This window comes from Bubalus bubalis, chromosome 9, assembly GCF_019923935.1.
Source record: "Bubalus bubalis isolate 160015118507 breed Murrah chromosome 9, NDDB_SH_1, whole genome shotgun sequence".
In the NCBI taxonomy this organism is placed as follows: domain Eukaryota; kingdom Metazoa; phylum Chordata; class Mammalia; order Artiodactyla; family Bovidae; genus Bubalus; species Bubalus bubalis.
In genome coordinates this window covers 35631377-35757425 of record NC_059165.1, presented here as the reverse complement: position 1 = coordinate 35757425, position 126049 = coordinate 35631377, and the positions used below count along the sequence as shown (strand labels likewise).

The 126049-nt window shown below is 38.8% G+C and overlaps 3 protein-coding genes across 5 annotated transcripts; 2 read left to right on the top strand and 1 right to left on the bottom strand.

Annotated features, from left to right (window-relative positions):
* Positions 1 to 66950: 66950 nt before the first annotated feature.
* CCNG1 (cyclin G1) lies at positions 66951 to 74270 on the top strand. Of its 2 annotated transcripts, XM_006067697.4 has the most exons (7): positions 66951 to 67174; positions 68430 to 68693; positions 70605 to 70858; positions 71419 to 71497; positions 71578 to 71676; positions 71891 to 72085; positions 73048 to 74270. In XM_006067697.4, exons 2-6 carry the CDS (start codon positions 68430 to 68432, stop codon positions 72080 to 72082), a joined length of 888 nt encoding a protein of 295 aa, XP_006067759.1. In that variant the 5' UTR covers positions 66951 to 67174; the 3' UTR covers positions 72083 to 72085; positions 73048 to 74270. The 2 variants fall into 2 exon arrangements, with proteins under 2 accessions (XP_006067759.1, XP_044803294.1); XM_044947359.2 differs by lacking the exon at positions 68430 to 68693.
* A 6624-nt stretch (positions 74271 to 80894) lies between these two features.
* On the bottom strand, positions 80895 to 87659 carry NUDCD2 (NudC domain containing 2). Its single transcript, XM_006067698.3, has 4 exons — positions 87204 to 87659; positions 84999 to 85047; positions 84629 to 84780; positions 80895 to 81849 (listed from the first exon to the last, which is right to left on the bottom strand). Exons 1-4 carry the CDS (start codon positions 87390 to 87392, stop codon positions 81766 to 81768), a joined length of 474 nt encoding a protein of 157 aa, XP_006067760.1. The 5' UTR covers positions 87393 to 87659; the 3' UTR covers positions 80895 to 81765.
* Positions 87660 to 87902: 243 nt separating this feature from the next.
* HMMR (hyaluronan mediated motility receptor) lies at positions 87903 to 121221 on the top strand. Of its 2 annotated transcripts, none has more exons than XM_006067700.4 (18): positions 87903 to 88059; positions 91215 to 91313; positions 91801 to 91880; positions 96106 to 96153; positions 99814 to 100002; positions 101058 to 101144; positions 101231 to 101331; positions 103307 to 103381; positions 103512 to 103690; positions 104342 to 104490; positions 105912 to 106126; positions 108333 to 108449; positions 114233 to 114379; positions 114639 to 114791; positions 114879 to 114978; positions 115821 to 115997; positions 119163 to 119325; positions 120283 to 121221. In XM_006067700.4, exons 1-18 carry the CDS (start codon positions 88014 to 88016, stop codon positions 120300 to 120302), a joined length of 2145 nt encoding a protein of 714 aa, XP_006067762.2. In that variant the 5' UTR covers positions 87903 to 88013; the 3' UTR covers positions 120303 to 121221. The 2 variants fall into 2 exon arrangements, with proteins under 2 accessions (XP_006067762.2, XP_006067761.2); XM_006067699.4 differs by having other exon boundaries at positions 91798 to 91880.
* The last annotated feature ends 4828 nt before the right edge of the window (positions 121222 to 126049 follow it).

The window sequence follows — 126049 nt, the reverse complement described above, 5'->3', positions numbered from 1 at the left end:
TTCCATGCCACGGGGTCCACACACCACATTGCCAGTCTCCTGCAAATTGCCTGCAGCTGCGCTGATCTAGAGGCCATTTGGAGTGCAGAACCCTTAACACACTGTTCAAGGTATTTAGTCTTAGGTTTCCCGGGAGCTCATCTAGCCACATTAAATATCTTGTGATTTGCCAACTTTGCTGTTAGAAGCATAACAAAGTTTTGGTTGTTGTGGTTTGAACTCCATTATCCCTTCATTCTGGATAGAAAGGATGTCTTTGTAAATTCTTTCTTGAGTAGCTGACTGAAAGATTTTCACATCAGTCAAAAAAATGAAAACCATCTAAAGAAACCACCTCTGTTGATGATGGGAGAAACCCTGTGATATTCTCATAATCTACTTGTCTGCTTACACTTTACAGAGTCATGCCTCTGGTGTTCATGCCCCCAGTCCATAATGCCCTTCCCAAGGCTTCCACAAATTTTTAGGAATTTATAGTCTCATTATTACTACTTATTTTTACTTGGGGATCCTACAGAAGTTCTTGTTCTCATTTTAGCTTCCAATAGGTATCATTTTCTCTGTCCAGTATTAACTGTGTACCTCCCTAAGTATGTGCCCCACAGGGTGGTGTTGGACGTAACAAAGGAGGGTTCCCTCACAGCATACACAGCAGAGCAACAGTTCTAAATCTAACATTGGTGGTGGTGATTTTGTCGCTAACTCGTATCCAACTCTTGCATTTCCATGAACTGTAGCTTGCCTGGCTCTTCTGTCCATGGGATTCCCCAGGCAAGAATACTAGACTGAGTTGCCATTCCCTTCTCCAGGGGATCTTCCTGACCCAGGGATCGAACCCGGGTCTCCTGAACTGCAGGCAGATTCTTTACTGACTAAGCTACGACGGATGCCCCATCCCCGTCCTTAAATTTCTCTGAGCCATCCTCACTACTGGGAATTTTGCAGTGGTCATATTTTGCCTTGAAGCCCTGGCCCTGGCCCTTTTGTCATGCTGCAGGACCCTCTCTCTATCTTACTGGTTCCTTAACCTTAAGATGCCCTCTCAAAAATCATATGCCAGGCTTCCCTGGGGGTTCAGTGGTAAAGAATCCACCTGCCAATTCAGGAGACACAGGTTCAATCCCTGATTCGGGAAGATTCTACATGCCACAGAATAACTAAGCCCAGACGCCACAAATACTGAGCCTGTGCTCTAGAGTCAGAGAGCCGCAACTACTGAAGCCCATGGATCCTAGAACCTGTGCCCCACAACAAGACACCACAGTGAGAAGCCTGCACACCACAACTAGAGAGTGGCCCCCACTTACTGCAACTAGAGAAAAGCCCATCAGCAATAAAGACCCCACACAGCTAAAGATAAATAAATAAAATTATTCTGTTAAAAAATCATAAGCCCATGATGTGTTCATGCAGAAAAAGTGGTCATTTCTACTGCCCTCTCCTTCCAGACCATGCCCAGAACCTATTTCTTTAAACTAGCAAAGAACTCTACCACTAGCATGATTTACCAAATAATAATAACTTGGAGCTCCATCTGCTGTTTCCCAATCTTAGTACAAATTACAAATCTACTACTACTCAAGGTTCTGTAGTGAGGTTCTGTATGAACCAGTCTCACAACATTCAAAGAAAAAAATACTAATTCTTATTCTTCAAATTATTTTTTAAAATAAGCTGACTGCTGCTGCTGCTGAGTCACTTCAGCTGTGTCCGACTCTGTGTGACCCTATAGACGGCAGCCCACCAGGCTCCTCTGCCCATGGGATTTTCCAGGCAAGAGTACTGGAGTGGGGTGCCATTGCCTTCTCCGAAACTGACTGGATCACATCTTAAAATTCTTCTCACATTTCTCTTCACCCCAAATTTCATGTTAACTGCCCCCAAATTGTTCTCCCCATTCTTCACTCTGCATTTTCTGGAAGAAAAAAAAATTTTTTAATTACCCAAAAGTCTTATCCTCACAGACAGTTCTATTTCCTTGTTCCTCTCCTGAACTCTCTTTGGGAATAGCATTTGAGGATGGGGGAGGGAGCGCGTTTTTGCTTTTGCAATACCACTTACCTCCTTTTGAACAATCCCCTCCCTGTCCTTGGTTCACTAATTGGCCTGATCAGCACCACAGGTGAAAGGAGAAGTGTAGACAGGCACAGATGTTCAGGTTCAGGTAAGGGGGAGGGGAAAATGTGATCCTCATCCATCATGAATTTTTGCCCCTTTTACAAATAAAAATTTTTAACAAACAGAAACAAGATGACAAAAAAACTGCAACTGAATCATGCAGTGACAATTGTCATGCCTAAAGTTCTTAGGATTTAAAAGAGATAACATGCCAGAAACAAATTAAAGTTCTTTTTGACATAGTGAAAGACTTGCTTGAAAAGAGATTTAACTTGAGAATTGTACCTGAAAAATGACAGCTGTGAATGGATTTGAGTGCAACAACAGCTATTAAAGGGAACCAAAAACAACTAGATGTTAAAAATACAAAAGAAGCTTTTGAACAGTGTATTTGTAGCTTTAGGCAATATTCAGACAACAGAATAAAACAGGACCCAGTATAATGAAATCCGGTCCAACTGAGTGTTGACAACAGAATGCAAATCAAGAGCACTCTGGAATCAGTTAAGCTTCATTGAATGCAAACAATAGCAAAGATCCTGACTAACTAATCAAAATAGAACGTTATTATTTTTTAAAGTGAAGGAATGCAGAGAATGGAGTGAAAGGTTTAAATCTGGCCATCTCATTCCCCAGCTGGAAATGCTTAAGTGAATTTAACTATCATTAAGAATAAGTCTATAGAATAGAACGGGACCAAACAATAGAATGGGAAAGAATCTTGAAAGATCTCTTCAAGAAAATCAGAGATAACAGGGGAACATTTCATGCAAAGATGGTCTCAATAAAGGACAGAAATTGTAGAGATCTAACAGAAGCAGAAGATATTAAGAAGAGCTGGGAAGAATACACAGAAGAACTGTACAAAAAAGATCTTCACGACCCAGATAATCACGACGGTATGATCACTCACCTAGAGCCAGACATCCTGGAATGTGAAGTCAAGTGGGCCTTGGGAAGCATCACTACGAACAAAGCTAGTGGAGGTGATGGAATTCCAGTTGAGCTATTTCAAATCCGGAAAATGATGCTGTGAAAGTGCTGCACTCAATATGCCAGCACATTTGGAAAACTCAGCAGTGGCCACAGGACTGGAAAAGGTCAGTTTTCATTCCAATCCCAAAGAAAGGCAATGCCAAAGAATCCTCAAACTACTGCACAATTGCACTCATCTCACACGCTAGTAAAGTAATGCTTAAAATTCTACAAGCCGGGCTTCAGCAATATGTGAACCATGAACTTCCAGATGTTGAAGCTGGTTTTAGAAAAGGCAGAGGAACCAGAGATCAAATTGCCAACATTCGCTGGATCATGGAAAAAGGAAGAGAGTTCCAGAAAAGCATTTGACTGTGTGGATCACAATAAACTGGAAAATTCTGAAAGAGGTGAGAATACCAGACTACCTGACCTGCCTCTTGAGAAACCTGTATGCAGGTCAGGAAGCAGCAGTTAGACCTGGACATGGAACAACAGACTGGTTCCAAATAGGAAAAGGAGTACATCAAGGCTGTGTACTGTTACCCTGCTTATTTAACTTACATGCAGAGTACATCATGAGAAACGCTGGGCTGGAGGAAGCACAAGCTGGAATCAAGATTGGCCAGGAGAAATATCAATAACCTCAGATATGCAGATGACACCATCTTAATGGCAGAAAGTAAAGAGGAACTAAAAAGCCTCTTGATGAAAGTGTAAGAGGAGAGTGAACAAGTTGGCTTAAAGCTCAACATTCAGAAAACTAAGATCATGGCATCCCATGATGCTATGTCCCAAGTCCCAAGACCCATCACTTCATGGCAAATAGATGGGGAACCAGTGGAAACAGTGGCTGACTTTATTTTGGGGGGCTCCAAAATCACTGCAGATTGTGATTGCAGCCATGAAATTAAAAGACATGTACTCCGTGGAAGGAAAGTTATGACCAACCTATACAGCATGTTGAAAAGCAGAGACATTACAAAGGTCCGTCTAGTCAAGGCTATGGTTTTTCAAGTGGTCATGTATGGATGTGAGAGTTGGACTATAAAGAAAGCTGAGCGCTGAAGAATTGATGCTTTTGAACTGTGGTGTTGGAGAAGACTCTTGAGAGTCCCTTGGACTGCAAGGAGATCCAACCAGTTCATCCTAAAGGAGATCAGTCCTAGGTGTTCATTGGAAGGACTAATTTTGAAGCTGAAACTCTAATACTTTGGCCACCTGATGCGAAGAGCTGACTCATTTGAAAAGACACTGATGCTGGGAAACATTGAGGGCAGGAGGAAAAGGGGATGACAGAGGATGAGATGGTTGGATGGCATCACTGACTCGATGGACATGGGTTTGGTTGGACACCAGGAGTTGGTGATGGACAGGGAGGCCTAGCGTGCTGTGGTTCATGGGGTCCCAAAGAGTCAGACACGACTGAACGACGGAACTGAACTAAATGGCATTGTATTTGTGTTAAAAATATGCCATTATATGTCAGACATATATTATGCATATAATGTACATAATAAACTAGTAACTGTAGTTAGATGACATGATAGTTGGGATTTTCTTTAAAGGCTGAAATATACCAGCAAAAACAATGGCAATGTCATCAGTCATAGTTGTAGTAATAAGAATGGAAAAAAAAAAATAAGAGTAACAAAATCTTTTACAACATGGAAACTTAGTGACAGGTACACTAGGGTTCATTACATTCTTCTACTTCTATAGAAATTTTTGAATTTTTTTGAAATTTAAAAATTTTTTACAAATTGTTTGAAATTTGCTATAATAAAAATAATTTAAGCCTCAAATAATTTGAAATCAAGTCTCATGAGTGCAGTATTGATTAAAATGGATTATTCCATTTTGGTTGAAAGCTATATTTGTCTCTACCACAATGATTGGTTTTCTTGTGTGTTTCTGAAATGAAGGCAATTTCACAAAGAACTAGGTGACCTTGGGCACCTTGGCCTCCACATAGCTAGCTTTCCTTATCGGTCAGCTAAGAATGACTCAATCACCATGGTGCTTTTCCCACACTATTCTGGAGCTGCTTCCTTGGTGGCTTAGCTGGTCAAGAACCCACCTGCCAGTGCAGCAGACAAGAGACATGGGTTCGATCCCTGGGTCAGGAAGATCCCCTGGAGAAGGAAATGGCAACCCACTCCAGTATTCTTGCCTGGAGAACTCGATGGACAGAGGAGCCTGGTGGGCTACAGTACAGAGGGTCGCAAAGAGTTGGACACAACTGACAGCACAGACAAGCATACATTCTAGGGCTGTTTCACTCTGAAACACAGTAACTGGATAAGAGAATGGCTTTTAATGCAATAATAATCAGTTGATTTTATAAGTATTCATTTTTAAAATAATTTTTAAAACAGCTTCATTAAGGAATTCCCTGGCTGTCCAGTGGTTAGAACTCCACACTCTCACTGCTGAGGGCATGGGTTCCATCCCTGGCCCCTAAGATCCCTCAAGCTGAGGTGCAAGATCAAAAATAAAATATAAAATAAAATAGCTTCATCACCTGTAATGACTATATTTAATATTCAATCACAGTGACTGTGATTATACAAGGTCAGAAATGTCCAAAGGCAATCAATGCTATGAACAATATCTTATGAGGAAACTGCTTTAATTTGTACTTTTCCAATAAGAGTACAAACCCATAACACCTAGAAATTTTTACCTGCTAATACTAATCCAGTCATGATTGTCTATATGGCTCAGATCACCAGATAAGAAATTCATTTATTTTAATGAATAGATTGGTTGCCTTATCACATACCAAAGATTCTTCAAAATAGTACTTGATTCTGTATAGATTAAAAGAAAAATCTGGAGGTCTCATACTCTTTCAACAGTTTGTGCTGATGACTTGTGGGTGACCTTGTGGATCAAATATTATGACTAAAAAACCATCCACCTTCCATACATACAGAAGTGAAGCAATCCAATGTGGGGTTCAGTTTATCCTGTTTGTTTCTGTTTTTGTTTTATCAGTCCATTATTTTTTCAACAATTCCATTATATACACTTACTTCCTAGAAACATTTCCAATTTAGGATCAAATAAATCACTCATTAAGAGTAATGTTTCCATTTGAACCTCCCTCCCACCTCCCCACATCCCACCCCTCCAGGTTGTCACAGAGCACTGAGTTTGAGCTCCCTGGGTCATGCAGCAAATTCTCACAGGCTCTCTATTCACATATGGTAATGTATATGTTTCAATATTACTCTTTCAATTTATCCCACCTTCTCCTCCCTCCACTGTGTCCAATAGATTGTTCTCTATGTCTGTCTTCTCCATTCAGTTCAGTTCAGTCGCTCAATCATGTCTGACTCTTTGCGACCCCATGAACTGCAGCACGCCAGGCCTCCTTGTCCATCACCAACTCCCAGAGTGTACCCAAACTCATGTCCATTGAGTCAGTGATGCCATCCAACCATCTCATCCTCTGTCATCCCCTTCTCCTCCTGCCTTCAATCTTTCCCAGCATCAGGGTCATTTCAAATGAGTAGTTCCCATCAGGTGGCCAAAGTATTGGAGTTTCAGCTTCAGCATCAGTCCTTCCAATGAACACTCAGGACTGATTTCCTTTAGGATGGACTAGTTGGATCTCCTTGCAATCCAAGGGACTCTCAAGAGTCTTCTCCCACACCACAGTCCCAAAGCATCAATTCTATGGTGCTCAGCTTTCTTTATAGTCCAACTCTCACATCTATACATGACTACTGGAAAAACCATAGCCTTGACCAATTGGACCTTTGTTGACAAAGTAATGTCTCTGCTTTTTAATCTGCTGTCTAGGTTGGTCATAACTTTCCTTCCAAGGAGTAAGCGTCTTTTAATTTCATGGCTGCAATTACTGCCTTCAGTGATTTGGGAGCCCCCAAAAATAAAGTCAGCCACTGTTTCCACTGTTTCCCCATTTATTTGTATGAAGTGATGGGACTGGATGCCATGATCTTAGTTTTCTGAATGTTGAGCTTTAAGCCAACTTTTTCACTCTCCTCTTTCACTTTCATCAAGAGGCTCTTTAGTTCTTCTTCACTTTCTGCCATAAGGGTGGTGGTTTCTGCATATCTGAGGTTACTGATCTTTCTCCCGGCAACCTTGATTCCAGTTTGTGCTTCATTCAGCCCAGCGTTTCTCCTGATGTACTCTGCATATAAGTTAAATAAGCAGGGTGACAATATACAGCCATCTCTATTGCTGCCCTGCAAATAGGTTCATCAGGGAGGTTCAAAAGGGAGGGGACATACGTATACCTCTGGTTGATTCATGTTGATGTATGGCAGAAACCAACACAATATTGTAAAGCAATTATCCTCCAACTGAAAATAAATCTTAAAAGAGCAGTGATATTCTCATACCTTTCTTTGGATGATAATTTTAACTACTTTAATTACCAAATTGCCACTGCATTATTTGATTTTATACTATTTTTATCAGGCAAAGAGAGATTTTTCATATCCAATGTTGTCCATCTTGTTTTAAAACTCCAAGTTATGGCTTTCACAAGGGAGGAAACATAATTTACAGTCAGTAAAATAATGCAATGTTTGTATCAGCACATGGTAGATATAATTAACTGATAAGGTTTAAATCTGAAATATTTGAGCAATGGCTAACTACTTTAAAAACTAAAATTATTACTCAACATGAGTACTTTTTTCGTTAATTACAAATAATGACCCAGTCTGTCAACAATTTTACATGTTAAAAGATGTCAGACTTCGAAAGGAGCAGAATGAAATGATTCAGTTTTGAAGTTTTTAGAAACATCTTTGGTTTCTTGCCCTGACTTAGGAAGAAAGTAATCGCACTCTCAGATTTAGAATTTTGAGAGAGTTTATGCAATCAGCTTTTGTTTCATTCTTCTAAGCCCTTTCAAGGTAAAATTTCTCTGTTGCTTCAGGAAAGAAGAAGTCTGATGAATCTAAAAGTATTGCTTTTGAATTCCTTCATTAATTCATATCAGGCTCTAAAACCCCTACTAGATAATTCTGGGTTGTAATGTTTGAATTTCCCTTGAAATAAACTTCCAAATGCAAATTGTCACTGTTTGCAAAAGCCCGGTGGGGCATCATTTGAAATTTTTTTATATTTTAACAGCTAAACCCAAAAATACATATTTCCACTTCTAACAGGCCACCACACTGCATACCTTGAGCGGTACTATGGTATCCCAGTCCATGTGAATGATGACCCTTGACTGTACGGCACTGAATTGCCTCTGGCAACTCTGCTCAACTTCATGCAATGCTCTACCAAGAGTAAACACTCAAGAAATATTTGCTAATTAATTAGTAGTATCTGCAGAGGCAGATTTAGTTGAATATTGGTAGGATATTAGAAGACTCAGATTCCAAAATTTCTTAATGATCAAGTAGTGCCTGTGAAACTAGGAATTTGGTATTAACATATTCACATGACTATACATAAAATAATCAATAATGATCTACTGTATAGCACACAGAACTCACTCAATATTCAGTAATAAGTTATACTGGAAAGAAATCTGAAAAAAAATCTCAAGAAGAATGGATATATGTAAATATGTAACTAAATCACTTTGCCATACACCTGAAACTAACACAACATTGAAAGTCAACTATACTCCAATATAAAATAAAGACTGTTTTAAACAAAAAGTCTGCACCCTGCTTCACAACAACCCTCCCAAGAAAACACTGTCATCCCAGAACCTGATCTTGTACTGCAACAGCAGTGTCCCTTCCTCCCACAGGAACCAGTGTCCACCGCCAACATACACCTGAGAAGCAGAAAGAGATCCTCCATCAGAAGCAGTGTGTGTTTTTCAAAGGCATGATCTGCATGACGGGACTAATAATGTTTCCTAGATTTATTGCAAAGAGTAAACATAATAACCATAACCAGATAACATGTATGAAAGTATTTGACCATTTTGGGTCATATAGAGAAGGGATTCTGCTGAGGTAAATCCTATTTCTCCTTTAAATCTCTTCTGTGGACACATGGACACTTTTTCAGAAATAACCCTCTGTACATTGGTTGTCTGAGCTTCCAGCTCAGAGGCTTTCCTTTCCATTGGGGTCAGTGGGGTCTCGTCCTGTCATAAGTCCATGAGATGGAAGTAAAGTCCCCACCAGGGCATCCTGTTATGACCCCTCTAGGGTTCCTTTTTTGTACTATGCTTTACACTGGACTATACAATCCTGAAGAACAAGGGCAATGCTTTTCAACCTCAGTGTCTAGGATGGTGCTTGGCACAGACTAAATGCTCAAAATGTGTTTAATTAATGAAACCAACAAGAAAAGTCTTCAGTTAAAAAAAAAAAAAACAGCAGTGCATGTGAAATAGTTTTTATTATATTAAACTCTCCTATCATGCATTGGAGAAGGAAATGGCAACCCACTCCATATTTTTGCCTGGAGAATCCCAGGGACCGAGGAGCCTGGTGGGCTGCCATCTATGGGGTCGCACAGAGTCGGACACGACTGAAGCGACTTAGCAGCAGCAGCAACAGGCTATGTTCACATAGTACAAAGTGAGTAAATATTTGCAATCTTTGCATTCATTTGTTAGGGAGAAATAGACAAACTAGATTTGTAATTCAAACCAGCAGTGTGATAGTACGCACTGACCAAGCAAATACAATACATAACAAAATTCTGTTTTGTTCTTATAGCCAGGAAATTAAAGGATGCTTGCTCTTTGGAAGGAAAGCTATCACAAACCTATACAGCATATTTAAAAAACAGAGACATCATTTGCCAACAAAGTTCTATATAATCAAACTATGGTTTTTCCACTAGTCATGCACAGATGTGGGAGTTGGACCATAAAGAAGGCTGAGCACCAAAAGGCTACTTTCGAATTGTGATAACTGGAGAAGACTCTTGAGAGTCCCTTGGAAAGAAAGGAGATCACACCAGTCAATCCTAAAGGAAATCAGCCCTGAATATGCATTGGAAGGACTGTTGCTGAAGCTGAAGCTCCAATACTTTGGCCACCTGATGCGAAGAGTTGTCTCATTGGTAAAAACCCTGATGCTGGAAAAGATTGAAGGCAAAGGAGAGGAGACATGAATGTGAGCAAACTCCAGGAGATAATGGAGGACAGAGGAGCCTGGTGTGCTGCAGTCCACGGGGTCTCAAAGAGTCATACACGACTTAGTGACTGAACAACAACAACTTGGAGAAAGACCTCATCAGTACTCCAATGTCCACTCAACATAATGTCTTCTATCTGTAAGTGCCTTGTTCTAAACAAAATGCTGCCACAGACATCTTATCTTTTCCTTCCCTTTTAAACAACAGTATGAGTGATATTATTATCCATATTAGTGTCATATATTGGATGACAGTGAGCTTCGGAGAATTTAAATAGCTTAACCACAGCCACTATGAGCAGTAGTACCATAACTTACATCTATGCCTTTTAATTCCAAAACTTGAGGACATTCCACCACCATGGTCAAGGTCAAATTCTATTTCAATCATTTTTCTCTATATAAATCACAATTTTTAACTTTTTGATGCATTTCTGAAGCTTTTTTTTTTTTTTTTGGCCACACCATGTGGCATGCGGGATCTTAGTTCCTAACCCATGTTCCCTGCAGTAGAAGCACCAAGTCTTAATCATTGGGCCACCAGGGAAGTCCCTCAGTCATTCTTTAATTCTTCCAACCTGCTGTCTTATCACCTAAATGTAACAGCATAATGAGAAGAGAATCAGGTCATTTCAAATAATTGTGATGAATAAAATTGCCAAAAATAAAGATAGGCAAGTCATTTGATTTGCGAGCTTTTGATTGTAAAGTATACAAAGTAAATGGCATGAAACATGGAGCCCATAAGTTGCCCTTTCTCATTAAGAATCTTTCGCTTCAGAAATTGGCTACAGTGTGAGGGCAGGGAGAGGTAGTGAAGAATGGGAGAGCTGGAAGCATTCTTTGAAGCCCAGACTTATTCCAAAATCTGGGCTTTAATGCAATGATGTGTCCTTGAACGTCTCTGAGCCTCAGTTTCTTCATCTATAAAATATACAGACCAATATACCTACTCTCAGAGTAGGTATTATGAGATTAAATGAGGTAGCATATGCATGGCATTAGTACATGACAACTGTTCAAGGTAACTACATCTAGCTAGATACTTCCCAAATGCTTAAGGATGTTGTTTTAGGTATTTTTTACCATCTCTATCAATACTTTGGCCACCTGATGTGAAGAGCTGACTCATTGGGAAAGACCCTGATGCTGGGAAAGATTAAGGGCAGGAAAAGAAGGAGGTGACAAAGGATGAGATGATTGGATATCATCACCAACTCAATGGATGTGAGTTCGAGCAAACTCTGGGAGATAGAGAAGGACAGGGAAGCCTGGCCTGCTGCAGTCCAGGGGGTCAAAAAGAGTTGGACTTGACTTAGTGACTGAACAACAACCATGACCACCACTGAATCATTGTGTAAACAAACTTCAGCTACTGGCCTGTTTTCTCAAGGGTTAATCAGATGCCTTGAACAATGAACATGATGAGTCTTTCAGGCTTAGTCCACGTAGCATTGCTTTGTGGGAGAATAAAGTACAAGTCAGTGTGTTCTGGGTTTGCAGTCTCTCTTCTATTTTAGAATTTGAATTTGTCCAACAAGCCTGCAAAGATGAGCAGCTAAGACAGAAAGAGAGTTGGTTCAGTGCCATGAAGACAAAGAGATAAGGAACTCTGAGACCTGGATTCTTCTTGTGGCCAAAACAAAACTCAAAAGTTCCTAGAAAAAGAAAACTTTCCAATATGCTCACAAGAAGATGCAAAGGACTAATTTCAGAGACTTTCCTTCCTTCTTTCTCAACAAAACTGCTCTTGGGAAAAAACTGGGGCACTAGTGATCCACTGCCTCCTCTCTCACTTATTAACTAGTCTTAGACAAGTCAGTTAAGCTTTATGAGCCTCAGCAGTCTCCCCATTTGCAAGAGATATTGCTTACTGTTAGTGTGAGAATTCAATGAGAGAATACATCTAAAGAATTTAGCAATATGCCTGGCATACAGCCCAATAAATAACAGTTATTATTTGTATTATGATGTATGGCAATGGCAGTATTGCTAGAAAATAGCTTGAAGATTACTCAAGCTAGCTTACACCTGGTGAAGGAGAAAAGCAAAGGTAAAAAGTTAAAAAGACAGACCACGTTTTCCTTTCTTTAAGATTTTGCTAAAGAATGCTTCCAAACAATTGGCAGCCAAGTACCAAGGATGTTTTCTTAATTTTTCTTATAAAATCCAACCAGTCCTCATAAGAATAGACCCTATGTTGACCTAAGTAGGCTAGGGTTGCCAGATTTAGTAAATAAATATACTGGATGCCTATTTAAACTGGAATATCAGATAAATACTGAAAATTTTTAATTTGAGTATTCCATGAGATGTTTGAAATATATTTATTCAAAAAGTATTTGTTGTATAGCTGAAATTAAAATCTAACTGGGCATCTTTTATTTAATCTGGGAACCCTAATAACCTCCTGGGCTCCAGAAATCAGAAGAATCCAAATGGTGTACCTAGAGCAACCTGCAGACACCACAAGTTTAAGCCTGTGGGCTGATAAGGATATTTAAAGGAAATGGAAAATTTATATTTACCTCCAAGTGGCTTGAAAGGGCTTCAACTCTTCCCAATCAAAATGATTTGAATACCAAAACACTTACCTTGTCTGTTTTAGTTTTACTATCTTAAATGATAGAGGAACAACAATCAAAAGGCTCTTGTAAAGACAAAATAGAAACTGAATGTGAAAGTACTTTTAAATTAGGTTTGGGGGACTTCCAGGGAAAAACACTAGATTGAACACATGCTCCCTTCAGCACCCCTTCTAAAAAAAGAGGAAAGGGACTTTTTTTCAAGCATGAATCCAAAAGAAAAAGGAAAACAGAACCCAAAAGGACGTTCAGGAGACAACAGCAGTAGCAACCCCTCCATGGTGCCAGACTGGTGAGTGAGGCTGTCTTGGACCTTTTAGACTAGACCAGCTAAATACCAGCAAGTGACCTCAGTCATCAACAGATGGAGAATAATCCCCAGCTAAGTCCTATTCAAATCCCAACCAACAAAATGATGAGTTATAATAAAAGAGTGGGTATTTTAAGCCATTCATTTGGGGTGATTTATTCCACAACACTAGAACACATAACAGATGGGATAGGTATCATTAAGACATAGGGTGATATGGGACACAGGTAAAGATCCATTTCTAAGTAAGAAAATTGGAGAAAAGTTCAATCTCAGCTCATCTTAAAGGATAAGTAGAAAACAAGAAGCATTTCATATAGCGTATAGCATAAGCTTGAAGCCATTCTCTCTTTCAGAAGGCTTCTGAGAGCCCTAGATACTACTCTGAAGTTCCCCTCAAATTATGGGAAATGCAAGGATGAAGTGAGAAGTAAAATCCCAGGTGGTAATGGAAGAGTAATTCCATGAAAAATACTAGCTTCAATTCTAAAAAATAAGATTATGAAAAATATACAATTCCCAATACCTTTCAAATACTGCTACCTACAGAAAGTTTTCTTTGCCAGTGTAAAGAGAAATCTGAACATTTAATACAAGTATTATTGCTTATTCTTTTTATGAACTGTCTTAGAAAAAGACCATTTCTGTCACAACTGACAGAATGCCAATTGAAACCAACGTAAGCAATTGGACAACTTTATCAACTCAAGTAACTTTTAAAAGTTCACACATGAAACTGACCTTCTCTAAGCATTCAAATGATAATTTCATTCTCTCTTTCTTTCTGTGTGTCTATATGTTATCTGATTCTTTCCTATCATACAAAGTCTTTGGTCATAAGATGTTGAGCAGGCTATGACTTCAGAAAAGACTAAATCACCCCAGCTTAGTTAAGCTCAGAGAAAAATGATAGCTTTTTTCCCCTCAACCTCATTACTAGTATTGAAAATCCCAGGGAAGGTCTCTGATTGGCTGACTTGCTCACATTCCTTGGTCCAATTATTGTCCAATCATTGTCACCAGTTGATAGGGTAATATGATTGGTCAGTGACAATAAAGGTTTCTACAAAATAAAGGGTAATATCGCTATAAATCAGAAGAAGCAAGGTGAAAATGTTGCTGGACTGATAAAAAATAAAGATGGCTACTATATGGATATAATGGCTGACTTGTTTGTGGAGTTACACTTTGAATGATGAATCCTCACACTTTTAAGGGTGGCATAACTTCATCCCTAAAGCATTCTTTCCTCATCCCCCCTCAGTCTAATCTGACTGACTCTAAACTTAAGAAATCATAATCCTTGAGGAATTAAACAACTTGCACATTACAAAGAAGATCAATGAATAGACCTAGAAACATAATTCATCTTTTCTGAATTCATGACATGTACAGGAAAGAAACACAAGTAGGAATACATACCTCTTGAGAATGCAAAATAAGAATATAGACAACAGAAATAAAGTGAGGAATGGATAAATTTTCCACTCTTGCACAGCAGGTTTTATTTCCAAACATCTCATTCCCTCTCAAAAACTGCAGTGCAGATTTTGCAAACATGATGGGTTACATAAATAGGATTATGTACTCTTCATGCAAACTCTGAAGCCAGCTGTCCATCCGGTTCTATTTCCCAGATAGGAAAAAGGATTACTACACAGCTCCAACACAATACTGAATAGATATCGATAAATTCTGATTCTCTCATTTCAACTTAAGAGGAAATGCGTGTATTTGAAACGTTTATTCAACCAGACTCTTAATGAAGGCAATGGCATGTTGATTATATAATTATAGTTTTACAATTACATATTCAGTGTGTATATCAGGGATCCACACAATATATCCGAGTATTATGGGTTTAATTGTGTTCTCCAAAAATTCATATGTTGATGTCATAGTACACCCCATACTTCAGAATGTGGCCATATTTGGAGATAGAGTCTTTATCTATCAATTTAAATGATAGATAGTCTTTATCTATCAATTTAGAGAATATCAATTTAAAATGAGGTCATTAGCATATGACTGCTATCTTTATAAAAAGGGGAAATTTGAAGACAAACAGTCACAGGGAGAATGCTATGTGAGGATAAAGGCAGCAAGCAAGGTAATGCTTCTACAAGGCAAGGAACACCAAAAATTGCTGGAAAACCAACGGACGCAGGGCAAGACTCATGGAACAGATTCTCCCTTTTAGCTTCAGAAGCAACTAACCTTGTTGACTCAGAACTATGAAACAATATATTCCTATTGTTGAAGCCACAGTTTGGGGTACTTTGTTACAGCAGCTATAGGAAATTAATACATAAAGCAAGAAATGTCGCATCACAAGAGTGGAAATGAAAGGGGGATTATATGACCTCTGAGAATTTTAAATTTTCATTTTTTGCATACACTTTAATAAAGAAAGGGTTTAGTCTATTCTCAGACCAAATTAAAGTCAGAAATTGAGATAAATACCTTGATAACCCAGGCCAAAACTTCTACTATTCTTTATTCAGTAAAATCAGATTAATTGAAGCAAAATTAGGTTCCTTCCTACTGACTAAATAATCCAGATAATGGTCTCAGTCCTCAACTTTGGTTGATCACTATGTAGTAAACTTGATTTCAGGTAAAGGAGTTTAGATTATCTTTAACCAAAAAGACTTAACACTTTCATCCCTCTCTATTCACTGATACAGAGAAGAGATCACTGAAAGGCAGGGTTTTCCCTTTCTAACCTGCTAAGCAATTTAGTCCTAGTTTCAGTGTCTAATCTACTCCCCCTTTCAGTTCCATGTGGGTTCATGTACCTTTCTGTGCAAGTGGGGGAGAATGGGCTGGAGGGAGGGATGAAGATAATGCTGGAAATGCAAAAGTAACAATTCCAATCATCTGCCTCTATGTGTCACATGAAGGTCAAGACCCACACCTGCCTGGAAACATCTAAGCTTCTGAACATTTCCATTTCAGAAGCATTAGCCTCCCATCCACCCAAGAAAAGGAATGAGAGCTTTAGTGAAGAGAATGTATCTGATAAAATGATACCTTGATCCCATGACTCCAACAAGTTTCTTTTCTAGGACAGTCTACAGCTTTAGCAGAACTATATAGCCCTTAGCTTCCTATTCACTGGTCAATCTGAGCATGAAGTTCAATTGTTTCTCCAGTGGGTATCAAGAATGCAGGATGAAGTAAAGGTAGTTATTAACTGGTCCTAAAGTAGCCTGAAAAGTCTAGAATTTGTTGTCATTTCAACCTCAATAGGGTGGCCTTCCCTCATGGTTCAGAATCCTCCTGCAAGGCAGGAGATGCAGGAGATGTGGGTTCAATCCCTGGGTGGGGAAGATCCTCTGGAAGAGGAAATGGCACTCCACTCGAGTATTCTTGCCTGGAAAATCCAATGGACAGGGAGTCTGGAGGGCTGCAGTCTATAGGATCATGAAAGAGTCAGACAAGACTGAGTAACTGAGTAGAAACTCAGTAGGAAAGCAACCTCAGTAGAAAAACACAGAAAGTAAAATGGGGTTTAGGTTACTGCATTGTTCAAGAAACAAGGGTTGTAGGAGAAGCATGTTGTCCTGTTCTTGCCTCCATTATTTATAGAAACATGACTGTTTACTCAATTTCAGAAGCCCACTTAGGAATGCAAAGAGCATGCCAAGTGTGCCAACCTATACATTCAAAATGGCAAATGCCAAGTTGCTTTATGGAGGCACATGGTGAGCATTTTGGAAAGGCTGTGAAGTACATTTTGAGCAGAAGTAAAGCTACAAAGCCTCAAGAAATCTCTAGACTTTCAGCCCCATTTACCCTCCCAAACCTGCCCAGTCCCCAAAGAAGGCACTCCCTTCACTCTAGGCTGGGTTACTGTCTCTTTGCATGCCCCATCCCCTTATAACTCAAACTTTCACACTGCCTTGTGGTTTTGAAACTTTATTCACTTAAATTACTCTATTAATACCACACTCCCACCTCTACCTTGACTTCACCCCAATAACCAGAGATCATCTCTGTCTCATTCCTATATCCCAGCACCAGCTTACCAGCCTGATGTTTCAAAGCCTTGATGCGCTATTGTTGTTATTTTAAACTTCCTCTATATCAAGAAAGATATGTGATTTTACTCCAAATGCCACTTTATATTAATCAATAGAGCTTGTTTCAGGTGCTGTGTTAAGAAAGATTCTGATGTCTTATCCTAATTTGGTTGGAACAGATGCCTCAGCAATTAGCGATATCTGCTACAGTCACTAAGAGAGAAATGGAAAAATGCCTGCAATATGTTCGCCAACTCTCCTGTGAATCACTAAATCCTGTGTTTTGGTTTAGTTATTTCTTCAGACACAAACACACACATGAATACACACACACAGAGTCATTTTAAAAGAACTATTTTGGTTACATATCCTTACATCTATAGCTCAATGCATATGATCAAGTCAATTTTAACCACATGGTAGCAACCTGGGATTGCAGGCCTGTACATTTAAAAATGGAATTTGCAAATTTAACTTGTAAAAAGATAACAGTAACATGACAAATTATAAAACATTAGCACATACACTTACATTTATTAGCTATACTGTTTTTAAAAATCCTGAATAAAGAGCACAGAATGAGTCATTTTGATGTGTCTAGCAGGGAATGGAAGTGAGATCTATAGCATGGGGTAGGATCTAAAAGGTCAAGCCTAGAGGAATGGAGGGTCTCTGGCACACCAGGCTTAGAAACATCTGAGGAGATGTTGAAAAAAAAAAAAAAAAAGGAAATTCTGAAAGAAACAGGCACCAGAACCAAGTTGCCTTGTTTCAGGGCTTTTGAGGGTAGATGCTAACTATAGGGAAGGTCTCGTGAATGAGATGGTATTACACTCTGTCCCAAAATGAATAACCTTGAAACTGAAATCCACAGAAGGAAAAATCACATGAGTTAAAGCTTCCATAGGCTATCTTTAAACACAATTTGGTGGGGAGCGGGGGGGTGGGGAGGGAGGAATCTATTTAAAACAAGCATCTAGAAAAGCATCATTTCTCTGGCATGATTATTATGTGCTTCATGTTGGCAGGAAGACTTCATTTCCAGTGATATTTTCCAATTGTTAAAATTAAAAAAAAAAAAGTCCCCGCCGCTTTCTTTGCAATCCATAATTTTGTATCTTTAATTTCAATAACTGAAGTGTCTCTAAGCAGAAATAAACTGCATATTCATGAGTCCTGATTTGCTGTAATCATTATTTCCGACGCTCTCTATCTATGAAGACTCCAAGTACTTGAGTCCTTGTTCTCAGGCAATTATATCAGATTGGCTTGGAGCTGAGGAAGCTGGGAGACTCCACTTTTTCCTTTTTCCCTTTGAAGGGTTCTGTTACTCTATCTGAGGTCAACTTTCCTTGCTCCCAAATGGGACTGATAATTAGTTGCCTCAACGTTGGCAGAAAGGATAAAAGTCTATTTAATATGCTAACTAGAGAATTGTTAACTTTTCATCAATCAGCCTTTGGTCACAGACAGCAAAGGAAAATCAAAGGGGGGAAATATATATATATATGAGCTGAGCAAAGAGTAAAAGAAAGCAAAGGTGTATCAACAATGTTTTGTGTATGTGAAAGATATGGATGCAGAAGTAAAAAATAAAATGAAGATGGCCAAAGGATAAGGAACTAGAAAAAAACATCTGGAAGTCATATATCTTCCTCTCTAGAACTTGGCTTCTCTTAGTGGAAATAGCCCAGGTTTGGTGTTCAAAGAAACAGAGTTTGAATGTTAGCCCTGAGGCTTACCTCCTCTGTAAAGGGCAAAGTTTTCTAATCTCTTAGCCTTACTTTCTCAGTCAGGACTGATATGCTCAGCAACAAAGGGATGATCACTAAAGTTTTGCTGGAAGACTTAAGAGGTAAGTTGAGATGTGTTGACAGCATATAGTATTGAGTCTAGTACAAAGTATATACTCAATAAATGTTACTGACTTGCTTTGCCTGATTTCTCTTTATTTCTCTTCTGGCTAAATATAGCTTTTCTGTTGTTAAAAATCTAACAGCTGTCTTTAGCTACTACTCCAGACTATAGCAATCATCTCATTTAGGAAGTTCTTTCTAAAAGATGAAACCAGAAAAGATGTCCCTGGTCATCTACTCATGTGCCTCCCATTGGCTGCCTTTAGATATAATAGAAAGTGTGCAAACAAGAGTTCCAAATCTGGCTCCACCGTTCAGTAGATATATGGCCTTGGGCTTTCTAAACTTCAGTTTCCTCGTCTGCACTTTTTAGATTTAAAAGAGATAAATTGAATAAAGAGGCTTACCACAGTAGCTGGACAAAGTAGTAGATTACCAAATATTATTTGTTGTCATGTCTCCTAAAGTCCTTCTACTTCCCCTGAGAAGATGCCAGCAGGAAGTAAGCGCACATTTGGGAAATGTGTCCTTCCTTTCTGCATTTTTTTGGCAACAGTTCCATGGTCATATCATTCAGTTGCAGAATTAGCTTGGATCAACAGCCAGATTCCACCCAAAACCTCCATTTTTCAGATGTTGTGGGTGAAGTTAATGTCCCCATTGGAGGTCACACAGCAGAAGACGTCTGAGTTTTAAAGCTATTAGATTAAAATAAAATAGTGTGTCTTGGGTCAACTGCTCAGCTTCTTGGAGCAACTCAAGTCTACATCTTTAAAAATGTGACCTCCCACCCACCCCTACCACAGACCATTTTCTCTGCCTGTCAGTTGGTTTGTTTTTTCAGGATAAGTTAAATTTGAGATATATGTTACCAGCACTCACAAAGCTATAGTTTATTTATTTATTCATTGACTAAGAGAGTGACTCTCTACCAGGGAAAATAATAACATTTTTTATACAAATTCCTTTAGGGCAAGGACTATGTCTTCATCTTTGTATCCCTAAAAGTACTTAGTAAAATACCTCCTAATCACTATTTGTTAAAGGATTATCTAATTGAGTGGAGGGAGTTTCCCCGGTGATGCTAGTGGTAAGGAATCCACCTGCTAAGGCAGGAGATGCAAAAGACTCAGGTTTGAGTCCTAGGTTGGGAAGATCCCCTGAAGTAGGAAATGGAAATCTACTCCAGTATACTTGCCTCCAGTGTTTGGCAACCCACTCCAGTATTCTTGCCCGGAAAAAAGTCATGAATAGAGGAGCCTGGTGGCTACAGTCCATGGGGTTGCAAACAGTCAGGCACAACTGAGCACATACACACACACACACACACACACAGTTGAGAGGAGGGTCCCTCCTGCTTTTCCCTGGCTCCTTCCTTTACCATTCATGAAGGACAGAGGTGCATTTTCCACCTTTGAACCTTTGCACCTGCTGTTCCTTCCCCTGCGATGCTCTTCCCTGTTTCTTCAATCAGCCAGCTCGTTCTCAGCCTTCAGCCCCTGGCTTACATGCCACTACTTCCCAGAGGACAGCCCAGATCATTCTTTGTAAATTCCAATGACTCACTATCTGACACTCCTGGTAGCTTCTTTAATTGTGCCCATCACAATCGGAATGACCAGATAGTGTGTTTCACATAAGCCAAATGAGAACACATTGCTTATCTGACTTGTTCTTTGCTAGATGTCCAGGGTCTAGCATTGTCCCTGGCCGCTAGATAAGGCTCAATGTATATTTACTGGAAAAGTGAGCAAAAGAATACAAAGCAGGAACCCAGAGTGGATTTCTGATCCAGTGTTAGGAATACATGAACTGGTTCCTACTTGTCTTTCATTAGAGACAGAAAATGTGGACTGGATGCTCTTGGTATTTGTTTTTTCCTTATTTAAAATACTAATCAATGAATTAAATTCATTCCAGGGTACAAGAGCACATGTGAGCTCTGAAGGCTTTACTTCCCAACCCAAGGCTTCATGTTGATCCCAGGCGAGGCCCCTAAAATCAAGATCAGCAATTGCACCAAGGAGTTTCGTGTTTCATTTGAAAATGAAGCCCTACCTGGCTATTCAAGAGATCAGCACTTATACCTCAGTTTTCTCGTTAGGTTACAGAGAAACAGCGGGTCGATTCCTAGTAGGATGATTAAAAGGACATTTTGTCCCTCTCCTAATCTTTCTGTGTAGGTGAATCAGAGCTGACGGGCCAATACAGCAGTACAGTACTAGTACAGTCTCAGCTGACAATATTGACTGAGAACAACTACCTTGCTTACTGTGCATTGACTTAATGATGGGACAGGCACACATGGAGCTTGCTGTCTTAGCTTTTAGTCCTTAATCCTGTCAGAGAGCTTAACCATGCCACCTTGGTCATGCAGAAAGAGATATCAAGCTAAAAATAAAAGCTTGCCCAGAATATTTTGAGACAATCACATGACCATTTCACTCTCACACTTGAGTTTTCTCCCTAACATCATGTTAATGAATTATATGAGCATATAACTACAAATGCTTCATTAAAGTCATTTTTGCTATATAAACATTCTTAAACACTTCACAAATTTTGCTTGTTAAAATATTTGGCTCTGGATAACACATTTAATTTTATGAGCAATCATCACACCTACTTAGGAATTCCTACCAGGTGAGCAAATTAATTTTTTAAAGTTTTCAAACTGAATAAAATTTTATGACTGAGACATTTAAGATTATTAACATTGACAAAATATTATATTTTGTGAATACCTGATTTAATATTTTTCCATTATGACTTTTCAGCTTTCTATTGCATTTTGGAGCCAATTCAAAGAATTCTTTTTCAGGTCTCAAATGCAGTCCTTTAAAAAGCCCATACAGGATACCATTTTCTCCACATACTCCTCAGCATTTACTGTTTGTAGACTTTTTCTGATGGCCATTCTGACCTGGTGAGATGATACCTCATTTTGGTTTTGATTTGCATTTCTCTAATAGTGAATGATGTTGAGCATCTTTTCATGTGTTTGTTAGCCATCTGTAAGTCTTCTTCAGAGAAATGTCTGTTTAAATGGCCCACTTTTTGATTGGGTTATTTGCTTTTCTGGTATTGAACAGTAAAGCTTCTTGTATATTTTGGAGATTAATTATTTGTCAGTTGTCTCATTTGCTATTATTTTCTCCCATTCTGAGGGCTGTCTTTTCACCTTGCTTATAGTTTCATTGTGCCAAAGCTTTATTGCAGCACTATTTACAATAGCTAGGACATGACAACCTAGATGTCCATCAGAAGATGAATGCATACAGAGGTTGTGGTACATATACACAATGGAATATTACTCAGCTATAAAAGGAACACATTTGAGTCAGTTCTAGTGAGGTGGATGAACCTAGAGCCTATTATACGGAGTGAAGTAAGTCAGAAAGAGAAAGACAAACACCATATATTAACACATATATATGGAATCTAGAAAGATGGTACCGATGATACTATCTATAGGGCAGCAAAGAAGATACTTAAAGAACAGACTTTTGGACTCAGTTTGAGAAGGAGAGGATGGGATGATTTGAGACAGTAGCATGGAAATATATACATTACCATATGTAAAATAGACAACCAGTGTGAGTTCAATACATGAAGCAAGGCACCCAAAGCCGGTGCTCTGTGACAACCTAGAGGGTTAGGGTGGGAAGGGAGGTGGGAGGGGTATTCAGGATGGAAGGGACACATGTATACCTATGGTTGATTCACAGTGATGTATGGCAAAAACCATCACAATATTATAAAGCAATTATCCTCCAATTAAAATAAATAAATAAAATAAAAAGCCCATAGACCCTAATATCTTAGCAGGTAAATTAGCCCTGAAAAAAGTGAAAGTATTAGTCATTCAGTCATGTCTGACTCTTTGCAACCCCATGGACTGTAGCCTGCCAGGTTCATCTGTCCATGGAATTCTCCAGGCAAGAATATTGGAGTGGGTTGCCATTCCCTTCTCCAGGGGATCTTTCTAACCCAGGGATCAAATGTGAGTCTCCCACACTGCAGGCAGATTCTTTACTGTCTGAGCCACCAGAGAAGCCCCCTACCTAATCCATGCAAAATTCAGATTTCAAACTGATCAACTTTCAATAGATAATCATACCTCTAGAGTAAAATCACTGGTGGGTTATCCTGAAATTGTGCCCCAAAATAAAATATATAAATAACACTGGATCTATGGGGTAGAAAAATGAGTAGGTTCTTGACCCTCTTCAGAGAAACACTTAATGGAAATGAAATGTTTTGACAGACATAAATACAGAACCTACTAAATAGTCAAGGCTATGGTTTTTCTAGTAGTCATGTATGGATGTGAGAGTTGGACTGTGAAGAAGGCTGAGCGCCAAAGAATTGATGCTTTTGAACTGTGGTGTTGGAGAAGACTCTTGAGCATCCCTTGGACTGCAAGGAGATCCAACCAGTCTATCCTAAAGGAGATCAGTCCTGGGTGTTCATTGGAAGGACTGATGTTGAAGCTGAAACTCCAATACTTTGGCCACCTGATGTGAAGAACTGACTCATTTGAAAAGACCCTGATGCTGGGAAAGATTGAGGGCAGGAAGAGAAGGGGACCACAGAGGATGAGATGGTTGGATGGCATCACCGACTCAGTGGACATGGGTTTGGGTGGACTCCAGGAGTTGGTGATAGACAGGGAGGCCTGGCGTGCTGCAGTTCATGGGGTCGCAGAGTCGGACATGACTGACCGACTGAACTGAACTGAATAGTAGCTACTCATAATATTTTTACTCATGTGAGTTTATACTTATGTAAGTAGCTAGAAACAGCTCTGGTTCTTCAGCCTAAACCAAATACCCATGCATTTTCACTTGGTGGTGGGAGAGACACACTAAAATATCTTACTTTAAATTCATGTTTCTTTTATATACAACCATTTGGAAATTTCTGGTATCCTAGGAATTTTTGCAGAAGTTATCGTAACTAGTTTCAAAGAGAATTCCCCGGTGGACCAGTGGTTAGGACTTCACACTTTCACTGCAGGGGGCATGGGTTTGATCCCTGGTCAGGGAGCTTAGATCCCATACATCGTGAGGTGTGGCCAAAAATTTAAAAAAAGAAACAGAGAAAGACTTTGCACACTATACATTCTCTAATACATACACACTGAAAGAGCTCCTAGTCACTGATATTTTCTGAGAAGGTGTCTATGGGGTGCAGTTAAGAAGATGAAATATACACAATGGAGTATTACTCAGCCATTAAAAAGAATACATTTGAATCAGTTCTAATGAGGTGGATGAAACTGGAGCCTATTATACAGAGTGAAGTAAGCCAGAAAGAAAAACACCAATACAGTATACTAACGCATATATATGGAATTTAGAAAGATGGCAACAATAACCCTGTGTATGAGACAGCAAAAGAGACACTGATGTATAGAACAGTCTTATGGACTCTGTGAGAGAGGGAGAGGGTGGGAAGATTTGGGAGAATGGCATTGAAACATGTAAAATATCATGTATGAAACGAGTTGCCAGTCCAGGTTCGATGCACGATACTGGATGCTTGGGGCTGGTGCACTGGGACGACCCAGAGGGATGGAATGGGGAGGGAGGAGGGAGGAGGGTTCAGGATGGGGAACACATGTATACCTGTGGCGGATTCATTTTGATATTTGGCAAAACTAATACAGTTATGTAAAGTTTAAAAATAAAATAAAATTTAAAAAAAAAAAGATGATAAAATAATTTAGGGCATGATCCATATTCTCATTCCCTAACAGTTCAGTATTAGTATTCAGTATAATTTGAAACAACCTTTTTAAATCACATTGGTGATTAGGTAATTTTCCTCTTCAGCTATCCAATTTTTTGAAGTTCATCTCTTGAATTGACTGCATTAATATTAAAGTTTGCAAAACAGCAACCTTGGAAAAAATGTATGCTCTGACTTTTCCCCTTTTGGAAGTGACTTCACCAGTGACTGCAGCCATCGGATGCTCAATCAGCTGAATAACAGTGATGATAATTAATATTTATGCAGCACTTGTCATATGCTAACACTGGGCTGAGCACTTTACATACATTTAATTTCTACAGCAACTATGAGACAGATATTATTATCTCCGGTCTAGAGATGAGGGAACAGACTTTAAGAGGTTAAGTAAACTACAGAAGTCCCATAGTTGGCAAACAGTATAATAGGAATTCAAAGCCAAGCAGTTTAACTCCAGAGTTCAAACTCTTACCCTCAAGGCTAGTTCTTTTCTTAAATGGATAGTTTAATTCAACTGATTATTTAACAGGCACTGGCAAAATTCTAGAAGATAATGGATTTTTTTTCTAACTAGACCAACAATCCTGACATTATGATGATAAAACCACTAGAGCCTGACTCCCAAGAACTAAAGTGACTATTTCTTATTGTCAATTGCTCAATATGATTTAATGCTTAGTGAATGCAGATGAAATCTTTCCAGATGTGGGGTGAGAGTCCAGACAGCCTCATATGGCACCAACTTAAAAGATATACTCTAAAAAAGCTACAGCACTTAATCTTCAAAGTAAATATTGATCAACTTGGTTTTTTTCCCTAACTTTTGAAAAAGCTTTAAAAAGAGAATAAAAGGATAAGCTAAAGAGAGTACATGACCAAGAAGGAAAGGATCAAGGAGAAAAGGGAAAAAAATGTCACCACTATTCTGTGTTTCTTAGCTGTATATTTTTCCAATAAACTAATCTACTCTGATATCTACCTGAATAACTCCACCTGACTTGGGTGATTTGTCAGAGAAATTGATAGAGAACTGGGAATACTCTTTTTTACATGCAAAACTCTGCATTGTCTTTTTGAAGCCTTCTTTTGTGGTCTTTATTAAGCACTAGCGAGGGACGCACAGAAAAGGTTCACTGGAACTCAGTGGAGCTCTTCATTTACTCTGTCATCATCCATCCCGGCTGCTGCAACAAATCCCATATATCAGTGCTTTATTAACAACACAAATGGATTTCTCAGAGTCTAGGAGGCTGCAAGTCCCAGATGAGGGTGCCAGTATGATTGGGTTATGGTGAAGGCCCTTTCCAGGTTACAAACTAAAATATTCTAGTTGTGTCCTTACAGGTCTGAAACTTCTTTTATAAGGGCATTAATTTCATTCATGAGGGCAGAGCTATCGATGACCTAATCCCAAAGGCCCCACCTCCTAATGTCATTATATTTCAGCTTGTAACTTTCAGGGCTGAGGGGACACAAACATTCAGACCATAGTACTTTCCTGCTGCTGCTAAGTCCCTTCAGTCGTGTCCAACTCTGTGCGACCCCAGAGACAGCAGCCCACCAGGCTCCCCCGTCCCTGGGATTTTCCAGGCGGAACACTGGAGTGGGTTGCCATTTCCTTCTCCAATGCATGAAAGTGAAAAGTGAAAGTGAAGTCGCTCAGTCATGTCTGACTCCTAGCGACCCCATGGACTGCAGCCTTCCAGGCTCCTCCATCCATGGGATTTTCCAAGCAAGAGTACTGGAGTGGGGTGCCATTGCCTTCTCCTAGTACTTTCCTAGATGGGTATAATCTCTTCCTCTCTCTCTCTCTCTCTCTCACACACACACACACACACAAACACACCACATACACATAAAAGTGACCTTTATTTACTTCACAATTGTACCCACACTTCAGAACTTAGGGCTTGTATGAATCCAGTATTTATTTCTAAATGTTCTCATCAAAGATTTGAGTATCTGTTGTATCCCAGATACACCCTCTTCCAACAACACAAGAGAAGACTCTACACATGGACATCACCAGATGGTCAACACCAAAATCAGATTGATTATATTCTTTGCAGCCAAAGATGGAGAAGCTCTATACAGTCAACAAAAACAAGACCAGGAGCTGACTGTGGCTAAGATTATGAACTCCTTAATGCCAAATTCAGACTTAAATTGAAGAAAGTAGGGAAAACCACTAGACCATTAGGTATTACCTAAATCAAATCCCTTATGATTATACAGTGGAAGTGAGAAATAGATTTAAGGGACTAGATCTGATAGATAGAGTGCCTGATGAACTATGGACGGAGGTTCGTGACATTGTACAGGAGACAGGGATTAAGACCATCCCCATGGAAAAGAAATGAAAAGAGCAAAATGGCTGTCTGAGGAGGCCTTACAAATAGCTGTGAAAAGAAGAGAAGAGAAAAGCAAAGGAGAAAAGGAAAGATATAAGCATCTGAATGCAGAGCTCCAAAGAATAGCAAGAAGAGATAAGAGAGCCTTCCTCAGGGACGAATGCAAAGAAATAGAGGAAAAAAACAGAATGGGAAAGACTAGAGATCTCTTCAAGACAATTAGAGATACCAAGGGAACATTTCATGCAAAGATGGGCTCGATAAAGAACAGAAATGGTATGGACCTAACAGAAGCAAAAGATATTATGAAGAGGTGGCAGGAATACACAGAAGAACTGTACAAAAAAGATCTTCATGACCCAGATAATCACGATGGTGTGATCACTCACCTAGAGCCAGACATCCTGGAATGTGAAGTCAAGTGGGCCTTAGAAAGCATCACTAAGAACAAAGCTAGTGGAGGTGATGGAATTCCAGTTGAGCTATTTCAAATCCTGAAAGATGATGCTGTCAAAGTGCTGCACTCAATATGCCAGCCAATTTGGAAAACTCAGCAGTGGCCACAGGACTGGAAAAGGTCAGTTTTCATTCCAATCCCAAAGAAAGGCAGTGCCAAAGAATGCTCAAACTACCGCACAATTGCACTCATCTCACATGCTAGTAAAGTAATGCTCAAAATTCTCCAAGCCAGGATTCAACAATACGTAAACCGTGAACTTCCAGATGTTGAAGCTGGTTTTAGAAAAGGCAGAGGAACCAGAGATCAAATTGCCAATAAACACTGGATCATCAAAAAAGCAAGAGAGTTCCAGAAAAACATCTATTTATGCTTTATTGACTATGCCAAAGCCTTTGACTGTGTGGATCATAATAAACTGTGGAAAATTCTTCAAGATGGGAATAGCAGACCACCTGACCTGCCTCTTGAGAAACCTGTATGCAGGTCAGGAAGCAATAGTTAGAACTGGACATGGAACAACAGACTGGTTCCAAATAGGAAAAGGATTACATCAAGGCTGTATATTGTCACCCTGCTTATTTAACTTATATGCAGAGTACATCATGAGAAACACTGGGCTGGAAGAAGCACAAGCTGGAATCAAGATTGCCGGGAAAAATATCAATAACCTCAGATATACAGATGACACCAATGTTATGGCAGAAAGTGAAGAGGAACTAAAAAGCCTCTTGATGAAAGTGAAAGTGGAGAGTCAAAAAGTTGGCTTAAAGCTCAGCATTCAGAAAATGAAGATCATGGCATCTGGTCCCATCACTTCATGGGAAATAGATGGGGAAACAGTGGAAACAGTGTCAGACTTTATTTTGGGGGGCTCCAAAATCACTGTAGGTGGTGACTGCAGCCATGAAATTAAAAGACGCTTACTCCTTGGAAGGAAAGTTATGACCAACCTAGATAGCATATTCAAAAGCAGAGACATTAGTTTACCAACAAAGGTCCGTCTAGTCAAGGTTATGGTTTTTCCTGTGGTCATGTATGGATGTGAGAGTTGGACTGTGAAGAAAGCTGAGCACTGAATAATTGATGCTTTTGAACTGTGGTGTTGGAGAAGACTCTTGAGAGTCCCTTGGACTTCAAGGAGATCCAGCCAGTCCATTCTGAAGAACATCAGCCCTGGGATTTCTTTGGAAGGACTGATGCTAAAGCTGAAACTCCAGTACTTTGGCCACCTCATGCGAAGAGTTGACTCATTGGAAAAGACTCTGATGCTGGGAGGGATTGGGGGCAGGAGGAGAAGGGGATGGCAGAGGATGAAATCGCTGAATGGCATCTCTGACTCGATGGACGTGAGTCTGAGTGAACTCCTGAAGTTGGTGATGGACAGGAAGGCCTGGCGTGCTGCGATTCATGGGGTCACAAAGAGTCGGACACGACTGAGAGACTGAACTGAACTGAACTGTTGTGTCCCAGTCACCATGAACAACACCAAGTATATAAGATGAGTACTCTATAGTTCCTACTGGATTATAAAGGATCCTCAGTTAAGAAGACAAACATTTTTTTAAAAGCTACCATTTTTTGAGCACTTAGATGCCTAACTACCTGATTTTCATTTGTTCTCTCAGTCATCACAAGAGCCTCATGATACAAGTACTGCTGTTTTTTCCATATGCCACTTAGGTAACTGAAGTTTAGATAAGCAAGTAATTTACACAGGATCACAGTGATGGAACTACTACTATTATTAGTGTGTGTGTGCTCAGTCACTCTGTCCTATGGGACTCTAGTAGGAGTATGCATACACAGCATTTACAATGTATCAAAGAATTCTCTAAGCACTTTATATAGATTAGTTTATTTACTCATTATCTTCCTTTAGCCAAGGAAGCAACAGCAGCAGAGAGATGTGAAATTCTCCAAAGTTACCCAGCTAATAAAACAAAGTGTTAGAGCTGAGAGGCAAACCCCCGCACTAAAATACCAGTCATTCTTAATACCTCATCGACTCAATATGACCATCCCAAACCCATGCTCATAACCACTATGAAACTGTAAAACAATGTATGGTATCCTTGATTATGAGAGTGTGTTGATTTTTCTGTTCAGAAAACCAATGGAGGAAGAGGAGGTAAGGATGATGGTTTATATCAACAATCAAACTTCTTTCAGAATATTTTCTGATCTCAATCTGCAAATTGTACTCAGAAGTTATAAAAATTAATTAGAGAAATAGGGCTCCATTAAAGCACTATTAATGGCTCAGTTTGCCACCTGTTTTTCCTGTTTTTAACAAAGAAGTGAGTAACTAATAGTCATGTACTGCATTAGAGTGCTTTCCAAGTTTACATAGGAAAAATAAAGTTCCATGAGAGAAAAATTAGGTCCATCTTTGCTCATCATTTTGTTTAAAAAACTAAGCACAGTGATTGGCATGTATTAATCACTCAGTAAAATTTTATTGGATAAATATTGAGAAAACCCATCTGAATAAGCACTTAGGAGTATTTCCAGGGCTGGGACTAGGGTAAAGCAAGCGAGGCACCCATGTGAGTGCAATATTTAAGGGGGCATGAAAAAACCTTTTGGAGCCTTTTGCCTCAGGCTCCAAGATAGGACAGCATGCACTGATGCTGGTCCTATCTATATATAAAATTTGATATTTTCTTCATAAGGATTATTTTGCATTTATTTTGTTTCTTATTTGATTACATACATTCTGACTATACCCAACTCAATAAGGCAATATAAGGCCAGAATATAATGAAATGACTCAAGTATGGACCCTATCTTCCTGGACTCACAGGGAAATAGATAATTTTATCTGTGTACTACTTTATATTATAAAGTAAAAAATTATTATTACATATCCTAAGAAAATCATGCCTATATTTCCATATGTTTTGAAGCAAAAGAGTTAGTTCTAATGTGCAGCTGGAATTGGAGATGTTTTATACCTAAATTCCAATTAAACCTTATTCTTTTCTATAATATCTAGAAAAGGTTAACTGCCATCCCAAAAGGTTCATTTAAAGCCTTATGTATGATTCCCATCTTACAAAACTTGGGGTTGAGTCTAGCTGTAATTTGAAGTGAAAGTGAAAGTCGCTCAGTCATGTCCAACTCTTTGTGACCCCATGGACTATACAGTCTATGTTAATTCTCCAGGCCAGAATACTGGAGTGGGTAGCCTTTCCATTCTCCAGGGGATCTTCCCAACCCAGGGATCAAACCCAGGACTCCCGCATTGCAGGCAGATTCTTAACCAGCTGAGCCACAAGGGAAGCCCATGAATACTGCAGTGGGTAGCCTATCCCTTCTCCAGAGGATCTTTCCGACCCAGGAATTGAACCAGGGTCTTCTGCATTGCAGGCAGCTTCTTCACCAACTGAGCTATCACGGAATGCTTTAATTTACTGAGGTTTTATTTTTTATTTTTTTTATTTTTAAACTTTACATAATTGTATTAGTTTTGCCAAATATCACACATGAAAAGATGCTCAACATCACTCATTATCAGAGAAATGCAAATCAAAACCACTATGAGGTATCATTTCACACCAGTCAGAATGGCTGCGATCCAAAAGTTTACTGAGGTTTTAAAAACGTATTAACTGCAATCAACTTTTTCTCAAGAATTAAGCGGGAGTGTTTTACTGGCAAGTTAAACTAACCTGGGTTCCAAACTCAGTTCTACCTTTTGGCTGCGTAGTCTTGGGCTCATCACTAAACTTCATGACCCTGAGTTTTCTCCAATGTAAGATGAGAGGTAATAAAATTTATTTCATGGGGATATTATCAGAAGTAAATGAAACAATTCATGTTAAGTGTGTGGCACATGGTAGTTACTAAAGCAGCGCCCCCATGGGTTTAATTAAAACTTTGGTTCTTTGCTTCTCTGAGAACAAAAAACTTTCAGTGTCATAATTAATGGAGGAAGTCCAAAAAAAAAAAAAAAAAACAAATAGAACGCCAGAACCACGAACAGGATAGAGATGAATGGGTTGGCATCATTTAAGCTGAAGCTTTTCCTCCTAGACTTTGCTGTTTGAAAAGTGACATGAGGCTGCCATCTTGTGGTTGAATGAATGAAAGCCAAACCCTTTGTATAGTGAGAATCTTCCCAAAGGCACCCCTATTTTTAAAAACACCCCCTCACCACAAGACTTGATTGGCCGTAAACAGCTAACATCTTAAGTACAGCAACAAAGCCATTGACACAGACCCTTTCTTTGAGTTCTGCCCAACTGGGTGCCCAACCCCTCCCATCAAAACCTGCTGTCAGCCAGCCACTTCACTAGAAAGAATTCAACTAAATTCCAGTGTTCTTTTATTTTTACAAATTCCTAATGCAGAGTCATTCCATGGGAGACTTGCATTTTAATTTTGATTTAATTTGGATTTTATTTTCCATTTCATCTTATTCTGTTCAGTTAAGGGCACAATTGCTTAGGCAGGGTCTCTCAAACTTTGGTGTGCATCAGAATCCCCCTAAGGGCTCTATAAAAGTAAATATTGTCCCCACTGCTACACTCTGGAAACAAGGATTTCTAATGATTTCTGGGATGTTCTGATGTTGCTGGTCTGGGGATCACACTCTAGACCCTAATTTCTATGACAGAATTTCATAATAGGAGACAGTTAATGAGGGAGAGGATTTTTTTATAATTAAATTTGTTTATTTTTAATTGAAGGATAATTCCTATACAATATTCTGTTGGCTTCTGCCAAACATCAACATGAATCAGCCACAGGTATACCCTATATCCCCTCCCTCTGGAACCTCCCTCCCATCTCCCCTGCCATCCCACCCCTCTAGGTTGTTACAGAGCCCCAGGGTGTTCCCGAGTCCTACGGCAAATTCCACTGCCTATTTGACATATGGTAATGTATATGGAGCCAAGGAGCCATGGCTGCGTGGGCGCAGGAGGACCTAGAGGAGCTATCCCACATTGAAGGTCAGGAAGTGCGGCGGTGAGGAGATACCCTCGTCCAAGGTAGGGAGCAATGGCTGCGCTTTGCTGGGGCAGCCCTGAAGAGATATCCCACGCCCAAGGTAAGAGAAACCCAAGTAAGACGGTAGGTGTTGCAAGAGGGTATCAGAGGGCAGACACACTGAAACCATACTCACAGAAAACTATTCAATCTAATCACACTAGGACCACAGCCTTGTCTAACTCAATGAAACTAAGCCATGCCCGTGGGGCAACCCAAGATGGGCGGGTCATGGTGGAGAGATTTGACAGAATGTGGTCTACTGGAGAAGGGAATGGCAAACCACTTCAGTATTCTTGCCTTGAAAACCCCATGAACAGTATGAAAAGGCAAAATGACAGGATACTGTAAGAGAAACTCCCCAGGTCAGTAGGTGCCAGTATGCTACTGGAGATCAGTGGAGAAATAACTCTGGAAAGAATGAAGGGATGGAGCCAAAGCAAAAAGAATACCCAGCTGTGGATGTGACTGGTGATAGAAGCAAGGTCCGATGCTGTAAAGAGCAATATTGCATAGGAACCTGGAATGTCAGGTCCATGAATCAAGGCAAATTGGAAGTGGTCAAACAAGAGATGGCAAGAGTGAATGTCGACATTCTAGGAATCAGCGAACTGAAATGGACTGGAATGAATGAATTTAACTCAGATGACCATTATATCTACTACTGTGGGCAGGAATCCCTCAGAAGAAATGGAGTGGCCATCATGGTCAACAAAAGAGTCCAAAATGCAGTACTTGGATGCAATCTCAAAAACTACAGAATGATCTCTCTTCGTTTCCAAGGCAAACCATTCAACATCACGGTAATCCAAGTCTATGCCCCAACCAGTAACGCTGAAGAAGCTGAAGCTGAACGGTTCTATGAAGACCTACAAAACCTTTTAGAACTAACACCCCAAAAAGATGTCCTTTTCATTATATGGGACTGGAAACCAAAAGTAGGAAGTCAAGAAACACCTGGAGTAACAGGCAAATTTGGTCTTGGAATATGGAATGAAGCAGGGCAAAAACTGATAGAGTTTTGCCAAGAAAATGCATTGGTTATAGCAAACACCTTCTTCCAACAACACAAGAGAAGACTCTACACATGGACATCACCAGATGGTCAACACTAAAGTCAGATTGATTATATTCTTTGCAGCCAGAGATGGAGAAGCTCTATACAGTCAGCAAAAACAAGACCGGGAGCTGACTGTGGCTCAGACCATGAACTCCTTATTGCCAAATTCAGACTTAAATTGAAGAAAGGAGGGAAAACCACTAGACCATTCAGGTATGACCTAAATCAAATCCCTTATGATTATACAGTAGAAGTGAGAAATAGATTCAAGGGACTAGATCTGATAGATAGAGTGCCTGATGAACTACAGAATGAGGTTCATGACATTGAGGAGACAGGGATCAAGACCATTCCCATAGAAAATAAATGCAAAAAAGCAAAATGGCTGTCTGGGGAGGCCTTACAAATAGCTCTGAAAAGAAGAGAAGAGAAAAGCAAAGGAGAAAAGGAAAGATATAAACATCTGAATGCAGAGCTCCAAAGAATAGCAAGAAGAGATAAGAAAGCCTTCTTCAGTGATCAATGCAAAGAAATAGAGGAAAACAACAGAATGGGAAAGACTAGGGATCTCTTCAAGAAAATCAGAGATACCAAAGGAACATTTCATGCAAAGATAAGCTCAATAAAGGACAGAAATGGTATGGACCTAACAGAAGCAAAAGATATTATGAAGAGGTGGCAGGAATACACAGAAGAACTGTACAAAAAAGATCTTCATGACCCAGATAATCACGATGGTGTGATCACTCACCTAGAGCCAGACATCCTGGAATGTGAAGTCAAGTGGGCCTTAGAAAGCATCACTAAGAACAAAGCTAGTGGAGGTGATGGAATTCCAGTTGAGCTATTTCAAATCCTGAAAGATGATGCTGTCAAAGTGCTGCACTCAATATGCCAGCCAATTTGGAAAACTCAGCAGTGGCCACAGGACTGGAAAAGGTCAGTTTTCATTCCAATCCCAAAGAAAGGCAATGCCAAAGAATGCTCAAACTACCGCACAATTGCACTCATCTCACATGCTAGTAAAGTAATGCTCAAAATTCTCCAAGCCAGGCTTCAGCAATAAGTGAACCGTGAACTTCCTGATGTTCAAGCTGGTTTTAGAAAAGGCAGAGGAACCAGAGATCAAATTGCCAATAAACACTGGATCATGGAAAAAGCAAGAGAGTTCCAGAAAAACATCTATTTCTGCTTTATTGACTATGCCAAAGCCTTTGACTGTGTGGATCACAATAACCTGTGGAAAATTCTGAAAGAGATGGGAATACCAGAACACCTGATCTGCCTCTTGAGAAATTTGTATGCAGGTCAGGAAGCAGCAGTTAGAACTGGACATGGAACAACAGACTGGTTCCAAATAGGAAAAGGAGTTCGTCGAGGCTGTATATTGTCACCCTGTTTATTTAACTTATATGCAGAGTACATCATGAGAAACACTGGGCTGGAAGAAACACAAGTTGGAATAAAGATTGCCGGGAGAAATATCAATAACCTCAGATATGCAGATGACACCACCCTTATGGAAGAAAGTGAAGAGGAACTAAAAAGCTTCTTGATGAAAGTGAAAGTGGAGAGTGAAAAAGTTGGCTTAAAGCTCAACATTCAGAAAACGAAGATCATGGCATCCGGTCCCACCACTTCATGGGAAATAGATGGGGCCACAGTGGAAACAGTGTCAGACTTTATTTTTCTGGGCTCCAAAATCACTGCAGATGGTGGCTGCAGCCATGAAATTAAAAGACGCTTACTCCTTGGAAGGAAAGTTATGACCAACCTAGATAGCATATTCAAAAGCAGAGACATTACTTTGCCAACAAAGGTTCATCTAGTCAAGGCTATGGTTTTTCCTGTGGTCATGTATGGATGTGAGAGTTGGACTGTGAAGAAGGCTGAGTGCCGAAGAATTGATGCTTTTGAACTGTGGTGTTGGAGAAGACTCTTGAGAGTCCCTTGGACTGCAAGGAGATCCAACCAGTCCATTCTGAAGGACATCAGCCCTGGGATTTCTTTGGAAGGACTGATGCTAAAGCTGAAACTCCAGTACTTTGGCCGCCTCATGCGAAGAGTTGACTCATTGGAAAAGACTCTGATGCTGGGAGGGATTGGGGGCAGGAGGAAATGGGGACGACAGAGGATGAGATGGCTGGATGGCATCACTGACTCGATGGACGTGAGTCTCAGTGAACTCCGGGAGTTGGTGATGGACAGGGAGGCCTGGCGTGCTGTGATTTATGGGGTCGCAAAGAGTCAGACACGACTGAGTGACTGATCTGATCTGAATGTATATGTTTCCATGTTACTCTCTAGGGAGAGGATTTTTAAAGGCACACCTCTGTAGACCGTTCCTGTGCTATCTCCTCGTATTTCTGACATCCATCCACCCTCTCCATCCCTTCTGCTACCTCTGTGCTTAAAGTAACCATTGCCTCTCTCCTCCATTCCTTCAACAGTCCCCTTCAATTTTGTCCCTTGGAGATAGATTCTCCATAACAAAAATACGTCACCATCAAGACCCATCAGGAGTTTCCAATGGACCTCAGGACCCAATTCAAACATCACCTCTTAAAAAATGTTTATTGATTTGCTGCACCAGGGTCTTAGTTGCATCTGTGCTCTCTGCTGTTAGTTCCAGCATGTGAGATATAGTTCCCTGACCAGGATCAAACCTGGGCCCCTTGCATTGGGAGCTTGGGGTCTAGACCACCAGGGAAGTGCCTCAAACATCATCTTTTTAAGACCCTTTATAATCTAGTCCCTGCTTCACATCCAGCCTGAAAAATGTGAAAGTTACTCAGTCCTGTCTGACTCTTTGGGACCCAGTGGACTGTGTTTCACCAGGTTCCTCTGTCCATGGGATTCTCCAGGCAAAAATACTAGAGTGGGTAGCTATTCCCTTTCCAGGGGATCTTTCTGACCCAGGGATCACACATAGGTTCTCCTGCACCGCAGACAGATTATCATCTGAGCCACCAGGGAAGGCCCACATTCAGACTATCTCTAGCCAATTCTGTACCTCACTCATTGTGCTCTTTCTAGACTAATGATTTTCAAACTGTGGTCATCAGACCAGCAGCATCAGCATTACCTAAGAGCCTTTAGAAAAACAAGTTTTCCAACCTTGCCAAACCTACTGAATTTCAAACTTTTGGAGTAAGGCCCAGCTACATGCATTTAGCAAGGTCTGATGCTGCAAAGAGCAATATTGCATAGGAACCTAAAATGTTAGGTCCATGAATCAAGGCAAATTTAAGTGATCAAACAGGAGATGGCAAGAGTGAACGTTGACATTCTAGAAAGCAGAGAACTAAAATGGACTGGAATGGGTGATTTTAACTCAGATGACCACTATATCTACTACTGTGGGCAGGAATCCCTTAGAAGAAATGGAGTAACCATCATGGTCAACGAAAGAGTCTGAATTGCAGTACTTGGATGCAACCTCAAAAACAACAGAATGATCTCTGTTCATTTCCAAGGCAAACCATTCAATATCACGGTAATCCAAGTCTATGCCCTGACCAGTAATGCTGAAGAAGCTGAAGCTGACGGTTCTATGAAGACCTACAAGACCTTCTAGAACTAACACCCCCAAAAGATGTCCTTTTCATTATAGGGGACTGGAATGCAAAAGTAGGAAGTCAAGAAACACCTAGAGTAACAGGCAAATTTGGCCTTGGAGTACAGAATGAAGTAGGGCAAAGGCTAATAGAGTTTTGCCAAGAGAATGCACTGGTCATAGAAAACACCCTCTTCCAACAACACAAGAGAAGATTCTACACATGGACATCACCAGATGGTCAACATTGAAAACACATTGATTATATGCTTTGCAAACAAATATGGAGACACTCTATACAGTCAGCAAAAACAAGACCGGGAGCTGACTGTCACTCAGATCATGAACTCCTTATTGCCAAATTCAGACTTAAATTGAAGAAAGTAGGGAAAACCACTAGACCTAGTTATGACCTAAATCAAATCCCTTATGATTATACAGTGGAAGTGGGAAATAGATTCAAGGGACTAGATCTGATAGACAGAGTGCCTGAAGAACTATGCACAGAGGTTCGTGACATTGTACAGGAGACAAGGATCAAGACCATCCCCAAGAAAAAGAAATGCAAAAAAGCAAAATGGCTATCTGAAGAGGTCTTACAAATAGCTGTGAAAAGAAAAGCACAGGAGAAAAGAAGCAAAAAGCAAAGGAGAAACGGAAAGATATACCCATTTGAATGCAGAGTTCCAAAGAATAGCAAGGAGAGATAAGGAAGGCTTCCTCAGCAATCAATGCAAAGAAATAGAGGAACACAACAGAATGGGAAAGACTAGAGATCTCTTCAAGAAAATTAGAGATACCAAGGGAACATTTCATGCAAAGATGGGCTCAATAAAAGACAGAAATGTAATAGACCTAACAGAAGCAAAAGATATTAAGAGGTGGCAAGAAGACACAGAAGAACTGTACAAAAAAGATCTTCATGACCCAGATAATCATGATGGTGTGATCAACCTAGAGCCAGACATCCTGGAATGTGAAGTCAAGTGGGCCTTAGGAAGCATCACTATGAACAAAGCTAGTGGAGTTGATGGAATTCCAGTTGAGTTATTTCAAATCCTGGAAGATGATGCTGTGAAAGTGCTGCACTCAATATGCCAGCACATTTGGAAAAACTCAGCAGTGGCCACAGGATTGGACAAGGTCAGTTTTCATTCCAATCCCAAAGAAAGGCAATGCCAAAGAATGCTCAAACTACCGCACACTTGCACTCATCTCACATGCTAGTAAAGTAATGCTCAAAATCTCCAAGCCAGACTTCAACAATACGTGAACTGTGAACTTCCAGATGTTGAAGCTGGATTTAGAAAAGACAGCAGAACCAGAGACCAAATTGCCAACATCCGCTGGATCACTGAAAAAGCAAAAGAGTTCCAGAAAAACATCTATTTCTGCTTTATTGACTATGCCAAAGCCTTTGACTGTGTGGATCACAATAAACTGTGGAAAATTCTGAAAGAGATGGGAATACCAGACCACCTGACCTGCCTCTTGAGAAACCTGTATGCATGTCAGGAGGCAACAATTAGAACTGGACGTGGAACAACAGATTGGTTCCAAATAGGAAAAGGAGTATGTCAAGGCTGTATATTGTCACCCTGCTTATTTAACTTATATGCAGAGTACATCACGAGAAACGCTGGGCTGGATGAAGCAAAATATGGCATCAAGATTGCTGGAAGAAATATTAATAACCTCAGATATGCAGATGACACCACCCTTATGGCAGAAAGCGAAGACGAATAAAAGATCCTGTTGATGAAAGTGCAAGAGGAGTGTGAAAAAGTTGGCTTAAAGCTCAACATTCAGAAAACTAAGATCATGGCATCTGGTCCCATCCCTTCATGGCAAATAGATGAGGAAACAGTGGAAACAGTGGCAGACTTTATTCTGAGGGGCTCCAAAATCACTGCAAATGGTTACCACAGCCATGAAATTAAAAGATGTTTACTCCTTGGAAGAAAAGTTATGACCAGCTTAGACAGCATATTAAAAAGCAGAGACATTATTTTGCCAACAAAGATTCGTCTAGTCAAGGCTATGGTTTTTCCAGTAGTCATGTATGGATGTGAAAGTTGGACTAAGGAGAAAGCTAAAAGTGCCGAAGAATTGATGCTTTTGAACTGTGGTGTTGGAGAAGAGAAGACTGTTGAGAGTCCCTTGGACTGTAACGAGATTCAACCAGTCCATCCTAAAGGAAATCAGTCCTGAATATTCATTGGAAGGACTGATGCTGAAGCTGAAACTCCAATACTTTGGCCATCTGATGTGAAGAACTGACACATTTTAAAAGACCCTGATGCTGGGAAAGATTGAAGGTGGGAGGAGAAGGGGATGACAGAGGATAAGATGGTTGGATTGCATCACAGACTCAATGGACATGAGTTTGAATAAACTCTGGGAGTTGGTGATGGACAGGGAGGCCTGGCGTGCTGCGGTTCATGGGGTTGCAGAGTCGGACACGACTGAGTAACTGAACTGAACTGAACTGAACCTGCATTTAACAAGCCAGCAGGTGATTCTGATGCTGCCAGAACCACAACCTGTCCATCCTCAGCCATTTCTCAAGCAGGCTACCCCTTCTCTCTCATTGCCACCATTGTGCACATTGCCTCTCCCAGAAAACTCCAGCCCTACCCCTTCACCATCAAAACTCCTCAGTGTCGCTCAGGTCTCAGCATTCAGGTCACTTCTCCCTGGGTAATTTCCCTGCCACCTAGGTTCTGGGCTCATGTTAGGAATTTCACAGTGTCCTGAACTTCATTCAGCACTCAAACAATTACCATAATACAAGTTGAGCGTTCACATGTTCCAGTCCTAGTTTGCATACTGACTGCTTTATTGCAAGTACTCTGTGAGGACAGGGCCTGGCTCAGAACAGGTGTTCAGTGTTTGTTGAATGAATGAGTAAGTATCACCTGAACAGTTGCCATCTCCACTTGGTTCCATATCTAAGATGTAAAACAGATGAGTAAAATGTTTTCTAGTTCAGAGAAGATATCTGGCCTTGGTAGGAACTCACGCATTTCAGAATGGATTGTGAGCAGCCCTGGTCTGAGTAACATACTGCTGTTGTAAGACAGCCTGAGAATGACAGTGTGACATGAGCAATACTTTAAGTAACAAGCACACTGAGGTCTTACGATACTTCAGGCACTGTGCCAAGAACAGCAAGTCTAAGGAGCTCCTCATCTCCCAGGTGAAACAGGCACACAAGTATTTGAATAGTGCCACAGAATCACAGAAGAGGGGGAAACAGTGTGGGCTGATCAAGAAGGACTGCAGTGAGAAAAGTGAGTTAGGCTGCTCTAGTGAGTCATGGCTAAGTCGCTCCGTTGTGTCTGACTCTGCAGCCCCATGACTGTAGCCTGCAGGGCTCCTCTGTCCATGAGATTCTCCAGGTGAGAATGCTGGAGTAGGTTGCCATGCCCCCTCCAGGGGATCTTCCCAACCCAGAGATCAAACCCACATTTCTTGTGTCTCCTGCATTAGCAGGTGGGTTCTTTACCACAAGTGCCACCTGGGAAGCCTGTGGCTTCCAGCCCCCAAAAGAGATAGCCAAGTCTTAGTTTCCAGTGTTCGTGACTGTGATAGAAATGGAAAAAGAATCTTTGCAGATGTAATTATGTGATGGATCTTGATATTATCCTGAATTTATAGGGGAGCCCTAAATGCCATAACTGGGGTCCTTATAAAAGAGAGAGGAGGGAAGCCTGAGGGTGAATAAGGAGAAGGCCATGTGAAATGGAGGCGGGGACTGGAGTGATAAGACAATGAAAATCAAGGATTGCCTGCCACGCCAGGAGCTGGGAGTGAGGCATGGAACTGAATACTCCTCAGAGCCTCCAGAAAGAAACAAAATTGCCAACACCTTGACTTTGGATTTCTGGCTTCCAGAACTGCGGGAGAATCAATTTCTGTTGTTGTATGTCACCGAATAATTTGTTACAACAGCCCTAAGGAAACCAATACAGCCTTGGAGGATGGGTTAAAAGTAAACCGTTAGATAAAGAAAATGAAAAGAACAAAAGTGCAATCTCATGAAGGTATCATGTGTTCCAGGGACAGGAAGAGGTCTGATGAGGGAACAACAAGCAAAACAAGTCAACTGGAAAGGTAGATGGCTGCCATGTTGAGAGTGGGAGTGACCCTCATGCAGTTAGAAACTGGAGTCATACTGAGAGGTATCTTGATGTTGTTATGGCCAGCAAACTCAGGAATAAGGTAATTATCTTAGCTATTATCCTTGCTCTTAGTCAGATGTTGAAAAGGAATGGAACACTTTAGTACCAGCCAGAGCCTTGGACCCAGTCTCCATACAGAAATCTAATGATCGATTTGGACCATATGGAAGCTTTCCCTCACCTAAGCCTCAGCCCAAAGCAGACTGAGGTATGGTGCTCCCTCTGGCCCCTGCCCCCACCTCCAATACTCTTTACCACTATGGTGCAATAAAAGCTGTTAAAAGGTAAACTGAGGCACAGTAAATGTTTCGAGTTTATTTAAGCACACGTCCATGTAAATCAGGCACTGCCAAACCAGAAGTTGTTAGGAACACACCACTGACAGGAGCAAGGGGAGAGGTTTTATGCTTTACAGAAGCAAAACAAAGAATTATTATATGAATATAACTGAAGTGAGTGCCTTGTTGGGAAAGCCTAGGTGCTATCTGTGACTGGTTGTTCTTAAAGTCCATTTTCTTGGATTCAAGTGCATCAACTCTGGCTTAGGGTTTGGTTTGCTTGCTTCCCTGGGCTGCCAAAGCATTAAAGCCACCCCAGTCTAATGGCCTCCTCACTTAATTACTTCAGCAAAACCAAGCCTGCACTCTGAAGCATCACTGGAAATGAAGCTAGTAAGTCCCAGAAATATCAGGTTTACCCCTCATGCCTGGCACTGAGGTCCGCTTGGCCACTGTTATGGGACCAGCTTCAAAGCAGAAGAGAGAGGACGCATGACTATGCATCCCACTCCCCTACATGTCACTGTCCTTATCAAACTCCACACAGGTTGCCTGCTGTAAATTTTGAACTGAATTGAACTGAACTGAACACATACATACATACTTATAAACCAAATGAAATTTGCTTTAATAAAATTCTTTATTATTTTCTATTTTTTTCCTATTTATTGAAGTTTTTTCTCTTTTTACCATAATATCACAGTCATTTCATAACTAGCACCACTGTGGTACCTATACAGTTGAATTTGAGGCTTTTGAATATGCTCAGTTGTTAGTAAGATACCCTCTGTCTCCTTTGACAGATCCTGCAAAATGCTGAATTGCTAAATGTTGTTTGCTCACAGCATCTCTTCATAGGTAGCTGTGCAAAATATGCTATTTCAAATGAAAACCAGATAGACAACTATATTTTTAAGCTACAGAAGACCTCCTCAGTCTACTTACTTTGAAATTCATGATTTTCCTCAGCCAAAATTAATTTTACTTGGAAGACATTCTCAGCCTCCAGGTCAAATGCCCCCATCATCCTACCCTCAGAAACTGTACTCACACTACACCCAGGGTCCCAGAGTTCACCAGTCTGGATGTGATCCACTTCCCAGACAAAGCTGTGTGGAGTTCAGACACCCCTAATCCTCCTTTGTTTATGAGGCTGAAAGGCAGAACATAGAAGCACTCAATCAGCACAAGACCTCAGAGGCAAGAGAAGTGGGTCCACTCTGAGCCAGTTCTTGAAATTACAAGGTAGAACCAAACTAAAATGGAGTCATCCATGTCAGGGACAAAATGGAGACAGTCAATGCAAGTACTTAAAGAAAAACAAAACTACCTCCAGAAACAGAAACTTACATCTCTTCTCAGAGATCAGCAGAGAACTCCAGCTAATCCCCGAATGCCACACCTGCTCTCACTATCTCTTGACTTCCTTGTTCCCCTGATCCAAATAAGGAAGAAGGCCACTAGGCAACCAGTCAGCTGGAAAAGCCAAACGGCTACTGCATTTACCCCACAAAAATCCCTTAGTCTGGGCAACTCAGAACTCACTGCTCACATAAGCCTGTGTTTCCCAGCTTCAGGTTGAAACCCTCACAGTAAATTCATCTTTCTACTTCATTTTATTCAGCACACAGAGTTTGTTTTTTGACAACAGTCAGGTCACTGGTCCAACACATGCAGAGGGCAGTGGTGGCCCGTACTGCTCTGTATCATCTAGATTCATCTTGCTCTTACTTCTCTTTCAATTGTGCTGTTTCAGTTTCTTTCATTTCTACTTCCTCATCAGTATAATGTCTGCCTGGAGTTCTGAATGTCTTGGGGTCAACATATTGAGATTTTCATATTCTTTCATAGTCTCCATAGTCTGTGCAATGAAAAAGATCAACTCTGTTTCAGGACCCCAACAAACCTTGAAAACAACTTAGTTTCATATTAGTTTATAACATGTCAGGCCATAGTGAGTCAGTAGAACAATATTTTAAACATACATATTATATGTGACACCTTATTCACCAACTCAAATGTGTAAGAAATCTCACATTTATTTTTCTTTATCCCAATTCTGCCATTTATTTCCTTCTCTAGACTTAGATGGAAATCTGGGGAGCTTACAGGTACCTGAAAAATCAACAAAACTCATCTACTCTTCTGTCCACTGTGATTGCCACAATGATCCTCAGTGGCTGATTTTGCAGGGTCCCTTAAAGTGTGGGAGGTTTCACCGCCACCATGTCAATGGGGCACAGGGGACTCCCCCTAGCCAAGAAGCCCCAGAACTCAGCTTCATGGGCCCACCAAGGGCAGTTCCTTTTGAGGCTTTTCCACTCTCTGGGTGGGGGCTAGGGCTGTAACCAAGACTCTATCACATTACATTTCTGTTGAATCCTACTCTCTTCCCTTTGGAAGCAGGGCAAGTGTTTCTTTAATCATGCAGCTGGAAGTCTCTCTCATGCAATCTGATACCTGACTTTACTGGATCTCTGTGCTGCCCTAGAGGGGATAAGCAAGACACCTGCCTGCCTGCTCCTTCTGTCTCCATACTGTTCTCCAGTGAACACTGCAGTCTTGGGTTTGGTATACGTGCTCTCTGGCTACTGCTTGCCCGTCACACACCCTAGGCCAGAGAAGGAGAAGATGAATCTCTAGAGATCACTCTTTGGTTTTGTTTTTTTATTAGAATACTTCAAAACCATGCAAAAGGACTGAGGGCATTTTGGACTTCTTTTAAAAAGGCAGACTGAATACATGCGTTTTTTTTACCACACCTATCTGACATCCACTAAAACAACAATAAAAGAAATGAAAACAATATAATTCCAAAATGCAAAGAGAATGGGAAAGGAGACAGTGAAGAAGTAGTTAACATGTATTTGAAGGATGAAAAGTAGATAGAAGAATGGTTACTGATTTACTAGAGTGAAGAAAGCTCAAAAGAGGACTTCAGGAAAGAGGTTTCCCACCATCACCACTGTTCCTGCAGAAAAGCTGCGTGCTAAGTCGTTTCAGTCGTGTCTGACTCTTTGCAACCCCATGGACTATAGCCTGCCAGGCTCCTCTGTCCAGGGGATTCTCCAGACAAGAATACTGGAGTGGGTACTCACTCATTCCTTCTCTAGAGGATCTTTCCCACCCAGGGATAGAACCCGAGTCTCTTATTTCTCCCACATTGGCAGGCGGGACCACTAGCGCCATCTGGAAAGCCTGCAGAAAAGCTGCTGCTGCTAAGTCACTTCAGTCGTGTCTGACTCTGTGCGACCCCATAGATGGCAGCCCACTAGGCTCCCCGTCCCTGGGATTCTCCAGGCAAGAACACTGGAGTGGGTTGCCATTTCCTTCTCCAATGCATGAAAGTGAAAAGTGAAAGTGAAGTCGCTCAGTGGTGTCTGACCCTCAGCGACCCCATGGACTGCAGCCTTCCAGGCTCCTCCATCCATGGGATTTTCCAGGCAAGAGTACTGGAGTGGGGTGCCATTGCCTTCTCCATGCAGAAAAGCTACTCAGTCAAAAAAAAAAAAAAGAAAGAAAGAGGGCTTCCCTGGTGGTCCAGTGGTTAAGAGTCTCCTTTGCAATGCAGGGGACATCAGTTTGATCCCTGGTCCAGGAAGATCCCACATGCCTCGGAGCAACTAACCCTGTGTCCCACAACTTCTAAGCCTGTGCTCTAGAGCCCAGGAGCCACAACTGCTGAGCACACGAGCAACAAGTACTGCAATATCCATGCCCTAGAAACCATGCACTGCAACAAGAGAAGGCACCGCAAGGAGAAGCCCGAGATGGCAACTAGAGGGTAGCCCCCACTCACCGCAACAAGAGCCCACTCGAAGCAACGAAGACCCAGTGCAGCCAAAAATAAATAAATATTTTAAGAAAGAGAGAGGGAGAGAAGAAGGGAGGGTAGAAGGAAGAGGAGGCAAGAGAGAGAAGCACAGGAATAAAAAGCTTCGGGTATCAGAAGATAGAGTGAAATCTGGGTGATCGTCTGGAACTCTGTAAAAGGAGCAGTAAACCACTCACTTCCCCATCCCCAAGTGACAGCCAGGTAATTGCTTCTCCCAGACCCCCATGGACACTGCTGGGCTTATTCTCTAAAGACACTGAGGCTGAGAGATCCTGGGCTCTGGAACACAAGCCACTGAGGAGATGGAGTGAGGCCCCTTACTGAAAACAAGCAGACTTGCCTAACCTTGCCTGGAGGAGGAAATGGCAACCCACTCCAGGATTCTTGCCTGGAGAATTCCATCGACAGAGGAGCCTGGCAGGCTACAGTCCATGGGGTCCCAATGAGTCAGACACCAAAGAGCAACTAACACTCCCTACCTCACTCCCTGTCAGCGAAACTTATTATTTTTTTTTTTAATTCTGCAGACAGACTATTAGAGGATCCCTTGGTGGACAAAATGAATGCTCCCCAAGAAGCATATCCATAGATAATAGTTTTTCAAAGAGTTTTGTGACTATATCTCCCAGTTGTCCTATCACTAACATAGCAAAGGCGATAATACCCAATCACTTTGACATTACTGGCATTTTGGACCCTATGAATCTTTGTTGTGGGATCTGTCCTGTACTTCATAGGATGTTTAGCAGCATTCCTGGACTCCAGCCAGTAAAAGGTATAGATCTTCCCCAGCAGCAACAGTCATGAATGTCTCCAGATGTAGGCAAATGTCCCCTAGAGGGCGAAATCACCCCTAGATGAGGATCCTTGCCCTCCATTTCCAAAAAAAAATAGTATGGATGTAAATGCAAGAAAAAAAGTACTGAAAATGTTCAGGGCTTTTATCTTTAATGAACAGATGTGAGGGATAGGAAGAAGTGGGGCAGGGATTTGAGTCACATCGATAGATAGGAAATTAGCTGTTAACATTAGTACTAAGAAGACAGAAGGTGATAACTGCCAAATGGAGGAGACAAATGATGTTAAAAAAAAAAAAAAAAACTTAAGAGAGAAAAAGTTGTTTTTCTTTGGGGAACTGAGGAATTGGCAATATCTTCACGTGGTGGCTCAGATGGTAAAGAATCTTCCTGCAATGCAGGACACCTGGGTTTGATCCCTGGGTTGGAAAGATCCCCTGGAGAAGGGCATGGCAACCCACTCCAGTATTCTGGCCTGGAAAATTCCATGGACAGAGGGGCCTGGCAGGCTACAGTCCATGGGGTTGCTAAGAGTTGGCAGGACTAAGCGACTTTTACTTCACTTCACTATAGAAGGTGTGTTTGAAAACTATCTTAAAAAGCCAAAAGAATTGAGAATGTGGAGATAAGAGGGTGGGAGACATTTCAGACAAAGGAATTTACGTTTAAGCAAGATTGAATATGCAAGCCAGGGAGAAGAGAATGGCTGTTACGTGAGCAGTTACAGGGAAACAAGAGGAAGAGTTCAGTTTCCTCAGCTAGCAGACAAAGGGCACACTGTTAGGTGCAGGGCATGCTGCTGCTGCTGCTAAGTCGCTTCAGTCGTGTCCGACTCTGTGCGACCCCATGGACTGCAGCCCACCAGACTTCTCCGCCCCTGGGATTCTCCAGGCAAGAGTACTGGAGTGGGGTACCATTTCCTTCTCCAATGCATGAAAGTGGAAAGTGAAAGTGAAGTCGCTCAGTCGTGTCCGACTCTAGCAACCCCATGGACTGCAGCCTACCAGGCTCCTCCATCCATGGGATTTTCCAGGCAAGAGTACTGGAGTGGGGTGCCATGGCCTTCTCCTACAGTGCATGCTATGGCATGGCAAATTCTAACATTCCAGCCATTGCTGTAATTCTCCAATATTTTAAGAGGGGGATGTCAACCCAGGGGGTTCTAGTCTTGGAGGGAGAATTACTGTATTAATATCCAGGTTTTTAGGAAACTACCAAGAGGAAGAGCATTGATTTTAGGAGGTCCTCATTATCTGCAGATAATTAATAACAAGAAAATTATATCTACTTAAAAGGAGAATATCATTTCATAGTAAGTAATGAGAAACTTTTATAAGGACATTCATCATGAGAAGAGAAACCAAAGATTATGAAATAATTTTATGTCACATTTAAGAATGAGTTTATAATTACAATTAAATTCTAACACAACAAACAAAAAATTAATTAAGGGTAGACTTTATTTTATTTTGGGCATAATTCTTTTGATAAAGTTGTCTGAGAGTCATAAACCAGTCTTTCTTTCATCTTCAATTTTCAGAGTTTTTGCAAAACATTACAGACCTTCATCAATTTTCCCAAGGGCCTCTCCTTATCCTTTGATATTCAAATCATTCCATTCTGATCATCTATCCTGCCATCATCCTTTTCAAAAGGTCTGCAATTTCATTTTGTAATCCGTGTGTGTCCCATATACATTATATATTCTGCTTGACAAAGACACTGACCTGATGGGTGAGCTAGACACAAGTGCTAATGAGTGAAAGACTCTTTAAGATGAGACTAATTTCATGAGTTTAGCTCATTAGTGAGTATGTTCATATTACCATCCGCAACTGCAACTGCGGGGTAACTTTTAATAAGCACTTGTTTAACAAGAACTCCTTGTACCTACCACAACAGTCTTGAGCTTACATATGAAATAAAGGCTCTATTGTCCACGGAATGATAAAGGAAAGTTACGAAAACATTCTGGTTAACTGATAACATTCGCGTTTCCTTAACCTTTAACCCACAATTCAGGAGAGTAAATAGGGAGAAACACCACCAGTAACATCATGTGACTAAGAGAACGAAGTAACCGTGTCTTTCTTCTCAAATCAAAGTGATAACTAACTGCAGCAACTCAACATTCACTTAATGCTTTATTCCTGTGAGGGTCAGCATTTGTACCAGTAATTACACTGAAGTTCAAATAAAAAATATAAAATATATCTAATTAGAGAACTTTCTGTTTAGCAAAGCAACAAAGAATAAAATTTGGAGTAGGTTTCCACACCACCCACCCCACCCTCAGTTATGAGTAACTTCCTCAAAAGGCCCATATTGACCATGGAAATAATCAGATCTGGTTACACAAATGTAAATCACTGTAAGTTCAAAAACAGCATAAATAAAAGCACTGACCATATTCTGGCAATACAGTCACTCTTTCTCTATAGAATTCTAAATGAACTTCAAATCCAATGTCTTTTTCTGACTTTCCTTGACATATTACTTTGTTCAACATTCGTCTTTCAAACTGTCTAACCTTTCCTAATTTTATAATTTGGTGGTTTTGAAGTTTTAAAAAGAACCCACAGTGATAACATCCAGACCATTTTGGATAGCGATATTTCTGTACAAGCTTAAATAAAATGATTAAAAAAACTTATTAGACCATCTCATTCAAATCCTAAGATTAATGAGTCTGCAAAAATAAATTCTACTTTGCAACACTTACATGAAAACCTGGCTCATTTAAGGCTTAGAAAAACTTCATGGTTCCCTTTCAGAACTCTGCCTGAAATTACCACTTGGACAATCATTTCTTTAGATTTTGATGTTGCCTTTTTAAAATTTGTATATTACCATGGAGATTATATATTTCAAAAACAACCACAACCCTATTTTTCATTTTACATGCTTTTCCAGAACTTGGAAGCTCTCTATTAAGAAGAGGAACCCATTTTCCCTGTCCTTGAGTTGGGCTAGGCTACCAACACAAAGGGGCTTCCCTGGTGACTCAGAAGGTAAAGAATTCACGTGCAATGCAGGAGACTGGGGTTCTATCCTTGGGTTGGGAAGATTGCCTGGAGAAAGGCATGGCAATCCACTCCAGTATTCTTGCCTGGAGAATCCCATGGGCAGAGGAGCCTGGTGGGTTATAGTCCATGGGTTGCACAGAGTTGGACTCAACTAAGCACATGCATGCCCACAGACCCCACTGCAAAACAGAAGGAATGTAGCATGACTTCTAAAACTAGTTGAGACAAGACAATATAGCTTCTGCCTGCTCTCTGTCTCTGTCTAAGTCATCACCCTTGGAATCCAGCCTCTGTGCTGTGAGAAAGCCCAGTAGCCACAAGAAAAGGTCACATGTAAGCATTCTGACCACAGCCAAACCTGATGTCCCACACGGCATTAAGGCCACAAATGTGAGTGAGTGAGTGACCCTGCAGAGGATTCCATCTACCAACCTCCAACCCACTCGAGCCAAGACTAGCTGAGAACATTATTTTACGTACTTATCTTTGAGAGTTTTTCAAGTACCCATAGATAAGAAATAGGAGTAACACATTAATACTGGTACAGGTTAACTTTTCAGATTAGCTAGTCATTTTGTAGTAGATATAAAAATCATGAGAGATTACAACATGGAGAGAATAAGGAAGAAGAGAGATACTGAATCTAAAGCAAGATTTTTCTGCTTATGTTTGGGTAGGCTAAAACTAAAACTTTTAGAAGAAAATACAGAGGGAAAGTTTCTTGACATTGAATTTAGCAATAATTTCTTGGATATGAAACCAAAAGTGCAAGCAACAAAACAAAAAAATTAAAAGTTGGGCTGTATCAAAATGAAAAACTATTGTGCATCAAAGCTCACTACCAAGACAGTGAAAAGGCATCCATGGAAGGGGAGAAAAAAAATTTGCAAATTATATATATGACAAGGGGTTAATTTCCAGAATATATAAGAAACACTTACAACTCAGCAACAGCAACAACAGAAATCTGATATTAAAAAAAAAATGGACAAATGATTTGAATAGACATTTCTCCAAAGAAAATACATAAATGGTCAGCCATAACATAAAAAGGCAAAACAACCCTGTGAAATGGATGTTCTTACTTTTACAGAGAAGAGAGAATGGATGTTAAGATAAGTTCAAAATGTTCCCAAGGTCACACAGCTAGAGCCAACCTAAATCCAAAAAGGTCTTAAGCACTACTAGTATCCCAGTAGCATACTCTACTAAGAAGAGTTTCTTGAGGTCTGAGATTATGATGTACTTTGTTTCTGTATATTCAGACTTAGGTCTTGGAAGACACCTAATAAACATCAGTTGAATTTTAAAAACAATGAAAAATAATATGAAAAGATGCTTAACATCACTAATCATTAGGGAAATGCAAGTCAAGACCACAAAAACACCACTTCATATCAATTAGGATGGCTCTTACCAAAAACAAACAACGGGGGGAAAAAAGAAAGAAGAAAAAGACACACAAAAAGAAACTATCAAGTGTGGCAAGGATGTGGAAAAACTAGAACTATTGTATGCTACTGGTAGGAGTGTAAAATAGTGCAACCATTATACATAACAGTATGATGTTTCCTCAAAATTTTAAAATAGGCTTTCCATATGATCCAGCAGTCCCACTTCAGAATACCCAAAAGACTTGAAAGCAGAATCTCAAAAAATATTTCTACAGCAATCTTCATAGTAGCACTATTCACAAAAGTCAAAAGATGGAAACAACCCAAATGTCCACTGATGTGTAAATAGATAAACAAATATGGTACATACATACAATGGAATACTATTTACTCTTAAAAAGGAAAGAAATTCTGACACATGCTACAACATGAATGATCTTTGAGGACATTATGCCAAGTGAAATAAACCAGTCACAAAGAGACAAATACTGTATGATTCAATTTACCTGAAATACTTAGAATAGTCAAATTTAGAGACAAAAAGTAGTATGGTGGTTGCCAAGAACTGGGGAAGAGGATTCAGGCAGTTAGGTGGTGATAGATTCACAGCAATATGAATGTACTTAATTCCACTGAACTGTACACTTAAAATGGTTAAAATGGTAAACTTTATTTAATGTATATACTACCACAATTTTAAAGCTGGGCAAAGAATTTGAATATTTTCCAAAGAACATATTAAATGACCAATGAGCACATGAAAAGATGCTCTATATCAGTAATTATTGTGTTGCTGTGATACCACTAGGCAAATGCAAACCAAAATTATTAAATACCAAGCCCATACCCACTAGGACGGCAGTCATCAAAAAAACAGATAATAACAAGTGTTGATGAGAATGTGGACAAATGGGAACCCTTATACATTGCTGGTGGGAATGTACTGTGGTGCATCTACTTTAGAAAACAGCCTGGCAGTTACTCAGAATGTTAAATATAGAGCTACCACGTGCATGAATGTGTGTGTGCTCAGTCGCTTCAGGCAGGTCTGACTGTTTGCGACCCTGTGGACCATTGCCTGCCAGGCTCCTCTGTCCATGGGATTCTCCAGGCAAGAATACTGGAGTGAGTTGCCATGCCCTCCACCTGGGGATCTTCCTGACCCAGGGATCAAACCTGCATCTCTTATATCTCCTGCATTGGCAGGCATATTCTTTACCCACTAGCACCTCCTGGGAAGTCCACTTATATCTATAGATTCATTAAATTCCTCTTAGTTATGATCTCAAATTAGAGGTAGGAAAAAGGAAGCAAATGTGCCTTGTGTGTGGGCACTGTTCCGCAGAATATTGTTATGATGGCCTCTTCTTGGAAGAAAGGGGATTATAATCATACTGGCTCTATCGCTTCTCAGTCTTCTAGCTAAGATCAAGCATAGTCATACCGGCTATGAAAACACCTTCTGTTTGAAATGTACAATGAATCAGAGATAAGTCTGTATGAAACATCTTTTTATTCAATATACAATGAATCAAGAATAAATGTGAATGTGTACGTGTAATAAAATGTCTGATTAGAAAGATGCTTTGAGTTCTCAAATATTAACAAATTCTGTTACCCAACATGCTATGAATTTTTTGAGCCTTGTAGGAGAGGAATCAAAACAGGCTGCTCCTGATGGAGTGTGGGGTGGGAGAAGCTAGAAGAACTCAGACTCTGTATTCCACAGAGGATATTTCATTTGTATCGATACTCACAAGATGTCCCTATTCATTACCCTGTTTTAAAAAACTGAAAATTTGGAACCACAACAATTATTAATTCACAGCCCAAAAGAGGTTCTTAACATCACATTCCTTACCAGCAGTTTCATAACAGGTTCTTTCTTTTTCAAGTCCTTATTGTTAAGGGGTGTGTATGGTAGGAAGTATTTAAGTAAGCTAGCCCTTAATTTCGGAGAAGGCAATGGCACCCCACTCCAGTACTCTTGCCTGGAAAATCCCATGGACGGAGGAGCCTGGTGGGCTGCAGTCCATGGGGTCGCTAAGAGTTGGACACAACTGAGCGACTTCACTTTCATTTTTCACTTTCATGCATTGGAGAAGGAAATGGCAACACACTCCAGTGTTCTTGCCTAGAGAATCCTAGGGACAGGGGAGCCTGGTGGGCTCCCGTTTATGGGGTCGCACAGAGTCGGACACGACTGAGGTGACTTAGCAGTAGCCCTTAATTTCTCAAGCTGGTTCAAAAGCTATTGTGAAATGACCACCTAAAATTAACAGTAGTGAACTCTAAGACAGACAGTTTAGTTGAATAAAGAAAAGCTTATAATCAAGCAATGAAATTCTGAGCTTAGAGTTCAACTGTGGATAAAATACCCTTATTCAGTTCATGAACCAAAAATCATCTTTATAAACACATGCCATCAAGAAAGCATTTCTGGAGAAATAATTCCAGAAGGGAATATGGGACATTCAATGAGGAAAAATAGGATGAGAAGTCCTGCCAAGTGACCCTAAATAAAATCATTTAACCCCTTTGGCCTTATGGCTCTCCCCAAGAAAATATGAACCACAGTCTGTTATGGACTGAATTGTACCTCCCTCAATTTCATATGTGACTATATTTGAAAATCTAACCTTTAAAGAGATTTGTGCTCAGTTGCTCAGTGGACCCTATGGACTGCAGCCCACCAGGCTCTTCTGTCCATGGAATTTTCCAGGCAAAACACAGCAGTGGGTTGCCATTTCCTATTTGAAGTTAAATGAAGCTGTTAAAGGTGTGTCCCTAAAAAGTTAATATGACTGTTGTCCTTAGAAGAAGAGGAAGAGACACCAGGAAGATGTGAGCACAAAGTCCACATGAGGACACAGTGAGGAGGTGGCCACATGCAAGCCAAAGCAAGGCCCTAGGAGAAGCCAAACCTGCTCTCATCTGGATCTTGGACTTCAGCCTCCAGAACTGTAAGAAAATGAATTTCTGTTGTTTAAAGCAGCCAGTCTGTGGTATTACTATTTTGTGATGGTGGCTCTAGCAAACTAACACACAATCTCTGCCCCAAAAATCTGGCAAGGACTTTAGGGAGCTTGAGAAAATAAATATGAAAACCCTGTGTCCATAGAATTCTCTAGGCCAAAATACCAGAGTGGGTAACCTTTCCCTTCTCCAGCAGATCTTCCCAAGCTAGGAATAGAACTGGGCAGGCTGATTCTTTACCAGCTGAACTAAAGGGAAGCTCAAGAATACTGGAGTGGGTAGCCTATCCCTTCTCCAGGGGATCTTCCTGACCTAGGAATTGAACTGGGGTCTCCTGCATTGCAGGCTGATTCTTTACCTGCTGAGCTACTAGAGAGGCCCCTTGTTAACTACAGAGTTTGCTAAAAATTTCTTCCGTGGAAGAAAAGTTATGACCAACTTAGACAGCATATTAAAAAGCAGAGACCTTATTTTGCCAACAATGGTCTGTCTAGTCAAGGCTATGGTTTTTCCAGTAGCCATGTATGGATGTGAGAGTTGGACTATAAAGAAAGCTGAGTGCTGAAGAATTGATGCTTTTGAACTGTGGTGTTGGAGAAGACTCTTGAGAGTCCCTTGGACTGCAAAGAGATTCAACCACTTCATCCTAAAGGAATTTTCAGTCCTGAATATTCATCGGAAGGACTGATGTTGAAGCTGAAATTCCAATCCTTTGGCCACCTGATGTGAAGAACTGACTCATCTGAAAAGACCCTGATGCTGGGAAAGATTGAAGGTGGGAGGAGAAGGGGATGACAGAGGATGAGATGGTTGGATGGCATCACCAACTCAATGGACATGCGTTTGAGTAAGCTCTGGGAGTTGGTGATGGACAGGGAGGCCTGGCGTGCTGCAGTCCATGTGGTCACAAAGAGTTGGACACGACTGAGCTACTGAACTGAACTGAACTACTATCTCTTGATGGGAATCACCATATACTTTTATACGTAAGGGAGAGTCCACTTATGGAAAATGCTTCACAGAAGACAGTCTAAACAAAAATGTATAATATTGGTTTATGTCTGTTAGCTAATTTGTGTTAAGCCAACCACTCCCAGTTTATGAGGTCATATATCTGGCATACTAGGAGATGAATTGCCACTTTAAAGTGAAAACATCTGGAAGACTATTTTATTATTGTAAATAAAAAAGAGCAAAGACCTTGCTAGTTTAAATATACTTAGTCATTGACGTCAGTGGTACCATGGGTTGTAATTTATTTATCTCACAGAAGGTTACTTATTTCTCCAAATAATAATATCTAACATTTATTGAGTTCTTACATATGCTATTTCTGAGTATCATTTCAATTAATTAAACCTCAGATGTAGTACTGTTACTATTTTTCCAATTAAAATATGAAAGTATTGAAGTTGGGAGATGGGAAAAATGAGACTCAGACTATAGTCTGTCACTGATGTCTCAACCAAACCACCGCTTTTAGTTATTAAAAGTTCTTTTAAAGGCCAAGATTGACAGGAAATGTGTTACAGAAAAATTTTTATCAAGGTTATTTGACAGTATTAGTTATCACAACCATGTATTTCCATACTCATGAACATTCATGGTTGTTTGATGTAAATATATATATATTTCCATTAAAAATAGAAACTTCCATAATGTGCCTAAAGCTTTTATTCTATTTGATTCAATCTATGTATGGCTGACTTCCAACAAAAGCTCGATGTTTAAAGCTTGAGCAAATAGATGCCTTGTTCTATCATATTTTAACTATACATGGGTACATAAAATGCATGTTTTTATTTATTACTCTTACTTCAACACTGATATAAAGTTCCTAAAACTGACAAGTCAGAATATTTTAAATCAAGAGGAATGCTTTGGATAATTTGAAACTGGAAATGCTGAATACAAAATAGCTATAAAAAACAAACGTTTATCAAGCATGTAGCAATATTTCTTAACATCTATTTAGAAAATTTTAGGCACGCTAAACACATAGAATTTCTGCCCCTTTGTGTGGTTTGCTTCCATTGTAGTCTGTGAGTATTTGACTAGAAGCTTCCATAACAATACAGCTGACTAAATGCAAATTGACTAGTGTCATATGAGGACTTAGATTGTTCCAGTAGTCAGATCCTTCTTTTTCTCTGCTGGCTCTTTCCTGTTACTGTACAAACATGTGCAAGTTTAGTTCATCTTTGAAAAATAAAATCTCTCTCTCAACTCCATATCCACTCCCTCTCCAGGGCCTCTATCCTAGTTCAAGTTCCTTGCAAGAGTGGGTTACACATTCATTGATTTCGTTTCCTCTCTTGGTTGTTCAGTATAGCATCAGACACTGGTGTTCACTCTCTTCTTGAAACACTTTCTCTTGAATCCTGCAACAAGTCCTTTCCTTCAAGATCCCTTCACAGACTCCTGTTCCCTAGACTCCCTCCTCAGGCTTCTCTTACAATCTCCAATGGTCCCTAACTATTCTACTTCCATGAGTCAATCACCACCACCAGCCCCCATATTCTAATGAGTCTCAAAGTTATCTGTGGCACCAATGTTCCTCTGGATGCCTTTGGACATCTCCCCCTGGAATTTCCTCAGGCATCACTACTTCAACGTCTTCCCCCACAAACTTGGTCTCTTTTCCGATATTTTCTGATCTTAGCACATAAATAGACTTCTCCATTCAATTTTTGCCTGAACCAGAAATGTGAACATTATTCTTGACTCCTTCATCCAGATCTCCTAACCAGTCAAATCTAATCAATCACCACAATCCATCAGCTGGACCTTCTAAGGTCCCTTGAATCCATCTCCTTTCCATTCCCACTCTCACTCCCTCAGTTGAGTCTTCTAATTTTTTCCTAGGTTAGGGCCATGGCTCCTAATTGTTCTTCCTAACTCTACTCTTTCCTGTGGTCATGTATGGATGTGAGAGTTGGACTGTGAAGAAGACTGAGCGCCGAAGAATTGATGCTTTTGAACTGTGGTGTTGGAGAAGGCTCTTGAGAGTCCCTTGGACTGCAAGGAGATACAACCAGTCCATTCTAAAGGAGATCAGCCCTGGGATTTCTTTGGAAGGAATGATGCTAAAGCTGAAACTCCAGTACTTTGGCCACCTCATGCGAAGAGTTGACTCATGGGAAAAGACTCTGATGCTGGGAGGGATTGGGGGCAAGAGGAGAAGGGGACGACAGAGGATGGGATGGCTGGATGGCATCACTGACTCGATGGACGTGAGTCTGAGTGAACTCCGGGAGTTGGTGATGGACAGGGAGGTCTGGCATGCTGCGATTCATGGGGTCGCAAAGAGTCAGACACGACTGAGCGACTGATCTGATCTGATCTGATGTGAACTCTACTCTTGGTTCCCTCTTTCCAGTTTTCACACTGATGCCAAATGGTCATTCTAAAGCACAAATCCAATGTGGTATTCTCTTTAAATTCCATGGTTGGTTCCTAGAAGCCTTTAAAGTTCAACATCCCAATAATAGTATATATGACTACTGGTCCTTTAGGATAAGCAAATGCTTCATTCCCCATCTCATTGCTAAACACCCCTCAGACACCCTCCATGCTTTAGCCAGACTAATCTATATTTCACTTACAGAAATCTTAGTCTCTTTCCTCTGTGTCTTTGCACATACTGCTGCTTTTGTCTGCAATGTCCTTTGCACCAACCTCTTAATTTGGCTAAATCAAAACTCAGATCAAAAGTTAAAGAGTTAAAAGGTAAAGAAATGAGGAAAGTGGGTGACTCCAAGCAATTAAGGCCAATCTAGAGAATAAAGGTTCTGGCCTATGAGGTCCCTTATTCTAGTGCAATGCAAAGGAACAATAAAGCTAGATGAGAAAATTTCTCCAAAGAAAACATACAGATGGCCAAAAGGCACAAGAAAACATTCTCTAAATTATTAGAGAAATGCAAATCAAAACTACATAAGGTATCACCTCACTCTGGTCAGAATGGCCATCATCAAAAAATCTACAAACTACAAATGCTGGAGAAGGTGTGGAGAAAAGGGAATACTCTTGCACTACTGGAGGGAATGTAAGTTGATATGGACACTATGGAGATATGTGTCTATGGAGCCAGTATGGACAGTCCTTAAAAAAACTAAAAATAGAACAACCCCAGTACTGGGCATATACCCTGAGAAAATCATAATGTAGAAAAACACATGTACCCTGAAGTTCATTGCAGCACTATTTACAATAGCCAGGACATGGACACAATCTAAATGTCCATCAACAGATGAATGAATAAAGGAAATGTGGTACATACATGGGATAGTACATACATACAATGGAATATTACTCAGCCATAAAAAAGGATAAAATTGGGACATCTACAGAGATGTCGATGGACCTAGAGCTGTCATACAGAGTGTAATAAGTCAGAAAGAGAAAAACAAATACTGTATATTAACACATAAATGTGGGATCTAAAGAAATGGTACAGATAAACATGTGGAGGCCAGGAACAGAAATGCAGACATAGAGAAATGACATGTGGACAGGGGGTGAGGGGGAAGGGGAGGGTGGGATGAACTGGGAAAGTAGGATTAACATACAAACACTATCATGTGTAAAACAGGGATTTCCAAGGTGGCTCGGTGGTAAAGAATCCATCTACCAATGCAGGAGACTCAGGTTTGATTCCTGGGTTGGGAAGATTCCCTGGAGGAGGAAATGGGAACCCACTCCAGTATTCTTACCTGGAAAATCTTATGGACACAGGAGCCTGGTGGGCAACAGTCCATGGGGTCACAAAGAGTCAGACATGACTGAGCACACACACACGTGTGTAAAACAAATAGCTAGTGGGAACCTGCTATATAGTAAAAGGAACTCAGTTCAGTGCTCAGCTCCATGCTCTGTGAGCAGTGCGATGGTGGTGGGGTGAGAGGGAGGCCCAAGAGAAAGGGGATATATGTATACATATAGCTGTTTGAGTTCTTAGTATAGCAGAGACTAACACAACATTGTAAAGCAATTATACTCCAATAAAAAAGGAAAGTATTCATTTTCCAAACCTCAACTCTGTCAAAATTTTTTGTAGAGGGGTGTGTGCGTGTGCGTGTACATGCTTTTGTAAGGAAGGTTAGCAGCATAAAAAGATATCTGAATAAGGAAGGGAACTTATTCAGTTCAGTTCAGTTCACTTCAGTCGCTCAGTCATGTCCAACTCTTTGAGACCCCATGAAACGAAGCACGCCAGGCCTCCCTGTCCATCACCAACTCCCAGAGTTCACTCAGACTCACGTCTATCGAGTCAGTGATGCCATCCAGCCATCCCATCCTCTGTCATCCCCTTCTCCTCCTGCCCCCAATCCCTCCCAGCATCAGAGTCTTTTCCCATGAGCCAACTCTTTGCATGAGGTGGCCAAAGTACTGGAGTTTCAGCTTTAGCATCATTCCTTCCAAAGAACACCCAGGGCTGATCTCCTTTAGAATGGACTGGTTGGATCTCCTTGCAGTCCAAGGGACTCTCAAGAGTCTTCTCCAACACCACAGTTCAAAAGCATCAATTCTTCGGCACTCAGCTTTCTTCACAGTCCAACTCTCACATCCATACATAACCACAGGAAAAACTATAGCCTTGACTAGACGAACCTTTGTTGGCAAAGTAATGTCTCTGCTTTTGAATATGCTATCTAGGTTGGTCATAACTTTCCTTCCAAGGAGTAAGCGTCTTTTAATTTCATGGCTGCAGTCACCATCTGCAGTGATTTTGGAGCCCAGAAAAATAAAGTCTGACACTGTTTCCACTGGTTCCCCATCTATTTCCCGTGAAGTGATGGGACCAGATGCCATGATCTTCGTCTTCTGAATGTTGAGCTTTAAGCCAACTTTTTCACTCTCTTCTTTCACTTTCATCAAGAGGCTTTTGAGTTCCTCTTCACTTTCTGCCATAAGGGTGGTGTCATCTGCATATCTGAGGTTATTGATATTTCTCCCGGCTATCTTGATTCCAGCTTGTGCTTCTTCCAGCCCAGCGTTTCTCATGATGTACTCTGCATGGAAGTTAAATAAGCAGGGTGACAATATACAGCCTTGACGTACTCCTTTTCCTATTTGGAACCAGCCTGTTGTTCTATGTCCAGTTCTAACTGTTGCTTACTGACCTGTATATAGGTTTCTCAAGAGGCAGGTCAGGTGGTCTGGTATTCCCATCTCGTTCAGAATTTTCCACAGTTTATTGTCACCCACACAGTCGAAGGCTTTGGCATAGTCAATAAAGCAGAAATAGCTGTTTTTCTGGAACTCTTTTGCTTTTTCGATGAGCCAGCGGATGTTGGCAATTTGATCTCTGGTTCCTCTGCCTTTTCTGAAACCAGCTTGAACATCTGAAAGTTCACAGTTCACGTATTGTTGAAGCCTGGCTTGGAGAATTTTGAGCATTACTTTACTAGCATGTGAGATGAGAGCAATTGTGCGGTAGTTTGAGCATTCTTTGGCATTGCCTTTCTTTGGGATTGGAATGAAAACTGACCTTTCCAGTCCTGTGGCCACCGCTGAGTTTTCCAAATTTGCTGGCATATTGAGTGAAACACTTTCACAGCATCGTCTTTCAGGACTTGAAAGAGCTCAACTGGAATTCCATCACCTCCACTAGCTTTGTTCGCAGTGATGCTTTCTAAGGCCCACTTGACTTCACATTCCAGAATGTCTGGCTCTGAGTGACCATACCATCATGATTATCTTGGTTGTGAAGATCTTTTTTGTACAGTTCTTCTGTGTATTCTTGCCACCTGTTCTTAATATCTTCTGCTTCTGTTAGGTCCATACCACTTCTGTCCTTTATCAAGCTCGTTTTTGCATGAAATGTTCCCTTAGTATCTCTAATTTTCTTGCAGAGATCTCTAGTCTTTCCCATTCTGTTGTTTTCCTCTATTTCTTTGCATTGATCACTGAAGAAGGCTTTCCTATCTCTTCTTGCTATTCTTTGGAACTCTGCATTCAGATGCTTATATCTTTCCTTTTCTCCTTTGCTTTTCGCTTCTCTTCTTTTCACAACTATTTGTAAGGCCTCCCCAGACAGCCATTTTGCTTTTTTGCATTTCTTTTCCATGGGGATGGTCTTGATCCCTGTCTCCTGTACAATGTCATGAACCTCCATCCATAGTTCATCAGGCACACTCTCAGATCTAGTCCCTTCAATCTATTTCTCACTTCCACTGTATAATCATAAGGGATTTGATTTAGGTCATACCTGAATGGTCTAGTGGTTTTCCCTACTTTCTTCAACTTAAGCCTGAATTTGGCAATAAGGAGTCATGATCTGAGCCACAGTCAGCTCCCGGTCTTGTTTTTGCTGACTGTATAGAGCTTCTCCATCTTTGGCTGCAAAGAATATAATCAGTCTGATTTTGGTGTTGACCATCTGGTGATGTCCATGTGTAGAGTCTTCTCTTGTGTTGTTGGAAGAGGATGTTTGCTATGACCAGTGCGTTCTCTTGACAAAATTCTATTAGCCTTTGCCCTGCCTCATTCCATATTCCAAGACCAAATTTGCCTGTTACTGCAGGTGTTTCTTGACTTCCTACTTTTGGTTTCCAGTACCCTATAATGAAAAGGACATCTTTTTTGGCTGTTAGTCCTAAAAGGTCTTGTAGGCTTCATAGAACCGTTCAACTTCAGCTTCTTCGGCATTACTGGTTGGGGCATAGACTTGGATTACCGTGATATTGAATGGGTTGCTTTGCAAACGAATAGAGATCATTCTGTCGTTTTTGAGATTGCATCCAAGTACTGCATTTCAGAGTCTTTTGTTGACTATGGTGGGTACTCCATTTCTTCTAAGGGATTCCTGCCTGCAGTAGTAGATATAATGGTCATCTGAGTTAAATTCACCCATTCCAGTCCATTTTAGTTCACTGATTCCTAGAACATCGACGTTCACTCTTGCCATCTCCTGTTTGACCACTTCCAATTTGCCTTGATTCATGGACCTGACATTCCAGGTTCTTATGCAGTATTGCTCTTTACAGCATCAGACCTTGCTTCTATCACCAGTCACATCCACAACTGGGTATTCTTTTTGCTTTGGCTCCATCCCTTCATTCTTTCCTGAGTTATTTCTCCACTGATCTCCAGTAGCATATTGGGCACCTACTGACCTGGGGAGTTTCTCTTTCAGTATCCTGTCATTTTGCCTTTTCATACTGTTCATCGGATTATCAAGGCAAGAACACTGAAGTGGTTTGCCATTCCCTTCTCCAGTGGGAACTTATTATCCATCCCCAATCCGTCCTTCTCCTACCAAAGCAGCAGACCCCAGAGACACCTTCAAAAAAGAAACAGATGGCCCCTGGAGAATTACCCAGCTGATCCTTCCAACCACTATCGTCACAGAGAACAACGATCAACACACCCTACTGCCCAAAATCGTTAACATTTTTAATCTGAGACTACAGAACACAATGGTCTGGCATCCAGAAAGTCCTCAATAAATATGCATTGAATGCTGGACAAACAGAAAGTAAAAGGACAGCATGGGCAAAATGGTAATGAGTATTGAAGTTGAGGAGTCAGTTTACAATGTTACAACTTTTTTTTAATACTGTAAAATCAAAATTCAAGTTTTTTGTTAAGTATATTTGTGTGTGTGTGTGTGTGTGTGTGTGTGTGTGTGTGTGTGCCCACGCACACACACATTCAGTAGCTCAATCAAGTGTGACTTTTTGCGACCTTATGGACTGTAGCCCACCAGACTCCTCTGTCCATGGAATTTTCCTGGCAAAAATACTGGAGTAGGTTGCCAAACACTAGGGTTGGTTGCCATTTTCTACTCCCAGGGATCTTTCTGACCCAGGGATTGAACCTGCATCTCTTGGGTCTCCTGTATTGGCAGGCAGATTCTTCACCACTGCACCACCTGGGAAGCCGTGTTAAGTACATTTAGTAAACAGTAAAACAGTTAAGCATATGTAGCAACTAAGAAATATACAAGATATTCCTCATTTCTCAAGATAATATCACAGTTGTTAGAGGACTAAATAAGGTCATGTGTGTTTAAGTTTAGCACATGGGAAATACGTAATAAACATAAACTCTTGACTATTGGCTGATCTTTGCTTTGTGCCCTGTACTCAACAGAGTCTATGGCCATTAGACTAAATACAAGCAAGTGGAAGATCTCCATCCAATGTCTCCAGGTATCTTTATATAACCAGGCAGTGGTTACTTGACAAAGTTTATTTTTCCAGTGAATATCTCAATTAATTGGAAAGGGTGACTTTATCTGAGGTAGCTAGAATCTCTCAAAGGCAAGATATAATTGAAATTACCAGTCTATTTTATTTTTTATATATATATAATTTTATATATTGTACAATTTTATATGATGTATAATAAATATATAATTTTATTTATATAATATATATTGTGTAAAATTTATAGATATAATTTTATATAATATTATATATATATATTTAACTGGGCATTCTTTATTTTAATTTTGTTTTTATTGGCATATAATCACTTTACAATGTTGTGGGAGTTTCTGCACTACTACAGAGTGAGTCACTTCCCAGGTGGCACTAGTGGTAAAGAACCCGCCTGTCAATGCAGGAGACATAAGAGACTTGGGTTCAATTCCTGGGTCACGAGGATCCCTTGGAGGCGGGCATGGCAACCCACTCCAGTATTGTTGCCTGGAGGATCCCATGGACAGAGAAGCCAGGAGGGCTCCGGTCCATAGGGTCGCAAAGAGTCAGATATGACTGAGCACACACACACACAAAGTGAATCAGCTATATGTATACATATATCCCCTCTCCTTTGGACCTCCCTCTGACTCCCCCCTCCATGCCACCCGTCTTGGTCACCACGGGTACCAAGTTGAGCTTCCTGAGCTATATAGCAGGTTTCCACTCTATTTTACAAATGATAGTAATCTGATTTCTGTGTATCCTTTTCCCTGCCTTTCCATCACCACCCAAACTATACACAATTTCTCAGCCCCAAACTATCCCAGAGATCAACAAAGACTGCGTGAAGCCACGATCTAGCAAGTTCTCTTCTAAGACAGAGCAGATGCACCAGAGAACATCTGGATACATGGGGGGGTGCTGTAATAAGTAGTTTCCAAGAAGGATCAGGAAGTAGAGGGGAAGACAATTCAGCTGTGATCCCTTTGATCCTCATTTTTTTGGCCCTCGTCACTGTTGGACAAGCCTACATTCCGAAGTTCTGGACATATGTCAGAGAGCCTCAACAGAAGGAGAAGTGCAAAGATTCCTCCAGTCTCCAGGATAGAAGCAGAACCAAGGAGGAAGTTCCCACAGCTAGGGCAGCATTTGACAAGCCATCAATGTTTACCTGCTTGTTATAATTTTTTGCTGCTCGAGGTACTTCAATAGTCTGTAATGTAGAGAGTATGATTAAAGCCTCCTCTTACTGTATTGGATTTTTGCCCAGCCTTAAGGCCATTATTCTGAGCTTTGGTTCTTCCTGCACTTAACTGTTGATGGAGAAGGAAGTATGAAACTGACAGCTGAATATATCACTGAGCCTAGAAAATAGCCTGGAAGTCAGTCCTTTAAAAGATTCCCGATAGTCTCATCACTCAACCTACAAGTCTTTAAAAATAAAATCACAGTTAACAAAAGGCTCATTTTTTTTTTCTTTTACAGTAGTACATAACTGTCTTACACTTGCACATTTTGCTAATTAGGCTTTTTAAGTTATTTAAATGACAGTCTGTATTCTATTATCAAATAAAAATGACAGTGGAGGTGAGAGGTTAGGAGAAAAGGTAAAAAATGTTCATTTGATTTGATTTATATTTAATCAATGCTTCTTCAGTACTACTGAAACAGTTTTTTTCATACAGGGAATTTCAGGTTTTAATAAAAAGTAATAATAAGATCATAATGTAAGAGAAACATTTTTATTACATAAACAGTGATATATTACCTAAGGCTGCTGTGAAAATTTTAAGTATAAAAGGCATAGAAATTAATACATGCACTTTAGATACTTTTATTAGTGTTAAGTAAACAATTCTACTGGAGATGGAAATGGCAACCCACTCCAGTATTCTTGCCAAGAGAACGAATGGACAGAGGAGCCTGGTGGGCTACAGTCCACGGATTTGCAAAGAGTCAGACATGACTTAGCAACTAAACAACAACAATAACAAATAATTCTAACAATCTGATTCTAGAAGACTAAGTCTAAAATAGATAAAACAGAATTAAATACATCCTTTAGCAAAACATTTCAAAAGAAATGTTAGCAATAAAGGATACTATTTATCAAGTACTTACTGTGCTCTGGGCATAATGCCTACCTCTTTTTGTACTTTGTATTATTTAATCCTCCTGACAGCACTATGAATAAAGTGTATTTAGCTCCTATTTTTTTTAAGAAACGACAATGGAAACTCAATGTGATTAAAAAGTTGCTAAAAGTCTAAAACCTAGTTAGTAATCTGTGACTTCAAAACAAATCGGTTTATATTATCCACAAAACCACAGGTTCCACAAGGGCAGGAACTAGTATATCCCATCCTCCACTGGCATACAATACGTCTTCAGTAAATAGTTAAAGAGTGCATATATATATATATATATATATATATATATATATATACACACACACCTATATTCCTAATTTGGTTCCTAACTGGTTCCTTTGTTACTAAAGGAGAAATATGTACATTTGTAAACTCACGCATTACTGTAAAAAGAATTTTTTTTAATGTTTTAACGGAGAAGGCAATGGCACCCCACTCCAGTACTCTTGCCTGGAAAATCCCATGGACGGAGGAGCCTGGTAGGCTGCAGTCCATGGGGTCGCTGAGAGTCAGACATGACGGAGCGACTTCCCTTTCACTTTTCACTTTCATGCATTGGAAAAGGAAATGACAACCCACTCCAGTGTTCTTGCCTGGAGAATCCCAGGGACGGGGGAGCCTGGTGGGCTGCCGTCCATGGGGTTACACAGAGTCGGACACGACTAAAGTAACTTAGCAGCAGCAGTAGCAGCAAATGTTTTAAATTGCCCTTTTATACTCATTTCATGAGTTCATTTTCAAGGAGGACCAAGGACCCTTCCTTGGTCGGACCTTTGACAAACGGAGCTTTGACAAACGGACCCAGTGATGCTTTAGCGATAATATTTTTGAGGCATTAACTTTTTCTCCCTGGTTTTCCCTACCCTTTTCTCCTCATAACTCTGCCCCCGTTTCAAGGCTTGGTTCTGCGTCATTTGCCTGTCATTTGCCTCGGGGAAGCACCTGGCAGGGCAAACAACAGAGATGTCCTTTCAGATTCTCATTTTTTCAAAACCCAGGTAGCCACTAACCAGGAAGAGGCCATGAGAACAGAGACGTCAAAGTACATACAGTCCATGAGAAATGATAACCAACTCCTCCTTCTCCAATCCTCAACCCCTTTTTAATGCAGATCCTTCGCATTTGTGAGAATAGGGAAAAAAGGAGGGAAGGAGTCCAAGAACGCTTCAAACTAATTATTTTCCCACTTACCAGGCAGAGGCTCACAAGCAGAGATTAAGTTCATGGCCAGTAAATAAAAAGAATAATATCGCTTCACATACGGGATCTGTGGACTCAGATTTTTAATCACTGCAATCATTCTGGTCTACTCATTCCTCTTAAGGGTCAACCACATACCTTTCGTTTTAAGCCACTATAGAACTACCAACTTTTCTAATTCGTTCACAATTCAAATTCAGGAAATTCAGGAAGACCAAGAATCTATGTAGCCCAACTCCACTCTTTGATTAAATTTTACAAAAAGCAAAATAAGGCAAGGACCCAGTGATTTCCAAAGCGCACATGGGGAAACTTCTAGAAACTTCACAAACCACACCACAGAAAACCCACCACCTCTCCATCTGTAAAGAAAAATAGGGGTTTCACTTTTTTGTTAGAACTAGCCACTGTGAAAGACAGCAGAACCACTCTACTAAACGGAACTGAATGAAAACTCCCAGTACATTCTGGAACGATATTCCGGCCAATCCTTTTGCCAGCTGAGGCCTTACCCGGGCCTGGGTTAGTGAACGCAGCGGTTAACTCCTCCTCTTCATCGAAGACACTTGGGGAAATCCTCCAATGAGAGACGCTTAGAGGCAGGGGCGTGGTCTCAAGGGGCGGAGAATTTGACTCCGGGGATAAGGAAAAACGTGTGCTGATTGGCCGGACATCTTCCCTCTACTGACCAGCCCTCTTTGGACAGCGGGAGCCATCCATCAAAAGACTTACACCAATTAGCGGGGAAATGCTTCCCACTTCCCCACCTCCCATCGCAGCGAGAAAGCCCCGCCCTCCAATATATTACTCGGAAGGCCAGGCGCGGCCCCTTCGGCTCCGAACTGGCCCAGAAAAGGGCAGTGTCGTCTCGGCGGCGCTGCAGAAACCCCCACCCAAGACGGCTCCCCCTCCCCGGGCCTGTCCCCTCTTGCCCGCGAGTCCTCTCGCCTCGTAGGCCTCTCGGATCTAATATCGTGGGGTGAGGTGAGAGCAGGCCCGGGGAGGGTGGTTACCGCTGAGGAGCTGCAGTCGCGATCAAGGTGAGCTGGGATTTCGGGGTTGATTGCAGGGTGCAGCTACGGAGCAGGGTTGGGGGCGCGGGGTGGGGGTAAGGGGCCGGGGTGGAGGGTTCGCCTCGCGCCCTTTTCCTCGGTTAACTTTAGACCGAGCAACAAGTTCAGGCTAGTCCGAGCCTGGAGGGGCGGGGCCAGATTAGACCTCCCTAGGCGTCTTAATGTCAAGTTGGCGTGGTCCCAGGCACCAGCCCGGGGGCGAAAGAGTTGGATCCCTGAAGATTGTGATTCCACATTTGTCCACCTCTTCCGTCGCTCAACCCTGAAGATGCTTTGCTTCCTGCCTTTCGGTTGTTGTGGAGAGGGACTGTCCATATATCTTGTGCCTGGGGCATAGTGGGCGTTCAGTATTGCCCTAAATTAATGAAACTCCCAGGTTCCTCTTTCAGGATGGATTAGCCTCCTGTTCCCACTGCGTGTGCTCTTAACACCTGAGTTTCCTTTCGTAACATCAATAAAAGTTAACAGTTGCTGAACACTGAGTGCCAAGCACTATGCTAAACTCTTTAGTTGAATCATCTTGTTTACTCTTAACAGCCATTTAAAGACGCAGATATTGCCTCGTTTTACAGACTATAAATAAGCTCGTTAATATTGCCCAGGTGTTTATTAGGCACCTATTATATGTGCTAGATACCTGTGTACCTGAAACTGAACGTGTTAGTCACTCAGTCGTGTCCGATTCTTTGCGACCCTATAGACTGTCGCCCGCCAGGCTCGGGCGTTCATGGAATTCTCCAAGCAAGAATACTGGAGTGGGTAGCCATACCCTCTCCACAGGATCTTCCCAACCCAGAGATCGAACTCGTTTCTCTTGCGTAGCAAGCAATATATTACTCATTTCACATAAGTCTATGAAATGGGTAATAACCTATTAACAGATTAGGAATTGAGGACTAAGAAAAATTGACTAACTTGAATAGTTCACATTGTTACTAAGCGGCAGAATACATACTACCGTCTAATTTCAAAGTTTGGGCATGAAGATTAGCATTTATTTATTTTTATTCATTAATTTTTTTTTTGAAAAGGCCGTCTAGGAAGTCACAATTTAGGATGGATGTAACCAACTGGTTGGGGAGGGGGAGAATAACAGATGGCCCTTTGCAATGACTGAGATTCACTAATAGCATTGAGAGAGGGGAGGCTTGTGTTATAAGGCACCTGGCAGGACAGGAAGGGCTGTTCTTTCACTCCTTTCTGGGCTTTGTTCTATATATAGATGATAGAGGTACTGACAACAACTGACTCTCAGAAACTGCTACACCAGCTGAATGCCCTGTTGGAACAGGAGTTGAGATGTCAGCCAAAGGTCTGCGGCTTGAGACTAATTGAATCTGCACATGATAATGGCCTTAGAATGACTGCAAGACTGAGGGACTTTGAAGTAAAAGATCTTCTTAGTCTAACTCAGTTCTTTGGCTTTGACACGGAGACATTTTCTCTAGCTGTGAATTTACTGGACAGATTCCTGTCTAAAATGAAGGTATGTTTAAAGCTGCATTACCCTGAGTATTTCGTGATTTTGCTCAATGTGTTTTGGAGATGGTATTGCCAGCTTTGGGCTGGTATTCATAACTTGACCATTTTTTTGTTGTTTTCGGCAAGTAACCAAAACGTTGTGGTAATTCTGTGTGCTATAGCATTGATGAATATTCTTCCTTTTAATCAAGAGTAATGCATCAGCTATTAAACTTAACTTCTGACATTGAATAATAGTCTAATATCAAATCATTGTAAAGCCTCCCAGTAGGAGAGCTGGCTGTTGTAAAATTTTTTAAGTCTTGTTTGATAGTCTGGGTATTTTCATTTGTTTACTGTTGTTTTTAAGAAATGTGTTAAAGGCAGAATGCTAGATTGTGGGTTAAAAATTAGAATTTGTTTTTTTTTTCCTTTTTGTTCATGATGTCTACCATCTGATCAGTAGAGTATATTTCTTGATCTTTGTTCATATATAATAAAGTTCCAACTGGTTTAGCCTTACATTTACCCAAGTCATGCCTATGCTTGGCATTTCCAGCCTAAGTTTGCATATAGTAGAGAGTATCTTCTGAAGGAGCAGATACACAGTTGTTACCCTGTATTGGATAAGCAGGACATCTGTGTAGCTTTCAGAGTTTAATTATTAAAAATACATCTGACTTCTCGGTGTCCATGGTTGTTGGTAGATAATGAGATAATGTGACACTTAAAATGAAACTCATGTTTTATTCAAAGTACCTAACAGAATACAACATATATGGAAAGAGCTCAATGTTTGTTGAATGGTTCAAGAAACTTGTTCAACAGTCTAATTAAACAACTCTTTTAGACACCATGTGTAGGCACTACCTTTAATTCTAAATGTGTCACAGGTGAATGACATGCATCTGTTCCTTAAGTATATTATAATCTTAGTGGGAGTAATGGTTGCACTTATAACTATCATTAGTACAAGGAATAATAAGAAAAGAATTACATTATACTTCAAACGAAATATAAATATATTGCTGAAGGGGTTCTAAGAAGAGGAGAGCCCAAATACTGGTAAAAGCTTTTTAAAGCTTCAGTTGAGCTGAAACTTAAAGTGGATTGAGGGCTTCCCTGGTGGCTCAGTGGTAAAAAATCCACCTGCCCATGCAGGAGACTGGGGTTCAACCCCTGGTCTGGTAAGATCTCACATGCGGCCACACAACTAAGCTCATGTGCCAGAGCTACTGAGCCTGTGGTCTAGACCCCAGAAGCCGCACACCCTGGAGCCCATGCACTGCAACAGAGAAGCCACCACAATGAGAAGCCCACACACCACAATGAAGAATAGGCCCCATTCTCCACAGCTAGAGAGAGCCCGCACAGCAAGGAAGACTCAGCATAGCCAAAATAAAGCTTTTTAAATAAACTGGATAGAATTTTGATTGTAGACATTCAGAAAATGATGGACAAATTTAAAAGCTTGGTAGTGAATAGAGCTTTACAGGTAGAGTAAACAGTATGTGTCACGGTACTTAAAAACATTTCACAAGTATTACTACAAAGAAAACAGCCTGGAAAAACACAACATTCTAAAAAGAAATTTTGTGTATAAGCTGTAAGATATTTCAATCCTCATATGAGTCTTTGACCAAATAACTTACTGCTTATCATTCTTCAGTGATTTAAAAAACCAAAAGAACTAAGAATTGTTACATGCTAAAGCCAAACAGTACACTGAAACTTACTCCATTTACTCAAAAATTGGTTCCAAGTGGGTGCATATGGTTAACAGCCTACAGTTGAGGCATCAGTGAATCTTGCTAAGTCCTTTGCCACTGAGAAATTCACCTCACAAATACATTTTTCAAAGTGATGGGTCTGAGTTCTAGATTATACTTTTTTTTTTAATTGAAATAAGATAGAGATGGACTTATTGTCTTTTCAGGTACAGCCCAAGCACCTTGGGTGTGTTGGACTAAGCTGCTTCTATCTGGCTGTAAAATCAACAGAAGAGGAAAGGAATGTCCCATTGGCAACTGACTTGATCCGAATAAGCCAGTACAGGTTCACGGTTTCAGACTTGATGAGAATGGAGAAGATTGTATTGGAGAAGGTGTGTTGGAAAGTCAAAGCTACTACTGCCTTTCAGTTTCTACAGCTCTATTACTCACTCCTTCAAGAGAACGTGCCACATGAAAGGTATGTGAGCTTTGTTTTCAACAAAGGAGATGTAGAAACCAGAATATTATCTGAATGTTTCATAAAATCAGTATGCTGGGAGAATTTCAATCAAGTAAAATGACAGCTAAGCCCCTTGAGTTTCACTTTACTCTCCAGCAAAAGTGAGGAGACATTCAGTCAAAAGTAGCTTCTTGGAGTCTTTGAATTCTTAAAATGGTAAAGTCTTTAACATTACATTTTCCATTTATAGGCTAGTTAACTTACAGAACCTAATAGACAAGCATCTAACATGAATTTATGGAAAAAGAAACTTTCAATTCAAAAATAGATTTATTAAAATGAAAAGAAACCTTGGTAGTTGTAGAATAAATTTTTCTTTTTTGGCCCAAATTATTTAAAATTCATCTATGGTATCCTTAAGTTAATGTCTCTGAAGGAAGGAAACTTCTTCACATAATTCATTTTTCTATGATAAGTGTGCATAATCTTCACTTTAAAATTGACTTCATTATTTTTCTAAAAATTTCTTTTGATTTGATGTAAAATTACCTACATAAAATTTCATTTTCTCTTTAAAGGAAGAGTAGCCTTAATTTTGAAAGACTAGAAGCCCAACTTAAGGCATGTTACTGCAGGATCATATTTTCTAAAGCAAAGGTAAATATTTTATAAAGATTAAATTTGTTTATATACCTATTTTCATATTCAACATTTACTTTAAAATGAATCTCTTTTAGCCGTCTGTGTTGGCATTGTCTATCATCGCATTGGAGATCCAAGCACAGAAGTATATAGAGTTAACAGAAGGAGTAGAACATCTTCAGAAACATTCCAAGGTATGTCAAGGTCATAGCCTAAATCCTATTCACAGCTGTAAAAAAAACTAAACCACTTGTTCCTAAAGTAAAGTGAGATGTCATGTGTTTGCTTGAAACTTAAGTAACTTAAATTTTTTTTGATAAGGAAAGACATGTTAATAAGATTGTAATTATTAATTACTATAATGAAAACTATAGGACTATTAACATTTTTTTTTTAATTTACGTACAGATCAGTGGCAGAGATTTGACTTTCTGGCAAGAGCTTGTATCCAAGTGTTTAGCTGAATATTCATCGAACAAGTGTGCCAAACCAAATGTTCAGAAGTTGAAATGGATTGTTTCTGGGCGTACTGCACGGCAACTGAGGCATAGTTACTACAGGATAACCCACCTTCCAACAATTCCTGAAACGGTCCCTTAATTGGTAAATGTGGTTTGTAGTTATCCTCCACGTTAGAGAAAATTTTCTAATGCTATATAATTTTCTTCTACAATTCAAGAATATAAGTCTGAATTATTTTCAAAATAAACAAAATGGAGTTGGAATAGCAAAGGGGAAAATGACCTCACTGATCTAATCAGCTAATATTTGAGGGCATTTACTACATTCGTGGAGGAAATGGCAATCCACCCCAGTCTTCTTGCCAGGAAAATCCCATGGACGTATGAGCCTGGTGGGGTCCATGGGGTCACAAAGAGTTTGACCCAAATTAGTGACCAAGCACACTACATTCAAGGTATCAATACAACATCCCAAGAGTAAGGAATTATCTAAACTTTGAAATATACGTTAGCCATTTCATTAAATTATCAGCTTACAAAGCCACATCCTCCTTAATAATGTAAACTTTAAAAGTAGCACTAAAACAGTGTTTTGTTTTTTTCTAATTGCATATTATTTTGTTACATGTAGACTCCACCTTTATTTCACTTAAAGTTACACAAGCCTGAGTAAAAGAACAGGACCAAAATTTTGAACCATACATTGAACTAATTTGAGACTATTAGCTTACTAGGAAAATCAGTATGAACTTGGGTGTTATACTTAAAGAAAAATAAGTTAGGACAGGTGGTTTCTACACTGGGTCTTTGGAAACTGCCAGGGTGTCTCAGCACTGTAGTTGTGTATCATTGCTCTAAGAGTTGAACAGTGGAAAGTATTTACATGCATAAAAAATGTAAACCTCCTCAGGAATATATGATAGACTTTCTTACCATCTAAGTTTAACTCAACAGTGGTGATTTAACTTTCTTCCTACCAAAACTAAATGTGAACATAGAACACATCTACATAAGACATGATTATGAATCTTAGATATTTTAACAGGTAGTAAAATTTGTGTTTGGCAGACTTCTGATAACTTGGTTTATTTGTTTGTTAAATAGGATGATTACAGCAACAAAAAACTTCTGAAGCCTTTCTCCACAATCCTGAGCTGTGGATTCCATAATATAACGGATTTAAGCTGTGAAGCCTCAAAACATCACAACTAGATTAGCATCGGTGTTCTCAGATTTGGGAAAACTGCCTAATTAACATTACCCTATAGTGGAATTACTCAAATTTGAATTCACCTATGAAACATACAAATCAAAATAACAGTATAAATGTGAAATGCAAATGACAAGCCTGGAAAGGTAAACTGTGAATCTTCATTTCTGACATTGATCCAAGTTTCTATATTGGGTCAATATATTGTATTTAGGTGGTGTTTAAAAAGGGTAACCTACTTAAATTTAAACTATGAGGTTTACATCAAAACCACCATTTCACAAATGCACTTTTTAAGGCACAATAAGGGTCACTATTCTAGACAGTGAGAATAGTTAGTTTCTTGGCACCTATAATGCAAGTAGTTATTAACCCAGAGATGTGGACCTTACTGCTATATAGAAATCACATTTAAATTTGAGGGCATTTATGTAAAGCAAAACTACCAACTCGTTAATTTTGGCATGTTATCTTTAATATTTTTCTAGAAAACAGGTGATGTTTGTATCCATGATTTTAAAAGTTTTATACAAAATTTACTGCCTCAGTCTAGTCCCATCAAGAAAATTAGTTTTTACTGTACTAGTAACTCAAAACAAATTAGCATCACTCTGAAAACTTTTTAACACTCCATCAGTTTTTACTGAGGACTCTTTTTATAAAACTTGGTTCTAACTTAGAATTTTGCTTAAAAGGAAGAGAATATACTTACATTAATTGCCCCTACTGTGTGCCAAAAGCAAGTATTAAGAAAGTAGGCATCTTCGTAATTATAAGGTTGCTGAGGTGTAGTGTTTGGAGATCTACAGGGTTAAAGTGTTGCAGAGAGTTACTCAATGCAGTGTGTAGCCTGAATCCATCCAGGATGGCTGTACCCAATTTTGACATCATTTTATGGTTATAGAGGCATTAGAAAATGAACCAAAGAACCACAGTGTATCTTATACTTTGGTAAACCATGTTTTATGGATAACTTTACAGTTTTTCCAAAATACTGATAAATTTCAATATTTTAAATACATCAGTGTTAATTTTGAGTTGCCAGAGGTAACCTAACCAACTCCCATTATGTTTTGGTACTAAGGGATATACCTTTCAATAAAGTTACTGAAATGCATTCCTTTGCCAGGTGGTTTTCTATTTGTTTCTCTTCTAATGTAATTAACTATTTTGGCAATGTGATAATAGCACCACAATAAAAAGCTGTCTCCACTCACTTTCAATTTAGCACTAAAGTTAGATGCATGGTGGGCTTCCCTGGTGGCTAACTGGTGAAGAATCCTGCCAATGCAGGAGGCATAGGTTTGATCCCTGGTCTGGGAATATCCCCTAGAGACGGAAATGGCAACCTGGGAAACTGTATTCTTGCCTGGGAAATCCCATGGACAAAGGAGCCTGGTGGACTACAGTCCGTGGGGTCACAAAGAGTCAGACATAACTTAGGACTGAACAACAACAAGATGCATGGTAAGGAAAAAAAGTTATGATAGTATAGCTATTACCTAATTGACACTTTGCTTTCTAGTGGTTTTTTAAAGATAAACACAAGATGATGACAATTAAATATGCTTAATATGCATCAAAAACTTGCTTATGCATTGTTGGTCACTTTTATTATTTAGGTTCCATTGTATGGGCATGCCAAGTCACTTCAGTCATGTCTGTACTCTTTGTGACCCTATGGACTGTAACCCGCGAGGCTCCTCTGTCCATGAAATTCTTCAGGCAAGAACACTGGAGTGGGTTTCCATGCCTTCCTCCAGGGCATCTTCCCGACCCAGGGATCGAATCCGTGTCAGTCTCCTGCATTGGCAGGTGGGTTCTTTACCACCATCACCACATGGACTACCCCATCACTGTTATGACTGTCCTTAATACTAAATCACCCTCAGATTCAGCCCGTCTGTAGTTCTGTTTGACCCTCTTACCTAATTAAACAGGATTCCAGCAGGTGGTTGGTAATGACAGGCAACCGCCAAGTATTGTATTAGTCTGGTTAGACTGCTTGTTAATTATTAATATATGATTTTGAACTGTTCATATAACTAACAAGCTAGAAAGTAGATACTGTAAGGAATTACTGAATAAAGAAAAACTTATAAAAGAAGGTTCCTATTTTATTTGACTCAGGTTAGATATATTGAATAATCCTTGTTTTCATAAGTGCTGTTTTTTAAAATAGGCACTTTAACCTTTTTTAAATTATGTGGCATACTTTTTAAAAACTAGGTATTTCTGATCTAACATTTGTGGTTAGCAGTGATAGTTTTTACTGTCAGGTACTATTGTCAGATATTTTAGATGAATCATTTCATGTTATTCTCCAAACTGAATGAGATTATCCCATTTACAAATAAACCAGAACAGCAGAGCAGGTAAGAGATAAGCCCAAGGTCACATACCTGTACTTGGATGTGAGATTCAAATCCAGGCAATTGTGACTCAGGCTATGTTCCTAAACACTCTGCGCATTACTTCCCAAAATAGATTAAATGGACTTATGTGAAATTGTATCAAAGTTAATAGGAATAAAGGACATTAAAAAATGATAAAAGAATCAATTCGCCAAGATATGAGTCTTAAATATGTATGCACCTAACATCAGAGCTTAAAAATACAAGAAGTAATACAGACTAACAGCAGTGAAAGGTCATATGGACAAAGCTCCAGTTGCAGGCTTAAAAGATCCACTCAGTAACGTATAGTACTGGAAAACCAACAAGGATGTAGGACTGAAAAGTACCAACAACCATATGGATCTACTTTATTTAAAATTCATCCCAAAATAGAATAAGCATTCTTTTCAAGTGAATGTGGCATAGTCACCAAGAGAGAATATATCCTGGGTCATAAACAAACCAAGAAATGCACTAAAATCATATAAAACGTGTTCCCTGACCATAAAACTAGAAAACAGTTAAAAGGACAATCTCCAAACACTTGGAAGTTAAATAAGAAACATCTATGAATAATCCATTCCTGTAAGGGAAAGTCTAAAAAGAGAATGTATTTTGAACTTAATGAAAATATCAAAATACATGGAATTCAGCTAAAGCAGTGCTTAGTAATCATAGTATCAATCATTTTTGCTAAAAAAGGTCTCAAAACTAGTAAATTTCTATTTTAAGAAACTAGAAAAAGAGCAAAACAAACCCAAAGCAAGCACAAGGAAGAAAGTCTGAAGAAGGATGTGTAAAAAAAAAAAAAAGTGTATGAAACTGAAACAATAAGGCTAATTAAAATTTAAAAATTGGGGTTTGAAAAGAGCAACAGATAAACTTCTAGCAAGACTGATAAGAAATTTTAGGAATGAAAAGGATGGGAGAGAGAAGCAGGTTCAAAATTAGAAAATCAATATAATCCACCATACTAAGAGTCTAAAGGAAGAAAAAAAAAAAGGATCAACTGATACAGAAAAAAGCATTTGAGAGAATTCATACAGTTAACATAATACTTAATGTTAGAATGCTTTCAAAACTAACATCTAGAACAAGACAGGGATGGCCATTTCCACCACCTCTTTTTCTAGCAAGTACAATGAAGCAAGAAAAGGAAACAAAAGACTACAAACTAGAGCAGACAAAAACTTTCCTGTCTGTGGTTTATGCAAAAATTTCCAAGGAGACAACTAACAAAGTCACAGGATCAAAAAGTTTCAAAAGGAAATAACTTACAACATCTCCAGAAAATGAACACTTAGGAATAAATATAAGATGTAAAGGTTCTAGAAGCAGAAAACAATAAAATGATCTAAATCAGAGGGGCTAAATGAAGAGATGCCCCATGTTCATGGATCAGAAGACATGCTATTCCAGTGGAAATTTCAGGACTTTTTGTTGTAGATAGACTAGCTCATTCTAAACTTTACATGAAAAAGCAAAGAAAATTAACACAGCCAAACCAATTCTGAAAAAGTTGAAGGAATCATGCTACCCAATTTTAAGACTTAAAGGCAGTGTTGTATTTGTGAAGGGAAAGACACACCGATTCATGGTATAGAACAGAGACCAAAAACAGACCCATATAAATAGCAATTGATTTTTGTGAAAAGTGCAAAAACAATTTAATGGAGAATGAATACCCTTTTCAACAAATGATTTTGAAACAACTGGATATCTATATGCTAAAAAATGAAACTCCACCTATATTTCACAGCTTCTCCAAAAAAAAAAAAAAAAAATAGGTCACAGATCTAAATGTAAAAGATAAAAATATAAAACTTTTAGAAGAAAACATTGGGAGGAAAATCCTTGTAACCTGGGATTTCAGAATTCTTAGACATGACACCAGAAACATGATTGAATTAGACTGTATCAAAACAGCATTCAGGCTTCAAAAGGCACTGTTGAGAAAGTGAAAATCTATACAAAAAGAAAATATATGCAAATCATATATGATAAAGGACTTGTCTCCAGAATATATATAAGAACTTTTACACTTCAATATTAAAGAGGCAGATAACCCATTAAAAATGGGCAAAGGATCTGAATAGACATTTTTTTCAAGGAAGATAACACAAATGGTCAATAAGTACAATATAAGATGTTCAAAATAATTAGCCATCAGAGAAATGCAAATGAAAACCACAGCGTGATACCACTCCACATTCACTAGGATGGCCAAGATCAAAAAATCACATTAAGTGTTATGGAGAAACTGAAACTCATACTGCTGGTGGGAATGTAAAATGGTGTAGCTGCTTTGGAAAACAAACATGATTGGAAAACAAACAATCCTCCTCAAATGATTAAAGTTTTTGAAAAACTTGAGATTACACTCCTCTGTAAGGAAATAATAGATGTACATAAAAATTTGTAGTTCAATGTTTATAGCATATTCATAGTAGCCAAACAGTGGAAACCTCCCAGATGTCCATCAACTGACAAATGGGTAAATAATGTGGTAATCATACAATGGAATATCATCCAGCCAGACAGAATGAAGCGCTGACATTCTAGAACATGGATGAACTTCTAAAACCTTATGTAAGTTAAAGAAACCAGAAACAAAAGGCCACATTATGACTCCATGTATATGAAATATCCGTAACAGAGAAATCTGAGGTGAAAAGTAAGTAGTGAATGATTGAGGGGGTTGGGTGTATGTGTGGAGGGTTAGTTAAGAAAATACAGGTTTTAGGGATTTCCCTGGTGATCCAGTGGTTAAGAGTCTGCCGTCCAGTGCAGGGGGGCCTGGGTTCAATCCCAGGCAGGGAACTAAGATCTCACATGCCACAGGCAACTAAGCACCGCAATGAAGACTCAGCACAGCCAAAATATAAGAAAAAAGTATGGGTTTGGTTTTTTTGAGGTGATGAAAATTAAAGTTGACTATGGTGATAGTTGAATATATGACTATACTAAAAACCACTGAGAAATTATATACTTTATATGAATAAAGTATATGGGATGTGAATTCTCTCTCAAAGCTATCTTTTAAAAAGGATTACATATGATTCTATTTCAATGAAATTCTTGAAAAAAACAAAATATAGAGGCAGAGACTAAAATCAGTGGACTCCAGGGTTTGAGGCTAGGAGTAGGGTGTGACTATAAAGAGAACATGAAGGAGATTTTGTGGTGATAGAACTGTTTAGTTTCCTGATTTTGGAGGTGTTCACACATATATCTAGACTTCCCTGGTGGCTCAGACGGTAAAGCGTCTGCCTACAATGCGGGAGACCTGGGTTCAATCCCTGGGTTAGGAAGATCTCCTGGAGAAGGAAATAGCAGACCACTCCAGTACTCTTGCCTGGAAAATCCCATGGATGGAGGAGCCTGGTAGGCTACAGTCCATGGGGTTGCGAAAAGTCGAACACAACTGAGCGACTTCACTTTCACACATATATCTATGTAAGTTAAAATTCACAAAACTACAAACTAATTTTACTTATGTTTATTCAAAATATATTAAAAAAAGTTTTAATGTCAAAAAAAAAAAATCTCTTCCCCATTCATCCTTTAAGTTATTGGGCAAAATGAACAACACAGGTATCTTGCCAAAGGGTGTGCCTGGGCTGCAGTGGACAAGTGGGGCATCAGAAACCAAGCAAGTGAAACAGGTACCTCTGCTTAGCACAGGGTGTTGGAGGCTGAGCAGATTGAGAAAAGCATTCACATGGGAAGATGACCTAGAATGGGGAACCAAATATATTAAGGATAACAAGAATCAGGTATCTCACGTTGAAAGTTTTGTATAATGGGAGAGAGCAAAATGAACCCCATGGGGTCAGAAATCAATGTTTAAGTGTGAACTCATGGTTTTCAACATATATGTAGACATAAATGTATAGATGTAAACATATGCATAATACACACACAAACAGCAACTGCTAACAGATCCTGGTTTCTAAACACCATTCTTCACAGAAAACCAGGACTCTGGAAAAACGGCTGATTCTTGGCCAAGGGTAGGGAAAGCATAAGAAGCCTGGAATATCTTATGCCAGAGAATAAGAAATTGCTCAAATAATAATGGGAACATGCCAAAAGGACATAAAAGCCATCTACAAGAAATTTCCACTGGCCAAATCTAGAAAAATTTTGAGGATAAAAGTAATGGGAATAATAGATTTTTACTCAATGAATAAAGTGGAAATAATGAGTGTGTATTATATAAGACATGTATTTAAAGCTTGATGAGAAACAAGGTAGTACTTTGAAACTACATCACACAAAATATAGTCATAAGCATGAAAGAATGGCTTCGTAGTGGAGAAGATGGGCAGACACCACTTCATCAATGATCTAAGTATAGTTGTCCCTCAGCTTCTGCAGGGTATTGGAGCCAGCAATCCCCTCAAACATCAAAATCCACAGATGTTCAATAATATGACATCATGTTTGCATATAACCTACATATAATCTACCCACATCCTCCCTGATACTGTAAATCACCTCTAGAGTTATAATACCTAATAAAATACAATGTAAATACTATGTAAATAGTTATAAACACAACATAAATGCTATGTAACTAGTTTCTTGTTGCAAGGCAAATTCAAGTTTTGCTATTTGGAAGCTTCTGCACTTGTTTTTTTTTTTACTATTTTCTATCCTTGGTTGATTGAATCTGAGAGTTTGAAAACCACCAATATGGCAGGCCAACAGTAAACACTATCAGAAAAAGGGTGAACTGTAACCAGTAACTTGTGACAGGATGCAGTAAGAACACAGTATCACGTCTCTTCTGCAATGGTCAAAGATTCATAACCTGATTCTCATCGTGTAGAAATATCAGACAAAACACACCATAATAGATGTTGTACAAAACTAGCCTGTGATCTTCTAACTTGTCATGGTTATAAAAGTCAAGGTTAATATGAAGACTTTTTCCAGTCTGAAGCATACTATAGACCCCTGATATCAAAAAGTGAGAAATGGGGAATTCCATGGCAGACCAGTGGTTAGAATTCATTACTTTCACTGCTGGGAGCCTGGGTTCACTTCCTAGTCAGGGAACTAAGATCCCACAAGTGGTGCAGCACAACCACAAAAATAAAACAAAAGGCAAGGCATGATTCTGACTGGATCCTTTTGCTATAAAGAACATTACTGGGACAATAAGCAAACTTGAATGGAATAAACGTCCAGAATTAGGTGGTCATAATGTGTCAGTGCTAATTTCCTGATTTTAATGGTTGTATTTGAAGCTATGTAGGAGATGTCCTTTGAAGGAAATACACACTAAAGTACTCAGAGGTGATGGGGCATCATGTTATCAACTTACACACAAACCTGAAGAATCAGGAAGAAGACAATTCTGTGTGCTTTACTTGTAACTTCTCTATACATTCCAGATTATTCAAAATATTTAAAATTAGAAAGGACATAAAAAGGATGAAAGAAAATTTCAAGACAATTCTTACCTATATGCCTGGATCAATGAACATCAAAAAGATATCACTGAGTTATACTCATTGAATGTGCTTCTTGTCCCTAACAAAGGATTTACCAATAACCAAATTTGCTTCAGTGCTTCCTTTTGCATTAGTCTATTCTTATTGATACGTTTTTAGCTACTTTTCAATTTCTTGACATAAAGGCATCTCTCAAAGAATAATATACTAATTCAGAAATTTTCAGTAACTCTTAAAATTAACTTAGAATATATTCATGAATTATTTTTTCCTTTCTGAAAATTTTCTTCAGTAATACAATTTCCTTGTGTGAACTGGTACACTTAGACAAAGGGGTACACAATTCCTATTTAGAAAAATTTATTGAACATTATTCCTGCATCACAGTTATTGAAAGAAAAACTTAATATTCCCTGAAGGCACCCTGTCATTTTACATGATCTAGACCCTAAAACTTTTTGTATTAAAAATACAGGCTAAATATGAAATTAGTAAAGTGCAGCATATAAAACATCATGCTGAGCAAAAACAAGTCCAAAATAAAAGTTACCATGTATCAATAGAATAGTTTCCACAGTATTTAAGATGTTTCCTATGTAAATCATATTTGAATGCAATTTTTAGAACCATATTTAAATGTATTTTGCAATCTGTTAACTAGGTATCCACATTTTTATTCCACCACATAATCTGTTCCTCTGATTAAGTTGGCAACATCTGCTAGGATCCACAAAATGCAGCAAGAAGGTCACAGTTATTTCTCAAGATTCGAGAAATCTGGTCCACCTTTAGTGTAGTTTCCTGAGATTTCTGCTCCACTGAAGTCAAAACCAGGATTCTAAAAGACATGGGGAAAAAAAAAATTCAGATAAAATTAAAAGGAAAAATATAAATAAGCCAAAAAGAAAATGATAAAAAGATATAAACTGGCAACTGACAAAAAAGGAAATATATTAATACATGGCCAATAAACATGAAAAGATATCCAATTTTACTGTAATCGCCAAAATGGAACCTAAAACTATGAGATTTTTTTCAATTTTCATATTTACAAATATTTAGAAGATTAGTATGCATATTATAATGTTCACAAGTGTATGGGCAAACATATTCTTTACCATCAGTATATAAACAGATTTTAATAATTAGCATTTTTTTGAGAGCTTATTATAGGCCAGGCAGGGTTCTAAGAGGTATATATATATATATATATACACTAAAATATTCAATTCTCATAACAGTCTTATAGAGGAAGTACTACCTCTGGCTTCAGTCATTTAAGAGGCATTTCATTTATTCAACAAACATATATTAAGTTGCTACTGTTTAGAAGACACCATGAAAGGCATGCAGAATTTAAGAGCGAACAAAATAGACAAAGATCCCTGTTCTGGTGTATATTCTAACAAGAGGACAAATAATAAACCCTAAGCTACCTGGTGCATGGGCCAGCACACTTTTTTGTAAAGAATCAAGTAGTAAATATCAATATTTTAGGCATTGAAGGCCACATAGTCTCGGTCATGGCCGAGACTTAATTCTGCTGCTGCTATATAAAAGACAATACACAAACAAATGAGCATAGCTGTGTTCCGGTAAAACATTTCCTTCAAAAGCAGGCAGTGGGCTGGATTTGACTGCTGGCTATAGTTTGTCAGCCCCATGATGCAGTGTATTAAAAGTCAGTAAGTGTTATAGAAAAGAAAAAAGAAAAAAGACGTAGGGTAAAGTATGGAAAATAAGGAAATTAGAGTATTTAAATAGGATCATCAAAATATGCTTCATTGAGAAATTGCTGGAAAACGGTGAAGAAATCAGGTAAACTTTGGGAGAAGAGCATTGCAGTCAAAAGGACAGAGAAGGAATGGTCAGGCATGTTTCATAAAAGGCAAAAATGCCAGCATGGCTAGAGCAGAATGCATGAGAGGGGCAGCAGCAGGACAGGAGATCAGAGGCGTCAGGGAGGACCAGATGAGTCTGGGCCTTGTAGAAGACTTTGTCTTTTACTCGAGTGAAAGAGTTCTGAGAAGTAATATTGTCTGATTTACATTTTAAAAGGAGTGCTCTAGCTGCTAGTTTCACAAGACTGCAGCTTGGCAAGGGTAGAAGTAAAGAGAACAATTAAAAGGTCATTAAGAAACACTTTCCTGGTGGCACAGTGGATAAAAATCTGCCTGCCCAATGCAGGGTTCACAAGTTCAATCCCCGGTCCGGCAAGATTCCACATGCCAAGGAGCAGTTGAGCCCATGTTCTAGAGCCAAGAAGCTGCAACTACTGAGCCCATGGACCGCAACTACTGAAGCCTACACACTCTAGGGCCTGCAAGTCCCAACTAAGGAGCTCCTGTGCTGCAACAACTGAAACCCGTGCATCCAGAGCCTGTGCTCTGCAGTAAGAGAAGCCACCACAATGAGAAGCCAGTACACTGCAACTAGAGAAGAGCCCCTGCTTTCTGAAACTAAAGAAAGCTGGTGTGCAGCAATCAAGACCCAGTTCAAGCCAAAAAGAAAACCGGGTAGTGGGAAGGTCATTAGACTAACCTAAGCAAGACTTTAGAGGTGGTCCAGGTGAGAGCAGTGGTAGAATGGTGGTGACGTGCAGTCAAATTCTAAACATACCTAGAAGGCCGTGACAGTAAGGCTCCTGACAAGCAGGGCATGAGACAAAGAGAAGAGTGGAGGATGATTCCCCAATGTTGTTCCATCAGAACAACCAGTTTCTATCAGATGACATAAGAAGGCCAGAGGTACAACAAATGTGTGAGGGAAATTAGGAAGTTCACTTGGATATGTTGAGCTGGATATGTCTGTTAAACAGCCAAGATGTTAAGTAAACAGCTGGATATGCAGTTCCGACATTCCATAAAAAGTCTAGGCTAGAGACATACATTTGGGAATCATCATCATTTATACAGAAATTATCTATCAAAACTTTAACAGTGCTTTGATCCAATAATTCTCCTAGATAGCTATCTTAAAGGAAAATTTGAGTATTTTCAGAGATGAAAGCACAAACTTTGTTTGAAATACACACAGAGAAATCTAAATCTCATCAAAGAGGAAGAGCTAAGTAAAAACAATACACTCAAACTAGGAAACGCTCTAAAGCAATTAAAAGGAATGAATTTTATCCACATGTATTAGTAGGGAAAGAGACCTAAGACATATTATTAAATGAAAAAGCTACATGATGATACATACTGTGTGATCCTCCACTTATATTAAAAAAAAAAAAACAATAAATTCAATGTATTGAGATGAGAATGAGACAGATACAGAATGGGAGATACTAAAGGGCCTTTCACTTTTTTACATGACGTATGTACTGAGAGAATTTTTATCAGTTTATTCATGAACTACTGATGCAAACTAAATAAATTTAAACTTAGATATCACAGTGGTACAGATAAATTCCTCTGGGGCAGCAGAGGTGGGGTGGTGAGGTTAAATCCCTATATAGAAAGGCCAGTCAGTTTTCTAACCATTAAACTGAAAACATTTATCTGAAGAATGCTAGCAATTTTTTAAAATGACGTTTGAGTTTTGATTTCAAGTAATAATTATTCTATGAGTTTAAGATGTTTAACTACACATATTCTTCAGTTGATCTGACTTACTTCTTTCTGGAATCTCTCTAATGTAAGTTTTCTCTGCATTTGGTCTTGCACCCAAGGGTCAGCTGCATAATCAGATTCTAGAAGAGAAGTCCAACAATTTGCTGCATCTCTCTTCGTCTTTGTAAGAACAATACGGACCATTTTTCTATCCTCTAAACAAACAAACAAAAATCACAAAGAAATCAAAGTTCATCATTAATTTATATTTTCAGAAACATAATTAGGAAATGTTGACATACAATTGTTTTCAATACATTCCTTTTACTATAGCTTACAAAGTTGCAAATCTACAGCAGGGGGAAATATACTAATTTCCAAGACAAAATTAACTTTTAAAAAGATTCTAAGAAATGTAATAGATTACCCTTACCCAGAGTCCATGTTCCCTCATCAGCTATTGTAGAGTCAAAGAGTTTGCCCTGAAAAATAAACATATGAGGTACTAAAAGAAATTCCATTAATTTTCATCAAGTTTTCCCGATTTAAGACTTCCCTTATTTCCTATCTAATCTACATATAACTACTTAATTTGTTTAGAGTAGGGAGAACAAATTTTCTACTATTTCAACACATCGATAGGTGGCCAACCCTAAGTTCCTGCCTAGCGAGTAAAAGAGAACCTAGTTTACACGATGGAGTATATACTACAGTAAAGAACACAGAGCACTCTACAAAAAGATCAGGGCTCCTTAATTTTTAGAAGATGAAGAAATACTACTGATTGGTCAAATGTGATGTCAACATCTGAAGTGTGTTAACTTTACCAATAAACTACAAAAAGAACTCTCCTACAGATATTAAGGAAAAATGATATCTTAATATAAACTTTAAAAAAAACTGGTTCAATCTCTTTGTAAGGCCGTTTAGCACTAAAAGAAAAAAAAAAAAAATGAAAGCACACACATCCGTATATACCTATGATGTCAGATGAGTTGTGACTGATTTTTGAGAAACTCTTGTTTTAAGAAAGAACTAAGTAAAACATAAGTTTAAAAGAGACTGCACCTGCTCAAATCCAATTTGATTTGTTGCTACTTACCAAATTTTAGCTTTAGGAAATGAAATTACATGTCACATTAAAAAAAGAAAACAGTCTTTTCATATGTCAATTCAAGGGGTGGGGGAGTATGTGAATACTACTTGTATAAATGTAGCTAAAATCCTAGAGACTGAGTTATTGACAAATTCCCTGCTAGCTGCTGCTGCTAAGTCGCTTCAGTCGTGTCCGACTCTGTGCGACCCCATGGACGGCAGCCCACCAGGCTCCCCCGTCCCTGGGATTCTCCAGGCAAGATTCTGGAGTGGGTTGCCATTTCCTCCTTCAATGCATGAAAGTGATGTCGCTCAGTCGTGTCTGACTCTTCGCGACCCCATGGACTGCAGCCCACCAGGCTCCTCCGTCCTTGGGATTTTCCAGGCAAGAGTACTGGAGTGGGGTGCCATTGCCTTCTCCGCCAAATTCCCTAGGTTACTGCAATTACTAAAGTAAATTTGAAATGTAATTTGAAATCACCATTCAGTAAATTATAAATAGCACAACTATCCAGAAAGGTCATCAAGAGCCAAGCTGACATAAATCAGTGTCTTTCGTATAAATCTTCCTTTTCTGAGACACTCAAAACACTTTCATATTAAGATAATAATAGGAACATGTAGTGCAAGCTTATTACATATTAGTTATTACCTACTCCAAGCTCTTCATTCATAGATACCATGCTACTTTTAAAATAATCCTATGAGAAAGGTACTATAATTACCCCACTTTGGGGATGAAGGCTTAGACAATGAAATCTCTTGCCCAAGGTTACAACTGGGAAAATGGCCAAGCCAGGTATACTCTCAAGCAGTCTCCCTTCACCATTACACAACACTGCCATCAAATATCTTGGGCTTCTAAGCTGAAGAAGAAATCTAACTTCAAGTTAATTGAATTAAACTACACGTTTTAACAAGGAAGAAATGGGTCCCAGACCCAAAGGGTACTGCTAAGAATAAAAGGGCTATCCATTACTTTCTTGACAAGTTCTTGACCACCGGCTTAAACACTCCACAAACTTACAGATTTTTTCCAATTTTAGATGAGAAAATAAATCAACGGACATCACTTCCAAGTCCTCAACCCAACATCTTTATTTTCGTTTTTCATTTCCTATAACCTCCTATATATTTATTGATTTAATTATGCCTCCCTGCGTAAGGGAACAGTACCTGGCTCGTTCACCGCGGTCCTCCCAGCACCAAGATCAGTGCCTGGAGGTACAGATGTCAAAAATATTTGTTTTCCTTCAACGATCTAGTTAGGCAGTTCTCAGTGAAGACCCGCAGAGGAGTTTCATATGGCTTACAAACAAAGCAAGGTAAACTGGCTAGTTTCATGCCAACCTCAAACAACGAACGGCCCTGAGGTCAGGGGCTCCGACCAGGCCAAAATCAGGGCAATCTTATTCACCCTTCGGCCAGCCAGAGAGGCCGAACGGCCTTTCAGCAATCTTTCCACGGAAACCATGAACTTGAGGACTCGGGAATTTGGGGAGGCCGGGAAGAAACTGAGCACAAGCCCCAACCTAGCCGCTACCTTGAGGATCTCGCGGCCACCCACGGCCAGCGCCACATGTCGGCTCTGCAGGCCGCACTGGATATCCTGGGCGCGAGTGCCTGGCGGCACCTGAACTTCAATGAACACCTCCTCCAAGGTCTGGTACCACTGGCCCCACGGCGTTCCGCACGGAACCACCCCACTGCGCTCCTCAAACGGGGCTGACATACTCCAGTCGCCTCCCGGAAGCGGTGGCACCGAGCAAGCGGAGTTCACCCCCGGAATCCCCGCCTTGAGCCACACCAAGGCTGTCACTCGGGTCACTGCACATGCGCAGAAATGTAACCTGCGGTCTCCGCTTGAGTGCGCGTTTCCCTTTCAGTTGGCCATTGAGGAGGCCGGCAGGACCCAGGTTTAAGGAACTGAAATCCGGAAAAGTTCGCATCTAAAGAACGATGGAAGAGGGGTGGGCCCAGAGAAGTTAGAATTCATTACACTGCCACCAATATGACGTCAAAAGCGACGGAAACCTCGCTGGTGTGAACTGCGCTTGCGCAAACGCGGCTGCTGCGTAGTTACAATTGAGTAACGCCAGTACTGATTGGGCCAGTGAGCGAGAGGAGACAGTAGTAGCCTCCTATTGGATGGTGGCCTAAGCAGGTCACGTAATTGAACGAAGCGAGAGCCGAGGATGCAAGCTCTTTGGTCTTTGGCGTTCCGATTGGCTGACGTCGGTGGGCGGGAGTTAAGCGGGGCGATTTGAATTTGAAGCCAACAGGCCTAAACAACCCGCAGGATAGTAGCCGCAGACCGGTAGAGACCTTCGGTTTTGCGGAGCTGGTCGTCAGCATGTCCTTCCCTAAGGCGCCCCTGAAACGATTCAATGACCCTTCTGGTGCGTACGGGAAAAGGTGCTGGGGAACAGGATATGCTCTCACGCCCCTTGTCCTGCTTGGGTTCCCTTCATCAGAGGCAAATAGGCGATTTTTACGGCTGGGATGGGGCTCGTTAAATTGATCCATTTTCCTGAAACACATGCCAAGCTTTTACTACTTGCCAGGCACGATTGAGGTTAAGGATATAACAGTGAGCGAAGCAAAGTCTCTGCTCCATGGAGTTTAATTCAGTTGGAGAATGCAGCCAATATACAATTAGTGCTGTGGAGAAGCTAAAACCAAGGGAAGGGAATAGGAATTAGGAAGCATTGGTAGCTGTTGATCAAGTCCGGAGTCCTCACTTGTATATATGTGTGCGTATATACACATACGTATATTTTACTATTGCTTTTGGTGTGGACTTGTGAATTTCTTTTGAATGTCCCATTCAGGCGTAAAAGAAGAAAGATTGGTAAAGGCAGTTTATACGTATAAAATTATGGCAGTAGCACTTACTGAAAACACTATAGATGAAGTAAAGGGAGCAATTCCCCCAAATCCGTAATATTCATTATTTTATCCATAAAAGAACGGAAACTTATATTTGCTCACTGTTACACAACCGAACTGGCAGAACAGGGGCCTGAAACCAGGCCTGCATGAATCCATCCTGTGTTCCTGAGCCCAGTGGATGCTAACTGTATTCAGGGACTGTGCTAAGATCTTCCCTATTGGGTCTGGTTTATTCTTTCCAACAGCCAGGGGAGGCGCGTACAATTGTTCTCATTTTACAGATGAGGAAACTAAGGGGGGTTGTAACTACTGAGCAGCCTGCAAGTAACAGAACTTAACATCATAACTCATGATTTATCCATTATAAAGTACACTTTTTAAGTCTCTTGTTACATCTTAATTTCTGTCAAATAACATACAAACGGAAATGAGCATCACCCTGCTCACAAAGGAAGGCCAGTGAAGAATTGGATCAACACAGCTTATTTTTTAACTAAAGACTTAAGGACCATATAATTTGTCAAACATTCAAAGAACTACTCTGAGTTATGTCATTGTGTCCTTTTAGGAGATTTGTTTGCTTTATAATGTATTGAACTGGTTTTGACAATTACATAAAACTTTAGGCTCACAGCTTTATTAATAATAAGTGACCATTTATTTGATGCTTAGTGTGTGTATTAGGCACTGCAATGATTTTTATGTTACTCCAGTAATCCAAACACCAAAGTATGAGGTAGATACTATTTTTTTAGCCTTGTTTCATGAATGAAGAACAGTCTCAAATAGAAATAACTTTCCAAGGGTCTTAACGTTAGATTGGAAAAGGAGAGAGTATAATGTTCTTATTCATCATCTTCTCCCTGTGGCTACAAAGTACCTGGCCCATACTATTATCATACCAGATTTACTATTGCTTTTGGTGTGGACTTGTGAATTTCTTTTGAATGTCCCATTCAGGCGTAAAAGAAAAAAGATTGGTAAAGGCAGTTTATAGGTATAAAATTATCATACCAGATTGGCAGACAAATCTGGATTTGAACCCTAATCTAACTGATTACTATACAAACCTCTGTTCCCAATCCTACATCCCCCATGACTTTCTGTTTTCTCTGCCACACTACCAAACTCTACCTTGAGGTAAATACTGAGGGTAGGGACGTGATTGAGACTGTCCCTGACTTCAAGCAGTTTTGTCTAAGGTGGGAGATGGATAAGTACATTAGTATAGGCCATTACAAAACTGCAGGAAGTTCTGCAATAGGAATAGTACACGCAAACTGCTATGGAATGGAGATTCTAGCTTGATGTGGGCATTTGGAGAAAATGGAAGAGGTGACATCCAGACTGAGATCTAAAGTAATTAAGAGCCAGATCTCAAGTCATCTTTGCATAAGTACATGGAAATACCTTTGATTTGAGACTCTAGTTACATGAGGTTATAGAGCATAAATTGCTGGAACATAGAAATACAGTCTAGTGTAGTTTGTACTTTGCATAACATGGCTTTATAGATTTCCTAATGTACTGATATTAGACACAGATGGATCATCACTAAATTTTTATTCCAAGCTAAATCTTCAGGGCTAGACATTTTTAGTAGCATAATTTCTAAAATCTCAGTGACTCTCTTTGAATAGATTTGATTCCAAATATTTTATTTCTTAATTCAGTTCTTACTAACAGCTGTGTTGCTTGTTCTGACATGTTCATCTCAAGACTGGACATGTCCATCCCAAGACTGTCTTTGTTGTTTTGCTGAATTGTTTGTGTTCCTTTGACCTAACTGAAATAAATATCACTGGGAAGATAATGATACTGTTCTTCACAGAGAGGCCTACTTTATAATATCAAATGTGCTCATTTTACATTTGAAAATGAAGCATTTAAAAAAAATGTATTAGAGTATAATTGATTTACAATGTTGTGTTAGTTTCAGGTGTGCAGCATAGTGATTCAATTATACATATATTCGTAGGTTTTCAGATTCTTTTCCTATATAGATTATTACAGAATATTGAGTAGAGTTTCCTGTGCTATATAATAGGTCTTTGTTGGAGATCTGTTTTATATATAGTAGTATGTGTATGTTAATCCCAAGCTTCTAATTTATCCCTCCTCTCCACATTTCCCCTTTGGTACATGTTTGTTTTCGAAATCTGTTTTTGTTTTGTGAATAAGTTACTTTATGTCATTTTTTTAATTAGAAAAGAAATTTATTAATGGTATTTTTACATTTATGCTACTCACTTTACTATTACTTTTTTTAATTGAAGTATAGTTGATTTATGATATTGTGTTAGTTTTACGTGTACAGAAAAGTGACTCAATTATATTTTTTCTGGCTTATTTTCTATTATAGGTTATTATAAGATAGTGAATATAATTCCCTGTGCTGTACAGTAAATCCTTGTTGTTTATCTGTTTTATGTCTAGTGGTTTGTATGTATTAATCCCATACTTATAATTTATCCCTCTACCTCCTACACTTTTGTAACTGTAAATTTGTTTTTGTGTTTGTGAATCTGTTTCTGCTTTGCATATGGATTCATTTGTATTAATTTTTAGATTCCACATATAAATGATATTATATGATTTTTGTAAAACATGTTAACATGTAAGTCACATTAGATGAGATTTTAATGTTTTATTTTTCTTCTAGGATGTGCACCATCCCCAGGTGCTTATGATGTTAAAACTTCAGAAGTATTGAAAGGACCAGTATCCTTTCAGAAGTCACAAAGATTTAAAAAGGAAAAAGGTAATGGATCCCAAAATAGAATAATAGTTATATGATCATGTAAATTTTGAAGTTAAGGATAACATTATTTAAATTTAAAGATGCTATAACATTTCTAAAAATATGAAGCTACAACTATATTTAAATTTTCTTAATTGATAGATATACAAAAGGGTTGACTTCTGAATAACACTTTTATCATTACACTGTCATATAACCAGAAAAATTAAGTAAGACACTCACATAGACATGTAGTTTTCCTTTTGGTAATTACATTAATCCTCTCGGAAAATATTAGAGGGAATATTAGGAAAATCAAGAAAGTGTTAAAATGTGTAAAGAAATATGTCATTTGTGCAACTAATTACTTGAAAATGTACAATCAAGAAAAGAATAATTTTATATTGCTTCACTAATAGTTTCTATAAGGAATTTGGGAATTGGTATTTTGTCTGTACTTCAAACATGTGAGCACGAAACATGATCTGTACAATTCATTTTATAGCAGAATCACAACAAAATCTTAACATTGACAAAGAAACTACCTTGCCTGTTTCAGCAAGAAAAGTCAAGACTTCAGGATTAAAGGTGAGGTGCCCTTATATTCTAGCTGGTTCATCAACTGTATCATAAAAACATTTCTGAAAGTTATTATATTTGACTAGAGTAAGTTCAGTTTATAAATTAAGGTAATCAATAAATCTATAAATGAGTAAAACATTATCATTGGAACTCTAGTAAGTTTTACTTATCAACCTATGTCATTACTAAATATATTGTGTTTAAATGTACCCTTAGTTCAGAATTACAAAGTGGTCTCCACTTCTTAGTCATTTCTATAGATGGATAAGCTTTATAATACCTAGTGAGCCCTTAAAAATTATGTAATGCTTTGATTTTTTGAGTTATCATCATTTGACTTTACAAAGTAAGGGGAGGGTAAATATTGATGAAGGAAAAGAAAAACCATTCTAATGTCCACAAGGGATTTGCCACTCAGAAACTGCCACGGAGTGGGAGGAGATTAAATCCTTAATATCTTTATGTTAGGACTTGTGCAGGAGTGTACTGTTACTGTTTCCGTTAGTTCATAAAGCAAGTTGTACTTTCTTAAGGAGTTGTACAACTTGGTATTTTAATGTGAAAAAGATTCAGAGTTGGGAAAGAGTTCCCAAGCTCTTTGGTTAGAAAACCAAAGCTATACATTAAGCTTATTCTTGTTTATTCACTTGACAATTACCTAAATCTCTTATTCTATAAAAAAAACAAAAACAAAACTGTGGTTGTCCAGTATGAAAGTGGTAAACTACATGTAGCTACTCAGCACTTGAAAATGAAAAGTTAGATTTTTAGCGTTATTTGATTTTAATTAAGTCTGAATTTGGCAATAAGGAGTTCATGATCTGAGCCACAGTCAGCTCCCAGTCTTGTTTTCGCTGACTGTATACAGCTTCTCCATCTTTGGCTGCAAAGAATATAATCAATCTGATTTCTGTGTTGACCATCTGGTGATATCCATGTGTAGAGTCTTCTCTTGTGTTGTTGGAAGAGGGTGTTTGCTATGACCAGTGCCTTCTCTTGGCAAAACTCTATTAGCCTTTGCCCTGCTTCATTCCGTATTCCAAGGCCAAATTTGCCTGTTACCCCAGGTGTTTCTTGACTTCCTACTTTTGCATTCCAGTCCCGTATAATGAAAAGGACATCTTTTTTGGGTGTTAGTTCTAGAAGGTCTTGTAGGTCTTCATAGAACCGTTCAGCTTCTTCAGCGTTACTGGTTGGGGCATAGACTTGGATTACTGTGATATTGAATGGTTTGCCTTGGAAATGAACAGAGATCATTCTGTTGTTTTTGAGGTTGCATCCAAGTACTGCAATTCAGACTCTTTCGTTGACCATGATGGTTACTCCATTTCTTCTAAGGGATTCCTGCCCGCAGTAGTAGATATAATGGTCATCTGAGTTAAATTCACCCATTCCAGTCCATTTTAGTTAGCTGATTCCTAGAATGTGTTCAGGCTGGTTTTAGAAAAGACAGAGGAACCAGAGATCAAATTGCCAACATCCACTGGCTCATCGAAAAAGCAAGAGAGTTCCAGAAAAACATCTATTTCTGCTTTATTGACTATGCCAAAGCCTTTGACTGTGTGGATCACAATAAACTGTGGAAAATTCTTCAAGAGATGGGAATACCAGACCACCTAACCTGCCTCTTGAGAAATCTATATGCAGGTCAGGAAGAAACAGTTAGAACTGGACATGGAACAACACAGTGGTTCCAAATAGGAAAAGGAGTATGTCAAGGCTGTATATTGTCACCCTGCTTATTTAACTTCTATGCAGAGTACCTCATGAGAAACGCTGGGCTGTAAGAAGCACAATCTGGAATCAAGATTGCCGAGAGAAATATCAGTAATCAATCAATCTCAGATATGCAGATAACACCACCCTTATGGCAGAAACTCAAGAGGAACTAAAGAGTCTCTTGATGAAAGTGAAAGAGGAGAGTGAAAAAGTTGGCTTGAAGCTCAACATTCAGAAAACTAAGATTATGGCATCTGGTCCCATCACTTCGTTGGAAATAGATGGAGAAACAGTGGAAACAGTGTCAGACTTTATTTTGGGGGGCTCCAAAATCACTGCAGATGGTGACTGCAGCCATGAAATTAAAAGACACTTACTCCTTGGAAGGATGACCAACCTAGATAGCATATTCAAAAGCAGAGACATTACATTGCCAACAAAGGTCCATCTAGTGAAGGTTATGGTTTTTCCAGTAGTCATGTATGGATGTGAGAGTTGGACTGTGAAGAAAGCTGAGCGCCGAAGAATTGATGCTTTTGAACTGTGGTGTTGGAGAAAACTCTTGAGAGTCCCTTGGACTGCAAGGAGATCCAGCCAGTCCATTCTAAAGGAGATCAGTCCTGGGTGTTCTTTGGAAGGACTGATGCTAAAGCTGAAACTCCAGTACTTTGGCCACCTCATGCGAAGAGTTGACTCATTGGAAAAGACTCTGATGCTCGGAGGGATTGGGGTCAGGAGGAGAAGAAGATGACAGAGGATGAGATGGCTGGATGGCATCACCGACTCGCTGGACTTGAGTTTGAGTGAACTCCAGGAGTTGGTGATGGACAGAGAGGCCTGGCGTGCTGCAATTCATGGGGTCTCAAAGAGTCAGACACGACTCAGCAACTGAACTGAACTGACTGAACTGAATTTTAATTAATGTATTATTAAAAACTGATATTCAGTTCAGTTGTACTTCTTACGTGTTTTTGGAATAACTTGGATATGTGAATCTACTTTTTCATCCCTATGTTTTGTGAAGTCTAAATATAGTTAGATTTAGAAATATCAACAGAATCAAGTTTCAGTTTCTAACTACACAATTAATTAAAATTAAATAATAATAAAATTAGCCACCACTAAACACCCTGCGTGCCGCAACTAAGACTTGGCACAGCCAAATAAAGTAAATATTTTTAAAATAAATAAATATAGTTAGATATTTCTATTGAAAATTTAGCACTTGAATTGAGATGTACTAGAAGTATAAAATGGGCTTTCCTAGTAGCTCAGTGGTAAAGAATCCACCTGCCAATGCAGGAGACACAGGTTCGATTCCTGGATCGGTAATATCCCTTGGAGAAGGAAATGCAACCCACTCCAGTATTCTTTCCTGGGAAATCCCATGGACAGAGGAGCCTAGCAGGCTACAGTTCATGGAATTGCAAAGACTATTTAAGGACACTATTAGGCCCTAAACAACAATATAAGTATAAAATATACAGCAAATTTTGAAGACTTAGTACCAAAAATATAAAATATCTTGCTAATAATTTTATACTGACATGTTGAAATATACTTTTGATATTTTGGATAAAGTGAAATGTGTTATTAAAACTTTTACTTTTAAATATGGCTATCAGAAAATTTGAAAATATGTGCATGGCTTACATTATATCTTTATGGACAGCACTGATATAAGCATCCTTTTTTGGAAATTGATGTAAATTTCTTGACTTGAATTTCTTGGATAAACAGTTCTGAAATTTTAAATTAATTACAGAATTCCCAAACCAAAACGAAATTACATACAAGTTTGTGTAAAACTCCTACATAATAGGCCTTCAAGGAAGGCCTATTTCGTTTTCTTGACCTTCCTAGAAAATGCCATCAGGTGGGAAATTAAACATGTGACAGGCCAACCGCCATGTTAGAAATATATAAAATACATTTTGTTCAAGATGTTTATGACTTTTCTTCCATCTGTAGATGGAAAAGATAGATATTCTGTTTTTGGCCATTATCTCACAAAGACCGGTGAATATAAAAAGATATATAAAAAACACATCTTACTAAGAATAAAGGCAATGAGTAGATTAGAATCAGTTTGTACTATTTCAGTTTTTCTTCATGTCTTTGCATTTGTTTTATTTTTTGTTTTGTGGATCTAGGTTTAAGTTGATATCTCTTTTTAAGTCTTTTTTTCTTCTGAGACAGTATAATTAAATACTTAAAATGTATTATTTAACATTAGAAAAGAAGACCTGTTATTTTCACTGAACTTGTTAGCAAAAGTCTAATTTATTGGGCTAAAAACATTCAAACCTGAAATATTTTAAGATTTGAAGAAACTTTTCCTTCATTGGCTAGATAAATCACCTACAAAATATTTACTAGACTTAATGAAATGTTTAAAATAGAAATTAATCTTTTAGAACCCTTAATCTTTCCTGATTACTAAAAATCAAAATTGGGTATGATATTTGTGGCACTTAAAGCTGATTGTCACTGTTCTTTGATTTTTAAATAGAAGGAATCTCAGAAGAATGATAAAGATTTGAAGATGTTGGAAAAAGAGGTGAGCAATACATTTAAGTTACTGAAAAAGGGTTCTGTTGCTGTTTGAGGAGTCAGATAATGAAACATATGTACCATCCAGACTGGTACCCACAGGGTAACCAATCGTTGGCTTGGATACCATATTGTAGACCTTGATTGTCAATGTAGTATACAGTTAGCATACTAAGGGAGGGATATAAGATCATCTATGTCATGAAAAACTGATAAGTAAAGCTCAGTATTTTAGTTTGTATGTGGATCAAATGTTTACCTTTCCTCATAGCATACACTATTCCTACATGCTAATCTCTGTGTTAAAACAGTAACTACCTAGAGAATTGCTTGGTAAGCATGAAATCCTAGCAGGTTAGTTGAATTGCAATGGAGTTGTGCTAACTTAATGCATCTCTGCACTAAAGTATATCCTTTCTCAAGGATAAAATGACCAACTGCGCACACGTGACTATTTAAATAAGATGAAGAATTCAGTTCCACTAGTCGCACTTCACCTGCTCAGTAGGCATTTGTGGAGAGTGGCTACCACACTGAACAGTGCATTTCCACCGTAGAATAAATCTTTTTGAGCAAAACTAACCTAAAAAACCTGCTTACTTTTTTTTTTAATGTATACATATATGTGTGTATATGTATATTGATGAGTAAAATTGCTTTACAACGTTGTGTTAGTTTCCTCCGTACAACAGAGTGAATCAGCTATGTGTATACACATGTCCCCTCCCTCCTGAGGTTCCCTCCCATCCCACCTCTCTAGGTCATCACAGAGCCCTGAGCTGAACTCTCTGCTGTACAGCAGCCTCACACTAGCTATTTATAAAAAACCTGTTTACTTCTGTAAGCAGGGCCAGGCAGGTCACTGCCAGCTTTGCTTTTCTGGCAGTCTTTTTTCTACATTTCCATTACTGACCAACTCTTTCTGGTAGACATATTAAAATTTTCCATTGATTACAGTTAAATGTTGGCTTAGGCCAGAAATATGTCAAGATAACTTTGAAAATCTCTGCCCTTGTTTCTCTGATCCTTTATTGTATCTATTTTAATAACATTAGCTATCATTTTATTGAGGACACATGCCTGTGATGTAGGGGTAAATACTTAGAGATTTAATAACTAAGTGTCTCTGGAGATAGCTGATAAGGGAGTGGCAGTTCCAGAGTTAGAACTAGTCATTTGTATCAGTTACTTAATCTTTTATAATAAAAATTTTTTACAAATACTGCTGTATATTATTTAACCCCCCCAAGTATTTGTTGTTTGGGTAATTTGAATTAAATATCAGTATTTAATTTAAAAGTAAAATTTCATGGAAAACAAACTCAGATTTCTGACTACTGTTGAAGAATAAAAAGATCTCACAGGACAATTTCTGCGTTCCCCTCCAGGGGAATCTACTAGGCTTGTGCAAGGTTGCCTTCTTTTTTTTTTTTTAATTATATTTTTTAATTGACATATAATTGACTTAATGTTGTACAAATCTCTGCAGTACAGCAAAGTGACTTAGTTCTACACATTTTACACAAAAACGTTCTTTTTTTTTTTTAACTTTTTTTTAATATTCTTTTCCATTGTGGTTTATCCCAGGAAATCATATAGTTCCCTGTGCTATACAATAGGACATTGTTGCTTATCCATTCTAAAAGTAATAATAGGTTGCATCTACCTGGGTTGCCTTCTTTAGATGTCGCATCTGCTGTCAGTCCTCACCTGGCTCTTTTATATTGTCTACTTGGTCATGTAGGCATTTGAGTTTACAAACCCTTCTTTATACTTCTTTAACTGAAAAAAGTGTGATGTAGGTAGTCTTAAATGTTCTTTTTTCTGCTTTATAGTACTATGCTATGGACATTGATTGTAAACCAATAATGTAAGAATAAAGACTCTTACAGTTGGGAATCTTAAATCTTGTTCAGTTCCTAGCATCTAGTTCACAATCATAATGTAAGTGGTGCTTGATATATTTTTAGTTAAGTATTATTGGCTTAGAATACTGAGATAAGTTTGAATACAAAGCCAGTAAGAGTAGAGAATGCTTTTTATGTGACTTAATATAGCTGTGCTTTCCTGATACTTTTATACCAAGCATAAAGTCTATTTTGAAGTGAAGTGAAAGTGACTCTTTGCGACCCCATGGACTTTACAGTCCATGGAATTCTCTAGGCAAGAATACTGGAGTGGGAAGCTTTTCCTTTCTCCAGGGGATTTTCCCAACCCAGGGGTCAAACCCAGGTCTCCCACATTGCGGGCAGATTCTTTACTAGCTGAGCCACAGGGGAAGCCCAGGAATACTGGAGTGGGTAGCCTATCCCTTCTCCATGGGAGCTTCCTGACCCAGGAATCAAAACTGGGGTCTCCTGCAATTGCAGGCTGATTCTTTCCCAACTGAGCTATCAGGGAAGCCATAAAGTGTATTGCAGTAAATGTTTTATATGCACTAGAATGTAAATGCACTTGTTGGTTATAGTGGTCTATATACATCAATTAGTTCAAGTCATTTAATAGTTTTCTTCAAATCTATTATTTGTACTGATATTTTTGTGTGTTTATTAGTTCTGAGAAAGGTATTTTTAGACTTACAGCTCTGTGGATTACTCTCTTTTTAATTCTGTCAGTTTTGACTTTGTATATTTGTTACAATATTGCTGTTGTGCATGAAAAATTTAAGATTATATCTTCTCTTAAAATAACCTTTTGACCATAAAATTTCTTTGTTACTAGTAATAATGTTTGCCTTAAGTCTGCTTTGTATAATATTAACATAGCCATGCCAGCTTTCATTTATCTAATGTTTACATGGTAAACCTTTTCTATTACCTTTATTGTCAGTCTGTCAGTCCTTAGATCATTTCCTTCAGCCTGAAGAATTTCCTTTAATATTTCTTGTTGTGCAGTTCTACTGTTGACAGATATTCTCGGCTCTTTTTTGTTTTTTCTCTGAAACATGTCTGTATATTACCTTCATATTTAAAGGCTATTTTCATTGGGAATAGAATTTTATATTGGCAGATTTTCCCATACATTTTAAACATTTCATTATCTTCTGGCTTCCACATTTCCTGTTGACAAATATGTGTTTTTTATTTTCATTTTTGTTTTTACCCATTAGTTGCATCAGGTATGATGGCTTGCTAATGCCTACCATACCCTACCCAGAAGCCCTGTTCTGTTTTCCCAGAAATAAAGGTGTTTAGCATTTTAAGCTGTAATTTGAATTCCTATAATTAGAACTAGAGAAAAGAAGAACTTTTATAGGTAGCAATGCCTTAAAAGTAAATAAACAGTATAATTACACCTAGAAGTTTATGGCAGTTTGAATTCTCTGTTCTTAAAATGCTTATAGATTTTCAAGATGTGTCATAAAGAAAATATGATTGCTTAAACAGCTAAGACTATTGAAGAACATCATATCACAATCAGAGCTTTTTCTAGAACTTTAATGTTTTGATTATCATTAGCACCTAGTATTGGAGGAGAGCATGGAAACTCCCTGTAGTATTCTTGCTTGGAGAATCCCCATGGACAGAGGAGCCTGGCGGGCTACTGTCCATGGGGTCACAAAGAGTTGTACACAGCTGAGGGACTAAGAACAGCACAGGACAGCATCTAGTAACTGTATTGGCAGTAATATGGGAGTTATTCATTTCCTCTCCTTGTTCCTGTCCAGATCCGCATTCTTGTGCAGGAGCGTGGAGCTCAGGACAGGCGGATCCAGGATCTGGAAGCTGAGGTGGAGAAGATGGAAGCAAAGCTAAACGCTGCCGTCAGGGAAAAAACATCTCTCTCTGCAAGTAATGCTTCACTGGAAAAACAGCTTATTGAATTAACCAGGACTAATGAGCTCCTAAAATCGAAGGTATTTGAACCTCATAATCTTTACAATTGAATAAAAAACAATTATTTTTTTTTTCCTCATAGAACTGTTTGGGAATTTTAGGCCTAGTTTAGTCATTTAACGTCAATAAATGTACATTAAATATTAAGCCACTCCCAATAGGAATTATTATTGTATCTTGTTTATTATGGTGCCTGGCACATAAGAGAACATAAACAATCGTTTACTTTTTGTTTTAACATCTGACATTTTCTCACCCTCCTTCAAAGTCATTCCCAATTAGTAAGACCACTAATAACATTTTAGAATTTACATCTAGAAGTATCTTTAAAGATCTTTCTCTGCAATAAATAATAGCATGATAGCAGGCCTCTGTCTTAAATCTCTTTGGGAATACAGTAGAAAATGAATAAATGTGTGGACTAAATATGCTCAGTAGATAAATTCTGTTTATCAATAAACTAATAGATCTTAAAGGACTTAACATGGTCATCCTCCTTTTTATAGACGTGGAAGGAAGCTGTAAATCACCGTTCAGCTTAATAATCTATTATTCAAGGCCTGTAACATGCTGGGCTCTTTGCTTACAAAGGGAGTAAGGATGCATAAGAATTAAGCATGGGCAAGACAGCAGATTCCTGAGCCTCACTTAGGGAGATTATCATTTATTAGGCCTGTGATGGACCCTGTAATCTGCATATTTCAAAGTAGATGAAACAATGCAAATGCAGTTTGTTAAGCAAACACACTTGAATTAACCAATTTTTACAGACAAGACTCTGCAAAAATCTTGTTTTAGAGCCACACAGTAGACTTTCCAGCATATACAGATAAGTAATCACTGAAGCTGATTTCAAAAGTAGACCAGAAAATCACATGAAGGAAAAGGAGGGACAAGAATAGAAGTAGTATAAAGCCAGTAATCCCGGTGTGGGTTAAGGATACTTTTCTCTACCAAAGTATGTTGTAAGCAAATAGTAGTGCCTATAATAGATAGAATACTCAATACTTAAGTGATTTTTACACAACTTTAGTAGAAAATATTTCTCAATTTTTTATGTGTTTGCTCTACTCAGTTTTCTGAAGATAATAACCAGAAGAATTTGAGAATTCTAAGCCTTGAGTTGATGAAACTGAGAAACAAACGAGAAACCAAGATGCGGGTGAGTGATACCTTAGGTGAGTTTTCTGGAACTGGGGAGATCTGAACAAGTTCTCATTTCCTAAAACAGATATTTCTGTTGTGTAGAGCATGATGGCTAAACAAGAAGGCATGGAGGTAAAGCTGCAGCTCACCCAGAAGAACCTCGTGGAGTCTCAGGAGAAAATAGTACAACTTGAGGGGAAACTGTGAGTGACTAAAAGAAAAGAGGTTACGTTGTGTAACCAGTTTTGTATTTGGCTTTCTTGGCTGGTTATTACTCCATACTCATCTCACTGCCTGCCTCTACTTGCCCTATTTCTCTTCCTAAGTAACAGCTGAACCCTAATTGTTCCCCAACATTTTATGCTGAAAAGAAATATGAATGTATTGTGTTTGTACATCTTCTGTATCAGTGCTGTGGAAAGGCACATAATCTTATGGAGGTTGTAATGAGACTGAAACTGAGAAGCATTGATACAGGAAGCTATGATTAATTTACAATCCTAGACTTCTTTTAATTACTCAACTGTAATTTGCATACAATATCATGCACAGATCGTAAGTATTCATTTTAGTGACTTGACAATTGTGTACTCCTATGTAACCACCACCCAAACAAGGTAGAGAACACTGTCATTCCCTCAGAAAGTCCCCTCGTGCTCCTTCCTGCTCCCTGTTCCTCCCCACAGTTACCCCCCACGCCTGCAACCACTTTCTGACTTCCATCATTGTAAGTTAATTTGACCTTTTTGGGGACATTTATCATCACATGCATGCACATATGTGTATATGTGGCTTTTTTTTTTCCCTGGACATGCTGCACATCTTGCAGGCTCTTAGTTCCCTGACCAGGTCTCAAACCCATGCGTTTTGTGTTGAAAGTGCAGAGTCAAGATTCATCCATATTGTGTGTATTATATGTTTCTTTCATTTCTGAGTAGTATTCCACTATACGTATATACCTCCATTTGTTCATTACTCTCCTATTGATCAGGACTTGGGTTTCCAATTTTTGACTCTTGTCAATAAGACTACTATATTTACCTTTTTGTAGACATAGGTTTTTGTTTCTCTGAGTAAATATCTAGGAGTGGAACTTCAAGGTCATAGTGTGTACGTATAATGTTTTCTATGTTGTTTGTTTTGTTATTTATTTATTTATTTGCCATGTCTTAGTTGGAGCATGCGGGATCTTTAGTTGTGACCTGTGGGATCTAACCTGGGCCAGGGATTGAACCTGGGCCTTCTTTATTAGGAGCATGGAGTCTTAGCGACTGGATCACCAGGGAAGTCCCATGTAATGTTTTTTTAAAAGCTCTAAGTGTTTATACAATTTTACACTCCCACTTCACAATGCATGATGGTTCCATTCATTCCATATCCTCACCAATATTTGTCCTGGAGGCAGGCACGGCAACCCACTCCAGTATTCTTGTCTGGAGAATCCCATGGACAGAGGAGCCTGGTGGGCTATAGTCCATAGGGTTGCAAAGAGTCAGACACGACTGAATCGACTTGACAGTCATATATGCACTGATACTTTTCAGCCTGTCTGATTTCAGCCTTTCTAGTGGATGTAAAATAGTATATCATCTATGTTTTCAATTTGTTGCTGTTAATGTCAGACATCTTTTTTATGTGCTTATTGACCATTCATATGTATCCTTTCGTAAGATATCTACTAAAGTCCCTTGCCCCTTTCTCAACAAGTAACTGAATAAAAGGCAGCTTGGAAGAAAGGCTTTGAAGCACACAAAATTCTATTTTGTATGTGTGGTGGGTGGGGATTCTAAGAAAGCTACGGGAAAGGTGGTTTCTAATACACTCAGAGTGTTACAGATCTATAACTGTATACAGACTCTCATCATCATAATCCTTTTGTCAGAATATATTTGGAAAGCTTTCTCACTTAAAAAAAAAAAAAACAATAAACTTGAGCCTCCTACTTGCATAAATTGTCAACGTGAGCGGTCACACAAATTAATGGTTAGGAGTTTAGAACCTAGAGTCAGCCTGTCTCTCAGCCTGCCTGAGAGAACAGTATCTGGCACAGAGTAAGCATCTCTGTAGAGTAAGCTTACTCTGCACCAGAATGAGGCTTACCCTGTACCAGAGATGCTTACTCTGGTACAGAGTAAGTATGATTATTGTGTATGTTAATGTATGCATTTTTTTTTTTAGTGTTTCAATAGAGAAGGAAAAGGTTGATGAAAAATCTGAAACAGAGAAGCTCTTAGAATACATTGAAGAAATAAGGTAATATGAAGAGTAGTTTTTGGACTTTGTTTTATTGAAGTGCGATGAATACATCATTTTCATCTCTTTTCATTTAATGTTTCCTCTGCTTAAATGGATGTGCTCTTCAACATAATTTGTTTTAATGCAGTTGTGCATCAGATCAAGTGGAAAAATACAAGCTAGATATTGCCCAGTTAGAAGAAAATCTGAAAGAGAAGAATCATGAAGTTTTAAGCCTTAAGCAGTCTCTTGAGGAAAATATTACTATATTGTCTAAACAAATAGAAGACATGAAGTCTAAATGCCAGGTGCTTGAAGAAGAAAAAGGTATTCTACTGTCTATAGTACTATTTTCTTTAGATAAATACTACCTATGATAGTTTTTAAAAGTACTGATATGTTATAGCAACTTTAAATAATTACATAAACAACAATGAAAATTTTGTTTTATGCGTGGGAATTTTTATCTTTTATGATATTTGTTATCTGTTTATTTGAATATATTGCTTATCTTGGTTGAAATATATACATTTGACCTCCTCATTGGGTGGCCATTTAAAAGTGGTAGATACATAGAGCTAGGTTTGAGGATTTTATTATATAACGTATATACTGTTTTATATGTAGTAATGACAGGAACTTCAGAATTTTTTTCCCTCTTTGGAAGTACTTGACTTCTGTGTGTGTGTGTGTGTGTGTGTGTGTGTGTGTGTGTTAGTCACTCAGTCATGTCCGACTCTTTGTGACCCCGTGGACTATAGCTCACCAGGGTCCTCTGTCCATGGAATTCTCCAAGCAAGAATATTGGAGTGGATTGCCATTCCCTTCTTCAGGGGACCTTCCCAACCCAGGGATCAAACCTGGGTCTCCCGCATTGTGGGCAGATTCTTTATCCTCTGAACCACCATGGGAATCTGGGTTTTTCAAAGGTAATATTAGTATCTAACTACACCATTGTTAATATTTTTCCTTTTCTAGAAGACCTCATCAATAGAAACAGAGAACGGGACGAAAATCTAAATTCTGAGATACAAAGCTTAAAAGAGAGGTCTATTCTTGAAAAACAAGAACATGAAGAGCTACAACAAAAAGTATTGCAAATGGATTCACTTCTGCAACAAGAGAAGGTAGTTTACAATATTAAAAAAGCCTAGTGCTTCTTTTATGTCATACACTTCCCTGTGTATCAGAAAACCTTTAAATTGTATATATCCTTTGATCCAACAGTTCTACTTTTAGATTCTTATCCTGAGGAAGTAATCGTGTCTTTGCTGCATATTTAACTGATGTCACCACAGTCATTCATGATTTGAAAAATTTAAGCAACAGTTGAAACAATATAGGGAAATTGTTTTAATTTGTTTTTCAGCACATTCTTGTGTTAGATTACTATGTAGGCATTTACAGTTCTGTGGTAAAAGAGTGTCTAATTAAACAAAAAACAAAATGTGACTTTTTGAAATCCAGATTACATGAACATTTTACATATCAATGAGAAACACAGGAAGTTCATTAAAAAATCATAATAATAATCCTGGTGATCCAGTGGTTAAGACTCAGAGCTTCCACTACAGGGGTCACAGGTTTGATCCCTGGTCGGGGAATGAAGATCTTGCATGGCTCTCAGTGCTGCCAAAAACATTTTTTTAATTAAACAAAAAAGTGTTTTTAATGGGCATAGGATGGAAATAGATAATTCTTAGCAGTAGAAATTCAGATAGCTTGTAAAATGAGAAGATGCTGTACTTGTCATAATAATCAAAGAAATCCTTTGGTGTTTTTTTCCACTTCCAAGATTGGCACAAGTTAAAACATTTGGTAATATGATATATTGGTGAGAATTAGTCAAGCAAGCAAGTACTCATGTGAACTAATGCAAAATATTATATTGTTGGCAATCTGCAGTGACAAAGGAATTAGGTAGATCTGTATATACTGACTTGAAAAGACCTCAACAACTATTTTTATGATATTTTAAATGACCTTTTTATACACAGTGTATTTAATTTATGTTTTAAAAGAATGTGCATATATAGAAAAAGACCATAAGGCTTATAATGCAAAATTTAGAGGTTATCTTGATTGGAATGGGGAATAGTCAAAGGCAATTTTTCCTTTATTTGTAATGTTAGAATTTTTTTTGCAATGGTGATTTACTTGTATTTATTTATTCTTATTTACTTATATAGCTTTAAAATACTTCTATATAACATTGAAATCATAATACTGTATATAGTATCATATGAGAAAAATATATGATAAAAGCCAGTTGTAGAATATAATTTTTGTTGTCTAAGAAGTGTGTGTTGCATAGGAAAAAAACTGAAATAACATTTACCCCAGTCTTAACAAAGGGTAGGATATAACCCATGACAGAATGAATATGAATCTCTCAAGTTTCTCAGAGGCTCTTGAGTTTAGTGTCCATACTTCATTAGTTGTACTTCTCTCTTGTCCTTAGTAAAATCTCACAGATTATTAAATTTAATTATTTATTAAATTGTCAAAACCTTTCAGATGATTTTGCTGGCTTTCTATCTATATGCAGGAATTATCTTCTGGTCTTCAGCAGAAGCTCTGTTCTTTTCAAGAAGAAATGATTAAAGAGAGAACTCTCTTTGAGGGAGAATTAAAGCAGGCCTTGGATGAGCTGGATAAATTACAGCAAAAGGAGGAACAAGCTGAAAACCTGCTTAAGCAACTGGAAGAGGAAGCAGAATCTAGAGCTGCAGAACTAAAATGCCTCAAAGAAAAGCTGAAAGGGTTCGTAATAGGACTTCATGTTTATAATTAAAAGTTATTTTCTAGTACATTCTCTTGGGATTCCCACACCAATCATGTGAGTGGTGAGGTTGGAATTATTTTACAAATAAGGAATTTTCTTTCTTTTTTTTTTTTTAATTTTATTTACTTTTGGCTGTGCTGGGTCTTCATTGCTGCATGCAGGCTTTCTCTGGTTGTGAGCAGGGGCTACTTTCATGGGCTCTAGGGCACCCAGGCTTCAGTAGTTATAACACATGGGCTCAGCAGTTGCCATGCAGACTCCAGAGTGTAGGCTCAGTTCTTGTGGCGCACAGGCTTAGTTGCCCTGCAGCATGTGAAATCTTCCCAGACCAGGGACTGAACCCATGGTCTCCTACATTAGCAGGCAGATTCTTAACCACTGGACCACCAGGGAAGTCCACAAATAAGAAAGAGACACAGAGAGGTAAAGTACATGTGCGGGAAGTACAGATAGACAGGTATGTGACAGCCCAAGTCAGAAGCCATGCCCTTTTCTTATTTAAAGTTCAAAGAGGGAGCCACAAACACTTCAGAAATAACAATCAAAAACCAAAATGGGGAAGAAACAACCAGAACTGGAGGAAATCCAGAAATAAAAAAAATGTATCATTAAAAGTAGAAAGCCTGAGATCCAGTGCCTTTTTTTTTGTTTAATTTCATATTGTTTTCACATTATATGCCCTCCATCACATTTATTTACAGTATTCAAGTTGATTCTTGAGTTCAAATAGTAAACAAATACTTGAATTCTTGGGATCTCAGCAGTAAACATTTTCTAGAAAGGTTACTAGACATAACCTTACAAAACTCATCACTTATATCACAACTATGTATCTATCTCTTATTAGGTGCTTTTTTATTAATCCCTTTTCTATTTTAGTGGTTAGTGATTTTAAAAAACACCAAATTTTTTTATATATGCCTGCATTTTGGGGAACAGTACCAAAGTGTAATTAGGGGGATTGTTTCATCCTGCAGCCAGCCTCAGGGAACAGGTACATTAAGAAACTTGAGTGGATGATGTCAATTTCAGAAAGAAAAAGGAGATAATCATTTATTCTAACTCAACTCAATTCAAAGGTCAGGAGATAAAGATTTTATTACTAGATCTGTTAGTTAAATGTGTGATTCTGAGCAAGACTGTCTTAATTTCTTTTGTTTTCTGTTTCATTAGATACAAAATAAAGGAGTTTTATGAGATTATTTGTAAGGTCCTTTCCAGTGTGGAAATTTCAGGGTTCAGAGAAAAACTTAAAAGTTGACAAGATTCCTCTAGGGAGCAGGAAAAAGTATTTTTATTTTAAATCCTTTAGTAGTAGTTAATTGCTTTTAGCTGTGGTGTGTATTTTTAAAATCCTATGCTCATTCCAGAATGAATTTGAACAATTGTGTATCCTGTTTCAGTGTCCAACTTAGCTTTTAAGCGAATAATGCTGCTTATAGTTTTAGTTTTATGTGTTCTTTCAAATACCTCTTATAAGCTCATATGCCTGTCAAATAAAGTTTGTCACCATTGTAGAAATATGTAATATTCATGTATTTGAAATCTTTATAGATTTGTAGTCTATAGTTATAAAGATGACTTAAAAGCCATTCTGTCTAGGCAAAATAGCCTCCTAAATAAGTTGTTGAATCTTTAAATAATTAGTAATTTATTTTGTGGGTTATTTGTATAGTCACAATAAATCTACATAGTCTTGTAATTATTTTTTCAAAAGACCTCTTAAAACGAAGTTACCTTAACTGTACCTAGTGTTCCCTAAATATCCTAATTCAGAGAATTAAATTTTATTTAACCCAAGAGCTTCTTAACTTACAATCCTTCACATTCTTCAGTCTTGGATGCTGCCAAGATTCTGTCTTAAGAGTCTTTTTAATCTCATTTCTTCCCCAAAAGTGTTTAAACTACCTACATAAGTACATATGGTATGAAAATAAAAGTAAGTAAATTAGGATAAAAACAAAAGTAAAATAAGAATGGGAAAGATAAGATGAAGCTGCATGTAAATAAACATGATAGCAGATATAGATCATGAATGTAGATCTAAGCTGTCCAATGTGGAGTATATGATTCACAGTGTCAAAGGTACATCCTAGTCTCTTTCTTAAGCTAATGGTATATTAAATGGTATATTAAATTAAGATGCAGTTAGCATCTTATCTTTTAACCATTCCTTTTTCTTAGGAAAGAAGCCGAACTGGAGGAAAGTAATGCTGCTAATACTCAGGCCACCTTGCTTTTGCAAGAAAAACATAACAGTACAGTGCAGAATCTGGAAGATGTTACTGCTCAGTTTGAAAGGTATTTTTATGGGGAGGCTGCTCTCAAACATACGTGAGCAGGCAAGGGGTGTTCACCTAGGGACATCTGTCAGCAAAACTATATGAATAAAACAATTGTTATTACTTTAAATTCCACAGTGCCCAATCATAAATGGGCATTTCATGTTACCTGTAGTCTTAGAATATATAGTAATTTCCCTCTCCCAGTACCCACTTCAGATTTCATACACATCTGTCTGACTCTCCTGATGTCATCATTTTCCTCACAAAGAATCCAAATGCTTTTATTTCCTCTTCATGGAACCTATAAATGTACCTGCATCTATGCTTACCCTATCTTCTTCCCACCTATTACAGATGAGGTATCTCATTCCTTAACCTTTAGTGACCTCTTTCCATCATTCATCCCTTATCTCTTAATTTTCAACCTTTCTTCTAGAATTTTTCCAATCAGTATTAGAACATGTTAATGTGCCTTCGTCTTTAAAACACAACTTTTTAAATCTCCCTTCACCCCCCACTTCTTTCTGCACCTTTCATTCCCAATACTGTTTTTACCCCCAAATCCTCCTCATGTTTATAGCCCATCTTTTTTTCTTTAATTTATTTTATTGAAGTATAATTGATTTACAGTGTGTTAATTTCTACTGTACATATAGATAGATTCCTTTACATATTCCTTTCCATTATGGTTTATGTCAAGATATTGAATATAGTTGCCTATACTATACAGTAGGACTTTGTTGTTTATTCATCCTATATATATGGCTTCCCTGGTAGCTCAGAGGTTAAAGCGTCTGCCTGCAACACGGGAGACCTGGGTTCGATCCCTGGGTCGGGAAGATCCCCTGGAGAAGGAAATGGCAATCCACTCCAGTATTCTTGCCTGGAGAATCCCATGGATGGAGGAGCCTGGTGGGCTACAGTCCACAGGGTCGCAAAGAGTCGGACATGACTGAGCGACTTCACATATATACTAGTTTATATTTATAGTTTATAATATAATCTCATAGCCCATCTTCTTGATAGATATTATAATGTATCTACTTCCTATCCAGTCTACTTATTTTCCCTTTTTTAAAGAAAGTTTATTTTGGAGGGCACTACAAATTACAAAGGATAATACAACAAACACTAGTACATCACACAGTCTCACACTGAGTGTATTAATGTTAACATTTTTACTTACTGTATTTACTTTATATAATTTTGGGTGGAGGGCTCTTTTATCTATTTTAGTATATTCAATAAAAAGATACAATGTGTACAGAAATCCTGAATCATAAAGGTAAATTTAACATGCATGAGCTCATAGAAGACAACCTATAAACCAAGAGTTTCAACAGCTTGCTACCTGTATGAATCCTCCACTGTCCCATCTTCATTCCTCCCCGCAGTAGGTAACACCATCTCAAAATCTACATCAGTTACTTCCTTGCTTTTTTCCTGTGTATAATTGTATAATGTATGTCCATATGAATAATACCTAATTTTGCTTTTTCCAGAACTTCACCAAAAATGTCCTAGTAGTATATGCCATATCCTGGGACTTGCCTTTTCACTCTGCATTATGTATGTTTTTAGGGTTGAATCACAATATTGCCTGAGGCTATAGTTTGTTCATGGTCACTGTTATAGAATTGTTGTTCAGTCACTTAGTCATGTCCAACTCTTTGCAACCTCATGGACTGCAGCACACCAGCCTTCCCTGTCCTTCACTATCTCCTGGAGTTTGCTCAAACTCATGTCCATTGATTCGATGATGCCATCCAGCCATCTCATCCTCTGTTATAGAATATTTGATCTTATCAGTCTACCACTATTTATCCATTCTCGCTTTGGGCTTTTGGGTCGTTTCCCATTTCTTTCATTTTATTAACAGTACTGTGAATATTCTTGTGGTCTCCTCTTACATACCTGTAAGAATTACTCTAAAGTCACATTTAAGTGAGTGTTCAACTTCAAAATTTAATTCCAAATCATTTTATAAAGGGGAGGTGAAAATCTACACTCCCACTAGTGATGTATGAGTTCCCATTGATCTACCTCCTCTCTGAAGCTTGTTAGACTTCATAAATTTTGCCAGTATACTAAATGTAAAAGGACCTCTTCTTGTGGATAATTCATTTTTCCTTTTCTGTAAAAAGCTTATATATGACTTTTATTCATTTCTCTAGAGCATTATCTTTTCTTGGTTGATTTGTAGGGTTTTTATCAGCAATATGGGTGGTAGATATCTTACAGAGTGTGGCTTGTCTTTTCATTTTCCTTATGGTTTTCTATGATGAATGGCAATTCTTGATTTTAGTGTTGTTAAACTTATAGAGTTTTATGTGAACACTTTTACATACAAAAACTTCTTTCTATCCCAAGAACTTAAAGATATTCACCTTTTTTTGTTTGTTTGTTTCAAAATTGCACTTTTCATTTTTCCACCTAGAACTGATTTCTGTATGTGTAGTGATAAAGGGATAAAATTCATATTTCTTTTTCCATATGGATAATCAACTGCCTAATACCCATTCATTAACTAGTACCTTCTAATCTCTCTGATGTGTTTCTGCATCTGATATATTTTGACATACATAGCGTATATATATGTATGTGTGTGTGTGTGTGTGTATGTACATGTATGTGTGTGTATGTATATATATATATGTTTTGTTTTGTTTTTTGAATTTTTGGCCATGCTGTGTGACATGAGGAATTTTAGTTCCCCAACCAGGGATCAAACTCATTCCCCCTACAGTGGAAGCACAGAGTCTTAACCACTGGCCTACTGGGGAAGTCCCTGTATATTTTAATTTTATATGTCAGCATACATATAATTAATATACATATGACAAACCTAGACAGCATATTAAAAAGCAGAAACATTACTTTGCCAACAAAGATCTGTGTAGTCAAAGCTGTGGTTTTCCAGTAGTCATGTATGAATATGTGAGTTGGACCATAAAGAAGGCTGAGCACTGAAGAATTGATGCTTTTGAACTGTGGTGTTGGAATACTCTTGAGAGTCTCTTAGACTGCAAGAAGATCCAGTCAATCCTGAAGGAAACCAACCTTGAATATTCTTTGGAAGAACTGATGCTGAAGCTGAAGCGCCAATACTTTGGCCACCTGATACGAAGAGCCAACTCATTAGAAGAGACTGTGATGTGGGAACGATTGAGAGTAGGAGAAGGGGACAACAGAGGACAAGATGATTGGATGGCATCTCTGACTCAATGGACATGAGTTTGAGCAAGCTCCAGGAAATGGTGAAGGACAGGGAAGCCTGGTGTGCTACAGTCCACGGGGTCACAAACAGTTGGACACTACTGAGCAACTGAACAACAACTATATATATCCGTATACATATACAATTTTTAGTGCTGTTCACAACTCTGGAAAGAAATTTTCCTTCTTGCTACTTTGAAAACTAGTGCCTTTAGAGGCATTCTGTGATGTCAGTCACCATTAGTATGCAAGTAGCATTAAAATTTATTTCTTCAAACCAGACCTCTCCCTTCATCCCCTACTCATATATTCAGCTGCCTACTTGACTTCAAGTAGATCTCTCACTGTTGTCTGGTATTAACCCCACCAAAACAACTCTAGATCATCTTTGTCTCCCTTTGTCCCTCTCGTTTCTCATTCTTGTTGATCACAGTCGGTGACACCTCCATCTTCTGAGTTTCTCCTTCTGTAAGTCTTGAGTCATCATAATCATCTTCTCTCCCTTTCTCCCAACATTCAATCTCTTTCTTGAGTTTTTTCATTCTGCCTCCAAAAGAGATCTCACATCTTTCTTTTGCCAATTCCTTGGTCCAATCCTCCCTTACCACTCATCTGGGCTGAAAAATAATCATCCTCTGGTTAATCCTCCAGTTCAGCATTCCTGGCCCTCCCCAGTCAGTTCTCTGCATATCTCTGGAATAATTTACACACTTACTTAAGAGACCTTTGAAGTATGTTCTTTATCATTCAGGTAAGCCCACTATGCCCCACCAGCAAGGACTCATGCCTCTTGCTTCTGCTCCTGCCTCTCTTGTTCTTTTTTTTTTTTTGGCCTCTCTTGTTTGTTAGACTCTTGTCACAGCTCTTTTTTTTTTTATGCTTAGTATTTTATTTATTTGTTTTTGGCTATGCTGGGTCTTCGTTGCCATGAGGGCTTTTCTCTAGTTGCAGTGAGTGGGGGCTGCTCTCTTAACTCTGGTGCGCGGGCTTATCAATGAGGTGGCTTTTCTTGTTGAGGAGCGTGGGCTCTAGGGCACTTGAGTTCAGTAGTTAACAGCACAGGCTCAGTAGTTCTGGCGCACAGGCTTAGTTGCTCCACAGCATGTGGGGTCTTCCTCAGACCGGGGATTGAACCCATGTCTCCGGCTTGACAGGCGGATTCTTTACCACTGAGCCACAGGCAAGCCCCAGTCCCAGCTCTTAGTGGACTGTGTTCTACCTGCCTCCGAGCACATACACATCTTTTCCCTCTGAAATACTTTCCCCAATTGGCTCGCTAAATCCTCCTTATCCATCACACCTCAGTTCAGTTCAGTCGCTCAGTCGTGTCCGACTCTTTGCGAACCCATGAATCGCAGCACGCCAGGGCTCCCTGTCCATCACCAACTCCCGGAGTTCACTCAGACTCACGTCCATCGAGTCAGTGATGCCATCCAGCCATCTCATCCTCCGTCGTCCCCTTCTCCTCCTGCCCCCAATCCCTCCCAGCATCAGAGTCTTTTCCGATGAGTCAGCTCTTTGCATGAGGTGGCCAAAGTACTGGAGTTTCAGCTTTAGCATCATTCCTTCCAAAGCAATCCCAGGGCTGATCTCCTCTAGAATGGACTGGTTGGATCTCCTTGCAGTCCAAGGGACTCTCAACAGTCTTCTCCAACACCACAGTTCAAAGGCATCAATTCTTTGGTGCTCAGCCTTCTTCACAGTCCAACTCTCACATTCATACATGAACACTGGAAAAACCATAGCCTTGACTAGATGAACCTTTGTTGGCAAAGTAATGTCTCTGCTTTTGAATATGCTTTCTAAGTTGGTCATAACTTTCCTTCCAAGGAGTAAGTGTCTTTTAATTTCATGGCTGCAGTCACCATCTGCAGTGGTTTTGGAGCCCCCAAAAATAAAGTCTGACACTGTTTCCACTGTTTCCCCATCTATTTCCCATGAAGTGATCGGACCAGATGCCATGATCTTCGTTTTCTGAATGTTGAGCTTTAAGCCAACTTTTTCACTCTTCACTTTCACTTTCATCAAGAGGCTTTTTGTTCTTCTTCACTTTCACACCTCAACTTAACTGTAAATTCCTCAGAAAAGCCTTTTCTGAATCATGAAGCAAAATGTAGGTTCTCCAGTTTTATCAGCTAACATGTTCTGTAGTTTGCCTTTAAAACACTTAGAACAAAGTTAATTATGTAGTTATTTTTCCTTTTATTTTGCAACAACCTGAAGAGGCATTTTTTTCTCTCACCCACAAGATAATAAAGTATTACAGTAGGTAGAGGGATTGTGTGGGGTTTTTGTTCTGAGGTAATTTCCATGTTTGGTAGTTGATTTCTTTTTATTTTTGTTCATAGATTCCACCCATACTAGGCACTTGACTCTTTTCTTTAAAGGAACTGCATATGTCATATAAGTTAATGTTTAGTATTAACTTGACTTCAAAACATTGGATTCTTAGCTGTGCAAATGTGAAAATACATAAGGTTTTGTTTGTTTTACCTAAAAGTGTATAAAATATAAACCAATCAGCTATAGATTTGTCATGCATATGTTAGAAAAATCCTTTAACCTTGTTTTTTAAAAAATAAGCTATAAAGCATCAACAGCAAGTGAGCTAAAAGATCTTAAGGTGCAGAACGAATCACTTAAGGAAAAACTGGCCAAGGCTGAGCAAAGTGCAGAGGATGTCCGAGATCAAATATTGGCCACTGAGAACTCAAATCAAGAATATGCAAGGTATGTAGGAGACATAAAACCTACCCACACCTGTGGTCTTAGAACCATTAGGACAATTGGATGTTGCTGCAAGCCAGCTACTAAGTGGTGCAGAAAACTGTAGTCCCATGGCTTGCTTTGGGTGATCTTCAATGGTGAATTATGAATTTATACAGTTTAAAAAGTATAATTCTTAACAATTCTTTGAGATTCTTTTTTTAAAAAAGGTAATTTAAATGGCTATAACTTTTTTAATGGACTCTTCTCTCTCAAACCAAAGGATGCTTCTAGATCTGCAGACCAAATCAGCACTTAAAGAAGCAGAAATTAAAGAAATTACAGTTTCTTCTCTTAAAAGAATATTTGATTTGCAGAACCAACTCAAGCAACAAAGCGAAGACTTTAAGAAACAACTGGAAGAGGAAGAAGCAAGGTAATCTAGGTTGAAAACTAAAATGCCATGCATCTCAAGTTATTTTTTCTAGTATACTTTGATTTTTAATTTAATTTTCCCTTACAGAAAAGCTGGAAAAGAAAACTCAATAGCAGAATTAACTGAGGAAATGAATAAGTGGCGTCTCCTCTATGAAGAATTATATAATAAGACGAAGCCTTTTCAGGTCTGTTAATTAGGACTTAACTTATTTGTATTTGAGAATTCGTATTGTTCTGTGTCACAGTCATGGCAGTGACATGGTTCTTCTGAAAGATCATTTTGCTGTGCATTTACATTGCCAGTTTAACTTCCTATTACAGAAGGTTTATTATAGATGTTACTACATTATTATGCATACATTTTTAATATAGGCTTTATAGGCTTAAATATTACCCCTTAATAAGGTTCTTAAAAGTTAATACCTTAGAAGGCTCTCCTGATATGAACTTTTGATAATCTATGTAAATTTATGACACTTATTTTGTTATGATCTTTCTCAATGTTCCTCTAATTAATGCTTAAAGGATAAATGCAAATCTGGGTACTTAGAGTCAGAAGACAGTATTGGTTATAATGTGTTGTGGTAATACAGATTAGCCCAGCTAGCAGGTCTTTTCATTGTTTCTTTCTTTCTGTTTCATTGATCTTTGAAATGAAAAATAACTTTTTATTTAAAAAAAAAGACAATTTATGGAGAGCCCTAAGAGTAAGTCAATATAATATATTTTTGTTTTTTGCCTTTTTTGTTGTTGTGGTTGTTGAGTTTCTTATTTAAATATTTATTTACTTATTTGGCTGCACCGGGTCTTAATTGCAGCATGTGGGATCTAGTTCCCCAACCAGGGATCAAACCTGGCTCCCCTGCATTGGGAGCCTGCAGTCTTCTGCAGTCTTAGCCACTGGACCACCAGGGAAGTCCTGTCTTGCCTTTTTACTTTCTTTCAGTTTAGTTTTCCTTGTAGTTAATACGAGTTAAGTAGGATTTAATAGTTTTAAGTCTTAACTTCACAAAAAAATCTTTTTCAGCTACAACTGGATGCATTTGAAGCAGAGAAACAGGCTTTGTTGAATGAACATGGTGCGGCTCAGGAACAACTAAATAATCTAAGAGATTCATATGCCAAATTATTGGGTCATCAGAATCTAAAGCAGAAAATCAAGCATGTTGTGAAATTGAAAGATGAAAATAGCAATCTCAAATCGGTTTGTCAAGTCACGTTTACTTTTGTTGATATTGGGGTGGGTGGTTTTTATTTTATCAGGGTAATACTGACTTCATAAAATGAGTTGGGAAGTGTTTCACCTTTTCTATTTATGGAATAGTTCATGAATTATTGATATTAATTCTTTACTGAATGTGTAGTGGAATTCAGTGGTGAAGGCATCTGGACCTGGACTTTTCTCTGTGGATGGTTTTTGATCAATAATTTAATCTCTTCACTTGTTATAATAGGTCTATTCAGATTGACTACTTCAACTCAAAACCTATGGGATGCAGCAAAAGCAGTTCTAACAGGGAAGTTTATAGCAATACAGTCCTACCTCAGATTGACTATTTCATCTTGAGACAGTTTCAGTAGTTTGTATCTTTCTAGGAATATGTGCATTTCATTTTCTGATGGGTTGATTCACAATTATGTGCCATATTCCCTTACATTCCTTTTTATTTTGATAATATCAGTAGCAATGGCCCCTCTTTCATTTCTGTTTGTAGGAATTTGAGTCTACTCCCTTTTTTTTTTTAAGTTCCTTCACTTCAAATGTTTATAATGGCTTTAAACCCTTTTTTGGATAAATTTGATATTGGGTTACTCTCTTGGGCAGTTGTTGTTGCCTGCTTTTCCCCAGTATGCCGGGAATGCTTTCCTGTTTGCGTACTTTGTAATTTTTCGGTTAGAAAATGGATGTTTTAGACAATATATTGTAGCACCTCTGGGTACTGCCGTCCCCTTGCAAGTATCTTGTTATTTTCTTATTTAGTGAAGTCTGTTCGTCCTCCCCATCCCCCACTAGTTTGTGCCTCTGATGTTGCTTCTGAGGGAGGTTCAGTTTGGGGTGTGTACACAGTCACCCTGAGATGATGCTGGTTTGGGTAAGTCTGCCTCCCTGTCTCCCTGATCACACATAGTTGCTGGCTTATCCCTCTGTTATTTTTAACATTGCCCCAGGTCATAAATTCCTCTACAGATTCAGTTCAATTCAGTTCAGTTCAGTCGCTCAGTCCTGTCTGACTCTTTGCGACCCCATGAGTCAAGGCACGCCAGGCCTCCCTGTCCATCACCAACTCCCGGAGTTCACTCAGACTCATATCCATCGAGTCAGTGATGCCATCCAGCCATCTCATCCTCTGGCGTCCACTTCTCCTCCTGCCCCCAATCCCTCCCAGCATCAGAGTCTTTTCCAATGAGTCAACTCTTTGCATGAGGTGGCCAAAGTACTGGAGTTTCAGCTTCAGCATCATTCCTTCCAAAGAAATCCCAGGGCTGATCTCCTTCAGAATGGACTGGTTGGATCTCCTTGCCGTCCAGGGGATGCTCAAGAGTCTTCTCCAACACCACAGTCCAAAAGCATCAATTCTTCAGCGCTCAGCCTTCTTCACAGTCCAACTCTCACACCCACACGTGACCACAGGAAAAACCATAGCCTTGACTAGACGGACCTTTGTTGGCAAAGTAATGTCTCTGCTTTTGAATAGGCTATCTAGGTTGGTCATAACTTTTCTTCCAAGGAGTAAGCGCCTTTTAATTTCATGGCTGCAGTCACCATCTGCAGTGATTTTGGAGCCCCCAAAAATAAAGTCTGACACTGTTTCCACTGTTTCCCCATCTATTTGCCATGAAGTGATGGGACCGGATGCCATGATCTTAGTTTTCTGAATGTTGAGCTTTAAGCCAACTTTTTCACTCTCCTCTTTCACCTTCATCAAGAGGCTTTTTAGTTCCTCTTCACTTTCTGCCATAAGGGTGGTGTCATCTGCATATTTGAGGTTATTGATATTTCTCCTGGCAATCTTGATTCCAGCTTGTGCTTCTTCCAGCCCAGCATTTCTCATGATGTACTCTGCATAGAAGTTAAATAAGCAGGGTGACAATATAGAGCCTTGATGTACTCCTTTTCCTATTTGGAACCAGCCTGTTGTTCCATGTCCAGTTCTAACTCTACAGATTAATCCAATCTAATTCTGGTTCCTTTGTTGGAACTGTGTTTTAGGTCAGTGATTGGCTTTGTTCTGGCTACAGGAGGGCTCCTCCCACCTGTCTTATTCAACACTTCTCTTCTACAAACTAGTCAGCTTACAGTTTAGCCCAGTTTTTAATCACTTCCCATTCCCTTGCACCACACAGCCTCTACTGTTCTTAAGGTCACCCTTCAGCTTGAACTGCTCTAAGCTCTGTTGTAAGTGAAGTCACTATCTCTGGGAATAAATTAGGAGCTCTGTGTTCTCCTCCTAGTCAGAATTTCTGAGACAAGGCTTCAGATCTGGATTTGGGAACAATGGCAAGCTTTCCTCTGAGTGACACCTATGTCCCTGTAGCTGGATGTTTAGTAGACTTGGGGAGAGGGAAATGAGCAATCTGAGGGTCTCTCACTTTGCCTCTGTTGGCTTGGAACCATTGTCTCATTAGCCAGGTAAAGGGTGATCAGGGTCTGGGTATTTTCAGCACTCTGCACCTTGGTTTCTTGAAAGAAAAGACCCACACACACACCTCTCAGCCACATTTTCTGTGGTTCAGATCAAGGAAGAGCTAGGGGCAAGATGAGAGATGCTGACATCCTGCTCCTCTTGGCAGGAGAAGCCTCTGACTGGGAGCAGGGAGAGGACGGAACCCTCTGCTCCGGTCTGCAGAGGTCTAATGTGGAGTCTCTGCTTTGCTAAGCAAGGACTAGGGTGAGAGGGAACAGGATTGGTTCAAACACAACAGGACATTGCCTTTTTTAAAAAACAAAAAGCACTTTTGTGGATCTGCTTGGATTGTTTCTTCACTTGCTATTTTACCTTAAGGCCATTTATAGAGGCTTTAAGTAGTTGCTTTTTTTGGTAATTTTTTATGTCACTAGGAAGCAAGTCATCAGAGCTTCTCATGCTGTCTCACCAGTAGTGAATATCAGCATTTAATTTGGTATTGAACTTTTATCAGAAATACAACTTTGTACCTATAGAGGGACAGGAAGATTTAAATAACTTGTTATCTTCTTTGTCATAGTTGTTCATTTTGTAATTTATAGTCTGAAAGCTTGTATGCAGTAGGCTTTTGCCATTAAGGTTTGAAAAAAGAGCAACTGTGGAGTTGTCAGTAATGTCGGTAGCACATTTCACCAACATGATCTTCAATAATTATTTACGGACTGTATTTTTTCTTACGATAGGAGGTGTTAAAACTCCGTGCTCAGCTTACTAAAAGAAAACAAAGTGAAGCAAAACTTCAGGAGGAATTGAATAAAGTTCTGGGTATCAAACACTTTGATCCTTCAAAGGCTTTTCTTCATGAAAGTAAAGAAAATTTTGTTCCCAAAACTCCATTAAAAGAAGGTAAGAAATGAATAAACATACAGAACTGTCATCTTCCTTTGGATTTGCTTTCACAGCACTGAGCAAGTTATCTATCTTTATGAACTGTGAAAATCTGTTAACAGTTTCTGATACCTTTTATCTTTCTTGAAAACTTGTCATACTTCTTTCTCTATTTTTTTATATTTATTTACTTATTTGTTTGGCCATGTGGAGTCTTAGTCGCAACACGCAGGACCTTTAGTTGTGGCATGCAAACTCTTAAGTTGCGGCATGTAGGATCTAGTTCCCTGACCAGGGATTGAACCCAGGGCCCCTGTGTGGGGAGTGTGGAGTCTTAGCCACTAGACCACTAGGGAAGTCCCCTCGTCTGCCTTTTTTGCTCATACCCACTCCCTACCAGAATTAATCCCTCTATCACACCCTTGACATTTTGTAACCTAAACATCCAATTTGTAATTTTGGAGAAGTAGATTTTTGTTTTTTTCTTTTGTTTTACTTATTCCCTTTATTTTTGGCTGCACTGGGTCTTTGTTGCCGCTCTTGGCCTTTCCCTAGTTGTGGTGAGTGGAGGCTACTCTTCACTGCGGTGTGAGGGTTTCTCGTTGCGGTGGCTTCTTTTGTTGCGGAACACAGGCTCTAGGGCACAGGCTCAGTAGTTGTGGCACACAGGCTTAGTTGCTCCTTGGCATATGGAATCTTCCTAGACCAGGGATTGAACCCATGTCCCCTACACTGGCAAGTGAATATCTATCCACTATACTACCGGAGAAGTCCATTTTTCTCTCTTTCTTGACTACAATCTCTCTATCTTTGACAATAAACTGAAATTGGCTGAAATAGCAAATGAAGAAATATAAATAAAATGCAAGTATTGCTTCATCTTCCTTAGAGAAGGTAAACTGCTTTTTGTTTATAATGACCGATGCATTAGTTTTAATTTAGAAAACTAACACTGCTGTTTAATACTCCTTCCAGGCAATACAAACTGCTCCTGAGCTCTTAGTGGAGTTTCAAGAATCATGCAAGTGAACATCTGAAAAACCTGTTGAAGATTATTTTGTTCTTACTATTTTTTATTATTATTATTTTGCTTACTATTGTGTTTATAATATTTTAAATCTCTTATTTAATACTAACTTCCTGTCCTTACATATGTGAAAGGAAGTTTGACCGTTTTTACCAGTGTTCTCTGACATTCTAGTTACTATAGTCAGTACTTCCTCCTCGATGCTCACCCTTATTGCCTCATTCTAAATGTTCTGACGCTTTCCAGCTTTGCTCACTCATCCCATCAAATCAGTAGTCTTTTAAAAATCATTCTCATACTATCATTTCCCTATTCTGAAACCTTAGGGTTTTTTTAGTTTGATGCTGAAGACCTTTTCTAGTCTGAACCTCTTATGCTAGGCTAAAATACCTTGGCTTGTTCTTGCCTCTACTTTAATTCTCCTAATAATGTTCATTCTGCCCCACCCATTGTCTGTTTTCCAGTTCAAATAAGAAATAGAGGCAAGCTTTTTTCCATAATTATCTCTTACCAAAGCCACTGAGTTGGTTAATATTTTGCAGATTTCTAGACCCCATCCCAGTCCTCTTAAATTACAATCTGTTTTGGTCTAGAAATCTGCCTTTTTTTTTTTTTTCCTCATAAACAGCAGTTAATTCTAAGAAACTCAGCTTGTAACCTCTTTTTTGCCATACCACGCACCAAGTGTGGAATCTTAGTTCCTGATTAGGAATCGAACCCATGCTTCCTGCATTGGAACCATGGAGTCATAACCACAGGACTGCTGGGGAAGTCCCTGCTCATAACCTCCTTAGAGAATTTGTCTAGCTGCTTGACATCTGCCTGATTCCTGGGTGTTTGATTAATATTTATGTATCATGAAATAAAATTACATGTTAAGTCACTGACCCAATTATACAACTTGTATTATATATGAAATCACTTAATGCTTCTATTTAAGGTGCATTTATTGTCCCTACCCTCCTCTCCCCATATTGTTTGCAGAACCACTAATGGTATTAATAGTATACTACTTAGAAAGTGGTCATTCTCCACCTAAAATACCTGATCTACACAGTTGGTATATTATAAGCCACCTTTTTGTCATGTTTCCCCATTGATGGACCAACAGCGACTATTTTAATCAGGATAACTTTTCTTAATAAATTATTTTATTAGATCTTAATACGTAGTTAAGTTCAAAGGAAATGTAGAAATTAGAAAAACTGTCAAATAAAATGGAATCATTCAAGATTTCTGCTTTTAGCCAAGGTAAAGTAACATGGATCAGACTTATTGCTCCTCCTCCTACCCTACACACACACACACATGCACACACATGCACGTGCACCCTAAAACTATCCAAGAAAGACAAAATATATAAAAGAATGATTTTCATTATGTTAAATATTAAAAAAAAAATCCCTAAGACATGGGGAAAATCAAGGTGAATCCTACAATTCATCCATGTTTACAGCCTTGAGAGAGTTTGCAAACATACATAAAAGGGGAACCCAGGCAAAGCCCAGCCAACTAACTGAGTTGAAAAGCCTGAAGTGAGATCTGGAGAGACCAAAGATACTGGAGACTGCAGGACAGAGTACTAAAAGGACAAAATTGCGGGAGAGAATTGTGGAGATACAAAGGGTCCCTCAAGGAATCACCTGCATACTGACTAGTTATGCATATGAGGAAACTGCCTGAAGCCTGGGGAAGAACCATCCCCCAAAATTAAAAGTAACAGTGTTCAAAGCTCACACAGGCTAGAAATACTGCCTGTTCCCACCAGCCTAACTTGAAAACCTCATGATTTATAGGGAACTGACTAGGATATGCAGAAGGGTTCGGTACTGGGGAATAATTAGTCCTAAAGTGAGCACTCTGGTACCACTTAACAAATCTTAGAAAAGGAAAACCCCAAAAAAAAAAAAAAAAAAAGAAAGAAAGAAAAGGAAAACCCAAGAGGATCGATCCTTTCTAAGAAAATTATTACAATTTTGGAACAAAGTTCAAGAAACCGCATAGGTTTATAAAAATGTCAAGCACCCAAGAATGTAAGTTTTACAGTTTCTTAACATCCAATCAAAAGATCACTAGACATGCAGAGAGGCAGGAAACATCATCTCCTGAAGAGAAGATTCAATCAACCCAGAACTGAATTATCAGAGAACATCACAATGGCTATTTTATATATGCCACATATACCAAAACTTAGTGAAGATATTTAACATTAAAAAAGAATCCAAATTGAACTTGTAGAGATAAGAACTACAGTATATAAGAAAATAAAAACTCTCAATGGGAGTACAGAGAGAAGGCATTGCAAAAGGAAAGATTAGTGAACTTGAAAACAGCAATAGGAACTATCCAAAATGAAACACAGAAATGAGGTTCAAAAAACAAGCAGAACACCAATGTACTCTGGGACAACTTCAAGCAGCCTAACATATATGTAATCAGAGTTCCCAGAGGAGGGAAGGAGGGGACAGAAAAATCACTTCTGAAGAAGTAATGGTGGAAACGTTTCCAAATAGGAAAACTAGAACCCAACATCACAATTGCTGAAAAGCAGTGATAAAGAAAAACTGTCAACCTAAAACTATCTCAACAAAAATAGTTTTCAGAAGCAAGGATGAAAAATTATTTTCAGACATAAAATTATTAGTCTCTAAAATATAATTGACTGTTAAAAAGAACAGCAAGAGTGTGGTCTGTAGTTTAGACATATTTAAAATTACATAAGGACAGCAATAGCTCAAAGCCTCGGAGGAGAAAAATGGAAGAATATGATTGCAAGTTCTTTATACTATATGTAAAGTGAAATAATGTTACTTGAAGACAGACTGTGGTAACTTAATAATACATACTATAAACCCTAATACAATCACTAAAATTAAACACTTGTCAATAAGTCAACAAAGATGAAATTATAAAGAAATAGTCAATTCAAAAGGCAGAAAAAAAGAAAAAGGAAAACAACAGATGAGTCAAAAAGAAATTAATAATATAATTAAATTTAATCATATTGACAGTCATATTAATGTAAATGGTCTGTTCAATTAAAATGCAGAAATGATCAAATTGGATTACAAAGCAAGATGACTATATGCTGCCCACAAAAATACACTTCATGTATAATGACAAATAAGGTGAAAAATACAAGGATGTTAAAAGATACACCAAGCTAAAGGGATAGGAAGACCTAGTCCCTCCTTCCCCTGACAAACTAATTCAACAACAATACAGAGACAGATTCCCTTTGGAAATGGGGAATAGTCTCTCCAACAAATAACGTTGGGAAACATTGGGAAAATTGTATATCCAAATGCAAAAGAGTGAAATTGGAACCTAACCTTACACTATACACAGAAATCAACTCAAAAAGGATTAAAGGCTTAAACGTAAAACCTTAAACTAAAACTACTGTAACAAACCATGGAAAACACTTTTATGACATTGGTCTTAGCCACAATTTCTTGGTTATGATACCAAAGTTCACTCAAGAAAACAAAAATGGACAAGTAGGACAGCATCCAACTAAAAAAGTTTCTGCCTAACAAGTGTTGGCAAGGAAGTGGAAAATTAGAACCCTTACACACTGTTGGTGGAAATTTAAAATGGTGCAACACTATTGAAAGTATGATGGAACTTTCTCAAAAAAAATTAAAAATGGAACTACCATGAAAGTCACTCAGTTGTGTCCGACTCTTTGTGACCCAATGGACTGTAGCCCATCAGGCTCCTCTGGAGCTGGATACTGGAGTGAGTTGTATCTTCCTGACTGAGGGATCAAACCCAGGTCTCCTGCATTGCAGGCAGACTTTACCGACTGAAGCACCAGGAAGCCAATGTCCAGCAATCTCACTTATGTATATTTATCCCAAATAATTGAAATTGGAATCTCGAAGAGATACTTACACCTCCATGTTTATTGCATTGTTATTCACAATAGCTAAGATGTGGGAATGGATGAACAAAATGTGGTAATATACCTGTAGTGGAATATTATAAAGCCTTTAGAAAGAAGGAAATCCTACCACGTGTAAAAAATGGATGAACCTTGAGAACATTATGCCAAGTAAACTTAACCAAACACCAGAGGACAGAAACTGCATGATTCCACTTAACATGAGGTATCTAAAATATTCAGAATCACTGAAGCAAAGAGTACAGTGGTGGTTGCCAGGGCCTGGGTGGCAGAGGAAATGTTGCTGTTCGGTCACTCAGCCGTGTCCGACTCTTTGCAGCCTCATGGACTGCAACATGCCAGGCTTCCCTGTCCTTCACCATCTCCCCAAGCTTGCTCACTCATGTCCATTGAGTCAATGATGCCATCCAACCATCCATCATGGAAATGAGGAAATGAGTTGCTAATTAACAGGCATAAAGTCTCAGTTGTGTAAGGTAAGTTCTAGAGACCTGCTCTACAACATCATACCTATAATTAAAATACTGTATTTTACACTTTAAAATTTTCTAGAGGGTAAATCTGTTAAATGTTCTTACCACACATACACACACAAGATGATGTGCCAAGATTATGCTAACAGATTGAAAACAGAAACTAGAGTGGCTGTATTAATATCAGACAAAATAGATTGCTGAGCAAAGAATATTACCAAGAATATGTTTCATGTGATAATGATAAATGAATCAGTTCATCAGGAGGCCAAAATAAACATTTATGTAGCCAATGATAGTCTGAAAATATATGAATCAAAAAATTAATAGATTTACAAGGAGAAATTGAAAAATCTAATTACATAGATATATCAATAGCCTCCCTCAATAAATTGTAGAACAAATAGAAAACTGGAAAGAATATAGAAGATTTAAAAAATATTCTGAACCAACTTGATCAAATTGGTGTTTACAGAAATCACCTAACACGAGCAGAATATTTTGTAAGTGAACACAAGAATTTGCCAAGATTGACTATTTATACACCGGGTCATGAAAACAGTCTCTATAAATTTAAATGGATTCCAGTCATACCAAGGATGCTGTCCATTGGCAATGGAATTGAATTAGAAGTCAATAGCATAAGTCTCTGGAAAATCCATAAATAGTTGGAAATCAATTATCACACTACTAAATGAGATACTGGTCAAAGAATAAATCTGAAAGGAAAATAGAAACGATTTTGAATAGATTGAAAATGAAGACACAATATATCAAAGCTTGTAGAATGCTGCTAAAGCAGATTTAGAGCAAAATTACCTCACTGGTGGCCTTTATTTCCAAAAAAGAAAGGTTTCAGATCAATGAACTCTTACTGTAGAAATAAGTAAAAGAGCAATTTAAAACCAAAATAAGTAGGGGGAAAATAATAATAAAGGTCAGAGGAGAAATCCGTAAGCTAAAAAACAAAAGTAAAGATCAATGAAAAATATTTAATTGAAAAAAAAAACAATAAAAGTGATAAACCTCTAGCTAATCAAGAATATAAAAATACATAAACTACCAGTATCAGGAGTAAGAAAGGTGGCAATATTACTTTTGTGGGTGATGGATACATTCACTATCTTGATTATGGTGATGATTTTATCAGTATATATTGTATATATCTTTGTTGCTCTCGCAGTAACGAAGACCCAGCACAGCCAAAGTCAATAAATTAGTTTTTGAAAGTAGTTCATTTTGAAACAAGTTTTAATATTGAGATTATTTTCTCAATATTGGGCTACTGTTTTGTTTTGTTTTCCTTTATCAAATTGGGCTACTGATTTTAAGTGG

Excerpts from the sequence above, each read along its gene's own strand:
- CCNG1 (XM_006067697.4), top strand. The coding sequence starts at position 68,430 with ATGATAGAGGTACTGACAACAACTGACTCTCAGAAACTGCTACACCAG. Across the intron at positions 68,694-70,604 it reads GATTCCTGTCTAAAATGAAG|GTACAGCCCAAGCACCTTGG; the intron begins GTATGTTTAAAG and ends TTGTCTTTTCAG. Across the intron at positions 71,498-71,577 it reads TCATATTTTCTAAAGCAAAG|CCGTCTGTGTTGGCATTGTC; the intron begins GTAAATATTTTA and ends AATCTCTTTTAG.
- HMMR (XM_006067699.4), top strand. The coding sequence starts at position 88,014 with ATGTCCTTCCCTAAGGCGCCCCTGAAACGATTCAATGACCCTTCTG. Across the intron at positions 91,314-91,797 it reads AAGATTTAAAAAGGAAAAAG|CAGAATCACAACAAAATCTT; the intron begins GTAATGGATCCC and ends TTCATTTTATAG. Across the intron at positions 100,003-101,057 it reads ATGAGCTCCTAAAATCGAAG|TTTTCTGAAGATAATAACCA; the intron begins GTATTTGAACCT and ends TGCTCTACTCAG.
- NUDCD2 (XM_006067698.3), bottom strand. The coding sequence starts at position 87,392 with ATGTCAGCCCCGTTTGAGGAGCGCAGTGGGGTGGTTCCGTGCGGAACG. Across the intron at positions 84,781-84,998 it reads TGAGGGAACATGGACTCTGG|AGGATAGAAAAATGGTCCGT; the intron begins GTAAGGGTAATC and ends TTGTTTGTTTAG. Across the intron at positions 81,850-84,628 it reads TAGAGAGATTCCAGAAAGAA|AATCCTGGTTTTGACTTCAG; the intron begins GTAAGTCAGATC and ends CATGTCTTTTAG.